At 44.9% G+C, this 143,356-nt stretch overlaps 5 protein-coding genes and 1 long non-coding RNA gene across 27 annotated transcripts in view; 4 read left to right on the top strand and 2 right to left on the bottom strand.

The window, feature by feature from the left end:
- The window catches only part of LOC306841248, a 52,934-nt gene extending 46,045 nt beyond the window's left edge, over positions 1 to 6,889 (top strand). The window contains exon 2 of the long non-coding RNA XR_013781459.1: positions 6,534 to 6,889. This is a non-coding gene — a long non-coding RNA (uncharacterized lncRNA). The remainder of the gene's footprint in view (positions 1 to 6,533) is intronic.
- The window catches only part of pde5ab (phosphodiesterase 5A, cGMP-specific, b), a 26,934-nt gene extending 20,045 nt beyond the window's left edge, over positions 1 to 6,889 (top strand). Inside the window, exons 10-13 of the mRNA XM_079371008.1 lie at positions 3,316 to 3,390; positions 3,653 to 3,736; positions 4,300 to 5,195; positions 5,230 to 6,889. Coding sequence (XP_079227134.1) covers positions 3,316 to 3,390; positions 3,653 to 3,736; positions 4,300 to 4,419 — 279 coding nt within the window. The 3' untranslated portion in view covers positions 4,420 to 5,195; positions 5,230 to 6,889. The remainder of the gene's footprint in view (positions 1 to 3,315; positions 3,391 to 3,652; positions 3,737 to 4,299; positions 5,196 to 5,229) is intronic.
- Positions 6,890 to 9,328: 2,439 nt separating this feature from the next.
- On the bottom strand, positions 9,329 to 11,923 carry mad2l1 (MAD2 mitotic arrest deficient-like 1 (yeast)). Its single transcript, XM_079371959.1, has 5 exons — positions 11,745 to 11,923; positions 10,294 to 10,440; positions 10,076 to 10,196; positions 9,841 to 9,944; positions 9,329 to 9,750 (listed from the first exon to the last, which is right to left on the bottom strand). The coding sequence occupies exons 1-5, from the start codon at positions 11,806 to 11,808 to the stop codon at positions 9,584 to 9,586; spliced, it is 603 nt and encodes a 200-aa protein (XP_079228085.1). The 5' UTR covers positions 11,809 to 11,923; the 3' UTR covers positions 9,329 to 9,583.
- Positions 11,924 to 31,042: 19,119 nt separating this feature from the next.
- Positions 31,043 to 45,601, top strand: arsj (arylsulfatase family, member J). Its single transcript, XM_079371351.1, has 2 exons — positions 31,043 to 32,028; positions 43,608 to 45,601. Exons 1-2 carry the CDS (start codon positions 31,718 to 31,720, stop codon positions 45,004 to 45,006), a joined length of 1,710 nt encoding a protein of 569 aa, XP_079227477.1. The 5' UTR covers positions 31,043 to 31,717; the 3' UTR covers positions 45,007 to 45,601.
- A 12,147-nt stretch (positions 45,602 to 57,748) lies between these two features.
- Positions 57,749 to 123,354, top strand: camk2d1 (calcium/calmodulin-dependent protein kinase (CaM kinase) II delta 1). 22 transcript variants are annotated; one of them, XM_079370995.1, is made up of 21 exons: positions 57,749 to 58,098; positions 60,840 to 60,934; positions 88,843 to 88,902; positions 92,474 to 92,528; positions 93,992 to 94,057; positions 96,517 to 96,589; positions 100,953 to 101,055; positions 102,979 to 103,062; positions 103,526 to 103,620; positions 104,715 to 104,837; positions 104,924 to 105,007; positions 105,135 to 105,177; positions 106,481 to 106,518; positions 108,122 to 108,181; positions 109,488 to 109,532; positions 112,204 to 112,252; positions 119,170 to 119,190; positions 119,797 to 119,872; positions 119,958 to 120,052; positions 120,536 to 120,769; positions 120,914 to 123,354. In XM_079370995.1, the coding sequence occupies exons 1-20, from the start codon at positions 58,037 to 58,039 to the stop codon at positions 120,766 to 120,768; spliced, it is 1,560 nt and encodes a 519-aa protein (XP_079227121.1). In that variant the 5' UTR covers positions 57,749 to 58,036; the 3' UTR covers position 120,769; positions 120,914 to 123,354. The 22 variants fall into 22 exon arrangements, with proteins under 22 accessions (XP_079227121.1, XP_079227116.1, XP_079227120.1 ...); XM_079370990.1 differs by having other exon boundaries at positions 106,478 to 106,518; XM_079370994.1 differs by lacking the exon at positions 96,517 to 96,589 and adding an exon at positions 95,453 to 95,525 and having other exon boundaries at positions 106,478 to 106,518; positions 120,536 to 120,764.
- A 10,567-nt stretch (positions 123,355 to 133,921) lies between these two features.
- Positions 133,922 to 143,356, bottom strand: part of LOC306841695 (putative C-type lectin domain family 20 member A) — a gene marked incomplete at its 5' end in the record, with an annotated part of 13,535 nt that continues 4,100 nt past the window's right edge. Inside the window, 4 exons of the mRNA XM_079371650.1 lie at positions 133,922 to 134,481; positions 134,673 to 134,764; positions 134,885 to 135,235; positions 136,904 to 137,275. Of these exons, the coding sequence (XP_079227776.1) occupies positions 134,356 to 134,481; positions 134,673 to 134,764; positions 134,885 to 135,235; positions 136,904 to 137,275 (941 nt within the window). The 3' untranslated portion in view covers positions 133,922 to 134,355. The remainder of the gene's footprint in view (positions 134,482 to 134,672; positions 134,765 to 134,884; positions 135,236 to 136,903; positions 137,276 to 143,356) is intronic.

Here is a 143,356-nt window from a genome sequence, read left to right as displayed (position 1 = left end):
ACGGTTCCAGGGAGTATGATGAATGACAGGCAGAGAGAGATTTCACTGTTCAGCTTTGTTTACTTCCAACCAAGCAGCACATACAAATAGTGGTAACTGGTTGCTTCAGTTATGCATTTGAACGTGAATGGGTGTGTGTGTGGTCTCTATAAACAGAAAGAATAACAAAATACAGTATCAATAATACAGAATAACAAAGGACTTTACCTATATAAAGTAATATCAGTGAAATATAACACAGCAAGCGATTCAGTAATTATAAATCACATTTCTCTTTACACTAACTTAAACTATCAAACATAAACACAGAATGTACAGGCCTCTTTAACATTTCAGTCTATACAATACAAATCCTCTAACTACAAAAACCAGGATGCTTTTATTTTGAAACATGCAGACGAGCTGCTACATCCGGTTACCAAATTAGCGTAGTTGGAACGCAACATTAATAACAATACTCAATTGACATTAAACACTTTCGGCTCAGTCATAACCGTCTTAATACGACGTAATAAGGGTATAATGGACATGCCTCCAACATGACACATCTCACACTGACGCACAGAGTCAAGTGAGCAGAGGGACGTAAATTAGCCTGCATGCAATCAGCTATCATTAACGGGACCGATCATACCGCGAGCACGCAGGCTTCGACTTTCACTCAACCAACAACATCAACCAACAACATCAACATGAGTAACAATGTGATAACTATACAAGAGGTAAATACTCACACTTTCATTTACGCACACACAGCTTCTATAGAGTTAAAACGGCACAACCGAAGCTCTCTCGTCTGCCTGTTGATACTGCGGTGACACTAATTAGCATATTATGACTCATCACATGGGCAGGCTCACTTCTCGGGTCATCAGACATACCCCTAACTTTGGGCCTTTTCTACAATGATGGTTTTGATTCTGATTGGTGACGTCATTCTGTATCCCTACTCTGATTGGCTACCTGAGACCCAGTCGATTAAGTTGAAGCTCTTGATGCTTCTTTCGTGGCTGCAAGTTGAAGCAGTCCAGCAAGATGAGCGATTCTCAACGTTTTCATGAAGAAGTGTCACTTTTTAATAACACAGTTAACCCTTTCAGTGCCTCCTCACCTGACCTCACCTGTCCCTGAGCTGTTTCCTCTCTCGACTCTCCTCGTTAGGAACCACAGCGATGGTGAAAGTCATGACAGGCGCACACACTCCATGCATGTGTGTGTGTGTGTGTGTAGACAAGTGAGGGCTCATTAATAAGAACAGCTGTGCTGCTGTCCTCAGATGACACCTCTGAAAACATGCAGTAAACATTCACATGCAAATATGTTCTGCTGTTAAAAAAATCACACACACACACACACACACACACACACACACACACACACACACACACACCAGCACCTCATCCGGATCTAATTATCAAACTGTAATTCTCATTTGCCGACAACGAAGGAGAGATTATTTCCTCTACGAGAGGAGAACTTTTATATCACTTTAAGGTGCAGTAAAATCCTCATTTTGAGTTTCCAAAGCTCTTAAGAACCATTGCCACGCCCCCCTTCCAGAGAGGGGGCGTGGTCAGACACAGCTCATTTACATATTTAAAGCTACAGACACAGAAACAGCCTGTTCTGAGCAGGGCTGAAATAGAGGGGTTTATAGACATGATCAAATACAGGATCAGAGTGGATTTACAACAACACACTTCACACACATGATGAAGAGGAGCGAGGACACTGATTTCACCTGAAGAGGAGGAAGAGGTCATGTGACCTTTAACTGTTTTTCACCTGAGACAGCACGGTGACAGAAAACAGCCGGCCTGAGGCTGTTTCTGAAAACACTGAACTGCATTAAGTTTGTGTTAAAAGTGGGCGATGCCAAAGCAAATAGTCGGCCTCAGTGGAGACGGGACCATTTAGGGTCAGTCATTACTGTACAGCTATTACAGACACAATGTTGTAACTGTTAGCTGAAGAAACTGTCGAGACATATTCCAAAACTATTTATTAAGACCCAGAAATATATTCAGAAAAATAAAATCTAGGTCTTAAAATACCAAAATGAACCTGCAGATGACGAGTGGACCCAACTGTTCTTCAGCTGGATCATAAAAACCTGGCTGAAGTTTGAGGCAGCGGATCCTCCAGGATCAACAGTTTGGATGTTCTCACGAGCACAGCCGCAGCTCTCTCTCTCTCTGCTGTTGTTGGAAGTCTAATGAAGCGGTGAAGTTATTTTAACTCGGCGCTCGCTCACTTTGCTGTGCAGACAAAAGTCGTCTTGTGTTTTTGACAGACATGAGGGTAAGTAAATAAAGACAGAGGTAATTAGCCTCGGCGGTTTGCCTCGTGCTAAGTGTTAGTTTTTGTCGGCTATAATAGACTCTCTCTCTCTCTCTCTCTCTCTCCCTGCAGCTCTGTAACTCTGAGCCTTGATTACCCAGTCAATCAGCGAGCTGCAGATGGCTTACACACACACACACACACACACACACTCACAGAGTGATGCTGATTGGAGCTCCAGGCTGCAGTCAGATCTTATTCTCCTCGTCGTAAACAGATGGAGAACATTAAGTTAGACCGACTTGCCAGACCCCGTGTTACTTTGTCTTATCGTTGACGTGCTTCTTAAATTCCACGGCGCTCGAATGCTGCACGTTGTCTTTCTCTTGGTCTCTATAAATCAGCCTCCCGGGATGATCATCACACTTTCTGCCACAGAGTGTTTGTGAGGTCACGCCAAAAGAAGTTGTGTTCTGCATTTTTAAATGTCACTGAGAAATATGTCACAGCGAATCGAGAGGGATGTTGTGTTGAGGATATTTGGCCAAGCTTAGTTAGAAAAGAGGAATCTCAGAAACCTTAAGCCGGGCTCAGACTGAGCCTCAGATCACCTCTCAGGATGTTTGGATGTTTTAGAGTTGGTACAGATGTTTAACCCTCTAAAGTCTGGTTATCACTCTGCATCAATGAACGCTGTCAAAACAGTGCGAGCCCTGCAAGCCCTGTGATTGGTCCTCTGGCTGATGTTTCCTGGATTTTTACATTTAAGGTGTCGATTTAAAATTCAGCAGAAGGAAGAACGCTTTTTATCAGCTCCAACTCCAACATAAAAAAAAGCTTCAAAATGTCTCGCAGACTTCCACATGTTTGATATTTTAGATTTGAAGGAGCCAATAAGAAATAAGCGTGCAGGGAGACAGAGCGGTAGATGGTGCCATGTGGTGCCATCAGTGTTGATAATGTTTGAACAGGTTTGATGTTTTCTCTCTTAGTCATGTTTGTTTATCGTGTCTTTGTTTCTTTTCTCTGGTGCAGATCGCTGAGCTGGTGGCCACTGAGTTCTTTGAACAGGGTGACAAGGAGCGACGAGAGCTCAACATTGAGCCCAGCGTGAGTACAACGTCTCACGCTGTGGGGTTCCTCAGGGATCTGATCTGGAGCCTCTCTGTTTTAATCTCCCTCTGCTTGTTCTTGGCTTTTAATCATTAAAACACCGAACTGTATCACTGCAAGTTTACGTAACACTGAATTTGTCCTGAAATCTAAAAACACTTTACAGGAGGTGACGGATGTTCACGATGCCTGATGAACTGAAAGCTGTTAAACTGCAGACTTTTCTTCACGTCCTGTGTCTGTCCCTGTCTCACTGTAGGACCTGATGAATCGTGAGAAGAGAGATAAGATTCCCAGCATGCAAGTGTCCTTTATTGATGCCATCTGTACTCAGTTATATGAGGTAATTCACTTGTGGTTATTTCTGTTTTTTTTTTATTTCTCTGGAAACATCTGCACCAAATGAAGAGCTGAGAAAGACTTTTTCGCTCGTGGCTACGGCAGACGTTTGTCAGGAAATCAGGAAGAAGAGAGGTTTAAAGTTGACCCGTTAGTGTAACAATAACTTGTGTCAGATCATGAGGTCATCCCAGGACGAGTCAGCAGTGGGCGCTAAACGACGCCATAGTTCCCCCGATATGAAACCAAGAATTTCACCAGACGGCTTTAAAAGCCTCTACGTGAACTCTCTTCTCCCAGCGCTGGAGAGCAGCCCTCCACTGGCAGCCCTGCAGCGTTCTGCCCCCTCCCGGAAGGCTACGAGAGAGCTGGCCAATCAGGAGAAAGTGGGCATGTTGGGGGGGGGGGGCTAAAAGGGACAGCAGCTGAAACAAACAGTGAAGCTGCTCTAAAGATATAGTAAAACAGATTTTTTTTTAAATGAGACACAAATATTGTCTCCTCCTTCTTCATCCCGTTCTGCTCGTAATGTTCTGAGTTCAGTGTGATGTCCTTTGTGTGTCACAGACTTTGGCTGGAATGTCGGAGTTCTGCTCCCCGTTGTTGGAGGGATGCCAGGAGAACCGGCAGCATTGGAAGCTTCTGGCCGAGGAGTGTGAGAAAGGGCTCGTCAACGGCCTGGTGTGATCACAGAGGTTCCACCCTGCACCACATGGTCTCACAAAAAAAATCAGGAAATAAGCGTGAAAACCTGGAAGGACAGATATCACACATCGACCCTGTGAGGAAGGAAAAGTGCAGGATCAAATTCACTTGGATAGCTTTTCTGACATCTTGGGTCTTAAGACATGAGGGGGATCAAATCTGTCTGAAGTCGAAACAAGAAGCCTCTGCAAAGATCCCCTGACTCATTTTCTTTAAGATACGTTACACACCATCGAGGGGGCGTGGCCTGATTCAGGGCTCGTCTCAAACGATTCTCCGTCCAAACAACCTCCAAGTGTTCGACGTCGACGCGATCGGTGTTGCCAACTCAGCGACTTTCCACGTCCTCTCTGTGACTTTTGATTTAAAGAAGTGACGTCCAATTCAAATGGCAAAAAAAAACCAAAAATCAACAGAAACGAGTTCATTTGTACTTTTAAACATATTTAGTTTTTGTATATATATAAACTGACTTTTCGTCTCCCACAACGTTATTTCTCTCCTGCAGCGTCCGTTACGATTACATGCAAATTGCCTTTATGCAAATGAGGCGATGATGTAATTTAACGACATGTAGATCAGCCACTAGTTATTTTCCTGACAGAGGACTTGGCAACACTGAATACGATTATTTTCCATTTCTCTTTTTGGCTGCAGAGCGAAATGCGCGGCCAGCTGACGACGTCGATCGTCCTCCATATTTGTTTTTCCCCCTCGAAGTCACGTTTTATCACGCGCGTTCCTGTGAGATCTCGTCTGTGACAGCGGTCTGTCTGATGTGAGTGTTCAGAGGATTACTCATCCTCCTGTCCGTGGTCTCCCTCGTCTTTTTAAACCAGCTCAGATTAGAAGATGGTCTCGTGTTGTCGCCGGCCCTTTAAGACCCAGGATGTCACATGGTAACGTAAAGCAGGAAACTGATGTTGTGTGTTTTGTCTTTGAGGTCGTTCGCTCATTTCACTGAACCTTTGTGACCCCTCGTCTTCCTGTCCTCACTGTCCGTCACTCACCAGAGAAGAAACGAGTCAGCACTAAGCTATATTTATTACCATAGCCCTTTTTATTTTTGCACAGAGTGGCTTTCACCTTGAAGACTCACGCGCACACACACACACACACACACACACACACACACACACACACACACACACACGCACACGCACACGCACACGCACACACACACACACACACACACACACACACACACACACACACACACACACACACACACACACACACACAGGACCTTTCTCTGATGGCTTCCTCCACACGCTTTGGGACCGCCTCCCCTCACTCCCACAGAAACAGGAACTTCATGGAAAAGGTGATTTTACGTCACCTGTGCAGACTCGTTAAAATCACTTTTTTTTAATGTTTAAATCTGAACAATTCATCTTTTTTTTTTTTCTTATTTAAAAACTTTCATGTTTTTGTCAACAAACGTTCTCGTCAGTGGCGTCTTCATGGCGACAAATGAAAGGTGCCACTCGCTGTTCACCACGTAGGCGGGGAGTGTTTGAAATAAAGGTTTTCCTCTTCCCGCCCCCACACACACACACACACACACGCACACACACACGCACACGCACACGCACACTGTCCACAATGAAAACACAAAACGCACTGTTACAGCTGTCATGAGCACGCCAAGTCAACGAAAATGTTCTCGCCATTCCTCTGCAGCTCCTCGTCAAAGTTGTCTCTGCTCGCCAACACAGTGAGAGAGTAACTGTGTGTGTGTGTGTGTGTGTGTGTGCGAGCGTGCAAAACGTCCCGTTAGCACTCGTTTGGTCACGTCTGCCATCGCACTAAACTCGTGTGAACAAACCTGACAGCGTCGGCGTACGGTGTGATGTCATCAGCGTGTTCCCCGTCTACACGTGAACATCTTACATGCTGATAGGAGTCTTTTTTTAAAGCTCGCCGCCAGCGTGTGGACGAGGCCTCCACGGGAGCGAGGGAGAGGAGAGGGCGGTTTGAGAATCGGCCCATCGTCCCTCTCAGGCGGCGGCGGGTTGACGTGATTGGTTCAGACGTCTCCGTGACCTTTATATAATCTTTACTGATAGTTTAAATGTCTTCACACACACACACAGCCCGAGAGAGTTTGAGTCTTTTATACCATTTTTCACTCGTTGTCGTAACTATTGCATATTTATTTTATCTCTTTTGTATATTTATTAGAGTTTCTATATTGTACTGGAGCACAGGAAATGTAGTTTTCTTACCTTTTCAACTCGTCTGCTTTCTGAAGGACTTCTCTTCGTAACGACTCCGTCAGATGACACTTTGAAATGTAATGTTTTGTGTTTTTTTTGTTGTTTTTTTTTCAAAAATGTAAAAGGAGCCAAAGACAAAGGCCTGAAATTTCACGTGAAAATGGGTCCAGATTTTTCCACTGCCTTGTTGTGATACGATAGGACCAGATCACGATTAAACAGAGAGAAACTTTCATTTGTCCTCCTTCTTTTGTTTTATATCTCACCTGTGTGATGAGATTTAACTGGATTGTAGAGAAACTTTGAAGTCGCCTGTATTAAGCGTGCAGTTCGTATACTCCGCCACCAGGGGGGGCGCTAAATCAGAATGTCAAAGCTGGCGGGGAATCATGGGAGTGATTCTCGGCTATTTATCCATCACTCATGACGCCTTGTAAGGATGCATCACATTAGGACACATGAAGGATTGAACTGATGGAACTCTGAGCAGTAATGTAAAAACGCAACAGAGAGAAAATCTAGAACTCAGGTTTTTTATTTATTTTTTAATAATTCAGATATTTTAAAGTAGAAATGGAGATAAATGTTTGTTGGGAGGAGAGAGCTGGGGATGACGTGCAGACAAGGGGCCATGGTCAGATTTGAACCCGCAGCCACTGCGGGTAGGACAACAGCCTCCGTACGCCGGGTTCTCGACAGAACCGCTGGTCCATCCGGCTCCCGGGTCGTTGATACTTTAAGTCACTCTTGAGTTGATGGGATACAAAATTAGAGTTGTAATAAAATCACTGCCAAAAAGAATCTTCATCAGGGGTGCTGGGAGCGAAATGGTTAATGCACACGACGAGGCTGTAGTCCTGCAAGTGGGCAGCCCAGGTCCAAATCCAACCTGAGTCATTCCCAACTCTCCTCAAGTTCTGACAGTCCCCCATCCTGTCTCTACAATAAAGGCATAATCCCCCCCCCCGCACCCTTCCCTGTGGACAAGTTGTACTGTGAAGTCCCCTTTAAAGCAAAGAAGTGATCTGGATTTGGTGATTCTGAAAACTCAGTACCTGGATCAGGTTGGTCCCATACAGTTTTTTATCCGGATGAAACCCTTTGAACATCGGGGCCCGGGGGGGGGGGGGGGGGGGGGTCCAGTTAACGAGGATGATCTTCAGTGATTTTTACCAGCTGTGTTCGTGACGGAGGAACAGGTGTGCAATCAACGAGCAGAACACAGATCCTGTTTGTCACCTGGGAGGTTTCTTTCCTGTCAGTTTGAAGAGATCATGAAGGAATGAAAACTCACCGGGAAGATCGGAATACTTCGACAGGTTACAGAAAAGTAAGAAACTCAAACTCTTGTTTTGTTTTAAAGTGAAACTTGTTACATCCATAACGTTTATGTGAGGTTTTAGCTGCTGATAAAAGAGACTGATGTTTATATTGAGTGTTTACATGGACCTGAGCATCCCGGGTTTATTGTGCCTCAGCTCCTGATTCCCTTCCTGGAAGACTCCAAAAGAAAACAGGAAACTTTAACATGAACATTCCTCCTCAGTTTTCTGACAGCTGAAGACGATCAAAACCAGAATCAGGATTATAACCGAGAAACCCCCATGTGGCGGACACTGTAGCTTCAGTGTTTAGCCAGCTCTGCATGTAGAGACACTGTAGCTTCAGTGTTTAGCCAGCTCTGCATGTGGTGGACACTGTAGCTTCAGTGTTTAGCCAGCTCTGCATGTAGAGACACTGTAGCTTCAGTGTTTAGCCAGCTCTGCATGTGGCGGACACTGTAGCTTCAGTGTTTAGCCAGCTCTGCATGTGATGGACACTGTAGCTTCAGTGTTTAGCCAGCTCTGCATGTGGTGGACACTGTAGCTTCAGTGTTTAGCCAGCTCTGCATGTAGAGACACTGTAGCTTCAGTGTTTAGCCAGCTCTGCATGTAGTGGACACTGTAGCTTCAGTGTTTAGCCAGCTCTGCATGTAGAGACACTGTAGCTTCAGTGTTTAGCCAGCTCTGCATGTGGTGGACACTGTAGCTTCAGTGTTTAGCCAGCTCTGCATGTGGTGGACACTGTAGCTTCAGTGTTTAGCCAGCTCTGCATGGGTCTGTAAAGCTTTCTGCGTTCTAACCTCTCTCCATGTTTCATCTCCAACATTGATCCTAGTTTGAGCAGCTTTCTGCTGCTGGAGCTTATTAGAAACATGCAGAGGCTTTTTAGCTCGGGTACAATCACTTCTATCTGAAGCAGTTCCACTGTCCGCTTCCATCGCTGCAACACCTGTTCACCTGATAACTGCTCTCATATCTGGCAAACCAAGGGGCGTCCAAAACGGCCTTCAAAGCCCCGCCTACCTTCTCTGGTCCAATCAGATCCAGAGCATTCAGGAGCAGAATCTAAAGTTAGAAGGAGGACATACTGGCTGCTGCATTGTTGTCAGAGAAGCTTCAACACAGCAGGTTTCCTTCATGATCACGGAGGAGGAGAGCGTCGTTATTTCACTCTCCTTACAAGACAAAAATTTAAAATGTGTTGATTTGATCCAAACTATTTGACACTAAAACAAGCAAAAAAAAAAAAAGTTTTCTTCTGTGCAAAAATCAACAGAAGCCCCTGATACTTGAGCGTGCACTGCCCTCTAGTGGTGAACATCAGTAAATGCAGAGAAAGGAAATAAACTTGGTGAAAGACATTTTATTTGGGACATTTTATAAAAGTAGAACAAACGAAGCACTCGCTTCTAAAACGCAGAGAAAGGGAGAAACATTTATATTTACATCAGAGCGGACAGAACAGGACGCCGCACGCTTCTTCTCAAAGGGTGAAGGAAAGAAAAACTGAACAGACGGTGACGATGGACAGGGCGGTGTAAAATTGACAGGTTTCCACGAGACGGGTGGCGGCTGGCGATATTTACAGCTCATCAGGTTTAAAAGCTAATCGGTCTTCTTGTACGCCACCATGCTGTTCACCTTGTGGATGGAGGTGGTGAAGGAGCGAAGACGCACCTCCTCCGATTGGTCGATGATCTGCGGGCCGGACTCCTCCCACTTCTCAGGAACCTCCAGGTCTTTGTCGGTGTAGATGAGGAGGTCGAAGGCGCCTGGAGAGGACGGAGGCGAGAGTCAGATGGCGTCAAGCATCACTTTGTGTGTGGAAGTGAAAGACGTGACGGCGGCGGCGGGTTACTCACACGGCGTCTCGAGCAGCGGCAGGAACGTGACGGTGGCGGTGACCTGTCTGATCACAGAGCGGATCTCATCCTGAATCGTCTTTATGGACTTCTCTCTGGGAGCGCTGGAGAGTCCGAGAGGAAAAACACGAATGAGTTTCAGCTGTACAACACGGATCATCTCGTCTGCGAGATGCTCGACTCTGATTGGACGATCTCTGCCCTCATAACACAACAGGGACGTGTGATATCCGACCTGCTCTCCTTGGCCGACTTGTCACACTGGATGTCAAACTGCCACCTCTCCAGCACCTCGTTGGTCTGCAGGCACGTGATCACCAGAACCAGCTTCTGCACGGTGCACTCGAACAGCCACTCTGCAAACGCCAAAAAAAGAAGAAGACGTTAACGCCACCTCGACTTTAAAGCTCTTGGGTCAAACGTGCGGCGGCAGAGATCGATGGAGCGGCCTACCTTTGAGCTGAGACACCACGTTGGTCAGGTAGTTCTTCAGTTTGTCGTCGGTGGTCAGGTGCAGCCTCATGTCGTAATGTGTGACGGTGGTGAACGTCTCCGGAGGATAGATGCCTCGCTGGAACAGGATGCTGTTGATGCCGAACGCTGGGAAAATATAGTTTATAGTTTTTTTTAGAAAGGACCATCGTCGCTGGTCTTCACTGGTCTTATGTTAAAATTAGAAGTTTAACAATGTCACATTAATCTTGCTATCATAACATGATAAAAGTGATGTTTTCCTTCCTTTAATACAGTGGTGTCCAAACTTTTTTTCTTGCGGGCCAAAATTGTCGCGTTAGAATCGCTCACGGGCCACAGGGTTTTTTTGGGTTTTTTTAAATATTGGAAGGAACTTTTTGTATTTTGACCTCTTCAAAAAAATAATGTAAATACACAATAACTAATTGCAGTGGGAAACTGTTGTGTTCTATTTTTTTGGAAAGAATAGTCAGGCTTTTATAGGTCTCCCTCGCTAACATGAAAAATAAAAAAAGAACGAAATATGCCATCTGATGAGGCCTGGGGCCAAAATCTTCTGATTCTTCGATTTGAAGTCAAGGGCCACAAAAAATCCACTCAAGGGCCACAAATGGCCCCCGGGCCGCACTTTGGACACCCCTGCTTTAATTGAATTATAAGTCCACCAAAGCTGCCCATCTCTGCTTTAAGTGATTTTTTTTAAAGTCATTAATGTTTTTATTGTCTGTCGTGGTGATTTTTAAAGGGCTTATGTGGAGCGTAAAACATCCATTCAACTCTAGTCTTTTAGTATTTCAATTTTAGAATTCAATTAAACAAAACAACAACACAGTGCCTGCAACCAAAACCAGCTCTGAATATAATGAAGACACAAATAAGAAAAAAGAAGTCAATGTTCCTCTTTGTTCAGTTTAAGGAAGCTGTTTAGGGTGTCAGTTAGTGATTTAATCCTAAATCCACTTACTGAATGTCTGACTACAGTCAAACAGTAAACTGCTGAACCTCGCTCACAGATCACTACATTTAAACTCGACCTCGTTTACCAGCAAAATAAACAAATAAACAGGATGTCAAACCGCCTCCTCGATAACTTTAAACTCTTCTTGTTAATTCGGGGTAAAGTCCATAAAGAAATATTGAACATGTGATGGATTAATCATCGACAGAAGAGGAGGAAGAGGAGAGGTGGGCGGTCCACTTCACTGTACAGACACGATGTAGTTTAAAAGTTAAAGTTGGATGAAAGTAGATTGGATTCAAGACAGGCTCAGTTCATTTAACATGTTTTGTTATTATTAGACGTTGACGTATTAATATTAGTTTTTATGAAAGGACACGATGAGGCCCTGTAGCCTGTTAGCTCTGCGTGTCCGCAGAAAACGACAAAGAACTACAATTAACAGTCATCATTTAAAACAAAATAAACTTACAGAAGAAGTCGGCCACGAGCTCGGCGCTTCCCTTCAGAGTGATTCCTTTCAACGTGCTCGTCATTTTACTTATATTTCACTTCAATCTTCGACAACGATGCTTTACTGCTTTTTTTTTTTCTTTGGCTCAACTACCCGCCGTCCTGTTTGAATTTTTGTCGACTCGACGCTATTGCGCATGCGTGGTATTGTTTGGGCGCATGTCTGATGACGAGGCAGGCTGTGTTTACAGTCTGTGTCCACTAGAGGGCAGCGCAGGGCCGCTCACTGGATCGCTCTTTTTATTCATATTTTACAGAGCGGTTAATAGAAGACTATAAACAAAACTGATGAAACACATTTTCTTACAATTAAAGGAATTATTTATTTTTTTAATTTGGCCCACTCATTTCGGAGTTTAACACATATAGTAGACTGTCATCTTGTAGCAAAAAAGGACCTTATTAGACCAAAATTCAATTAAAAAAATGTAAACATCTAATTTGCAGCTTGTTCAATATCTTCTTCCTACATCTGCATGTCTGCTAGTACAGTATAAAGTTATAAACTCTATAATGGGGCGGCAGTAGCTCATTCTGCCCGGGTCTTGAGTTGGGAACCGGAGGGTAGTAGGTTTAAGTCCCAGTGACCCCTCGACCTCGAAGCAGTTAAAGAACCTCAGAAACAAAATGCTGACCTTCTGGAAGTATGTGTTGTTTCTGATTGAACATTGGTGTTTTTAGGTGGGGGAGGGGTGCCAGAGGTGTGAGAACAGACATTAAACAGTCAATGCAGACATTATGAACGAGTACAACAGGGACGGAGCTACTTGTGTTGGAGCCTGAAACCATCTCCCTAAGTCTCCCTTTGCACCTTTAAGAAAAAACTGAAGAGCCCACTCATTTAGTAAAATCCACGTAATGATACTGATACTGATGATGGTTTTGTTTGCTGCTGCTGATATTTCGGATGGTTTTAATGCTGATCTCAAAAACATCAGAGTATTGTGCTCTGCTTCTGGTCACTTCCTGTCAACGCCTCTGGTCACTTCCTGTCAGCAGCACCCGTGTGTCCAATCAGACCTAAAGTGGTTCCTTTCCACTTCCTGACATTTTATCCTCCTCTCCAGATCGATGCTTGTGTTGTTCTTACTCTCCGATGTTCAGTAATCCCGTTAACGCTGAGGTGTCGTTCACAGGAGAAACATTTTGCTCTCTGCTCTGAGAAAAAAAACAAAAAAAACACCCACAGTTTTCCTGCCAGCTGGAGGAAGCGATGACTGTTTAAACCCCCGGCAGTGAAGTCATCATAGAAAACATATTTCACAACCTGAGCTGCTCATTGACAAGTCTTTTCCCCCACACACAGGCGCGTTGGCGTTCATCACTGAACCCTCAAAAAGCCCCGTGAAACCCAGAAACCCTCAGCTGAGCAAAACGAGCGTATGTGATAAGATGCAAGAAGGATTTCTTCTCAATATTCCTCGTGTTCCCGTTTATCCACATTTCCTCGCCGCTGAGGTGAAGGTCGGAGCAGGCTGTGAATGAATGAGGACGGCGGTGGATTAGCGGACGACACGGCCCGAGAGCGGAGGCTGGACGTCAGCGACGTCAGGTGGTTGAAATGCCAGATCACCTCGCTGAAGGTCGGGGAAGAAGCAGCAGCAGGTGCACGAGATAGAAAGTTCACGTCTCCTCTCAGGATCCGTACTTTTGACAGACTGAGGCTACTTTAGCTTTAAGCCGCCATGTTTGTTTTTCTCTCTCTCTCTCTCTCGTTGGATTCTGTCTGAGCTGTGAAGCAACAAGACAAAACCTCATGAGTATTTACTGAACCATCCGTCCCAGGAGCTCTACATCTTCCAAAGACAACAATCTGATTTAGCAGAACGACACCGATGCTAACCAGGGAAAACAGGCGACGACAAAATTCTGCAGAAGAAGAGTTTTGTTTTTCAATCTTGTGCACTTCAGCAGATACTTCTTAACAGTTAATCCTTCCTGACTGTACACATAATCGCTCACTACAACTGTAATATTTAACCATATCCATGCAAACAGGAAATCAGGCAAGCTCGGATCTAAACGCTTGGCCGGCGTTGGTTTGTGTGTGGTCATTCCTAAGTCGGGCCCAGCCTGCTTCTTTTAGAGCCAAATGTTGCAACACTTGACTCCCACTGGGTGTCACTTTAACGAGTCTCCTCTGGTCTAAACCAACAGCCTCATGGTTTTTATATTTAAAGAGCTCAGCACCACAGTCATGTTTCATAACAGAGACTGTGGGCACTGGCATCGGGCCCGCGCATACAAAGGCCCGGACGGCTCCGACATCCTTCTATCGCTTAAAGATGATTTGTAGAGAAAAGTTGTTGTCCCGGGAACAAACCTCGAGTGTAGATCTTCAGCGGCTGGACTTGAGGTTTGGTTTCTTTGGGAGGCGAGAGGAATGTAGGAGACAGAGCGACAGATACACGTCTTTCATTAAACCTTCAAAAAGGCTGATTATTTCTCCTCCTCTGAGAGGATGGTGTCTGCTCTCTAACCACACATAACATAAATCTGTGAGTCTGTAACCAGCAAATAGACTTCATTGTTTTTTTTCCATCTCTGTTGCAATGACTGAAGAAGAGCTCTCCAGGGGAACTCGTATTGGTCGCACTGGGACTAAATTGGTACAATATGTGTGCAGGCCAGGAGCCAAGAAGAAGAAGAAGAAGAAGAAGAAGAAGAAGAAGAAGAAGAAGAAGAAGAAGAAGAAGAAGAAGAAGAAGAAGAAGAAGAAGAAGAAGAAGAAGAAGAAGAAGAAGAAGAAGAAGAAGAAGAAGAAGAAGAAGAAGAAGAAGAAGAAGAAGAAGAAGAAGAAGAAGAAGAAGAAGAAGAAGAAGAAGAAGAAGAAGAAGAAGAAGAAGAAGAAGAAGAAGAAGAAGAAGAAGAAGAAGAAGAAGAAGAAGAAGAAGAAGAAGCCTGAGTTGTTTAAATAGAATTTGGTAACTCAACTTCTTTGCTGAATAGTTTGTGATTGTGAACTTAAAGGTCACTTCTCCTCTTCTTCAGTGTAAGTCAGTGTCCTCGCTCCTCTTCATCATGTGTGTGAAGTGTGTTGTTGTAAATCCACTCTGATCCTGTATTTGATCATGTCTATAAACCCCTCTATGTCAGCCCTGCTCAGAACAGGCTGTTTCTGTGTCTGTAGCTTTAAATATGTAAATGAGCTGTGTCTGACCACGCCCTCTCTGGAAGGGCTCGGGTGTACTCGCTGCTTTCTGGCTCCATGTCCTATTGTTTACGGTGAGAAGGCAGACTCAGAGGGCAGAACAAACACCTAGCTGTGGGAGTGTCACCCACCTGGGGGAGGGGCTACTGCCCTTTGTGATGTCATGAAGGGAACATCTCCAAACAGCCTGTTTGAGCACATTTTCTGAAAAGTGGAGCAGGCAGAAGACGGAGAGGATGGACTTTTCTCATCACTGGAGGGTTAGGAGACAGACTGGAGACACATGTTAGAGGCATGGCTCGAGCGTCGCTCAATCTCAACGAGAAGGATAAAACAGGGCGCCGTCTCGTGACGTCACTCTCCTCGTAACTTGGCGACAGAGTATCTCTAACAGTCGAACTAGAACTGAGATGTCATCTGCTCCAGCACTTTCACAGACAGTTGCTTCATGTGCTCATTTGGCTTGGTTCTTGAACTCTATCGTGCAAAGCCCTCCTTCACGCCTCCTCCCCGCTGCAGCCTGTGAAGGTGTGCCTGGAACATTTCTAATTACATACATGCAGCTCCGAATATGATGCAGGGCCGTCCACACACACACAGTGTAATGAGCTGTTAGCTGCACATTCCTCCCCTGCAGAACGGATCTATAGGTTCTGTTTCTACTTGGAGCTGAGTGGCTGCAGTGATGGGCGTGCAGCGCTCCGCCGGCTGGACCCGTGCCTCGTGTCCTCTGGCGCAACAGCTGGAGCTCTGCACATGACATGTCATATTCACACGCAAGCTCTGCATTCTTGGAGCGATGATGCGTGCGCACACACACACACACACACACACACACACACACACACACACACACACACATGTTATTCTTGAAGATGTGACCCTTTCATCACGGACATTTTCATTCCTCCTGCACCAGTTTCTCTTCTCATCACCAGCACATTATTTTGCATCTTCCATTTAAACCTCTCTGGAAGGGAAGTCGGCTGTGTGGATTTATTTCGAAGGATCTCGAGTTGGTTTGAACCGCTTGTGTTTGTGTCATAAAGTCGGAGCTCGTTCCTCTGACTGGGGAGTTGACACGATGACCCCACGGCCCATTAGAGACTATCTAAACACGTCCCACAGCCCTGCAGAGTAAACACAGCTCTAAGTGATGGAGGGGAAGGATGAGAGCATATACAGTCAGTGTGGAGACACCTGCACTGTGTCCACACACATGAACATGCATCTTCTCCAGCAGGACTCCAGGAATGTGTTCAGGATGTTTGGCATGAACAAACACACCACACTTGTGGTCACACACACACCCATTCAGAAAAGCCTGTTTACAGCCTGCTTCAAAAAACAACAGAGGTCTGATCAGTTAGCGTCCTCTTTGGCTCACACTGCATCCGTTTTGATTTTATTAGCGACGCATGTTGTCCACATTTAGGCGCGTCAGGAGGCTTGAAACCCCGCCTTCCCTGTCCTTCCTCTGCAACGTGATCCCTCCTCCGCAGCCCCGCAGGTCGTCTCCTCCTCGTCTTACGTCGTGTCCTGACCTCGCCTTCTCTGCTCCCCGAGTCCATGCAGATTCACAGAACAGCTGTTATTTATTCTATACGAGTGTGTGTGTGTGTGTGTGTGTGTGTGTGTGTGTGTGTGTGTGTGTGTGTGTGTGTGTGTGTGTGTGTGTGTGTGTGTGTGTGTGTGTGTGTGTGTGTGTGTGTGTGTGTGTGTGTGTGTGTGTGTGTGTGTGTGTGTGTGTGTGTGTGTGTGTGTGTGTGTGTGTGTGTGTGTGTGCGCTGTCCAAGGACAAAATGTGCAAAGGAAATGCTGAAGTTCGGCCATGATGCTGAGCTGGTCACAGGCAGGTGTTTGTGACTTTCAGGCCTTCTGCACACGAGGAGAGACGGACTCGGTTCCTCAGGGTTAAGATTAGATTTGGAGCAGGTCAGAGGTTCGGGTCAGGTATTTATCGGGATTAGGGTGAAGGGCTTCGCTATGCTTGGAAGGAAGCGGTCGAAGTTTATAGACCACACTTAAAAACAGGCATGAGTGTGTGACGTCTTGAAGTGTGTTTCCGTCCACATGCTGAGATGCAACTTTCCACCAAAAAGATCCCACAAGAGTCCGAAAGGTCAATGAATAAGTCGTGATGGTGCAGTGTACGCAGCAGCCAATCACGGCCTGACCAGTATCGCCCAACCAGATCAGTCAGAGGATTCTCTGGCATGTTTGAAATGTTGGGTCGTCTGACCGCACACACACACACACACACACACACGCACAGTGAGAGCAGAGCCGCGAGCCGTTTCGCCCCCTCCAAACTGACCGACGGCGGCTGAAGACGTCCTGAAACGTCGGAACATATTCGTCGTTAAAACTCCAAATATTTACAGGAAACATGGCCCCGCTATATAATCCTAAAAATTCTCCTTTTACAGTCGATGCCTGCGACCTTTGACCCCTGCTGTTTGTCTTCCCGTGTCAGCCGAGACTTTTCTTCACGCATGTGTCCAGGGCGTGTTCTCACTGAGACATGTTTCATACTCTTAATCTGCAGAGCTGCTTTTATAAATGTTTGATTCTTCGTCTCGTCTGTCTCTCCTCTTCACTCCAAATCATCCTTTTTTTTTATCTGTATTTTTTGGCTCCTGCAGACTTTCCCAGCTGCTCTGCTCGTCACACCTCTCATGAACGGTCATACTTGTGTATCTGCACAGATTCCTGAGGCTACGACGCCCCCCCCCCCCCTCCCCCTGATAGATGTTTCATGACAAACACATCTGTTGAGCTCTGAGCTTCGGGATGAACTGACGGAGGAGGAAAGATGGACGAGTGAAGAAAAACAAAAAACCAGAACAGACGAGGAAACGAGAGAGGCGCAGCTCGAAAACTTCCAGAGAGCCGAGTTTCTCCGCTCTTCTGGCACATCGGTCCTTCTTCCGTCCCTGCAGCGCTGACGCAATCAGAGGACCCAGAAACACACACACACACACACACACACACACACACACTGACACACTGAGACACATTCAGCTGGCTCTGTTTAGCCTCGCTGCCTGCGGTGGATTACTGGATCTCCTATTGTGCTGCCATTATTTAACAGCAGCTTTGGGTGCAACATGTAGGGATGTTTATGTGTGCAGGGTGCAGGCAGCCAATCACAGCCCTTAAAAGGAAGACCATGAAGTCATGCTCGGAGAGAAACAGAATAATGTGAAACATTTGGATCGAGCTGCAGAACAGTTTGTGCGGAGCCACGTGAATGTTCGCTCGACTTTTTCTTATAGTTTGAGGTCATGTTTGGGTTTCTCACACGCGTGTGTCATTACCCGACGTCACATGACGCAAGATCTGCGGTTTTGGCGTTCGCTGGAATCATTGAACTTTTTAAGACTGGTTTCACACTCGGGACACGGGCCCGGATCTGAGTCTGCTTGACCCAGAAGCCATTTGATCAGTGCCGTGCTGTACTCGGGTACCGTGTCCGAGTCCGCTTGACCAGGTGGTCTCGAGCGCGATTCAAGTGAACTCGACGGTGGACCGCTAATCGGCTCCTGTTGCTGCAGCTACCGTCGTATCCGAGCTGCGAGTAGGAAGAGCGCCGGCGTCTCAGAAATAACATAAACATTGAAAAGAGTGTCAAATGTAGCTGCAGTGCCCCCTAGTGGTGAAGTGTATAACTGCAGTGAGAAGTTAACGAGTTAAAGTTGTGTTGGACTAAGCTAACATGCAAATGACACGCTAATGCTAAAATGCTAATGCTAATGGGAAAAAAAAAGGTCGGCTTCTAGAAACTCAGGGAAATGTAGTTTTTTATTTATATGTGTAAACTGAGTGTTAAACTAAATGTAGTCCAGCATGAAGTTTACTTGATCCAACATGTGAGACTTTACAGTCATATGTCTGTCTGACCGGCGTCTAACCACAGATCCATTTAACCGTCACACACACCTACACACACACACACACACACACACACTGAGCCGTGTTATCACAGCAGCGTTGTGTTTCCAGGGAGAGCAGCGCACGGAGCTGAAAAAGCTCCTTTAACACTCTTCATGTATGGTGAAAGAAAGTCAGTGTGCCGCGCAGAAACACTGCTCGCTTATTTGTGTCAGAGCTGCCGGCTTACACACACACACACACACACACACGCACACACACGTGATGAACAGCTGGCCACCGTTAGAGACGTCAGCACGGGTTCAGAAGTGAAAGTTGTTTCGACGTGTACTGAAACATAAACGACTTTTTCTTTTTCTCTCTCAGCGCTGAAGATGATCCAGCGGTGATCTCCGCCTGCAGACGTGCAGACGAGGGTTTGATTCCTGCCACGGCCGACCTGAGGTACATCACACAAGCGCACACGTGTGTATTTGTGTGTGTGTGTGTGTATCTTGTAAACATCGTGGAGCGTCGGTTTCCTCGAGTGTTTCTCATCGAGGAGGAAGTGCAGAGGGGTCCAGCAGAGTTAGCTTAGCAAGCTAGCTCGTGAACAGTTTCATTGTGCATGTTGTTCAGGTGAGGAGAGGGTCATGTGACCTTCACCTGCACGTGGCACACATTTTATAAACATTTAGAAACCAGTCATCAAAACATACATTTGAATGAACACACACACACACACACACACACACACACACACACACACACACACACACACACACACACACACACTGTAACTAAAAATAGCTCAGGGGTTCACTGTGTGCTGCCTTTCTGTGAGGTTGGTTGAGATGTTATTAAAACATTGGGACTAATTACCCCCCCTGACACACACACACACACACACACGCACACACACACACACACACACACACACACACACACACACACACACACACACACACACACGCACGCACACGCACCTCAGCCACACGACTTCTCCATCAGAGCTTCACTGACCCACTTTCTTCTTCATCCATCCAGCAAACACACGTCAGATTCTCAATGGCATGCAGACAGTCTGTAGAGACGGTAGAGGTGGCGTGCAGACAGTCTAAGCCCCTCCCCCTGGCTCCAGGTGAATTCTCCTTCTGTCAGCTCACTCGGACTCTCTGCAGGAGAAACACGACGAGGCTGGAGGAGAAACTCTGTGCATGCTTAGGAAGGTCGTCGCTCTGTATTTCACGTATAAACAACGTCATCATGTGACACACTGGAGGTCTGAACTGAGGCCGGCTGATGTGGATGAAGAACTTTGGGGTCTACTTGGAGCTGTGGTCCGGGGTCATAGAGGGGTCTTTGAACCCAACAGACCAGCGTTTGGATGAAGTCTGTGTGCTGATCTGTCGTTCACTCCTGCACACTCGCTCGACTCGTCTCACAGTTCAAGCTGCAGACACACAACAGAGTCTCTGTGCAGCTCTGGAGGAGTTTAGGAGGAGGTGAAAATGGAAGCTTCCCTGGGGAAGACGCCCGCCAGGCAGCCAGCGCCGAGTGAGCTCTAAAGTCCAGAGAGACATTCACTAAACGGATCCGTCCAAACGAGAGCGCAGTATTTAAAGAATCGAAGGTACATGATGAAAGAAACACCAAGCAGAGAGTCTGAGAGTCTCTCTGCTCAGACAATAAGTCCTTTCTCAGTCCCCACAATTAAGAAGACAGACATTAAACACGTGGACATTTAGGAGATTAGGCAGCAAATGTTTGAGCTTGATTTTTATTTTTTTTTTAAAAAGGTCTCGGTGTCGGCAGGAACGATCCAGCTGTGACTCATGTTTTCACTTCTCTGAGTCACCGCACTTCACCGAGCTTTATTTGATGTGGACTTCCAACACAGGAGCAAATAAAAAGGGGGGGGGAGGGGCGAGGGTGAGGGGGGACGAGAAGCGACCGAGTGTGTGCAGTTTTATACACACAGTGGTTTTATTGACACGCTCGATGCTCGTGTGATGAAAGTGACGTTGCTGCAGGTTCGTTAGATCGACCAGCAGCTGCTGCGTGAACTCGTGTCGTGAAGACCGGACGCTCTGCGATGACCGCGGCCTGCACAGAGCGCTCATCAAAAATATTGTTGCTTTAATGTCATTTTATGTGACTGTTACAACAAAATGGCCGACCACACAAACACAGTTTAGCCTCTGTCGGTTTCTTCTGGCTCTCGCCTCTCATCGCTCTCATCGCTCGCTCTGTGGCGGCCTCTGCTTCGCCACGCCGGTCAGCTAATGTGTGAGCAAAAAGAAACATTTAAAGTTTGCACAAGACAGAATTCAACGGGTCAATATTTACGCAGTGATTTGTGGTGCTAAAATGTGACCGACACCAATAACTGTACAGGCGCTGTGCAAACAACAACAGAATCTGACAAGCTGCTTCAACACCGGCGTCCAGTCCGGACGCTGAGAGGAGGACGAGGAGGTGCAGGATGAAAGGCTGTGTGACCTTTGACCTGCAGAGGTCAGTGTGGGTCCCGGACAGGAAGTGTGAGTGTTTTCTGAGACACATCTGGATGCAGCTGCCTGTGACACGGAGCTGCACGGAGGCGTTCAGACGACTGTTTGACTTTTACACAAAGCAGAAAAAAAAAGAAGCTGGGTACAACTTTTGGGCGGCACATGATGACGGCGTCCTCTGGATCAACGTCCGACTGAGTTCATGAGAAAAGGTGTCTCATCTGAAGGAACAAAAGACGTGTTCATGAAGGAGACGTTCAAAGTCACTTGATCTTTATGCAAAGATGAAGAAAGGACGACATCATTTCCTTCAGCTTGTTTGCAAACTCTAAGCTCTTTGATGGTTTCTAAAGCGGGCTGCTTCCAGCTTTGGATTCAACAAGATGATTCATGTTTTCTCCTCAGAACAAAGACCCGGGGAACATTATCACCGATGATCCACAGAGTGTGTGTGTGTGTGTGTGTGTGTGTGTGTGTGTGGGGGGGGGGATTACCTGCACAGGAAGTACACGTGCACTGAGCAAAGATCAGTGGGAGCTGAAGGAGTTAGTTTGTGCAAAGCATGAAAAAAAAAAAAAAAAGGTTTTGATGCTCAGCCTTCGTTTTATGGTCTTAAAATTCAATTCAATTAAAAAACTTTATTTGTAATTCAAAGTAACACAGAGCAGTAAACGAACGACAGCTTATAGACATAGAATCAAAATTAAAGACAAAATGTAAAATATAAAATGACGTAGGTTAAATGTATCCAAGAAGAGTATAAGTGGATTAAACAGTAAAGAGTGAAGCTCTGCTTAGAATCAAACTGAGAGGGGACACATCTGATTATAACGCCGTTCACTAAGACGGGATGTCCTGTCAGCTGGCTCTGAATGAGCAGGTTCCTGCTGCAGCCACACCCTGCAAATAAGATCAGAGTGTGTGTGTGTGTGTGTGTGTGTATGTGTGTGTGTGTGTGTGTGTGTGTGTGTGTACAGAGGACAAAGATCAGTCACCCTGGACAGGAGGTGGATTGTTGTTCGTGGGTGGTTGACGGGAGCTTTTGAGTCAGCGGGTGCCGATGGTCTGAGCGCACACGTACAGCTGGTGAGGAAGGTTCGCAGAGCAGGACCGACATGTACCAGGCTGGTATCTTCAGTATCTACTGCGTCTACTTCTACGTAAAAAGGAGGAGACAACTTTAAAGTGTTTCAGGTTGATGGGTGTCTGAATTTAAGGAGAGGCTGCAGCAGCATCCTCAGCATCCCCACGCCTGTGACTCCTCTGAATGAAAGCGTGTGATCGGATTAACAGGTGCCGACCCCTCTCCATTAGAGATCGTATCCCCTCATTGTGCACTCCTGTAGGAGGTCAGTCGGGACCTCGAGGCTCGCCTGGAGCTGCAGCAGGTGTCCCAAGTGTGAGAATAAATCCTTCATCCTGCGCTGGCGTCTTCATCCTGTTTGTTCTTCAGTGGAGGGGTGGGCCCGGGGGGGATCAGGATCAGAGGAAGACAAACACCGACCTGATGCCAGAACGATCACCCAAACCTCCAGGTGAACATTTCCACCGGTGATTCAAGTCCTGAGGACGGACTTTGAATTTTATCACCAGCCGTTGGGGAGTCGACTTTCCCAAGAGGGTGGCCGCTCGCCCCACGCCGGGCGAGCCTCTCGGATGACTTTAACGTCTGCGTTCAGGAGCTGTTGGGGGGGGGGGTGGGGGGGGGGGGGGGTCTCTCTCCCCGAGTGAAAACAGGTCTTGTTGATTCAGTCACCCGAGCCGACTGGATAACACATTAACGCTAGCTGCTCCTGTGCACGTGGCTGACAGACTCCACAGGGGAATAACAACAGGAGCTAACGCTAATAGATATTACATCGCCTCCGCGCAGGCACTAACTTATCCATTATCCAGTCAGCTCGGGTTAGCATTATTAGCGGCGTGCAGCCCGGTCACCGGTTCAGCCCGGTGTTGAGTTGTAGCCGCTGCGTTATGACATGATGTAAGAGCCTGGATGTTAGCTCACCTGTGTTTTCCTTTAACACAAGAGGACTATTCTCTGTGAGCAGGGCGGACATATTGGGGTCAGAGGTCAGATGAGTGTTGAATCAGAGCCCTGTTTACCTCTCACTCATGCAGCTCTGCATCTTGGTGTCTATATGTCTGAACTCTCTTCTTCTGCCAGTCCGTCGAACGGATCGAGACGTGGATCCAAAAACGATCAAATCGTGGTTCAGAGCCGACGGGGTCACGCGACCTGCAGCCGTCCGGACGTGCGTGAGTCTTTTCTTGCGTCAGGTGAAACACGCTGCAGATTCAGAAACGATGCTGAGCTCAAAAACACCTGCAGCGATAACGATGCCTCACAGAGCTGTCTGTCCATCAGGAAACCATTCCTCAACCACAGCTGTGAGGAGGAAGTCTGACAACTCGTACCTTTAATAAATCTCCACAGAAATCATCCCGACTTGTGTATTGAAGAGGCGTGTTCACGTGTTCAGGGTTTAACGAGTGTGTGCACATCTGGACATCATGAATACAGGTGCAGGACCAGAAATGTACCGACTGCACGTTTCCATCCAGACGAGATCTTCCTCCTCCAAGCCCAAGCTTGTTCCCTCGGATCGTCCCGTGTCTGCTCGGCCTGTTCGTGCCTTCGTCCTCATTGGCCCGTGCTGCAGCAGCTGTGTTGTGTGCGCGCTCTCCACTCGAGGATGAAACAGGCGTGTGGGGGGGGGGGGGTCCACTTCTCACGCATACCTTCACATCAACACTTTATTTATTTTTTCCACCTGAGGGGGCGTCGGGTTTGTCTGCACGGCTCTCTGCTTTCCTCCACACTTAGTTTGTTTCTTATCGCCCTCGTCATCTGCCCTCACTCAGGGCGTCAGAACCCCCCCCCCCCCCCTCCCCCCCCATCATGATCACAGCTGTCATCATCTCTGAGGCTGCTCCGTGGAATCTCTCTTTAAATGAAGTTTCTTAAAGTACGAGGGCACATCTGTCTCTGATCTCACAAATACTTGTGCTCACTGTCAGTAAAGTTTTTGGCACGTTATAGTCCCAACTGTCCAGAAAGGTAAACTCCTCCCCTCCATGTTCCTCTAGCATGTGTCTCCAGTCTGTCCTCAAACCCCCCAATGATGAGAAAAGTCCATCCTCTCCGTCTTCTGCCTGCTCAAACAGGCCGTTTGGAGATGTTCCCCTCATGACATCACAAAGGGCAGTAGCCCCTCCCCCAGGTGGGTGACACTCCCACAGCTAGGTGTTTGTTCTGCCCTCTGAGTCTGCCTTCTCACCCCATCCCTACAGAGACAGAGGTCAGAGGTCACTGGTTAAATAAGAAGCAGTCATCCTGCTAAAGACGGGAGTTGTTGGTGTGAACGCTGCCTGCGTTCCTTCCATTGTTGTGTCTTGGGTTAGATGTGAAGTTCATATCATTAAAGTGTCGTAATGGAGGCGGCAGAAGACGAGATGCAATCTCACTCTAAACGATGAACGAGTGAAGGGAGTCCAGAGAACGATGTCAATCAGAGATTCAATCATTGTTTTAGCTTTTTCATTTTCCCTTTAATCGTTCTTTCACTTGTGCTTCTTAAAAGCTTTTAAACTGTGTGTGTGTGTGTGTGTGTGTGCCCCACGCTGTGCTGACAGGTGAGAACGCTCCGTCTGCTTCACCTCTGCAGGACAAGTGAAGCCCGACAGACGGTCAGTGATTCTATCTGCAGAGAAAAGCAGGAACCAACACGACCTTCGACTCGCTCTGTGTGCCGCCGCACGCCTGACAAAGCCGTCAGATTACAGCTCCCTGATGGAGACGATAAAGTCTGCATCATTTTCAGATCCTGTTACAAACATGGACTGCGTGTTCTCCCCACAATGCCTCCCTTTGTCTTATTATTGTTGAAGTGAAATCTGTGCAAAACAAGAAGTTTCTGCTCAGTCAGGCCAATAAAGCCGAGGAGACGGAGCGGCCTGCTCATTTGTTGTCGGGCTCGCTGCTGTTGTTTTCGCTAATCGCTCCTCATTTCCAACGCCTGCTGCTCGTTAAAACTTTTAACAGCCACAGGATTTTTTTTTATTTGGAGTGGATCTCCTGAAAGGTGAGAGATCACGTAGCCTCGGGTTTGGGAGATCAGTTGGGATAAAGATGGAGGGGAAGTTGTTTCCAGATGGACTGGATGTGTTTGAGGACGAGAAGCAGGGAAACAAAACTCCATGAAAGGTTCAATTAAAACGAGTCAGAGCTTTATGGTGTCAAAGTCAAGGTTGGTCATCTCCTCCTGATCCACTTTTTTAAAGCTTTAAGCTTTTGGCTTTAGGTCCTGACAGAAATTAATAACTCAAGTTCTCTGAAAAAGGAATAAAGAAAATCCATCTGTATCAGTCTGTAAGTCTGTAAAAACTTCAACCAATATCTGCCACGAGGTACCAATCTGATGAACCAATCACACGCCTCCCTGTCTCCCAGCTCGTTGTGTGCTCTTGCGAGTTTGGCTGCGATTTCACTTATCGCTGAATGAGACGTGAGACGACTGATGAGCTGCTTCTGGAGCAACGGTGTTGTCCATGTACTATAAGTGAGGGGGCGTGGCTTTAGAGGGATCACAAGGGGGAGGGGGTGTGGCTTTAGAGGGAACACAAGGGGGAGGGGTGTGGCTTTAGAGGGAACACAAGGGGGAGGGGTGTGGCTTTAGAGGGAACACAAGGGGGAGGGGGTGTGGCTTTAGAGAGAGCATAGTGGGGAGGGGCGTGGCTTTAGAAACCGCACAGGGGGCGTGGCTTTAGAGGGAGCACAGAGGGAGGGGCGTGGTTTTTTAGGGAGCACAGGAGTGGAGGGGGCGGGTGCAGATGGAGCACAGAGGGAATGCTACTTTCAGAATCATGCTAGTTTTTGAAAATGACCAACCCTGCCTTTGATGTTAATAAATAAACGTTTACTTGAAGACACCGAAGTGATAAATCTCCCGTCGTTCCCCGACCTGTAACGCTGGTAGAACAATGCATCTTTATAATCCTCCATATGATTTGTAACACACTGAAACTGTACGGCAGTAAAAACTGAGCACGCTGCGTCTAAAGTAACAGGAGTGAAAATTGCACCAACTTTTTTACAAGGTGCCAAGAGACACGTTCTCCAAATGAACGCAAACGCTCCCAATGTTCCAGGACAAACAAGCCGCTGTTTGCTCACACGCTCTCCGTATATAAACTTTATAAGGTGATAATATGTAAGTGTTACTTTCACAGCTTGTTCTGCTGTCCTCGGTTAGCCCCCCAAAAACTATTTCTGCAACGTGCAAAGACCTCAGTGAGCCTCAAATGGCCGACAAACCAGAGGTCTGAGAGGAGGGAGACTTTACCTCTTCAACATCTTTCTGCAAAATCTGTGTCGCTTCGAGCTTCGACAAGGATTTTCTAAGATCTCTGAAAACCAAGCCGAGCACCTCCTTTACTTTCTTACACGGGCTAAAGAGCTGCTCTAATGGTCATATCTCTGCATGACTGACATTCCCCGTTTATCTGCTGATCACAGCTCGTCCACACACACACACACACACACACACACACACTGATTACGAAGTGTGCTGCAGCTCTGCAGGCCTCACCTGAACCTCGGTCACCTCTCTGAGGAATGTCTGACACAATAACAGAGTCCTGCACATCATGTGCTTTCTCCATAAGTCTGGCATGTCAACACAGCGGCTCTGACTCGTCTTACACTGCGGGGTCACTTCACTGTATTGGTTTAAAAGTCGAGGAGTGCGTGGAAATGTTGACATACCGCGAGCTAATGCAGCCAACAGAGTTACAGCTTTTACAGCAGCAGGAAGGTATGCATGGAAACGTTGCTGCTGTTCAGACCTGGCACAGACGGATACGAAGCGTCTGAAATATTTATTTATTTGACAACAGGAAGATAAAAAAAGTGGAAAAGAAGAAAGACGACTGGTGACATGCACAGAACATATTTTGTGACAGGCGTACCGAATAAATGTTGATAATGAATTTTGACATCTTCGTGGTCATCGTGCTTGAAGTGCGTACGGCTTCACGAGTTCACACGGTAACCTTCAGTTATGGATACGACGCACGTCTCTGTGCTGTTTGACACGACGGCTGAGGCTAACTGCAGGACGACGTGTGTGTGCCGCTCTCCTCATCACGCACCAGGTCCGTCTCCAAAACGTGGAGCAGCGCCGCTTCCGATTCTGAAGCAGGCGGATCCAGATGAACGGACACAGGAACACGTACAGTGAGAGGTTTCGTAGGCTTCCGGAGAGGTTTGGTTTCATGTCGCGTGATTTACAGGCGGAGACGTTTAGCGCCCTCTGCAGACTCATCCTGGGATTACTCCTGATCTGAAACTTAGCCCACGTTTAGTTCGGACGTCCAGCATTGGAAAACTATCTTCAAACGTTAAAACAACACAAGGTCAGCCTTCAGAGAAGGTTACCAAACGGGGACGCTTCCACCCACTGGGCCCGCTGGCTAAGATGGCGATTTGGAGGAGCTGAATAAAAACTAAAAGTGGAGTTCTTTCAAAACAGATGCAATTTTTGACGAAGAAACTCACGCTGTCTGTCTTGTGAGTAGACTGAGAGTCATATCCAACTTTGTCCTGCCTCTGCTGTAACCTGAGACAGAAGTGTCACATTAAAGAGATTCCTTCCAGACGCTTACGAGTGGAATTTAATTAAACTATCCATGATCAATCCGGGCATCCCGCTCCTCCCAATAACCTTCCAACAATGAAGCATTTACAGTGCAGCGTCAGGCATGCTGCAAAAGGGACAGAGATTTACCTCTGCAGTGTGTGTGTGTGTGTGTGTGTGTGTGTGTGTGTGTGGGAGGGGCGTGGGCTTGGCAGTAGTGTGTGCAGGCACTTTTCCTGCTGCTTTGTGCAACCATCCAAAAAAACAAAAAGGGCTTCTTGGAAGCAGGGTTGCTCGCTGGCATCTGTTGGCTTTCTGCTGCCTCTCTGAGTGTTTTTATGCTCGCTGAAGGCTTCTTCATTTCCCGTGCCACAGCGTCCTCACCGTGGAGCTGCGGTTACTGAGCGTGAGATGACGCTTGCCTCCTCAGGAGGTCGAGGTCACGTCATGGAGTGGGCGATAATAAGCATGACTAAGGAGATGCATCCCCCCCCCCCCCCCCCCCCCCCCCCCGCAGTGATGACTCCTCATTTGTGAATCAGATTTGAGAATTAAGGAGGAATCGTGAGTGCAGGGTGATGATTCGCAAATTTATGCTCGCTCTGTGAACATGTGTAGACACGCTGGAGACTCTGCCCCCCCCCCCCTCCACGCTCCACGCTCTCTGTTTGCTGTTTGCTCTTGGACTCCCCGATATGTCAACTTGTTTTTCAGCCAGAAAATGTATTCCTGTCTGCACACACGCGGTCGCAGTTTGTGAGTGTGTGTCGTGCATGTATGTGTTTCCAGGAGCTTGAGAGTTAAAGCATGTGAGGGTCTTTCACAGGAGCACTGTACAGACCCCCCCTGCCCCCCCCGCCCCCCCAGACACCTCCTGTCTGATTCAGAGGCTCACAGCGGGCCTCTTTATACGGCAGCTCAGGTTCGTACGAATACGTGCAGTCAGAGAGAAGCAGCTGCGGCTGCATCACCTGAAAGTCAACAAGCATGTTTATTCTTGTCAGGAGGCTAAATTTACATGAAAAGATTTCCAATATATGCACAAACACCTGGTAACAGTTTACCACTCCAGTATTCAGAAATGAGGCCGATGCTGAGGTTAAAAAAAAACTGCAATTCCTCTCGTGTCCACGCCACATTTTCACAGCACATCCACACAGAGATCACTGAGGCTGCTAAATCAGTATGAACCCAACACTTCATATTTTTAGCTTTGTGCAATGTGCAGAGAGCGAATTGATAATGTGAAGATTTGATTGGACCAGAGAAGGTAGGCGGGGCTTTGAAGGCCTTTTTGGACGCCCTTGGGTTTGCCAGATATGAGAGCAGTTATCAGGTGAACAGGTGTTGCAGCAATGGAAGCGGGCAGTGGAACTGCTTCAGATAGAAGTGATTGTACCCGAGCTAAAAAGCCTCTGCATGTTTCTAATAAGCTCCAGCAGCAGAAAGCTGCTCAAACTAGGATCAATGTTGGAGATGAAACATGGAGAGAGGTTAGAACGCAGAAAGCTTTACAGACCCATGCAGAGCTGGCTAAACACTGAAGCTACAGTGTCCACCACATGCAGAGCTGGCTAAACACTGAAGCTACAGTGTCCACCACATGCAGAGCTGGCTAAACACTGAAGCTACAGTGTCCACCACATGCAGAGCTGGCTAAACACTGAAGCTACAGTGTCCACCACATGCTGACCTGTGTGAGCATCCACTCTTTTTGTCTCTTCAAAAAGATATCAGACTTTAGTTGTAACTGAGCAGTTAAAGTCTCCATTCTATGCACCTCCGTCAGCTTCTGTTTCCACTGTGCCACTGTAGGCGGCCATTTTATTGTCACCATTTTCCTCGTAAGCATCAGCAGAATATGTAACAAGTGTTTTTGCTCATTGGTGTACCGATCCGATGGGTTAGTTCAAGAAGACACCGTCTTTAGCCCCTTCCAATAAGAAAGCAACACTGGGCAGTCCCAGAATATGTGTGAGTGGTCATTTTATCTTTTAGTTTTTATGACTTGTGTTTTCTAAAGAGCAGTTCACAACATGATCAGAGATCTTGAAGGTGGGATGTGATTGTAAAGACGGTTAACGGAGGGAAGATTTCAAAAGGTCGTCAGGTAACAGTTTGATTCGTCCCAGTTCTGCGTTTCCACTTTCTTCTTCTCGTGGTTCTATGAAGACGTCAGAATGAAAGTCTTAAAAGCTGTGTTTGCTGAGTGGATGTTCTTGCAGCCCACACATCACTCGTCCCCCGTGTACTTCCATTTCAACAAGTAGGATGTGAAATGTATCTCCCCTGGTCTGTTTTTTCGAACGTCTGCGCCTTTTTTCTCCAGAGCCGACACATAAATCAAATGCCCAGTTTCAGGAGTGTAAATCCAGGAAAGAAAAACAAAAAAGCTCCGCCACCAAGGAGCTGCAGGAAGAACAGCTCCAATGAAATCTGTAACCCAGCCAGCACCGACCCTCAGTCCAAGTGTCAGTCAAAGATTGACCACCTGACATAAAGAGAGTTTTTCATAATGGCCGCTGAGCTGATCCTGCATTCTGTTTCGGCTTTAAGCACAAAAAGTGTTCAGACAGATAGTAAGGGATAACAGCCTCATGTCAAGACGAGCAGAAAGCCGATTCATAGAGTTCGAAGGTTCGATTTAGAAACAGGCAGTGATGGAGCGAAGCGTTCCTGCGCTTCCTCGCCACTACAGAAAAGGCTTGAACCTCGACCTCGCCACAGTCAGGAGCCGCCGATCTGTCGACCCTAAGTCTAAAAAGTCCGAGCGATAGGAAGGAGCCAGCCCGTTTAAAGATGTTTCAGTCTGTGATTAAAATCTTACACTCGATCCTGAAGCGCACAGGGACCCGTTCAGAGACGAGCGGCGGCGTTCTAATCAAGCTGTAGACGATTCAGAGCGGATCAGATAACCACCAACATGAAGTGCTCTGCAATAATCTAAAGTCTGCAAGACCTTCTTAAAACCAGTGAAAGATAAAACATACATCACAGGGAGTTAAGAATATTTATAAATCTGCAGTTCCTCAAAAAGTCCACTTGAGGTCCAAAATGTTAAAACTTCAAAGACTTCACAGCTGCTTATTTACAGCCTGCTATAAAACAAAGCTCATGTCTCTCTCCATCATAACTGTGTGTGTATACAAACTGCACTTTAGTTGAAAACATTTAATGAATGAATGTAGATAAGATTATGAAAGCCATTCGACAGTTGTTTGAAGAGTTTCTTCTTCGGGAGGAAGATTTCCGAGTTGCACGTGAACGCACCGTCACTATGTGTCGTTGTGGCTGCAGCAGGGAGCGGAGGACGTCCTCCTCCTCCTCCTCCTCCTCACAGACACGATCCAGTGTTTGGTGTGAGTGTTCAGTGAGCTCTGAGAGTCTGACAGGATGGAGGACATGTGCAGCTGTGAACTCAGTGCACCGGCTGCAGCTGCTTCTCTCTCTGCTTCAGCTGCGGAAACTCTGCGCTGCTGCGTCTTTTGACCGCGCGAGGATGACAGAGTGACGCACATTTAGGTTTTTAACTTGTGCAGGTGTAAAAGACGCACAGAGTATTTAAAGTCTGCCAGCAGCTCTCCACACCGTGAACCTGTCAGCAGACCCTGCAGAGGAGAAAAGGAGTGAACAGGATGCGAACCCGATCTCCAAGCGCCTCTGCACCCCCCGATCATGCGCGCCGCGCTCCGGCCCGCACGCACCGGCGCACCGAGCAGCAGTGACCGCGCCTGGAGCTCTGAATCACGGCTGAAACATGTTCATTGTGTGGGTGCCGCTGAGTTTGTTCCTCAGCTTCATCATTTCTCAGACGTGGAGCGTTCAGTTGTCGTGGGAAAACTGGAACGCGAAGCAGCGGAACCGGGCGAATGAGTTCGACAAGACGAGTTCTCAGCCGCACATCGTGTTCATCCTGGTGGATGATCAGGGCTTCCGGGATGTGGGGTACCACGGGTCCGAGATCAAAACCCCGACTCTGGACCGGCTGGCAGCGCAGGGAGTCAAACTGGAGAATTACTACGTGCAGCCGCTCTGCAGCCCGTCCAGGAGCCAACTCATGACCGGCAGGTACGAAGCAAGGGGCCCCAAACTCGGGCCCTTACATAGCTGAACTTAAACAGTGAATTGTATTCATGTTAACAGCAACAACACGCCTCAAATCCACCTATAAAGCACATTTTAAAAACAGTGAAAACAGATTTTATTTTGTGCATCAGAAGAATTAAGTGATGAATTAAAATATGTTTCCAAAGGTTAAACAGTTAAAAACCTCTCAAATGATGGGTTGGGACCCCCCCCAAACAACCCACAACTAAAAATCAGATGAAGTGCTTCATTTTTAAGATCTTTAGATTTTGCTGTGACTGTAAGTTTGCAGGCGTGTCATAATATTTCATGTCCACAGAACTGATCTTCTAAGTGCAGAACAGCTTCAGACACTTCATGTTTTAATTCCTAAAAACCTGCAGCCTGCAGTTCAACCCTTATTCCTCCTGTTAGCAGCCACACATTTGATTATTTATCCATGAATAAAGATTACAGTGATTACAGGGCAGAGTTGTGTCTGACCGGGGGGGTCATGGGGGGGGGGGGGGGGGGGGCAGGAATCTGTGCAGAGATATTAGAGGGCGATATAATGTATGTTCTCACAAGGGGGGTTGTTGTGGTTTGTCTTTGTAGTTTGCTTACAGTATGTTTCACATCAGCAGTTTCACCTTGTCGCACATGAAGCTCTGCAGAGTCCCCCCCCCCCCCCCCCCCATCTGTCCCCCCCCATCTGTCCCCCCCTCATCTGTCCCCCTCCTCAGCTAAGGAGGCTCCTGCTGGGCACCACAGTTTTCTTGGCGGCAGTCCGAGAGAGGATAATGAGAAAAGTGCGACGACCTCTTTGTTCCTGTGCTCTCTGAAGAAGTGTGTGTGTGTGTGTGTGTGTGTGTGTGTGTGTGTGTGCGCGTGTGTGTGTGTGTGTGTGTGTGTGTGTGTGTGTGTGTGTTGACACAACATCAGATGTGTGTGTCCGTTTCTTGTTGCACACACTTGTTGAATCAGTATGGAGTATACAGGCCTGTGTCCACCTGACCTGGAGTGTCAGCGTCTTCTTAAATAGATCCTGATGAAGAGAGAGAGAGAGAGAGAGAGAGAGAGAGAGAGAGAGCGTGCAGCGTCAGGAGGTCTGCTGCAGGAAAGACGAAGCGCCCGCCGTCCTTTTTCCCACTTTCTCCGCCTCTTCTTTGCTCCTGCAACGAGTGCTTCGAGTTCAAAATCTTTCAAATTTTCAGAAGGACGCTGTTGATGTCGCCGGCGCTCTTTTCAATCAGCCAATCAGGAGGTTGGAAACACAGCACTCATATTCAAGAGATCAAAAGCCGTGTTCAGACTGCAAAGTGACGTAACTCAGCTCAGCACAGTCGTCACGTCTTTGTGCGTCCATGTTGATTGTCTGACAGCGTGTTTCCCCACGCACACACGCACACACAGCGCTGCGCTCCCCTGACCCGGTCTCCTCTGTTCCTACCTCTAAAGACGGTACAGAGGAGGGATCGCCTCCATGCCCAGGTCTGACCATGGCCACAGAGACGGGTCCATGTGGAGGACGTCTGCTAATTTTCTCAAAGCAGGAGTCCAGAATCTGAACGAGAAAAACGAAGAGCTTGATTTGATTTTTATTACGTTAAATTCTTCTTCTATGGATTCAAACGTCTGACCTCCTCTTGCGTCTTTCATTTGACCTTCTAATGAAGCCTGCTCTTGCAGATCGTCCAAGTTTGACCTCAAACTCAACAACGTTACAAACCCCGCAGCCTGTAATCAGCGGGCGCTGTTTGAGGTCATTGTCTCCCATGAAACCTTTGAACGTGGACGGACTCGGTTCGGAGATCAAACGGTGCTGTCGTAGTTACAGAAGCAGTTGTGAGCAGCTGCTGTTGGAACCGCAGCAAAGCCCTTCGAGCCTTCCAGGAACAGATCTCCACGCCGTGCGTCTCCTGGGAAACGCTCGGCGTCAGATAAAAATCTCTTTTTTTTTTTCTTTAAGCTGCTCTGATGAGATTAGAGGCTTAGAGTCAGACGTTTCTGGGTTGTTTTGCCCGTCTTGTCCTGCTGATCAGGGGAGCTGGACCTGCTGAGGCGAGGCCAGAGGTCGCACCGACCAAAATGTCAGATATGTTATTACAAACTTCCTTATGACCGAGTGAACTAGGAGCCAGTATTTCATCACTTTCCTCCCTGTTTGGGTTCCTTTGTAATTAAGTGAAAACCCTTCTGGAGTGTCAGAGATGAACGCTGCAGATCTATAGAGCCGCTGTCAGCGTACCTGTCCAGACAAATCCAGCATGTGGACTTTTCCGGCACATTCCTTTTTGTCAGCTCTTTTTTTTATCTGAAACTGAATCTCTAACCTTTTTGACTTCTTCTCCCGACTCGTGCTCGGCTACACACCTGAAGACAAAGACTCGGAGAAGGAAGCAAATTGGAGCTGGTTTTCGTTTGACATTTCAGACGACGCACGTGGTCTTCATTTGGATCCTCGTGCTCGACCTCATGCAGGTGTTGCACGCTTTTAAAAACAGCAGGCCTGCCACAAAACATTGTTCTTTCCTTAATCTTGTTAAAGAAGATCCGAATGGAAAATCATCCAAGCAGAAAGCCTTTGTTCTTTTTGCAACAGGCCCTCTGAGCTTTCTGGGGGTTTTTTTTTGCAGACCATGAGTGTTTTCACAATCCTGATGAAGTCGCTCTTTCCTGCTCTCTTTACAGGCCGTCTCACATTAAGACCTGAAAATGAAATTTGTGTTGATAAAAGAAGGTCAAAGGAAGCGCCTGAAACGCAGCTGATCGCAGACTTTTGTTTTGTTTCACCTTTGCAGTGAATTAAGTTTGCACGTTTATTCGGAGTCATTCAAAGAATCACAGCGGAGAAATCGACCAGCCGATGTTTGCAGATCCTGTGACTATCAGCTGAGTAATGTTCTCTCTGATACTCGCCGATATAACTCGATTTATTCACCAGTCAAACAGCGTTTCATTTGAGCTTCTTTGGATAAAACCTGCTGTCTCCAGCAGAGGGCGCTATGTGGATTACAACAAGCACCATCACGCTGCAGAGAGAGAGATCAGCTGATATATGTATCGGTCATCAGTTTTGCCTTGATCGCTCTTCATCCTTTTTCCTGAACATGGATTGTTTCCTTACAAACATCAAACACAGACTGTTCAACGCTGATTTATAGTTTTCTGCATCTCGAACAACAAATCTGGCTAAAAATTGAAACCAGACTTAACACCTCAAGCTAATCCGTTTCTTTCCAGGGACATTTTTTTGTTGCATTTGGCACTTTGATTTGATTGATAGGAAACAAACTCAGCATCCAGAGCTCGTTTAAAGAACCTGTGTGTTGTGTGGATTTCAGGGGTTTGAAGCTTTTGAAGTTAGTCCAAGAATTGACGTCAACCTAAACAAAAACACCAGTGTTGGAACTTCAAAATAAAAGCCTCTGCACACTACGAGAGCCATGAGAATACCTCCAGAATTAGAGGCTAGCATATGTCCGTGTTTTAAAATGAGGTCTCCTCATTTAGCAAAGTCTGATAAGACGCTGTGCATAGTTTCAAATCTGTCATCAGTTGAATTATTGACTCTTATCTGAGGTTTGGCAGCTTCTACTGATAAGAAGGATTTCAGTGTACTCAGAAAAATGGCACCAAAATAGGCAAAAATCAACAAGGCAGACAACTTCAGTTGCGGCTGAAGTTAAAGCAAAGAAAAACTCAACTCTGAATACATCGGGTGTCTTTATCTGTCTTCTATATTGCTGAATGATCTGTTGTGACTTCAACAAACCAAAAAAATGAAGAAACAGACCTCAAACAAAGATGGCGTCTTTATTCCAAACAAGCTCCTCTGTCCTCCTTGGACACAGCGCTCGTTTATTAAAGCCTACAGGGTTTAAATCTGCTCAAAACCACACAGAGAGTGTGGTCGCTTACTTGCTCAAAGCAGCTTCTTTTTTTCACTCCGTCTCCGACTTATTCACGCACTCCATCTGTCCACACTTACATCAAACCCATCTTAGCCTCTCAGTCACCCGCTCCTTGTTGTTTCACTTATCTTTCACCTCCTTCTTTACCCCTCGGCCCTCTCCCGTGTTTGGAACAAGGACGGTTCTCGGAGGAGTTCTGTTTGGGTTTGTAGACGGAGAAGTCATTTCCTGGAGGAGTCTGTAAAACAGAGATGGGAAGAAGGAGAAAAGGTCGAAGGTAGATAGTCAGAGAAAGCAAAATGAAGAGCCTGCCGAAAAGACGAGCTAAGTAAGACGAACTACTCCCAGGCTGACTTTGATTAAATGCAGAGCTGCCGAGTCAAGGCTGCTTATTTGAACCATATGTGGGGAGGACGTGGACAGGGAATACAAGACACGGCCCCCGGTCTGTAGCAGCAGGTTGACTCGGGGAACCCTCCAGAACCTCAGTGGCTGCAGCAGCGGCCAGTGCACTTGCCTTGCGGGACTTGAGCGGTGATTTAAGTGTAATGGTGTGTGTGATTGGTTGGCCTCGTGGCTCAGCGGTTGTGTAAATAAACCCAAAGAGATAGCGTGATTACAGCAGCGTTTGAGAACATAAATCTGACTTCTGGTCGAGGCGTGCAGCGGGACTCTTTGGCAGCGTACGATAAGGAATGCTGGGAGTATTTAGCTGCTAACACGTAGCGTTGATCCACGCAGGAAAAAGGTTGCAGATATGTTTGACCTCAGAGCTTTGGCCCCTGCTCGTCTACCAGGGTTGTCACAATACCAGATTTTGAATTGTCAATATGATGGTTTCCACGGCAACAAAAAGACAAGGCTCCCAAGATTGGGCAATTACTTGTATGTTATAGGGATGGGAATGAATATTCTGGACTATCTTACGAAGGATGGTTTGTGCTCATCAGTCCAGTGTTTGTGGATGGAGACATGAGCTAATCACACGTATTTGTTTTGTTTTTTTTAAGCAGGCTGTAAACATGTTCATGTCTGCTGTAAAAACAGGCTGTTTGAATGAGTTTGACAAGTTGGACAACAGCTTGTTGTCCAACTTGTCAAACTCCATTAGCTCAAGGAAGCTTTCTGCTTCCACAAACATAATGGAAGCACGTCTCTAAAATCATCACAGCGACGTCTACAAATGGAAAATGATGTGTAACGAGACAGCCGCTGGTTTCTCTTTGTACTCTCAGCCGCTGTGGTTAAGTATTAAATTCCTCACTGTCACTATCTTGCACTGCACGTTAGCGTTGACTGTCCATTTTTTTTCCTGTTTTTTTTTTGCAAAGTTGCTCTCGCCTTTTGGAATAATTTGTTCCAAAAGAGTTACCTTATCTGCCGTAAAGCAGTTACTGCTGTGATCAGGTTCGCTGTAAACGTTTGGTATGTTGAATAAAGCTGAAGACGTGGCAGGAAAAGTTGCACCTCTGGATGTTGTTCATTATTTTCTTACTTATTTTCTGTGGTAAGGCAAACCTCATTAAACGCTAACTTTGTGAAACTTTGTTTGCTAACCTTTTTTAAAAACAGCACATGCAGGGTCATAAAAAGTTACTAATAATAACGTCAGCAAGTAGTCCATCACTTGTATCCCTCGATTTAAAGTGAACAAAATGTGCAATTCTGCCCTCTGTCCAAAATGGAAAGAAAAACATTGCAAACATATTTGTGCGATTAAGACACTTTCTCGTCCTCTCCAAAGTCATCAGCATCTTATGACGTATCATTGTCAATGGACCCGTGCTTCTCTCTCTCTCTGAACGTTTTTCTAAAGGTTTGATCATGAAAATAATGAGGATGGTCTTATTTTAAAACGTGCCATCAGAAAGAATTGGAGAGTTTGACATCCATAGCTGCTGGTGCTGCCGCCTTTTCATGCTCTGGTTACTTTAAAAGATCCAATAAATCAGTCACGTTGGACACGTGGAGGAACGGGAGGGTAGGAGGGCAGGTCTCCAGAGGGCTGTAGTTACTGCTGTCATTATTTCAAGGCCTCGTAAATACTCAAGACCCAGAACTGTCCTTCAGGTGCCCCTACAAACCTGCAAAGTCAAGGCCTGGTTCTCTTGCGGACCCTTCGTGCGTCAAAGAGAAACTACACAGGGATACTTTGAAAGTCTTTGCGCTCCACCTTGTGCCGTTCTCCGTCACAACCTCAGGCTGGTTTGACTGATTTGTGGAGGGATCACAGGCTGCACTTAGCATGACATTCTCATTACACGGCTGTAACCTTTCGGTATGTGAAAACCAGCAGAGCTGCAGGAGCTGCAAAAGAAGGGGAGACGCTGGGGCTGGAATCTTAAACCTGCACATATGCACGTCTTGATGAATTTGAACATGTACAGTATGTGGTCTTCATTATTCTCCCGTCTTTCCACGTTCTGGCTCAAATCATCCATTCTGTTCACGTCGACTTCCACAAGGTCTTTTTCTCTGTGCTGTCTTGGCATCGATACAAAATGGTTCGACAAATAAAAATAAATGAAGGGAAAGCCAGATGTGGGAAAATGATCCTTGTATAAACGAAAAGAACACAAAAGGAGATTGAAGATAATGGAGCGTGTACGTCCAGAGCTCATTTTAATGTGCTCGTAGCAAGGCTAAATCCCACATGTGATGTAGCGGTGGAGAGAAGGAGAAGGCTTTATGGCAAAAATATTCAAGTAAGCATTTTTCTTATGGCCATATAAACCTGAAGAAACAAGTTAATTTGTTATAAAAAAAAACATCAACAAGGGGACATCAGAAGGGGGCTGCAAGCTGAGCTGATGCTAACAATATTAGCTCACTTGTTAGCTTAGGACTCAAAACAAACAGATCTCGGGCTTAAAACCAGTATAAGAAAGTTTGTGAGGGACTGTCCACATGTATTGTTTCTATCAATATCAGTGGTGATTCCAGAGTCTGTTGGGGCCCTTGGCAAAAAACAGTGAGGGGCCCTTCAACCCACGCTCTTAAACCAATGTCCAGCAGGGCAATAAGAGTGGATGTCAGATGGGGCCCCCGTTTGCAAGGTTTCCTTTTGTCATTGTAAAATTTGCACATTTTCGGCAGCTGCTTTGGGGCCCCCTGCTGGTCTGAGGCCCCAAGTGGTTGACTGTTGACAAGCGGCACCTCTGATCAATATCCATTTTGTAAGTCATGTGTAAGGATTTTATCGCTAGGCCTCAATGAAACGTTTGGAAAGACAAAGTAGTGACCACCAAAGAAACACCTTTCCATGTCAGGACAGGTTGGTTTTCTTGTGTTAATGACGCATTTTTACCCACAAACACATGTTGCCTTCATTCCCATCTCTTGTTAGTGCTATTCATTTGAATGTCATCGCCTGATGATGGACCCACAATGCCCCCTCTATCCCTCAGAGTGCATGTTGCATGGTTGGGTTTCAGAGTCCCCCCCCCCCCCCCCCCCCCACTGCGTAGACCACCGAGTGACAAGAAATTCTTCTCATCGCCTTATCAGACCGAGACCCCGGCCGCTCTGGTCTCATGCTGAATTCACCGACCTGACCTCAGTGAACAGAGGTATCACATTTCAAATTGAGCCGTATTATTACGCTGATGAGTTAAGCATTTTAAAGGTCCTGGGAACTGGGATAGAAATCTGTGGGAATCCAACTTGTAAACATTACAACATCCCTAACTGCGTTTCATTGACATCAAACCCAGATGACAGTTTGTTTCAGTAAAGCGCATCGCAGGACACACAGTATAATTAACCCAGAAAACAAAATGATTCATACAGAATGTCTCTGCCAACCCACAAACTGCCTCCTGAATAAAACAACATAAAACTCTGGTTACACAGTGGTCCTGGTTTCATGCAGAAACACACAGTCAGTGGATAGATTGCTGCTATAAAGCTACCGCTATGATCATATAGTTTTTATGTGTACAGTCTGCTTATTAGTGTTTACATCATGTAAAATCCTAAATGTCATCTGCCCAATGTTTCCTGCAAACTCAAACTCAATACACAAAAGTGGAAACTAAGGACTGTTTGTATCTGGTGGAGCCGAAAGTAAAATAAAAAAAACTAAAGCTGTCAACATTAAAGCGTTAGTCTGGATGTTATTAAAGGGATACTTCACCCATTTTCTTCAAAGTTTTCTTCATGTGATGCAAAAAGCGTCATATTGCATCACATGAAGAAAACTTCAAATACATATTTTTCGCATCTCAGGGCAAAATGAGGGCTGGACTCACGACCATTCAACACTACGACCATGTTTCTAATGATACACAGCTTCATGCAAATGGGTGAAGTATCCCTTTAAGGTCAGAAATTGCCTCTCATGCTCTTTTGGGCCGAAAGTAAAATAAAAAAAAACTAAAGCTGTGAACATTAAAGTGTTAGTCTGGATGTTATTAAGGTCAGAAATTGCCTCTCATGCTCTTTTGTCCCTTCAGACTCCCCGTAGATAGTTGTCTTCAGAGTCTCCCTGTATTTATTTTGTCCCTTCAGGCTCCCTGTAGGTAGAGGTCCTCAGTGTCTCCCTGTAGTCTCAGTGATGCTAAAGAAGGACTCTGCTCCATCTTTGAATGTCACATTTGACTTAAACTCTCAGAGAGCTCAGCTGACCGGTCCTAAGTCGTATCCACCTGACAGATCCCACATTGACCTTTGGTACCGTTCCTTTCAGCTGTATGACCTCACTTTGTGATCCTTAACCACTTCCTGTTTCTGTGCTGAACTTCATCTCCTAACCTCTTAACAAACAGGAAGTAAAATACCCTGAGTTTAAGACAGGACAATTCAAAACGGAAGGTGTAACTGTCTGTCCTCGCAGAACACGACTCGAGCGAATGTCGCCGTCCAAACGAGAATTATTCTATTGCCTCCTATTGGACGAGATGCAGCGTGACACTCCGGTTTAGAGCTTCCCGTTTCTATTTTACTCTCTGTGGTTCTCGTAGAAGAGCGAGGAAGGAAGAGGCCCTACATGGCACTGACTCTAAGTCTGTTATGACACGATGTAACAAAAACTCCTCTCAGGCAAAATGATAGAATTTCAAGCATGCAATTAAAGTTGTGATTAATCACAATTAACCAATGAAATTCAGCGATTGAGTCCACAAGTGTAAAAGGTGACTGCAGTCTGTGGTGGTCTGGAGGGCTGTAACCACGACCATCCATGTCATGACTATTTCTTTTATAGTAGGCATACATTTGTTTGTCCAAATATTAGTACATATGTTCAAACTATTTACATATTTCAAGTAAAGGCCACGTGTTGTGATACTCTAAAAACGTCAAAGAACAACAACCAATCAAAAGTCACTATCTTCCTCTGGGCACCATGAATGTAAGAACCAAAATTACCTAATGGAGGTATGCTACCCTGGCAAAAAAAACCAACAACTTCCCTGATTTCCAATTCTCTCTTCCCCTAATCACACTTGGCTTGCTCTTACTGTTAAAAACTTGTGAGAAGCCGTCATTTCTTAAAATATCTCTTTTGTGTGTGGGAAAGTGAACATTGGTTTTTTCCCTCCATCGCTCAAAGGTTAAGTAAATCTCAACAAGCTGAAGCAGAAGCATCTATAAACCTGCAGAAATACAAGCTGATGGTCTGTCCAGCTGTGCTGAAGGCCGGGTAGTTAGGCCGGGTATTTGCAGTTGCAGTCTGTGATTTAATGGGAGTATATGTACTGTTCTCTGTATTGTTTCTGTTCAAGAGGTTTGGAGTTGTAAATCTTTGTCTTTATTGCTTTGTTTCGAACGCCGCACCAGTCATTCCGTGGTCTAACCCTTATAGGACTCAAGTTCCCAAAGGGGTACAGGAGGTTTACTCGCCCTGACCACCTCCTGGATCTCCTCCAGTTGAGTCCTGCTCTGTTGAAACTCAAACCAGACTCTAATTTTCCCTCCCCGTCCCTGGTGACAGCTCGACGGCACACCGCTAACCTCAGGAGGGAGCAGGGGAGGGTCAGAAAGAGAGGAGACGGGGGAAGAGGCATCTGGCGGCACCAGTTCCCCCGTCTCCCGGGTTTGTTTCTTTCACTCAAAGCAATCAGGCAGAAATGAAGTCAGAGCTTTGAAGAGATTCTTCCAAAGTCCCAGCTGGGTTTCCTCTGTGTCGGCCAAAAACAAAGTCCGTATCAATGATCCTAAAGTCTGCTCGGCTGTTTGAAAATCAGACCACTAATCCCCCAGATCTGTTTTTATTGATTTCATTTAGAGCTCAGTACAAGGGCTGGGTATCCTTTGACAAAGATATCAGAGCTGATAAAAGTTCGTCACAGGTCCAACATATTTTTTACATTCATGGAAATAGATCCAAAAACCAGTCGAATATCTTCTAAATCCCAACTGGCCTGATCCACATTGTTCTGAGAAAAGCCTTAATGACTTGATACACCCCTAAGCTAACTCTGGCAGCAGCCTAACGAGCACCCCCCCCGTGAGTATTTGTCATTTAAACAGTAGCCAACATAGTAGTTATAACAATTGTTTATGAAGGGATCATTTTGTTCCAAAAACATGAAACCAAATTGAAAACAGGCTGATCAAATTGGAAATGATTACCACTAAAGCTAAACATTGAAAGTTTAACACCCTCTATTGAGTAGCAATTTAGTTTTTTTCTTCAGTCTTTAAGGTAACAGCAAATATTGTTCTTCCTGTTTGTGGCTTCTCAAGGAGGTTTTTATATGAACATAATGATCGCCAGCTTTCACCAAGTGTTGAGTTATTGATTCTGGTTTGGGAAAGGGAGAGTTTTTAAACTCTTATTGGGTGGAGACCGTTTATTCCACATGATGATTCATCAACAAATCTGTTAAATGGCTGCAGATAAAGTGCTGCAATCATTTATTTCTAAGTGGTAATAAAAGTGTCCTCACGCTGACTTTTGGGTATACTTAACCCTCTGTTACCGTCTAAAGCAACTCAAGTTTACTGTTCCATCAAAAGGCATTAAAAAAAATGATATGACGAAATGTCTGTAACGAACAGTGTCTGTCCTCCAATCATCAATAGTGCTGTGTTAAGCATCTCTGGCACCACGTCACAACTGTTTCCTGTCAGGTCTTGAGCGACAGGTCTTCTGTGTTTGCTCCCGGCCTTCCCCCCCCCCACCAGAGTAACCATAGAAACCAGTACCCCGATCTAACCTCCTGCTCTGGTTGAGTCCTTTATGGTAGGAAAGATCCAGTCCTCAGTTTTTATACTGGCAGCCTTGCAGTGTTTGGGTTAGTGTATTAGTGTCAGGACCAGCAGGGCACATGATCCCATCTGGACTAGTTCTTGCACAACTGACCGTGTGCATCAGGATGAAGACAAAGGGTTTTAGCATGTCAGCGTCACTTAGTGGGAGAACGTTATGGCGTAATACCCTCAGTTTGAATGGCAGATCATGACATTGTCATTGTGCATCATTAATATTGGCACTTAGGCTCTTTACCAACCTAGCATTGGAGAATTGAATGCTCTTTACAGTTATATGAAGGGTCATTCACAGTGTCTTTGCTTACAGTCGTCATGGTTTCATAGAGGGTCAAGACAGACAATCAGCCAATCAGAATTCCTCATGTATTTACGATGGGAAGTCCAACTTTCATTAAAGGTTAGCATTTTGTTTCTCCATCTCTGACTGGATATGTTTCTGTTTCTGTTTGATAGGTATCAGATCCACACAGGCCTTCAGCACTCCATCATCCGAGCTACCCAGCCCAACTGCCTGCCTCTGGAGAACGTCACCCTGCCCCTGAAGCTCCGGCAAGCGGGATACTCCACCCACATGGTCGGCAAGTGGCACTTGGGCTTCTACAAACGTGGCTGCCTGCCCACCCAGCGCGGCTTCAACACCTTTTTTGGCTCCCTGCTGGGAAGCGGGGACTACTACAGTCACTACAAATGTGAAGGGCCTGGCATGTGTGGGTATGACTTGTATGAAGGGGAGGAGGCCGCTTGGGAGCAGGACCGTGGCATGTACTCAACTGTGATGTTTACACGAAAGGCCATCAGCATCTTAGCCAATCACAACCCTCGCAGACAACCTTTGTTTCTCTACTTAGCCTATCAGGCGGTGCACTCTCCACTGCAGGTTCCTGCACGCTACCTCGAGCGCTACAAAGGTATTCCAAACCTGCATCGACGTAAATATGCTGCCATGGTGTCCTGCTTGGACGAAGCCATTCACAACCTCACATTGGCGCTAAAACGCTACGGATACTATGACAACACAGTCATAGTGTACTCCTCAGATAACGGGGGCCAGCCGTTAGCCGGTGGAAGTAACTGGCCCCTGAGGGGAAGTAAAGCTACTTACTGGGAAGGCGGGATTAGGGCGGTGGGCTTCGTTCACAGTCCACTGTTGGTGAACAAAGGGACAAAGTGTCGATCTTTGGTACACATCACTGACTGGTTCCCCACATTGGTGACGCTTGGTGAGGGGACTCTAGACGAAGATCTGAATCTGGATGGGTATGATGTCTGGGAGGCCATCAGTGAAGGACTCCCATCTCCTCGTCAGGACATTCTCCACAACATTGATCCGATCTACATCAAAGCCAAGAACGGTTCATGGAAAGCTGGGTACGGTATATGGAACACAGCGGTTCAGGCTGCGATCCGGGTCGGTCATTGGAAGCTTCTGACGGGTGTACCGGGTTACAGCGACTGGGTGCCACCTCAGACTTTCTCCAACCAGCGGTTAACCAACCGCTGGCATAATGAACGTGTTCGCTGGGACCGTGGTAAATCCGTGTGGCTCTTTAACATCACAGCTGATCCTTATGAGAGGGTGGACTTGTCTCAGCGTCACCCTGACATAGTGAAGAAGATGTTACTGCGGCTTGCGCAATACAACAAGACCGCGGTGCCGGTCCGCTACCCATCAAAAGACCTGCGCTCCAACCCTCAGTACAATGGAGGCGTTTGGGGACCCTGGTACAAAGACTCGAAGGAGGAGAAGGTGGTGGACGAGAGATACAACTACTTGTTTAACAACCATCTTGGAAAAAGAAAGTGGAAAAACAAGTCAATGAACAGAAAGTTGAAAAGGAAGGTGGAAGAATAACGTACCAGATGTTTGAAAGACTGTGAACGACAGCTGTCTTCTTCTCAGGGATTGACACTTCCTGTTTTAGGATTGTCCTCTTCAGACTCTCCAGCTCCAGTAGTTTTACCTTGACTGCAGTTTATACTGTATTGAAAACAGTGCAGGTTGACCTTTTTTAGATGCCTCAAATAGAGCCCGACTGATATATCTGTAGGCCGATATCTTCAGCCGATAGTGATCTGTTAAAGATGCACCGTTATTGTACCCTTTGTGTTTTCTAATTTTCCTCAGTAAAAAACGTTTTGCTTGGTTCCTGGCCCACACTAAAATATTTTGATTATCTGAACAAACGTGAGAGCGCTCCCACTTGATAACAAATACTGATAGATGAAACAGTTTTGTTCCTATAGTGTTTGGAGAGAACCAAAACAGCAAACCACACACGAACAGATTCATTCACCAACAACCGGAGTCCTGGCTCTCAAAACTTAAACAATCTAATTAAACGTGACTTTAGAGTAAATAAACATGTCCGACGATGCGGAGTAAGAGTCAGCGATAATTCACAGAAATAGACAAACTAGGGGCTGAAGCCGTGGAGATGGCGTAAACATGAGCGTTGTTCTTCCTTCTTCACTTCTTCAGTCGGGCTTCTCAGTTCACAGAGTGCACGCCCTGCTGTCGTGAGCCCCCCCACAGTCCCCCCCCCCCCCCCCCCATCACCACCACACACGCACACACACACACACACACACACACAGCGAGATCAGCTCATAAATGTCAAACATATTCAATATTTTCAGTGCGGCCCCGCTGTCGTGATCGGATCACTCTTAACGGATCACCACCCTACAGGGAAATCTGACGAGCGAAACTTCACCTCAAAAAAACTGGATTTTGATTTGTTTAATTTTAGTTCACATTTGAGGATTTCACAACGATTTAAAGCTTACTCAGAAACTGTGCTGTCCAGCTTTGACGAAAAACCAGATTTTTTTATGTCTCTAAAGTTTCTTGTCAGATTTTTTTCTGCAGGGTGAGGTCTGTTTTCTCATGATAGGAATGTATGATACAATAATTGATATAAATCACAATATCTGACTAATTGGAGAAAATAAAATGTCCCTAAAATGTCAGTTCGCCCTCTCGTCATGCTTTAAACTCTAATTCACTGTCCGACGTTGTGCAGCTGTCGCCTTCGTCTTCTCCTTTGACATCGTCGTCTTTGACTCTTTAACATCTCTTCACGTTCCCCTCACTCATGTCACAAGCTCCACCTGAAGTAAGGACACATTGAAATTGGCAGAGAACGCTGTTTGGAAAGCCTTAGCATCAATATTGGAAGCAGACGACCATTGGACTTATCGATCAATAATTTGTCCCACCCTTTCCATCGGCTCTGATATCTGCAGCGTTCATCTTGAAACACGTCATCAGTCGGGCTCTAGCTGTCAGAACATGCTGACGTATCTCGTTTAAACACTGCTGTCACGCCCAGACTCAACTGAAACCTCGCGTCACTGTTCCTTCAAAGAACCTTTATTTTTCTAGATTGTGTTGCATGTTTGAAAATGTTGTCACCTTTTCCTCTCGCTCCTGAAGATTCATGTCTCTCTTGGTGTATAGAAATAAATCTTCCTCGACGGTTGCCATAAGTTATGGTGACAGAGAAACAAAGCGGGGCATGGTTGTGATGTGTTGATGATGTGCGGTATCAGATGTAGGATTGATGTGATGTGTGCGTTGGTTTTATAAGCACAGACTGTCTGACCCTTTTAGAAGAACACATTCTGTTCCCTCTTCTCGATGATGTCTGGTCTGGAACCAGGCCGACCTGAATGTAAGACAAACCAACTGAATAAAACCACCCAGACGTAAAGTCTCTTGTAATCTTTCAGACGTTGGCCTGTTTTGCATTTTCGTCGCGCACGTCCAGATTTCTTTCATTATAAAGACAAAAAGTACTCGTGTAGCTGGAACCTTGTCATATTTAAAATCTGACACGCAGTCACGACGGACATTTATTCATGGAAAATACAGTGACGTGGGATCGGAGCGGCGATAAAGACCTAATTGCTTTCTTGCACTTGTTAAAAAATGCCTTCCTCGTCAGTCAGTGTACCGCACAGGAAGTGAGCGTTAAGAAAAACAAGGACGTGGAACATTTTGCATGGAGGACACGTAACTTAACAATCTGTAAAAATACATTTTTCATTTGTTGCTTGGCAGCCGTGTAAACAGTCCACAAACTTCCACGCTTAAATTGTCGTCGATTAACTTGAACCGTTTAAACATTTTCCCAGTTGATGGCTTGGTGTAATTTATTGACCAATTAGCTGTTTTAATGACACTTAATGACCTAAAGATTGATAGCTTGTTAAAAACTAAGCATGCTTTTGTTTGGTTGTTAACGGAGCTCGACTGGTTGTTTGCTGATATCGAAGGTGGATTTGAGGATCTTACAGTAAATATGGGTTCTTCCAATATACGTCCATATTAATAAATGTTTTGAATTCAAATATCTAGCAGGACATCGTTGGGCTTGGGTTGATTTAGTTATCTTGTCTTTGCATGTTTTTTCTGGGAGGATGAAACACTTAAATAATAAATGCCACTGGGACGTTTTCAGTAGACATTCTTCTTCAGGTGATTTTCTCCAATATACTCAGGTGGGACTAATTCATATTATCCAAAAATACTTACAAGTCCATCCCAGCAGAGACAATGTTATCACAGAGTAAAGTAATGACATTGCATCTTCATTACGATGCTGTCATTAATGCAGAGTAGAGAAACATTTAAATCCATATTTAAGGAGAGGTGCTCGTTTCTGTTTTGGATGTGTGATTCTGCTTTTTGGGTGTATTGCAGATGTTTCCAGGTCTGTTGTCAGTGTTACATTAAGACTAATAATAATAATAAGTATAGGTGTGGATCCAGTTTCCATGAAATCTGATCGGAAAATTCAAAACTACTGCTGCGATTTGTTCAGGTGACTTCAACGGCTCAAAATGGCGTCAAAGAAGGAAAAGTGAAATGTGACCGTTACATTTCATGTTATATTTCAGCAAAAAGTAGATGTGTGAATTAATAAAAACTCAATCACGTCACCCTGGGATGTTACAATAGTTGGCAGGTAAAAATCACATGTATGTATAAAGCACAATTAAAACCAGCAGCTGTACAACACATCTTCAACATGGCGAGGGGCCAACTGGGGGGCCCATGTTAGAAGATCTAAGGGGCCCAGATGAGCCAAGGAGGTCAGTCATGACCGGGGGAGCCTGTCTTGTTTTCATGGCACAATCATAAAATCCATTCTGAGGCATAATGGAAGCCAGTGAAGGGGTGCTATTAAAAAAGTCAAAATAAATGTGATTTAACTTTTGAAATCCATCGATTAATCTCGTGCATACAAACTTTCACATAACTCAGCGCTCCAGTTGGCCCCCCTAACCAAAAGGCCTGGATCCGCCCCTGTCTGCATATCAATAATTGTTGGTATTTAATCTGTCTTTGGAAATCTGGTGTAAGTTGGCGTCTTGTTCTGGCGTGCTCCCCCAGCTCGTCCATTTGTCTTTTTCGCAGCTTTCCAACACGATCCAAACGCCGACGGAGAGCTTGAAATCGTTTTATTCAAAGGAAACATCAGGAGCTCCAGAGAGAGAGAGAGAGAGAGAGAGAGGGGCTTTCCCCCTGGAAAGAGTTCCAGGCTTGCACTGCACGTCCCCCCCCCCCCCCCCCCCCGGGTCTCCGTGCCTTACTCAGATCCAAGTTATGACCTCAGGCTGCTCCGGCACAGACTCAACTCTCACAGCAGCACTCGTGTTAACACTTGAAGACGACTCTCTCGAACCTTCGCCTCTGGAAATCCGAAGCAGGTGAGCTGTATTGGGGTCAATGGCGGCGGTTTTCCTCGACTCCTTCACTTTGATTTGTGCCCACAGGAGAGATTGCACCCTTGAGACCAGGACTTTTAAGTTCGGCTTCAGTCCTGACCATAAAACAGGGGATGCCCTCCATATATTACAGCACAGAGCTATGGGAGATTAGACTCTCATTTCATTACGTCATGCTGAATTTCCTCTCCCATGGGTCCTCATAGGAACAGTTAAACCCTGGATTCTCTGGGAATTCACATTTGCTTTCAGTTATGGGCTTTAGCATCTCTCTTATGGGAGAAACCACAAGCGCTTTTTCTCTCTCTGTGACTGAGCTGCAGGGCGATCCATCACGCTGCCTCCCTCATCCTGCCGCCTCACATTAAGGATGCCCATTAGAGCTCATTGGCACTGATATATAAAAACAAACCTGATGGATGGCAGAGCTAACATCAAAGCACAGCTCGGGGATTTTTGCTGAATTGTGTGGGTTTCCTTTCAACGAGTGAAACATCGTACGACGAAGGCGCAAATTAACCAAATCATGTGCGGCCAACTGGAAAGATCCGACCGCCGCGCTGCCAGGAACCTACATGTCAAACACCATGACTAAGCCGTTCTCAGGCCCTGGAAGAGTCTTTCCCACTGTCGAGCGAGGAAATACATCAAGCAGCTGGTGTCCAAAAGAATCAGAATTAATACATAATCCATGAAGTATCTTGTGAATACCACCCAAACTGCCAAAACACATTTAACGCTTGCGAAGCATGCTCTCACTCTGCAGGGCCGAGCTCGCCGCCTTCTTGGCAAGACCGCGACATTCCAAGCCGAAGACGTAGGCAGGATTTTTTTTTTTTTTTTTTATCTAAGCGGTTGTACGAGTGCAAGTCACGTCTAACGGTGACGTCATAGGAAGTCCTGCCCAGGGAGTGGAACTGAAAAAACTCTGCAGAAAAAAAAACAAAAAAAACATCCTACATCCTTTTTCCCCTGTCCGAACAAGAACACGCTCACACGTGGAGATCACGCCGCGCCCTGAAGGGAAACCCACTCCGTTCTCTCACCATCACAGATCCGCTGACACGAGTTTGAGTGACTCTGACATTTATTGAAGCCTGCGAGGAGATTTTTAAGTGCGTGAGAGAAGACAGGACTGTGCATTAGTTTGATGGACAGCCTCTCTTGGCGTCCGTTCTCTCTCCAGACACGGGGATTTCCTGTAATGAGCAATTTCACCCATGCACATCCTGGCCTTCAGCCGAGGTCCAGCACTTTATTACATTTCTGCTTTCCCTGGACCGCTCCCTCAATATCTTCATATTTCTTTCCCTCCCTCTCATTATTCTTGTTGCCATGTGTTCATCCTGTCGTCTCCCTTTCATCCCTTTTTCATCAATCTTGCGATGCTTCCCCCCCCCCCCTCCTGTGATTCCCCTCGCTCTCCCTGCTTTGCTCTGCGGAGGTCCTCGGAGGGGTTTTGCTCAAGTCCAGACCTGCTGGGTGTTTGTTGGCGCTCCAGCTGTGTGTTTTTGAGGACGGCCCTGATCTTCCACTTGCAGTGTCGTCTCTCTCTTGGCTGTGGTAAACCATGACCCTCGCTCACTCCTCTTCCTGAAAGCTTTCTGAAGACACCTTTCCTCTGATCTCCATCAGATTCCTTTGACTGCTGAAAGTGATCTGTGCTCCGTGTCGGCACCGTGTCACCTGTCGACACTTTCAAATCAAGCACCAAATAAGGGTTTTTTTTCTCTCTCTCTCTGTTTAACACTTGAGAACATCAATATATCACCTTCAAAGTGATGCAAACATCTTCAGGAGAAGAACCAGAACCAGAACCACGTTGACCAGCATGTATATGCAGGAGTCTGGTCTGAACCATGATGGATCCATTTCTTCCATTTTTTTGTATAAATAACCAATAATAGCGTCTTTGTTCACACGGGGAAAACGTTCTCTGATTGGTCTGAATTTCTTGTGGGACGTAAGTAACCAAAGACTAGCCGACTCCTGATTGGCCGTGGCTGCTCCAAAGATGATTTTTAATTTCAAAATAGACGGACAGCTACACGGATTGATGTCGGCTCTGGTTGTTGGTTTTCGTATCGTTTGCATTTATCACTGTAGGTAAACGATACGCTTCAAAAAACGAGCGGCAGCTGCAGCTCTTAAAATAAAGTGTAAATGTTCTGCAGACGTTGGAGGTGATTATCGAGACATTTGAGGAGCAGGCGCACGCTAATCCTCCTGAAGCAGGACCTGCTCCTCCACTAACATGGTCTCTGAAGAAGAAGAAGAAGCCCCCAACAACGGCTAACAAACTTTCGGCCCACTCTCCTCTGATTGGCCAGTCCTCTTGAGACCTTCATGTGAGGCAGAACGCTGCAGGGCTGCCAGGGGACAATAGACGGGTATAGTTTTGAGTCCTAAAACCAGGAAGTGAGTTAGCATGATAGCGCCGTGGGTTCCTAACTCTAAAAGTCTAAATGTGGATTTTGAATGTGTTTGTGTTTAGACTGAAATAAGGTCTGTGGTTAACACAACCTGAAGAGATGTTGATGTTTTGTTAGACGAGATAAACTACGTTAGCTAAGACCCCACTTGTGAATTTTAAAGTTTTTAAGCGAACTTTAAACGGCGGTTGCTAGCGAGTAGCTAACTGAAACTACAGTTGTTGTTGCAGACATTACTCGTCATCACGCCGGGAACTCTCTCCCTAATCCTCCTTACAGCCTCTCGTCATGTGTTACAGTGTTCTTGCAAATATTAGGTTAATAAACTTATTAAGCTAACGTTTAGCTATCTTGTCAAATCCGCTGATTAGATCGATGAAGCATAACGGTCGTGACGTCATTATAAACCGACCGTGGTGTAGCTAGCTTGTAGCATAACGTTAGCTTTTTACTTCTCTGGGCTGCATTAACTCTTCAAACTTCATATAAATGATGTTCATCTGTAAAGATTATCCCGCTGAACTAAACAGCATCAGAAACGTTTGACACACCATCCAATGCAAAAAATCTCATAGGCAAATTCTCGTTGGAACCACGAGCGCCATTTTTTCAGGTTGGCCTACAAAAATACGTCATTACTATATCAGTCTACAGAGTCATGTTATTCTCTTTACTGTTGCAGTAGTCGTGATTTTTAATCTGACTGCTCGTGCTTTGGACAGAAGTGTGTCGTTATGAAGCGGTTAATTATCCAAACAAACTGCCTCCAACGTGTCTCTCTGTTGTGAAAGCTTTGTGGACAGAAGCGCTGAGGGAGGAGGGGTGAGGATGAAAGTCCTCCTCTCCTCAGTGTGTCACCCTGGAGGAGGAGGAGGAGGCCTGCGTGTCAGAGCTGGTTACAGCGAGACCTTCACCTTCACTTCAACCAGGTTTAAACTCTGGGTCACATCCTGTGGTGGAGAAAAACAGTTTAAATTCTGCAGACGACTACAGATGAAGTATAGTATTAAAATGAGGAGGATGACTTGTACTGTACAGGAAGTGCAAGGAGGTCATCGTTGCTGACTCCCCCGACATGGCGTTCAGCCAGACCCCTCAGCTGTTCAGTGGTCCTCCTTCTTCTTCTCTGGCAGTAATGGAGGAAAAGGATCGGATAGATTTCAGCTGTGAGACTGTAAAGCTCTCCACCTGTCACATGTCGGCTGCGTGAGGGGAATCGAGGCGATGGAAGCCTGGAGAAAATCTGGACAGGTTTTGATGAAGTCATGGCTTTAGCCCGAGAGATCGTCTTTCCATTCGTTTCCTCGCGGAGCGTGGAAAGGTGTGTGAGTACGTCTACGAAATAAAGTGTGTCCCGCCAGGTCTCCACTTTGGCCCCCCCCCCCCCCACTGGATGCTCAGAGGTCGGGGGGGTTTGATCCCCGGCTCCCCACGCTGCTCCTGCTGCTTCATGAGCATGAATAGGATTAGTTAATACTAAAGGACATCAGTGTGTGAATGAAAAAAGAAGTTTTTGGATTTGGAACCAAAACTTTTGAGGACGGAGAAATCATGCAGAGAAACCCCCGTTACGTGTCAGACTGTACGAGTTATATAACAACAGTTTTAATGCAGCAATAAAAAAACTCCTCAGCAGGCCTCTCCTGATTGGATCGTTACGAGCTCCACATGCAGTCTGCATCTCCAGGTGAGGGAGCACGATTCACATGAGACCAGCTGAGAGCTGAAAGTGTCAATCATCCTGCCCGCCAGGCTTTTGGTTCCTGGTTCAAATCCTCCCGCAGGTGACGGCTCTTTTACGGCAAACACGATTTTTGAAATTGATACAAACTGTTTTTTGTTTGAGGAGTTATTATCTCTAAACTTTGGGACATTTGTTTGTGATATGTGATGTTTTGATTTAAAAGTTCACCAATGATTGAATTGTGTTTGTCCTGAATTTGTTTTCAATATATTTATTTCTCTTTGATTTCATTTTTGACCTTTTGTTGAAACGTAAACTTTGACTTTTTGGGAAAACTTCTTCCAGGGTGACGATTGTCAGAAACTCTGTTTTCAGTGTTTGTGTGTAAACTTGGAGAAAAAAAAAAAAAAAAAAAAAAAAGATCTTTGGGGTTTGTAAGTTCACACTGCTCTCAGGTTTCTCCTCTGTTTGACGTCAGTGTGCTTTCACTCTTGTTTACAGGAGGATTTGTGCGATGGCAGCTGAACCAAACTTGTCACTGTGTTCAGTTTGCTCACTGGACTCTTAACGTGTTTACACACACACACACACACACACGTGCAGAAGAAGAAAACGCAGAGAGAAAGCTTTGGATTTGTTGCGTTGTTGTAGAATATCAGCTAACTGGTTGTTCTCCTTTTTAGCCTACTGGGACCAGTGATGTGTCTTTTAATGCTTCTGATTGGTCAACACGGCTTTCTACAGTAGTAACGGGGAGTTTTTGCGTTTTCGAGATAATTTTTCCCCTCAGTTTAAAGGAGCGTTTGTTTCTGTTTGGAATGCAGCCAAACACTTCTCATTACAGTCTTTGTCTTTGAAGAGAAAAAACACGTCTCCTGGTTACCTGAGGGGTCCGGATCTTCTCTGTGATTGGTCACGCTTGGTTTTAAATGTTTTCTTCTCGTTTGTTTTTTTTGTCATGATTCTCTTTAAAGACTCGTGCGGCGCTCTTAATGCTGAAAGCCGCTGTAGATATAATGTTGCACTGCCTTTAAGTTTTCACAGAGTCTGCTGGCACTGTGGTGACATCATCATCATCATCTTCAGGTAGGAGACACCTGGTATAAGTGTAACAGATCATGTAACCTAAAGAGCTGCACATGTTGATGTGTGTGCAGGTTTTGTAGTTTCAGCTTCATCTCAGGTGGAAGAACAGCGCCCTCTACCTGCCGAGCACGGTAAACTAAATGTAACACGGGGAGGATGAAAACTTGCATCCATCTTGCATCTTTAGTTTCCCTCGGGATCAATAAAGTATCTATCTATCTATCTATCTATCTATCTATCTATCTATCTATCTATCTATCTATCTATCTATCTATCTATCTATCTATCTATCTATCTATCTATCTATCTATCTATCTATCTATCTATCTATCTATCTATCTATCTATCTATCTATCCATCCATCCATCCATCCATCCATCCATCCATCCATCCATCCATCCATCCATCCAGATAATACAAATAAGAAAAAGTAAGTAGAGAAAAGCATTCAAGGTAAAATGATACCTGATGCATTTGTAGAAATTCAGCATTTTTTTTTTTTTTTTTTTTTAGATTTTTATTTTTGGCCTTTATGCCTTTATTATAGAGGGAGGAAAGTGGACAGAGTCGGAAATCAGGGAGAGAGAGTGGAGAGAGACATGCGGGAAATGGGCCACAGGCCGGACGCGAACCCGGGCCGCCCGCGCGAGGACTGAGCCTCAATACATGGGATCGCACGCACTGCCGCTGCGCCACCAGCGACCCCAGAAATTCAGCATTTTTACTCAGAATTCAGAATTATAGGGGAAAAAAAGGAGTACGTAGAAGGAGTCTGACTTCACCACAAACCTGATGACGCACGTGAAAGTCATTTATTTGAGAATATATTTATAACTTTAAGAAGAAGTGGTCTAATTCAGCCTTCCTGTGAGCGGTGAATCTCCTGTGCTCTGAAGACGATGTTTTCTGTCGTGTGCTGTTCACAGGACGTCCACGTCTGTCAGACTGAAACTCACATGAGTGACTCTTTGTCACAATTTCAGTTTATTCCACTGTGGGGGATTATGGGTAATTTGTGTGGTCAAGAAAATCATGCATGAGCAGGACTGATGAAGGAGCAATATGTAACTTTGACCCCCTGGTGTTTAAAACGGGTACTGCGGTTCAGATTCTTAACGTTACAGAGAGCAGAATTAAAAACAAACCTGGGAAAGTCTGTGGATGTTTATAAGCAGGTCCTGCCACTAGAGGGCAGTAGAGTTTAAGGAGCATCCAGAGTCTCTGCTGCTCCTGACTTCACGGTGATGCTGACAGACAGCAGACACTCACAGGTGTGCAGGATCACAGCTGAGTGAGAGTGAGAACGTCTGATTTTAACACCACATACTCAGGCAGCATTAAGTGTAAGGTGATCTAATGATAGTAACCACACACACACACACACACACACTTTACAACACACCTGACAGGAAGCAGCCAGAGGTTCGTTTACTACTCCGCTCTCTTGATTTGGGATTAGAGGAGATCAAGAGCTAAATGTGGATTATTGGAGATTTACAGCAGGTGTGCAAGGTGAACCAGATCACTCAGCTTTGACGTTTTGGAGCTTCCTCTGTGTTGACATGATACAAGAGCTCAGTCATCAGGAAGTGTTCGTGTTCTAGATCACGTTTTTCTTTTTCTTTTTCTTTTTTTTTTGTTAAATTAAAATCCAAGAGTGTCTTTTCAACGACGAAATCAAACTTTGAAATCAGCTCCAGAAATATCTGTTGACCCCGATTCCTCTGATTAGCTGAGCGCCCTGTTAAGCGTCTGACCTGATATGTGGCTGCCTTCAGGAACCACACACACACGCTGCATTCAGGGCCCCCCGTCTGATCACGTGCATCACACAACTCAATCTATCGGTCCCTCAAATTGCATTTTATCAAGCACAGACGGAGCCTGAGATCATTTCGCTCTTTTTGTGAAGCGTCTCCAGAGAACACTTGTTTTGAATCGGCGCTACACAATGATTGGTTGATTAATAAGATACAGGAAACACAGTATGTGCACAGAGACGTAAACAGTGTGACCTCCCTTCAAAGCGACTGAGTAATAAAACATGAATCTTTGCCGAGTCAACACAGCTGACATGATGTTTCATTTGAGTGGTCATTAGCAGTGGGCGTGGCTTGACCTTGTTTGACCTTGTTTGGCTGTGACAGAGCGGTTGAGTCTGCAGACCGTCGTCGTCGTCATCATCACGTGCTGGACTTTAGTTTACAATTATAATTTCACTCTCCTGTTGAATAAATCAGACTATCAGCTTTAAATTTTATTTTGAAATGAACGAGTCACAGTTACAGACCCGCTCGGTTCTCGGTGCGGCGTTCTCCGATCCTCGCCGCTGCCGCAGTCCTCTGTCTAAAGTCAAATTGTGGTCACTGTGGGAGCGTGAAAGCTCATTTTGACGACGTTAAATTGTGCTCTCGCTGGGCAGCTGGAACGAGAAAAAAAAGCCTAAATCTGTACCAACAGAGCAGTCGAAGCCAGAGGTCAAAGGTCATGGAAGAGGTCAAGGAGCAGGTCAGCTCGTTGTAGCGTCAGCAGGGAGACTTTTAATTCTTTAATTACCTGCAGCTAAAAAAAGAAAAGTAAAGCTGAATGCCTCAGAGTGCAATGGATTCTGGGTAATGAAGTAATTCAAACTGTCACTTTAAATTTTAGTTTGAAAATATCTGTTCCTATTTAAAATCTTTTTAGGGAAACAACAGGTTGTGAAAGTCTCTCTCTCCCTCTCTCTCCCCCCCTCTCTCTGTCTCTCTCTCTCTCTCTCTCCCTCTCTCTCTCCCTCTCTCCCTCTGTCTCTCTGTCTCTCTCTCTCCCTCTCTCTCTCTCTCCCTCTCTCTCTCTCCCTCTCTCTTTCTCTCTCTCCCTCTCTCTCTCTTGTACTCCTTTGGTCAGTTTCAGAAGCTGCTTAACGTCTTTAAGTCTCGTCCTTACACTTGGATGGTTGTAGTTCCATCATGCTGCCGGAAGAGGGCGCCAACCTGCAGCCGCTCCAACAAGGAAGCGCTGAGTGAAAATAAAGATTGATAAAGCTGGACACTGTAAAGCAAAGAACACCTAAAAAAAAAACAATTACAAATTAAAAGTGAGCAGTGTCTGATGATCTGTGATGAATTCAGAAGCTGTGAATCAACTAATTTCATAACAGGAAATAATAATGAACCATGAGAGTACATGCTTGGTATTTTCACTTTGCATTTACAAGGTATTTTAATCTGTGCAATACTTTAATGTGTTTGAGTCTTTTTGTATGGTTATTTCAAGTTTTTACAGGCTCATACCGGCTACAGATGGCAGATTGTTTTTGTTCCTTTTTCAAAATAAAACAGACAGACAAAACAAAAAGTAGCAGCGTCCGAAGACGAGAAGGTAGGGGAAACACTCTCTCACTTTTCTTCCAATAATTCATAAATTATTCCAAAGATTTGAAGAGAAATAAATGATCTGGAACTAAATGTAATATTAATATGAATAGTATTTATTATAGTTTATTACTAATATGGAATGTATTGTAATAAATATAATGGCAGCAGTGTAATGTTAGTTTTCTCCTAATGACTCAAAGAAATGAACCTGCAGAGGAGCGAGAGTGAGTCTTATTTTGAAGGAGTAAGCGTTAATTGGATTTTTATTTCGAAGTCTCGGCGGCGGATGTGCAATGCTGCGTGTTAACTGTGACTTGACGGCGGTCAAATAATCCCAAGTGTCAGTACAGAGAGCAACACACAACAGCAGCAGGTCGAGACGTCCCTGTCAAGTCCAGGAGGAAACCCGGGGTCTCGAGCGGCGGCACGAGGAGCTTTATCAGCCACCCACTCATCACTGTGCGTCACGTTTTGTTTTGTTTTTCTCATAAGTGACAGTTTGGGACACGCAGAAGAGCACGGGAAGGATCTGTGGAGAACAGCCTATTAAAGTGCGTTCCTGTTTCCCAAAGTGTGCACGCTCACCTGAACATGGCGACAACGACCTGCACGAGGTTCACCGATGAGTACCAGCTGTACGAGGAGCTGGGCAAGTGAGTGACCACCAACATTCAAACCTTCAACCTTTAATAAGTCAGCTTGACCGCCCCGTGCTTTCACTATCACACTCAGGTCCTGTGTCGGGGGACTGCGCGAGCCGCGAGGCGCGAGCGACCTCCGCCTACCTGTTCATATCTTGCGCGCGTGGGCAGAACGTCTCGCGACTTATCAGTCACAAATCGTTTTTATGAACTCGTAGGTTTGCTCCTTAATGAACAGCGAGGGCGGAAAAAACTGATAAAGAGACGCTGTTAAACTCTTGAAATCCTGCTTTGTTTGTCCCAACTTTCTGAATCGCCACTCCCCGCGCGTTCACGCCCAGAGCGTCTGTTCGGCAGGAGAGGTCTGCAGCCTCCAAATCAAGTTAGGATACAATCATAGAAACACGACTGAAATCATGCCGAAGGTTTATGATGTTTGTTAGTTGGAGTAAATCTTGATTGAGTTGGCGTGTATCCAAAAGGAGTTTGGTTTGCAGCGCAGGAGCGTCTCTTTAAACCAGCCGGAGAGACATTTAGAAGATTGACTCCAGTACCTCACCTCCTGCTCTGATAAAGTTGAATATTTTAAATTAAGGGGAAAAAAAGACTTGAGACTAATATGCCGAATATATAAGCAGAGCATGCATTTTGTGACAGTCATAATTCATCGGCATCGACCTCTGGCTAAATGACAGGCGTGTAAAAACAAGACGCAAATGTGCCTGGAATTTGGTGTGATTGGCAGGTGAGCAGGGGGAAACTTGTCTTACCTGTGTGTCTTTGAACTGTGATTTGGGATATTTTAAAAGACCAATGTGTCGAGTATGCCTCATAAAATGTGACTTAAAAAAAAAAAAAGAAACAGCGTTATTGTGCTTTGGGAGGCACGCCGTATAATGAATTACGTCGTGTAAACCTGTCAGATGTCATTATTTATGCTCCAGCTGGCATATTCATCCGACTATGTAGCAGGCAGACACAACGAGACATCCTTTGAATGGGATTTGGTGCGAGTGTCATTAAACCAGGACGCTCAAAAAAAGAGATTTTTAATCTCAGTGAGTTTTTCCTTCCTGGTTCAATAAATAAAAGAAATGAAAAAGCTGCAGAGATAAGTGGGGGAAGCCCTCTCAGGCTGCACTCTGGACTCTGCTGACAACATGATGGATAATAGTAATTAAATGTCAGTAATGTGGGATGTGTTTGCACCCTTTTTGAAATGAGCAAAGGCTTTGAATTCCTCGCATACAACACTTCATTCACATTTTGACCCATCCTAAGACTTCCATGCATGTCCTGAACTGAGTCCACGTTTAGCTTCAGCCTCGCTGCTTATTTCACGTTGTTGCTGGTTTTTTAGTAAATATCAATCACAGACTTCTCAGAGCAGCGAGGGATTGTGGGAATAAATGAATGGACTTGCACTTAGCTCAGAGAGGAAGTTTACGACAACAGCCGTTCATCACGCTGACAGACCTGTCTGCAGGAATGTTCCCAAAGAAAGCAGGCGGGAACGTTTGGGAAGCAGGCAGCTGAAGGTTCACAGAGGTCCATGAAACCTCAGTGTGTGTTTGTCTTTATCTGGTGTTTCAGGAGCGTATTTTATTTAAAGAGAGGGGAAACCCCGACCTGTGTGTGGGTCTTTACTTCTAGAGGAACTTTAAGTGACGTAAAATCTCATCACCTGGGTGTTTGGGAACGTGATCCGTGTGTTATTCGTCTGAATAAATCACATAAAAGTTAGCTCATTTGTCAGGAGGCTTAAAACCCGCCTCAGCTCCAGCTCTCAGCCTGTCGTTAGCTTGACTCAGAGTTCGCAGTCTGTCGTTAGCTTGACTCAGAGTTAGCAGCCTGTCGTTAGCTTGACTCAGAGTTAGCAGTCTGTCGTTAGCTTGACTCAGAGTTAGCAGTCTGTCGTTAGCTTGACTCAGAGTTAGCAGTCTGTCGTTAGCTTGACTCAGAGTTAGCAGTCTGTCGTTAGCTTGACTCAGAGTTAGCAGTCTGTCGTTAGCTTGACTCAGAGTTAGCAGTCTGTCGTTAGCTTGACTCAGAGTTAGCCTGACTCAGCTGACTTTGGATTGTCCCGTCTGAAAATGTTCCTATCAGCCCTTCCAGCCTGTTTCTGCAGCGTCATGCTTTGAGGAAGTTTGTTGTTTGAGATACAGGAAACCTCCTTCGACCTGAGCTGTCGTCCACATGTTCAGGATTCAGTTTAATTATTTTTTTTAACTAGATGTTATGAAAACAATTACAACCGACGAAAGGTTTCAAGACCCGCCCTCGCGCCCAAGAAATCAAGCTTTTAACCTCGTATAGTGTGTTGTAGTGACCCCCCCCCCCCCCCCCCCCCGCGCCTTTTCTGATGTCTTACGTCACGTCACTTAAATCGACCAAGACACAAAATGCTGCTACGCGTTTTTCGAGCTCTGCAAACCACAGTTTTGTTTTGTTTGTTTGATTTTTACGGTTCAGATTTAGCCCCGCCCCCTCTTCCGTCTGATGCCATCATGATTGGTCGTCTATCATGTCTGTTGGTCAAGTCACAGCACGAGTTTTTGGCTAATCTGACACAGCGAGCGCACGTGGTCATCCAGCAGCGGTAACATGCGGCTAACGTGCGGGTTGATGCGTTTAGCGTGGTTACAAGCCCGTTTGTTTGTTTGTTTGTTTGTTTGTTTGTTTGTTTGTTTGTTTGTTTGTTTGTTACCACTGAGAGACTTAGATTTATGGTAAACGTGTGAACTGTTCTGCAGGGGAGCTTTCTCTGTGGTGAGACGCTGCATGAAGATCTCCACGGGTCAGGAGTACGCCGCCAAAATCATCAACACCAAGAAGCTGTCTGCTAGAGGTGAGTTCGTGCACGCCGCAAACACACGGACGTGCTGCTGAGCGCTGAGGGCGGAGGACGGAGGATGTGGCAGCAGGTCACACAGTGACAGGATCTGTGATTTGAATTTCCCACTTCCTCTCTCTCTCTCTCTCTCTCTCTCTGACTGTACATGTGTTCCCGAGTCTCGCACGCCCAGGTCGTGGTTCACGTTCTGCCACAGGTTTAAATTCACTTTCACTTTCCGTTTGTGAAACTTTTCTGAGCACCAACATGAAGCCGGCCGGCAGCTTCCTGTTTGTGACTCACGCTGTGATATGAACTGTAGCCTCACATTCACCAGGAGAGCTGTACATGACTCACAGCGCTGTCTTTTACATGCACACGTGAGTCAGTGAAGGCAGCGCGCTCGCAGATTTGAGTGTTGACATTCCTTTGTGTGTGTGTGTGTGTGTGTGTGTGTGTTCAGTCAGCGAGCGTGCACGTTCTTTAATCTTCTCTCTGTACCTGCTTTTATCACGTCTGTCATGATCTGTGCGGCGTGGGCCCTCGCCTCCATGTCTTGCCCATGATTGATCCTCCTTTCAAACCCTAATGGGCTGACGCCAGAGTGCGTGACGCACAAAAATGAACACACACACAAAAAAAAGAGAAGAGGTGGGCTTGAAAAGGCACACAGCGATAGTGACAGATGTTGAGCGTCTCGTGGGGGAAGCAGGGGCTTTCCTCACAGCAGAGAGAGAAACTCAACACAGAAAATCAAATACATTTATCTTTCATGAGAGAGAGAGAGAGAGAGAGAGAGAGAGAGAGAGAGAGATTTGGCTGAATGCCTCTGCTGAGCGAGCTGCTCTCACCTGAAGGACAAAATGAGGCTGAGATGGAAACATGAAATGAAGCTTGTGTGTGTGTGTGTGTGTGTGTGTGTGTGTGTGTGTGTGTGTGTGTGTGTGTGTGTGTGTGTGTGTGTGTGTGTGTGTGTGTGTGTGTGTGTGTGTGTGTGTGTGTGTGTGTGTGTGTGAGAGAGAGTGAACTGAAAGGCAACTTTTCAGGAAGTGATTGTATTGTAATTCAAGGTTTCTGGGAAGGTTTCGATTTTTGAGGCCACAGAGATACTGTTGAAATACACACACACACACACACACACACACACACACACACACACACACACACACACACACACACACACACACACGCGTTGCAGTTTGTGTCCTTCTGTTTTACTTTGAACCAACAATCCTGAAATCATCAAATAAATAAAGTTCCATCCGAGGTTTAAACTCAGTTTGATAACACTGAAGTGAGTTTAAACCAAACCAACATCAGAGACAAACTTATGTGAAAGATAGAATTGACCTTTGACCTCACAGGACAGTGTAGTTTCTTCTTCAATGAGCGATTCAAAGCGTCATTTTCAGGAACTTCTTTTTGATTGATCAGAACGCAGACAGAATGCACTGAGCGGCCTCAGACACAATGACAACATGGTTGTCAGCGTGCTGCAGGCGGGCAGCGGGCGGCAGGCGGGCAGCGTGCTGCAGGCGGGTAGCGGGCGGCAGGCGGGCAGCGTGCTGCAGGGGCAGTGGGCGGCAGGCGGGCAGCGTGCTGCAGGTGGGCAGCGGGCGGCAGGCGGGCAGCGTGCTGCAGGGGCAGCGGGCTGCAGGCGGGCAGTGGGCGGCAGGCGGGCAGCGTGCTGCAGGGGCAGCGTGCTGCAGGCGGGCAGCGTGCTGCAGGGGCAGCGTGTTGCAGGTGGGCAGCGGGTGGCAGGCGGGCAGCGTGCTGCAGGCGGGCAGCGTGCTGCAGGGGCAGCGTGCTGCAGGGGCAGCGTGCTGCAGGGGCAGCGGGCGGCAGGCGGGCAGCGTGCTGCAGGCGGGCAGCGTGCTGCAGGCGGGCAGCGGGCGGCAGGCGGGCAGCGTGCTGCAGGCGGCAGGCGGGCAGCGTGCTGCAGGCGGCAGGCGGGCAGCGTGCTGCAGGCGGGCAGCACGCTGCAGGGGCAGCGTGCTGCAGGCGGGCAGCGTGCTGCAGGGGCAGCGTGCTGCAGGGGCAGCGTGCTGCAGGCGCAGCGTGCTGCAGGGGCAGCGTGCGGCAGGCGGGCAGCGTGCTGCAGGCGGGCAGCGTGCTGCAGCCGGGCTGCAGTGAAGGTCGGGAAAACCCCGGAGTCACGGCCAGCTCTGCTGCTGCGTGAGCAGGATCCCAAACAGGAAGCTTTCGTCCCATCAGAGACGTTTAATGTGGCTTCACTCCAAACACCGGCGACGTGACTGTGCTACAGCCGAACAACAGCAGGAAGGGTGCGTGACGGCGTGCTGTTCTCTCTGTAAGAATCACGTGTTCACGTCAGGAGAAGAGAAGCTCGTCCTGAGGTCACGCCTCCACACGGGGGAGTGGCCTGATGATTAGAAGCTATTTATCCAGACATCACAGTGTTCAGAGGGGGGCAAGTTTATAACGCCTAGAAGAGCTCTGGTGTGAATCAAAGATGGAAACGGCGCCCCCTCAGGGCAGGTCACCATGTGGTCCTTTAGTTAGACGATGTCATCTGTTCTGAACCTTCTTGATTTGTGTCTCGATGAAGAAGCGGATGTCTTCTTCAGACGTTTGGACGGGTGACTTTGAAAGTTTAAATTACTTATCAATGTCAGAGATAATCCAGATGTGGTCGGCTGACAGCGGCGTGCGGGCTCGTGTGCGTGGAGCGAAACTAGGCCAGCGGCTGAACACAGACGCAGCGATGCTTGGACTCGGCCGAGTGGAAATGATCACTTGACAAACCCACCATGCTGTGGAAAAGCCCGCTATGGTTCAGGACACAGACCCGTTCTGTCCTTCTCTCTTTTTTTTTTTTTTTTTTTCAGCTTCTGGAAAATACCCGAGCCCCCGGCCGCTCGCCGTGAACTCTTCATTCCCATGGAAACAAACAGAGATGAAGGGCTAAATATAGTCTTTAGGCTCTGAAGTATGTTGCGGTCTCGCTGGTGTTAATGGTGCCACAGCGTGATGATGTCAGTATTGAATCTTATTTTTCTTTTTCCCTTAATTCAATTAAAACCATGAGCAAACTGTGTGTGTTTTTAAAGTCAGCTGTAAGCTGGGGGCAGAGTTGATGACCTGACCTCTTAAACCTGCAGATTAATTCAGACTCCGTCAGCTGTACCTACATCCTGGCACTCACTCCATCCAGCCCACCCAGCCTTAAAGAACAAGCTCGTTTTACACCGGACACAAAACGCTATCCTTTTCATGCAAAAGTCTAAAACATCGTGAAACCGTCCTGAAGCTTTCGGGGTTACGCTGCATGCTTAAACACGCGGCCGCTACGATCCCCGCACACGTAACCAAACTGCTGCGCTCTGTCTCCTCTCTGGCGGCGTGTCGATGTCTCAGTGGTGAAAAATAAAGGTTTGTCAATGCAGATAAGTCCGAGCAGGACCTACATACTTTCTGCCATAGTCCTCTGTAAACACACACACACGCCTGGAGTGTGCCTAAAAAGATGTGTGTGTGTGTTTGTGTGTGTGTTTGGTGCCAGCGGTTGGCTTAGCGGCTAATGTCAGAGGCTCAGCACGCCATTTACACAGCGCCCTGCTAAGACCAGAGACGAAAGAGATGGATCAAGGGAGAAATAGTATGTGTGTGTGTGTGTGTGTGCGTGCAGACTCTAAGTGGTATCTGTGCGTGTTCCCTCTTTGTATCACAGCTCAGCCTCCGGTCCTTTCTGACCCACATGTCCTGCGTCGTCTTGTGTGAGCGGCGAGCCGATGAGAGGACTCCCTCAGAGATCGTCCTCGCGTCTCTGTCATCGTTTAAGTGGTCTGTCTCTGTCAAGCCTCAAGTGTCCTCTGATCCTAATTACTCCCTTCAAGGACCGCGACCTGACTGCACTTAATATTTTACAGCGTTTTAGCCTCATGCAGTTATTCATTAAGAAATCCCACCATGCATATCCTCCGCACCTCAATCAAGGTTTAAAAGGTTTTTAGGCTTATGAATGACTTTGTAATTCCTAAGGAGGAACAGTTTCTGTTCAAGGATTTTTTGTCTTAAAGGTCACATGTCCTCGTCCTCTTTAGTGCAAATAAGTAAACCTCAGAAAGGATTGAGGACATGAAGATTTCGTTCACATATTCTCCTCCTCTTCATCAGGTGAAATCAGTGTCCTCGCTCCTCTTCATCATGTGTGTAAAGTGTGTTGTTGTAAATCCACTCTGATCCTGTATTTGATCATGTCTATAAACCCCTCTATTTCAGCCCTGCTCAGAACAGGCTGTTTCTGTGTCTGTAGCTTTAAATATGTAAATGAGCTGTGTCTGACCACGCCCCCTCTCTGGAAGTGCTCGGGTGTACTCGCTGCTTTCTGGCTCCATGTCCTATTGTTTACGGTGAGAAGGCAGACTCAGAGGGCAGAACAAACACCTAGCTGTGGGAGTGTCACCCACCTGGGGGAGGGGCTACTGCCCTTTGTGATGTCATGAAGGGAACATCTCCAAACGGCCTGTTTGAGCACACATCAGTGTTGTGCATGCCTTTACTGACTTTTTTTCTTTTTTGTTGCACTTGGGGAGCCCATGTCAACCGTGGGCCCTGATTGGCTGAGAATATCGGGCAGATAATATATCAGACATGCTTTAATGTCTGGTTGTTTTTAAGATAACATTCACAATTATAAATATTTAAAAGCCTGCCCTTCTGTTTCCTGTCGTTGACGACATCGCCGGTTGTTAAACTCAGCGGAAAGCTGTCAACATTCCTGCAAAACTGAAAAGTGAGAGTCTCTGCTGAAAAGCCGTGGAGCTCCCGTCTGCTCTGAGGGCAGAACAGATGGAGCTTTGTTGTTTTCTTGTTGTTGCTTTTCTTTTCTTTTTTCACGTGTCCTCAAACGAGCACAAAACACGAGTGTGTTAAATCTTTTTCAGAAAAGACAGAAAGCTCTCCGAGCTGCTTTGAGCCTTATCAAACACTTATAAAAGTTCCTTCACAGTGAATGATTGTAAATCTGTTTTTTTTTTATTCCGTCCAGACTCTCTCTGCTTGTAAGTGATGCACAGCTGCTGGCGGCAGGCTAATAATATCTCGTTGGAGCGATGCGAGGGAGCCGTGTTAGAGAGCAGAGGACTCCCCGTCTCTCTGGTTTTCTTTAAATTTCCATCTGATTCCCCCGTCAATCAACGGGCAGGAAGAGACGATGTCTCCCCTGCAGCTCAGAATAAGAGCGTTCACGCTGCAGAGGAGGAAGCTACCTGACGGAGTCACCAGATAAGCAGCAGAACTGTAAACACAAGCTGCACTTCTCCCACATGTTTGACTCTCTTCCTTCAGAGCGTGAAGCCGAGGCAGGTACGGACGGCCTGCTGCTGATGATGAAATACAGGCCGGGATGTTAAGCTGATCAGGCGCTCAATCAGAGGCAGCAGGAGGCCTCTCGTCAATACTGATCCGCTGCGTTGTGTCCTTTCTGCTGGAATAACAACGCTGCGAGGATTTCTGTGTCCGCCTCTGTGGAGTCGAGCCTTTTTTAACGAGGAAGAAAGGAAAGAAAGAGGGGGGCACTTCCTGTCTGTCGATTTACAGATCCATTGAGTTAAAAATAGTTATTGTTTACGTCTTCATGAGGGGAATTCTTGTTTTCTTTTTCACTGACTGGGGCTGAATGGGTCAATCAAATCTTTATTTTTATGGCTCCGATTCACAGCAAATGTTATCTGCAGACACTTTACAGCCTGTACAGCTCCGGGAAATGTGGGAGGAGAGGTTTAACTTTATCCAAACCCTGCGAGTAACAAACACTGGAGGAGTTTCTTCAGCCCGCAAGAGTCGTCAGACCTCGTAGCATGAAAAGTCCCCCATCCATTATCTATACTACTTTTCCAATCCAGGAGCTGGAGCTGATCTGTGATGGAGCGAGAGGCGGGGTTACACCCTGGACTGCTCGCCTGTCAATCAAAGGAGCATGTGTTTGGACTGTGGGAGGAAGCCGGAGAACCTGGAGATAACATGCAGCCTCCACACAGAGAGGCTCCTGTCAGACGGGGGATTCAAACCAGCAACCTAAACACTGCAGCACGGTGCAGCCCAGCCCAGCGGTGCATCTTTATCGCAGGACAAATATTCCCTTTCCTTTTTTGGTCTGAGCAGCTTTTCCTCTCAGACGCTCATCACCCTTCGTCTTTCATCGGCGCCTCCGGTGGCGTCTTCTCCCGTGTCTTGGAGACTGGGCGATAAAGTGGAGTATCCCCTCTGGGCTTCACTCTGAATCCTCATTTAGAAGAAGTAGGGCGAGCTCTTGAGGGACGGGCTGGCTGCTTGAGTGAGAGCCTCTTTGTCTGTCAGACGATGTGGAGACTTAATAAAGGCGTCCTGAGAGCAGCAGGTCAGACTCCCCGGTGCTGCGTTACCTTCCTCTCTGTCCGTCCTCTTCGCTTGTTATGTAGCAGAGGAGGGAGTGTATGACCGTGACCTGCACAGCTCTTCATCACACCCTCCCTCGTCTGTATGTTCTGCTGCTCCAGCACGATGGGAGCTTCCTCACTCGATCTGCTCATGAAACAGGTTCTCCTTGACCCAGACCAGGAGCTGACCCCAGAGCGGGTGTGTCACTTCGACCGTAACACCGGGAAGGTTGCGGCCGTCTCTGGCGGGTGAAAATCGAATTCTGAATTCTTTTAGAAAGAGGCGTTTCTCTTCTGATCGAAGTGATGACGTACAAAAATATCCGATCAGTGGTGTTCTTGATTTAACATGTGGTATCATTTACTGAACTTTTATCATTCACTGACCCACTCAGTCGTGGTTAACTTGGCAACATTTGGATCCAGTAGATGTCACCCTTTTGAGTTCCAGCATGAAACCAAAACAATCTTTCTGTTAGGCCACGCCTCCACCAGAGACACGCCTCCTCCAGAGACACGCCTCGAGTTCACACGAAGAAGTTTTGTGTAAGCAGCGGACAAATTTGTCTTTGGCTCAAGTTGCTGTCCATTCTGTGTCCTGCACTGTTGTGTTAGCATGCTAATGTTAGCATGCTAATGTTAGCGCTCTTTAGTTAGCTCGTTAGCTTCATGTAAACTGAATGAGCGTGATCTAAAAACTCTTCATCCAAATAACCAGTGAGTATGTTCTTCTTCTTCTTGACTCAAACAGCTTTTATACACAAGGGGGAGGAGCCGGCTGTCCCGTCCATGTAAACACAGCTCTGACAACAACACAGCCAGCAGGACTCCAGCTTCTCCCTCACTGGAGACAGTCAGGACTCACACACACATTCACACAGGACACACTGGAGTGATGACTCATTAATGTGACACAGTCTTCCTTTAAGCACCACCTGAACGATACTTCTCGTACTCGTGTGTTCTGTTTGATTGAAGCATAAAAACACGAGCGCTCCTCGTTAAAGGTGTTAAACACACTGTGCCTCATTCACAGGATTTATTGAGACCATTACAACTCAGCGTTTAAACAACATCACACATGCTGAGAGTTAATAATGTCCACAGAGCCTTTTTTTCTCACTCTAACCTCACGTTGTTGGAGCAGCGTCTGGGGGTTTCTCTTGTAGTAAATAGTGAGTGTGTCATCAGTTTGTCTCAGAGGGATTCAAACCAGACTGTGAGAGCTACACACATTTCTAATAGACCTGTGTGTTGTGAACAAAAAAAGGCAGGGAAGTTCTGAAACCCCCCCAGTGATGAGAAAAGTCCAGAAAATGTGTGCTCAAACAGGCCGTTTGGAGATGTCCCCTTCATGACATCACAAAGGGCAGTAGCCCCTCCCCCAGGTGGGTGACACTCCCACAGCTAGGTGTTTGTTCTGCCCTCTGAGTCTGCCTTCTCACCGTAAACAATAGGACATGGAGCCAGAAAGCAGCGAGTACACCCGAGCCCTTCCAGAGAGGGGGCGTGGCCAGACACAGCTCATTTACATATTTAAAGCTACAGACACAGAAACAGCCTGTTCTGAGCAGGGCTGAAATAGAGGGGTTTATAGACATGATCAAATACAGGATCAGAGTGGATTTACAACAACACACTTCACACACATTGAAGAGGAGCTCTGAGACTTTAACTTTTTGAAGAGGAGGAGAATATGTGACCGAAATGTTTGTCATAAATCCTTCCTGAGGTTTCATCAATTTGTCCCAGATTAAATGTCTCGCAAAATTTGGGATGCTTTGACATTTACGTCTCTGGTGAATTCCTCGAGTGCTGCTAACAGGTTGACCTTTTTTAATTTACGGTTAAATCTCTTGACTTTAATTAGATAAATGACTTTGAGATTTGGAACAGATGTGCAGTGATATTTGGCACTGCTGCTCCTTTAGCATGAGCCGTGACTCAGCTGATCACATGACTTTTCAGCGAGCAGCTTCATCAAGTCAGGGTCGTAAAAAGTCCTATTTTTGGTTTTAAGACTCCTGACAAACCGTTACACGGCGCCCACCTGTCAATCAGCTCAGCTACACGCCTTGTTGTGAATAACTCTGATCCTTCATCCAATCAGAACTGCTGAGTCATCAAAACGTTCCCCCCCCCGTACAGTGTGTGTGGATGGAGACATGAGCTAATCACACCTATTTGGTTTTTTGAAGCAGGCTGTAAACATGTTCATGTCTGCTGTAAAAACAGTTTGAATGGGTGTGTATGTGACTTCCTGTGCTGCTGCAGCCAGCCTCTAGTGGACACTCCAGGAACTGCAGCCAGCCTCTAGTGGACACTCCAGGAACTGCAGGATTTTAACACAGGGTTGCTGCTGGGTTTACACTTCACCACAGTGTGCATGGAGTTCGATATGTTTGTCAAACCCCCAACTACTAATATGGCGTGAGTACCACAGCGTTATTAGTCGTTTATAGGAGGTTGTTTGTTTGTTCTATTGGAATGGAAACCCATGAAATGGTTATTAGTAAATTCTGCCGACTTAAGCCAAATAAAACCCCACAAGTCAATGTTTTCTTGCCTTGTTCGTTCTTCTACATATCCTAATATTTAAATATCCCAACGATATCTGATTGGTTTGAGTTCAATTCAAACATGATCAGTCGTTGTAAACGCTCTCGTATCATTCATATATATTTTGTTCATGCCATCTTGTCTCTTTCTTTTGGCTTCAGCTGTGATGTTTGCTTCCAGCCTCGGTCTCTTTAAAGCGTTGGCTGCACATCGTTCTTGGCTTTGTTGTCTTTTCCCCCATAAATATTGAGCTTGGAGACGAGAGGAGAAGTCTCCGTCACAGATGGCCACTTGGCACAGGACTCTGCAGGTTTCCTTACGCTGAGGCTCCTCTGACACTCGGGGATTCCTCTGGCTCGCTCAGAAACATGAAAACACAGCAGAGGGAAGCGGAGCGTGAACGCTGAACAAACATTTCAGTTTATCAGAGAGTCTCCGGAGAGTTTGTTCAGCAGGAGCGACGAGCCATTTGGATCATCATGTCTCCGTAATGTGTTCAGTTCAGAGACGACGGCGAAGCAGCCCGAGGCTCGAGCTCGTCACAGTTTAGTGTTTGATGGAGTTGAAGCTCGTGGCAGCGTTCCAACTCGAGTGTTTTTGTTTTCTGTAGCTGGAGGAGTGGAAGTGTCTGCTGGTGTTGTTCACGAGCGAGCGGAGGGTTGGAGTGTGTGAGTGACGTCGACGGTAACGACGGCGTCGTGTTTAAGATGATCGATGTTTGAACCTGTGGTCGGCAGCTTCAGGTAGAGACTGAAAGAACGATCGCGGACGTCAGCAGAGTTTCCTCTCGAGGGTTTCCTTTACTCCGACGTTTCAAAAGGAACCAGTGGAGGTGGTTTGGGTGTCAGATTAGGATCCTCCTGCACGCCTCCCTTTTAGAGAGTTTCCAGGCCGGCCCAACTGGAGCAGACCCAGAGTTCACAGGAGGGATTGTATTTCCCTTCTGGTCTGGAAACGTCTCAGAATCCCCCACCAGGAGGAACAAGCCGACCTCGGATAAATGCTCCATGCTTTATTCTTCACTAAACAAGCAACAGTGACGGGTCCGACCAGAACACAGTTACATCTACGGTCCGTTTTGTACTCTTCACATCTTCCGTGTCTCCTTTTCTCAAAGTGTTTGCAGCGTATTATTCAGACTTTTAAAACAGCCGTGATTCTTTTTCTCCCCGTTAACGATCAGCTGCAGTGGAAGATAATTACGGTTGTGTCACGGATTAGACGCCTACACTCGAGGGTGACTCAGTTCTATAAATCAACTCAATGAGCTACAGGAGAGTGTGTGTGTGTGTGTGTGTGTGTGTGTGTGTGTGTGTGTGTGTGTGTGTGTGTTGGAGTCGTAGTTGATGCTCGTTAGATGTAAATTTGTCACCTGGGGAGCAAACGAGACACAGATGAGCTCGCACAGAGACGTCGAGTGTCCCGTCCATCGTGGCGTCTCCCACAGAGACTCCTGAGGTCACGCCCGCGCTCGTGGACGGCGTCTGTGAGGCCTGTTTGGACATGAAGAACAGGTTCTGCTTTGGAACCTGTTCCTAAATAGTCACTGCGCTCCTGAACGAGCAGACGGGAGTTTGCAGTGATTTTCTTGAATGTGACACGTGGAGGGCGGGGAATCAAACTCAGGATGTCTCTCGTCAATGTTCGTCCAGCTTTCCTTCGACTGTCTCACCGACACTGAGAGTCACTGAGAGACACTGAGAGACACTGAGAGACACTGAGAGTCACTGAGAGTCACTGAGAGACACTGAGAGTCACTGAGAGACACTGAGAGTCACTGAGAGACACTGAGAGACACTGAGAGTCACTGAGAGTCACTGAGAGTCACTGAGAGACACTGAGAGTCACTGAGAGACACTGAGAGACACTGAGAGTCACTGAGAGTCACTGAGAGACACTGAGAGACACTGAGAGACACTGAGAGTCACTGAGAGTCACTGAGAGACACTGAGAGACACTGAGAGACACTGAGAGACACTGAGAGACACTGAGAGACACTGAGAGTCACTGAGAGACACTGAGAGTCACTGAGAGTCACTGAGAGACACTGAGAGTCACTGAGAGACACTGAGAGACACTGAGAGTCACTGAGAGACACTGAGAGTCACTGAGAGACACTGAGAGACACTGAGAGTCACTGAGAGACACTGAGAGACACTGAGAGTCACTGAGAGACACTGAGAGACACTGAGAGACACTGAGAGTCACTGAGAGTCACTGAGAGACACTGAGAGACACTGAGAGACACTGAGAGTCACTGAGAGACACTGAGAGACACTGAGAGTCACTGAGAGACACTGAGAGTCACTGAGAGTCACTGAGAGACACTGAGAGTCACTGAGAGACACTGAGAGTCACTGAGAGTCGCTGGGCAAAATATTTCCTGAAATGGACAAATCTGAAAAAAAAAAAAAAAACGTGGGAGAGACGGGACGTGGAGCTGAACGTCCACGTCTGCTCGGATTGTCTCCAGTTGATCTTTAAAACACAAACGGACTCTTTCATTTCACAATCAGCTCATAAAGCGCCGCTCTCTCGCTCTCTAATACAAAGTCAGTGTCGCTCGCCCATCGATGCGAGCTCAGCTCCGAAAATGAAAGCATTCATTGAAACCTTAATCTCATTAGATGTAACGACGAGGACACAACAAGAGAGTTAGTGCTCACAGGAGCGTGGTCATTCAGAGAGTTATTCAAGCTCATTCATTTTCCTCTGCGGCGCGGCTCCACGATGATGTCATCACTTTAGTCTCCGCACGCCGGACTGACTGAAACCACAATCTGGTCCAAAGCCAACGCTGGATTTGTGTTTTTTTTTTTTTCATGTGCTTGTGTTTGTAATCCAGGATTTATAATCCGGGTCTTGTGCTGCTTTCAGTGAATCTCACACACACACACACACACACACACACACACACACACACACACACACACACACACACACACACACACACACACACACACACACATCTGTCACTCTGTGCTGTCATTAAACATCGTCCACTCCGCTCCAAACGTTTCCTGGACCGACTCACGTGTTTCTGCTTTCCAAACATGGCGGGTTAAGTTTCCACATCGGGGTCAAGACGTCTGCTGAATGTGAGCGAGCGGCGTGCGGCGTGCGGCGTGTTCCTGCACAATCACAGTGTGATCACTTTCCTCTTTAATCCCATTGACTGAAATAGATTACCGTGATCTTCCTAATGCAAGTTTGGCATCTGGACACGTGTGTGTGTGTGTGTGTGTGTGTGTATGTGTGTGTGTGTGTGTGTGTGTGTGTGTTAGTTAAACTTTTGACTGTTTCCTACAAGGCTTAACAGACTTGTTTTGTCGTCACACATTCAGGAGAGTTTCAGAATTCCCCTTTAACTTTCGTCTGTTTTTAACAAGACTTCAAAATGAAAACATGATTTAATTTAAACGGCCCTGATCAGATTTGAAATCCTCAGTTTTGGCTCTTTAAGTCCTGAGACAAAGACTGGAGCGAGGTTCGAACAGGGTCAGCTCGATGCAGCTCAGACTCACACATGAAGGACACATGGAACACGCGGCGGGTTTATCGGACCGCCAGATAAACGAGACACCAGGGGAAGCTGGTTGAGAACGCTGCAGATCTGTAATGAGATCCGTCCTCCGTCTGCTCCTGCACGAACAGACCCGTCTACATGACAGACTGCTTCAGGACGGGGGAACTGGTCCAAGGTTCGGACTGTGTGCTGTGCTGGAGAAAAACAAGTGGGACGAGAAGATGACCTCATGGAGGAGGAGCTCCCGTCTGCCACTGCAAAAATGTTTTATTTGGCAATCAGAGAAGGGGCTTGACCACGAAGAGAGAAACATCCAGCGTCTAGCAGAGATGAAGTCATGAGGGTTGGACTCGGGTTATGAGTTAAAAAAAAAATAGAGGTCAGAATAAAATCACTATCAGAAAAAAAAGACTCCGACCTCAGCGACACCCAGACATGACGAAACAGCTGCAGCCTGAAGTCAAACATCGCTGGTGTTTGTTTGTTTTGATGATAAAATCCAGCTGCAGGGTGGAAGGTGACACTTCTGCTTTATTTGACTTCTTCATTAACGCTGATCGTAACGAAGTGTCGGCTTCCTGTTTGTGCAGGTTTAAGACGATGCTACAGTGGAGGCGTTAGCATGACGTAGGAGATTTTGATTATCGAGGTGAAATGATCAGTGATTAACTTTAGCTAACAGTGGATCATATAACATGCAGTGTGTGTGCTGGAGGACTGTGTTGAGCCCTCTGTAGAGCGTTTGGAAGCAGTTACAGGAACACGTACCGTTTAAGAGCTGGTGGAGACCAAAACGGAGCCAAAAGGATCCCGACTGTCGGACTGAAACGAGCGTTCCTGGATATTCCTGGAAGGTTACAGGACAGTCTAACGCCCGGCTTGCTCCGCCCCCACGTGGCTCAGGATCGATTATCGGGGGCCGATAATTAAAGTTTGGCCGATTTATCTGAATCTGCGTTCTATTTGAAACTTAATTCATTAAAATGTGAGCTGCTTTGCCTCCAGGCGTGTCTTTTTCCCTCAACGCTCACCTAATGTCCCGCTCTATCTGATTGGCCAATCAACGCTGAAGCCTGACGTGCACAGAGACGAGAGCAGCTCGCCGGAGAATCTGTCTTCTGTATTCTATATACTCCTCTTCCTAATTCTAAGATTTTACTGATGCACTGACTGTAAATGCATATCTGTGCTAAATATTGGTACCAGTCGATATCGTAAACCGCTACAGGTAATAATAACCTGATCATCCCTCGCTCGCTCGCTCGCTCGCTCACTCAACCCGACTTCCTGCAGAAGTTTTACTCGGGGCACCGTGGAAACATTCTGAAAGTTTAAATATCAGCTTCAGCTCACTCTGGTGTTTAGTCGGATGAATCTTTTCATTCACAGACACTTTTAAAGGACTGAGGCTACATTTCAAACCCAAAGGAGACAGAACCTTTGCTGCGGCTGCTCCCTCTCTTTGGACCGCCCGACCTGTTAACATAAGAACTGCTCCAACCAAAAAAAGCAAAAAAACCTCCTCTGTGCTCTGGCTTTGAATACAAGCTGAGCTCGACATCTTTTTATTTAATGCTCCTGTTTATTGTTTTTTAAGTGTTTTTTTAATAGTGTGATTTTTGCCTGTACGGCACTTTGGACAACCAAGGTTGTTTTAAATGTGCTCTAGAAATAAACTTTGATTGATTGATGCATTTTAAATCATCTGCACTGATTTGAGTTCATACACAGCAAAGTGAACAAATGTTGCAGTCAAGCTGATTTATTTATTTTTTTCCACCAAGGATTGAGCGTGTTCGGTTGGGAGATTAATCGACTTTTTTTTTTTTTTTTTTTTTCAAAATCCGTGAGCAGTACTCACTCTACAAACTTTTCCATCCAGTCTGTGTTTAATATTAAATCCTGTCGATGCTGCGGCTCAAAAAAACAGACAGATAAATTGTCTCTTTTTTTTTGGGGAGGAACCCACAAATGCTGGTTTTGGAATTCCGACTCGGCGGAGCCGTGTTGAAAAGAGACTGGAACACGAGACTGGAAAAACCAAAAGCTTGTTGTGCAGAGATATTCTGCTGGGATACATGTTACTGATGTTCGACCTCAGAGTTTCCATCGTTGGTGGGTCAGGAGAGGACGAGACGTGGATTCAAACATAGACCTGGGTCATGTTTGAGTCTTTAAACCTGCGTTTAGTTTGAGCATGACGGCGTCCCTCAGGGAGTCCAAACAGTCACTTATAGTTTCTGTTAGACGAGGACATAAGAATGCTTCGGCTCTGGATGCTGCTGCAGGGGGAACCAGTCATGTTGGATTCTGCTGGTCTAGTGGTTTGTGCTACAAACAATACCCTCTGTGTCTGTAATAACAAGAATCATTTATCCACATGGAGGCTTTGAAGCTCAGATCTACGTCTTCAAAGTTCAACTTTTCCAACCAATGGAAACTGTAACGGACACGGTCTGCTGAAAGTCTTCAATCAGACGCTCGCCAAACCTTCGTGTGGCTTGACTCCGGGTCCACCAGTGAGATCGTCATGTTGGAAGAAATGTGCCACTGGATTGGATCCCATGATATCAGAGATCAGTTTGAACTGGTGAAGCTGCCAGAATCCAAATGAGATCTCATTTTCTGATTGATTGCTCGGATGGAGCCTGGAGGCTCCGTCGCCCTGCTTTGGGAATCTTAACCGTCATGGTGGCGCCCAGTCGGCGTGGGAGTGCTTTCTGTTCTGAAGCATCGAGACAAAGAGGAGTTTATCAAATCAAATTGAGCCTGAAATTACAAACTCCTTTTCCCGTTGTGTTTGAAAGAAGCAGGTCTCTTTCATTTTGAAGCTCTTTGTTCATTTCTGTGTTTTGTTTTCGTTGCCTGTGGTTTGAGCCGTCTGGAGATTGAACAGGTGGATTCAGAATAGAAACTGTGTTAGCTACAGAAGGCAGGGTCAGACCCTGATGCACTGAGAGGGGGGGGGGGTCAGATCTGCACATGGGGCACGCAAACCAACCACTAGGCCACTGATGAAGAAAATCTGAAGGTTACAGAAAGATCGTTTTCATTGTTCTATATTTCTTATTAGAATTGTTTTTTGTATTTGATAGTCAGAATCCTGTTTTTAGTGAACACTCATTTGATCACATTATTTATGTGTTCACTCGTATCATCTTTGAGCTTGAACAGATTCTAAGAGTTGAAATGACGATCGTGTAAAAACGTGACGTGTGTGTCACGGCGTTCTCACAGTGGAGACCTTGAACGTTTTTTACTCGGACAGACGGAGAGAGAAACGCAGGACCAGAGAGGACTGAAGACGGAGGTAAAAGAGAGAAATGTGAGCGTGGGTGGCGGTAAATAAAGGTCGCCAGCGGGGGGTGTTCACAGTGCCATATGTGCCTGGGGTTTGACAGGCAGGTCATGTGTTTGCCCTCCACAATAAGCAGTGAGTTTAACACAGAGAGCAGGCACAGCTTGTCCTGGTCATATCTGACGCCATGAGGCTGGAAACAAAGGAGCGTTTAAGCCTGCGGAGCTCCATGAGAGGGCGAGCTGTTGTTCTTTAAGGCTTTAGGTGGAAACAATAATCTGGTAAAGCTCAGATCCCACCCAGCTGTTTGCATCTGTGCAGGTTCAGACCTGCAGAGACTCGTGTGGATGGTGTGACGGGTGAAACCTCCTCTTCTGTAATGCATGCTTCCCCCCCGCATGCTTTAACCCCCCCCCTGCATGCCCCCCCCCGCTGCATGCTTTAACCCCCCCCCTGCATGCTTCTCCCCTCTGCATGCTTTAACCCCCCCCCTGCATGCATGGGGGTGGTGTGAAACATCGAGATTGTTTCGACCATCAAGACAAGGTACGAGGTTTGAAAACGTTGGACGTCTGAGAGTTGCTGAAGTTTGTGGAGCTGCACGTCGGTCACGGTTGCGATGTAACGATATCAGAAAAAGAATCTGACGTGCGACAACGATGTAAATAGCGACGCACGAAAAAATAAATCATGCACACACGTGCTCCTCCTGAATCTGAGGACTCTTATTAGCGCTCTTCACCTGATTGCATCACACGCTGTGAAAGCTTCAACCAGCACAAACTGAACATCTTCTTCCCAGCTCGGCGTCATGATCACATGGTCACATGGTCACATGGTCACAGGGTCACAGGGTCACATGAGCACCAGACATTTTGTGTCATTCTGCAAATTTATCAGAAATCATAGAAAAATAAACGCGCCACACTCGGTGTGTAAAGTGTTTTTTTTACTGAAGTGATAAAAACATCAGATAATAACAGACTGCAGGATGTGCTGAGACCTTCACCCAGTTGAAAAAGTGTCCTGGATGGAAACTGAAGACGAACCTGTCAAACGAGAGTCCCAGGTTTAAAGACGCGTTTCCCTGAGCATGCTGTCGAAGGGAGAAACAATAGTGAGCCTGAACCCCCGGCTCTGATTTGAATGAGCCCGGACTCATTTGCATGTGCAGATGAGGGGGAGGGAGAGAGGGCCAGAAATAGACCTTTACTGTAAAGCAGATCTGTGCGCTCTGTGACAGCTGCAGGAGGAAGCAGCCGAGCACAGAGACGCACAATGAGCGAGTGCTGATTGGCCTTTTGAGTCGACAGGCGGACAGAAAGCAGATGCAGAGATCCTCTGTGCAGACACAAGGACAGGAAGACCGACTCGCCTCGCTGCCACTTCTCCATCTCGACTCCCTGGAGAGCAGAAAGCGAGAACACAGCGCTGAACGGGGGGGGGGGGGGGGGGGGGGGAGGGGGGGCATGGTCTATAAATATCCTACAGCATGAGAGAAGCGTACAGTAAACAGGTTGAGATGGAGACAACAGAAGGTACGCGTCTTCTGAATGAAGGCATGAAAAGTAGAAGACGGTGAACACAAATCTCCCTTTATCAAACACCCTTCCTTCCTTCCTTCCTTCCTTCCTTCCTTCCTTCCTTCCTGCCTGAAACTCTTAAAGGGTTCGCAGCGTCTTAAGTGTCCTTTTTGAGATGTGTTAAGATGAGACATATAAAAACTTGTCATGTGACTTGAAGCAGCGCGAGGACTCGTCAGGTCTCCAGCAGCTCGTTGTTCCTTCATGAGAGCGAGCGGTAAAACACCTTTTTTTTAGAAAAAGTCCAGCGCAGCGTTTCTCCCGTCCGACGCGATCTGATCTCTGACCCTCCTTAACAAGTGACGGTTTCTCGCGACTCGGCTTTACATGTTGTGCAGTTGCCACGGTAACCCGCGTCTCAGGCTCTTGTTTTCTTCTCCTGTAACAGTCGGTCTGTGTAAAGAGAGAGAGAGAGAGAGAGAGAGTGTGTTTGGTCGGCTTCGGGAAGAAAAGCCAAGGTGAAGAAGTTCAGGATGAACTGATCCCCCTCCTCTTTCTCTCCTCTTCACACAGCGTGCTGATTTAATCTGACATCAGTCAAGTTAATGTTGGTGCTTTAAATATGTTGACAAACAAGCCTATCATAAAGATTTATAAAGCCGACTGAGCACGGAGAAACTCCTGAAGAATGTGCCCGAGGTGACTGATGGAGTAACATCAGCAGCTCAGGTGTGTTGTTGTTGATGACGGGCTGAGACTGTCGAGAAGGATCGATGCTGTCGTTAACCTCGCCGAGCCTCGCTCTCCCACCACATCGATGGATTTGTGTTTTCCGAGTGGAAGCTCTGCCGCTCTTTTGTCAGGGACGAGACTCGTCGAGTGAAACGATTTCGAGTGACGTCTTCCTGACTTCATTATAACAGGACGGGAGAAAGTGTTCCACTTATCGGCTTCAATCTTTTCTTGAACTTTTCCGATCTTTCCTTCAGAGGCTTTGTGTGAATGAGGCAGTAACATCCTGCTCGAGGGCGTCTGAAAGGTGTTTGTGAGAGGAAACTGGAGGGCGACGGAAAAAAGGTCATTTAACAAAAGACTGGGGGAAAAAAAATCCTTTTCTCATTCAGCAGAAAACTTGCAGTCAACTGCAGGGGAGTGCTGCAGGATTGAGTTAGTCATGTAAGAACCAAGGCCACTCGCCACTTAGAAAACAATTCACAGACCAAATCTGCCCTGCAAGGGGTCAACGCCTGAAAACTTCACTCCAAGACACAAAAAAACCCTAAAAGAAGGTTTGAGCTTCACAAAAAACACCAAACGTTATTCTTTAATAATGTCATTATAGCTTCTTCTGTCAACACTAATCACAACAATTCTGCCGATCTCCATTTTTTTACTTTCACAATGATGGATGCTCAAACTATGCTATTAAACGTATGTTGGAGTAATCCCAGGATGAGTCAGCAGAGGGCGCTAAACGTGAAACCGGACGGCTTCGAGTCTCTCCGTCAGCGTTTAAAAGCTCTCACACAGACTCTCTGCTCCGAGCACTGGCAGCCCTGCAGCGTTCTGCCCCTCTGAAAGGCTTCCAGAAAGCTGGCCAATCAGAAGAGAGCAGGCATGTGGGGGAGGAGTGGCCTTAAAGAGACAGCAGCTGAGTTTTTACGGACATAATCATCAGATCAATACAGACGGGGTTTTGAGCTCGCAGACTGACGACATGAAAGCAGAAGATGTTTAAGCTCGTAGAGCCAGATGTTTGTAACCACCCTGACTTGAGCACATGTATGTCTATCAACTATTACAGCCTGACAATGAAGGACGATGAACCTTCTCCAGCTTGCAGGGATCTGTCAGCTGCTGGTCGAGGTTTCTAAAAGCATGATCTGCTTCTCCGCGTGGCACCAACGACTCCATTAGGAGATGTGACCGGCGGGTTTTCATGATGATGCAGCACGGAGGGGAGACGGATGTGTCATAACTGTCGGACGGTAATGACCCCCTCGGTCGATGTCTGCTGCCTGATGAGATGAGCGTCTGAGTGGGTCGCACCGGCTCGGGGGACACTCATGGTGAGCTGGGCCAGATTGCGTCTTCAACAGATGGTTTCCTGCGTTGGGCTTCTTGTGTGTCCTGAGTCTGGATGTCTGGAGAGGATCTCGATGAAGTTGCTTGGTGTGTGTGCAGAGGGCGGAGCTAACTCGGCTAACGTTACTGATGGACGTCAGAGGAGCTCGTTAGCTCATTTTATGTAAGCTAAATGAATGATAACTTATGCTAATGCTAAACATTTTTGTTTCTGTGTGAGCGATAAAAGAATGAACAGAAAGCTTTGACTGAAATGATTGGTCATTTTTCACACTGATTTATTAGTTATGAATCAGACCTGCAAGAGGCAGCGAGGGATGGAAACATGAGAGGAAGCTTTTAGATCTTATATCTGCATTAATGTTATTGCAAATACATTTAACAGGAAAGAAAGCAACTGTGCATCAAACACGACCACACCGTGTGTGTGTGTGTGTGTGTGTGTGTGTGTGTGTGTGTGTGTGTGTGTGTGTGTGTGTGTGTGTGTGTGTGTGTGTGTGTGTGTGTGTGTGTGTGTGTGTGTGTGTGTGTGTGTGTGTGTGTGTGTGTGTGTGTGTGTGTGTGTGTGTGTGTGTGTGTGTGTGTGTGTGTGTGTGTGTGTGTGTGTGTGTGTGTGTGTGTGTGACCCCAAGGTGTGTCACAGTTGCAGACCTGTGAAAACAGTTTGACACTTCAGCTCAGTCTGAGAGCGAAAACACCAAACGAAGGCTGCAGCCTCGGCCGTCTGCACGAAACGCTGCGAGCAGAAGAAGATAAAAATCACACCTTCAGACTTAAAGAAAGTGTCTGTCATGATCTGCGTGAGAGGTTATTAATGCTCCCATCTCCTCCTCCTGTTCTCCTGCAGCTCATGAACCTCCTTATATATCAGTAAAAACCCTCATCTCAGCTGCTGTCTCTTTAAGGCCACTCCTCCCCACGTGCCCACTCTCTTCTGATTGGTCCGCTCTCTGGAAGCCTTTCAGTGGGCAGAACGCTGCAGGGCTGCCGGTGCAGGGCTGCTCTCCAGAGCTGGGGGAAGAAAGTCTGTGTAAGAGGTTTTAAAAGCTTGAAGATGTCTGCTGAGATTGTTGCTGACTCATCCTGGGATTACTCACCCATGTTTAGTTTTTGCCTCCAGCTTTGTGAGTTTTAAAAAGGTATTTTGTGTCATTTAACAATCTCAGAGTCACAGTGGGCTGTGAAACAACTTCACTCTCTTCCTGCAGTGTGCAGGCAACGTCACTGACGTCATTTTTATCAGATTCCACAGACGACACTGAACATTTAAAAGCTTAGATGCAACTTTTTTTAGGATATGCACAAGAAGTCCCAACACCCGAACTGCTCAAATGCACCTTTACCTCCCTGAAAGCAATTAATCTCTAAGTCAAGGAGTTACTGGACCAAGACTCTGTCAAAAGAAAAGTACTTTGACTTTCATTTGGATGGAAATATGAAGACGAGACTGTGCTGAAGAACCCAACTGGTCCGTTCTGCCTCCTCCTCCTCTCTCCGTCTCACAGCTGGGCCTGTCCTCTTCCTGTTTACACTCCATCAGCTTCATCACATGAGCGCTCTGAGCCGTCGGCACACATGTTGTAACGGGAATCTGACTAAAACTAAAACTCTGTTTCTCATAACAAAACCAGACAGAACCTTCTGCAGGTCAACCGCACAAACCGCTGACTTTATTTCTCACAGACGGTACGAAAGACAACTTTACATACTGTCAGAGTCTGAAGTACTATTAAGTACAAAACTAGCTGTCTAAATATTGAACTATAGAGGAGAGGAAAACGTTCTGAAGTTGTCCTGCAGCTTGTTTCAGCCTGCAGCTCGGAGAATGTCCCTAAACGTTATTGTTTGTGTCGCTGACTGACTCAGACTGTGTCCTGGATGTCTGATGACATAAAAGGAAGGATCCCTTACAAGTTTAAATTTTAAACAAGTGTAAAAGCTTGCAGTTTCCGAGTGTTCACTGGAAGTCCCATTAACAGCCTGGTTATAAACCCAGGACTTAGTAGTATTCAAAACCCCCCTGGTTCAGAAAACCAAAAGCAGCTGTTTCATCCGTCTCATCAGAGCCACGAGGAGTTGCTGGTCCACTCCTGCCTTTATCGGCTCGGTTGTTATTTCACGTTGTGGGTCAGCACACGCTCAGGTTACCCAGATACATGTTCATAATATGTCTCCTTTCACTAAAAGCTTCATCTCTGGTCAGTTAGAGTAACAACCTGGGCCTGTTAGTGACTAACACTTGTAGAAGACCCACTTTGTTTGGATGCATCTGCCTTGGATTACGTTGAAGCCATGACGGCCTGTTTGGAGGCTGCAGGCTGAAGAATATGAGCCACATCTGAAGATACTGGAACATCATGTGTTATTCTGTACCTTTAATCGTTCCCTCGGTCATTATTGAACCTCTCCAGGGTCGGTTCATCGGCTGAATGTTTAGAGAGACCCAGCGACTCGTCACGAAGCTGGACTGTCAAACTGGAACTCTGACGGATATCTCGCTGCCCAACCAATGTCTGGCTGTCGGTGATAAAAGTCATCACGCTGACAGCAGCTTCCCCCGGCGATGCCACCTGTCTCCACACACACACACACACACACACACACACACACACACACACACACACACACACACACACACACACACACACACACACACACACACACACACACACACACACACACACACACACACACACACACACACACACACACACACACACAGCTTGGATGGAAAGTGTGCCTGGAGTGCAGTGAAAGCTGCTTGGACAGAATGACGAGATGTTTCTGCTGGTAGAGCTTCATTAACGCTGACTGGGCTTCTCTCTGCTGGACTCTGCTGAATCCAACACTGGGTAGTCAGACTTTGTGTGCAATGGAGAATAATTTAGTGTAGGACTGAGCATGATATCCCATTTCTCAGAAATATATAAAGTATATTTTCAAATGAGAAAAAGCGGAGGGCGTAGTCCACAGGTTGGCAGGTGTTTTTAAAAAACAAGCTTTTCCTGTGTTTTGTCTTTTTGTAAACAAACTGTGTTTCATTATCTCTGAAAACTCACCTTTAGTAAAAGTCCTTCCAGGAGGAAGAAACTCTTCAAGGTGTTTCCGTGTAGACAGATAGACTCTTTATTGTAATAGTATTAGAATACAATAAAACTTTGTTTGTCGTGATCCTGTACATGTCTCCAAATATATTCATAGTTATGTACATTATCAGTGAACGAGTAAGTAAACGGTTGTGGTGGCTGACGAATGTACAAGTAGCTGGGTTAGACAGTTTAGTTCTTACAACGCCACCCTGTGCGCCACTTTCTCCTCCGTTTCAGTGCTCGTCAGTTATCAGTGCGACGGCAGACGTGCCCAAACGAGTGCTAACGTTGCTAACTGGACCGTTTACAGCCGCACGCACACATACATAGTTATTCTCCCATAGAGACGCCTGATTGGACTATGGAGGGCACTGCTGCTTCATACAACACTCCCACCCAACAAACCCCGCCTCAGATGATGACGTCTTGGATGAGACCTTCTCAGACTTCTGGTTTGTGTCCTTGACTTAGCGTGGTCATCCATCCTTTATGTTCCTCTGACACTCTCTTATATTCATCTTATCCTCTTCCATGTCCCTCTTATGTGAAGATGAAGTTTAGATAATATCATGCACACGGATTATTCCAAGCTTCCATTGAGAGACATCGTCTGCTGTGTTGTTATCACATCGAGTCACAGTTTTTCCAAATATTTCACGTGTTTTCTTGCTGCCCATGTTATGACCTGCATGATCATTATGGGCGACATCAGCTGTGCGAGTCTGTCGTCGCGGTTCACTGACCTGGTTTGGACCGCCGTGCGGTGGCTGAGCTAATGCAGTCAGTCCAGGCTCCAGGCTGGAATATCCCCTGTGGCTTTAAGTGGGCCAGAGAGGCCGGGTCCATAACTGAGCCAGAGCTCCTCCTGTATGTGTGAGGACGTGTGTGTGTGTGTGTGTGTGTGTGTGTGTGTGTTTTTTTTTTATTGCTGCACAGAGGGATTTGACCCGGGAAAGCCCAGACTGAGTTTGTGGAGGAGAGCTGATGTCAAAGCAGGAAAACCTGAAACCTCTTCTTCATGTTAGGTGAAGAAGTGAAAGCTAAAAGTTTTCCATGTATAAGTTTGATTAATTCATCATGATATCTGCTGCATTTTATTAGAGATCATTACAGGGAATCAGCGGTAGCACTGTAAAAAGATAGTGCTGGGGCTGACTTGACCAAATTTGAGATTAACGTCCAAAATGAAAGCAGTCATTTTTTAACTGTATTAAACATACAGTATTTAAATTTCACCACCAGGGGGTTGTCAATCAAAACCATAAGAAAAGATGACGTTGACGAGGGGAATCATGGGAGTGATTCTCTCTGCTACTCCTTCTCTCCCGTCTGCCACGAACATAAAAACAAAACATGTTCAAAACATTTCAACTCCTAAATGAAGGAATTCTCCGGCTTTGATAACTGTTGGAAACATCAGAGGAAATGTAGTTTCTTACTTGTAGTTAGTTATCAAAGTGAAAAAGAATTCGAGGTGTTATACCTTTTAATCGCATGCCCTTTTGTCCCTTTAGGCGCACCGTAGATTTGGTCGGTTTGCTCATTTGAACAAACAATCTGAGCATTTGAGCGGACAAATCAAGCACTCCTATTGGTCATAACTTGATTGTTGGGATTACTTTACAGCCATGACAGGCTGTTGCTGCCTGTCAGATGACAACTAAAGAAATCTAACGGAGAAATTCTTCTGAACTTTTTTTGTTCTTTTTGGTCGTTATTTCGACCCCAAAATAAACGCGGCACTGAAAAAAAAAAGTGGAGCGTTTATGAATGCTAGCAGTCAGGTCTTATAAAGGGCTGGAGGTGAAGAACATGAAGCCGTTATTGATCCTAGCCGGTGGACTCGACCCTGACAGGGAGGATTGTCAGCACAGTGACTTGATGTACTTCAGGTTAATGGCAGGACACACACACAACCACTCTGTGCTGATGAACATCAAGTTGAAGCATCTCTGTCCTCTCCTTGTTGACCTCAGCTTGATTCCCTCTCTTCCACTCATCATCCTCTCTCTCACACACACACACACACACACAGAGCTGTTATATTACAGCGCCCGCAATTACACCCACAGCCAACAGTCTCCTGTTCGTCTGCAGCTCCAGCAGTGATAAAAGCCGTGCTGGTTATGATGACTGCTAATGAGGATATTCAGCCATATCATCAGAACACGCCGCTGTGACTGACACGCTTACCTCTCTGTGGGGCGACCGGCACATTGTCTCTGAAAAGCTTGTTTACACCCCTCATGTGATTGTGTGTTTCACGAGGCGTTCAAGTTTTTCTAACAATGTGCGTTTCGGCATCCTATAAGTTTAGAAGGAAAACAGCTGTGAAGAGTTTTGTGTTTGTTTTATCCAACTGACTCTGCCTAAGTTAGGTTACTTAAGAATAAAGTTCATGTTGTCTTTGGGTTCTCCATCCTCAGGGAATGTAGTTATTTTGCAGCATTGTTAGTGTCCTACTAAAACGTCCCTTCTTTTCCTCTCTGCTCAGGTCCCAAAACAACAGGTTGAATTAAATTAGCAGGAAGAAGATATGAAGTGAGAGTCCTCTTCATGCATGGGTAACATGTCATCATGAAGTAGAGTGCAGACACTAAAGTTAGAAATCTTCTTCGTGGGTAACGTTTTCTTTCTGCTTTGCGTCTTTTTGGCCTCGAGAGAAACCACTGCTGCAAAGTTTGTTTGAAGTTTGTGGCGAATAAAAGCAGAAGAATGACGAAATCATCTCAACATCTCAAGCAGAGATTTTTAGTTCAGTGGGAATCAGCTTAAAATCATCTTCAAAAAGCTAATGCTAACTTTAGCAGTATCAAATTGTTTGACACCATAAATTACATTACATTAAAAAACATTACAGATGCTAACCACAGAAAAGAGTGCATTAAACATCGCTCAAGGTTCCCCTTGAACTTCAAGACTGGCTTCACACTTGGCCATCCACTTGGTGGATGAATGGTAAAAGGCGTGGTGACCCGGGTTCAAATTGGACCTGTGGCTCTTTTCCCAGCATGTCCTGTGCTTTATCACTCTGTCCTTGATTGCAGACCCTATCCACTGTCATACCTCTACAATGAAGGCACAAAAAGCCACACTAAAAAAAACCTACTTAATACTAAACTTACCAGTCTGTTCTTACTGATCTCGTCAAGCTTTTGATCTCCATCCCTAAGAGACAGAGATATATATTATTTGCCCATTAGATGCCTAAATCTGGCTGCACACTTGATTAGGCCAAATCCTCCCCACGATATGGTGCCCCGTGTGAGGCTTGTCTCAAGTGTGTCGATTGGACTATTTTACTGCTCTCGATTGAGTCCGAGCTTTCCCCTTTTGATCACGTGACGCTCTCTGAGATCTCCTGTCTGTGGAATCGTTACTCCTAAGAGCCGGGCTGTTGGCTCGCCGTCTGGCCCAATCATCTCGTTCGGACGATATTGATGTTAGAAATGGGTTAAAACCGGTTCAGATTTGAAACTTGTCTCGTGTGTTGCTGGCCTAAAGAAGCTACTCAGTTTAAAGATGACAAACCATTTTCACAACACCAAGAGATTTACAAAGATTAGCTGTTATTTTTATTGTGCTTTGAGAAACAAAGGTGGGCACACAGGTAAACAAAAACTGGAGATGTGAGAGGCAGGAAATGAGAGCAGAGCTGAGGCCAAGGGGAATAAAAAGTGTGTGTGTGTGAGATTTGCAGTGCTCTATCCATCGATTTTTACTTTTTTCTTAATATCTCACACTCACTTCCTCTTTGTCCCTTGGCACCAAACACCATTACTCACCTGTTAGTGTAGGAACTGCAGGTGAAAATAGGGGAGGGAGCGGACTATTATTACTTTTCTCTCCATCTCGTTTCTAAATGAGGTTTTGTCAGAACATCCTGAACTACAAACTGATTGACACATTATCTTTTAAGGGGCCCTGAATGAGAGAGGTGTCGATGTAGAACCAGATGTGAGGCTGTGCAGCTCATTTGATCGGTCTTCTGCATTGAAAATAGCAGCTGTCCTCATTTCCATCGGCCTAATGACTAGCTTTTCTGGGTTTTCTAAATGGGCCAGCTCCAGTGTGAATCAAACCAAGGACTTGTGATTTGTGATTGATAAAATGTCAAGCAGTGGGAGAGACACCCAAGATGTGTCCTGTGCTTGAAGAGTTCTGATTGGTCGAGAACGCCTCGGTTTAGCCTTGAAGCTTACATGTTGACTAAAGTTTGAGAGCTGCTGTCACCGTAGGTCCGTCCCCCCCCCGAAAAAGAAAAAACAAATTGAAATGAAAGCGAGGACGAGGAAATGATCAGCCGTGTGAGGCTGCAGCCGGGCTGGAGATGGCTCGTGAGCAGCACTCAGGCTGTTAATCCTGTTATGTCACAGATTAGTGGCGTGCTGTGCAGCGGATGGACGGGATGATGTGGAAAAGTGAGCGCTGACCCGGTGACTGCTGGGATTACAGCTCCTGTAAAAGCACATCCCATTGGTCTGATTAGGATTAGAGGCTCGTAAAAAAAGGCACGCGATTGGAGAGGACGAGATCGCCTCTGGTTGGAGGCATGATGGGATTACAAAGTCTCTCCCATTGGTGCTGGTTGAGATCACACTCACTGCTCATTGGTAGACCTGATATGACAGTTAATGATTGGTCTGTTTAACATTTGAATGTTCTTAGTTTATTCCAGCAGCCATCAAAGTTCTGTTGAATGAATTCGAGCTGTTTTCACACACATTGACGTCTGAACCAGTTGCTGAATTTCAGATACACTTTCAAATAGGAAAAGCTTTTATTTTGAAAATAATGGATGATTAAAGCAGGGTGTCCTTTCCTCGTTGTTCCAGTCTCTGATTTTATACGCTGCATATAAATGTACATTTAAGTGCAACCTTGGCAGCAGTGGAGGACAGGCTCTTTCACAGTGTCGGTGAGCTGCACGATGGCTGGAAGAAGTTCCAGCATTGTGTCACCTGCATAAAGACGGACATGTCGAAAAGTGTTTTAAATTTCTATCCCGATCAGAAATTTACAAATCTTCTTCCTTGTCGTGTAAGCGTTGGTATCTCCCCCCCCCCCCCCCCCCCCCCCCCCACTCTAAATGCTAATATGTGATTGTCTTCTGTCCTAAATAATGAGCCTCGGCCTGCCTTTCCTTTTTGTCACTTTGTACTTTCTGTTCAGAATCCTATTAACCTGTAAAATGACCTGCCGCTCAATCAGACAGTATTCTTCTTCTGCAGATGTAAAAATGATGTTCTCTAATAAAAGAGCACAAAGGCTTTAAAAATGAGATGTGTAAGACGAACTGGACATGTGCTTCTCTTTCCTGCAGCTCGCAGTAATGACTTACGACTGTTAGCTTTACTGCTCATTTGTTCCCCGGCAGGAGGGAGTCGGAGTTTGAAACCTTTCAGCAGACAGATGTGACATGTGTGTGTTTCTCTCTCCCTCTCTCTCTCTCTCTCTCCACAGATCACCAGAAGCTGGAGCGAGAGGCCCGGATCTGCCGCCTGCTCAAACACGCCAACATCGGTAAGCAGCGCTCCCGTTCTCCGTGCTGGTTCCTGACCTCACTGTCAGCGTGTCACAGCGAGGCTGATGTTTAATGTATGTGTAAGTGTTTCAGAGCCTGCAGAGACTTCACCACATGTAAAGATGCATGAAAGATTTATTCAGTGCGCCAACATCCACATTCTCTGTTTCAGCACTTTTGACAGCATGCGACAGGAAAGCCACAGTTTACTTTCTTAAACACATTTCTTCTTTACACAATGACATTTTAAGATTTAATATCCTGCTCACAGTGGCTGCTCAACTTGAAAAAAATCAAAGTAAATGCAATCCAACAAGGATCTAGAGAGGAGACGAGGTGTCAGTGAAAAGGCCTTTGCATGAATCTGTAATCCAAAGAAAAAGAACATAAGGTAACGCATGGCACACTGAGTCTGATTCTTTTTTTTATTAGTTGCAAAAATTTGCAGTTCCGAAACGAATATTGACGGATGAAAGTTTCTGAGTCAGAATTCAAACCTGATCGATCCAGGTTCTGATCCATATTGTTTGTTTCCATAAAAGACCACTTTGTAAATAAGTGTTTTAAGTAATGACTTGGAGTTTTATTTGTACTTTGAAATTCCTACTAAAAATCAAATCAGGTAAGAATCAAAAGATCCAACTTGAGATCGTATTTGTTTTTTAACGCGTGTTAATTTTGGACAAATTAAAAAAAAAAAAAAAAAAACGGACTCGTGTGCAAAGGCCTTAAATGCAAACTGACCTCTTTATTCAAATCTGATTGGACACGCAGGCGCTGACAGGAAGTGACTCTTTGTGTTTGAGAGACATGCTCGGACCTTGTATAGCGTCGGAGCAGAAGGCTGCTTCACGAGAAGGAGACCGATCACTGAACATGGAAGGCTTCTTCTGACCACTCCTTATATGGGATGTGGGGGCGGGGCCACGCAGTGCCTTATAACTGATGCCTGAACTGAAGCTCTAATTGATCCTGCTCTGTGGATTGTGTAATCGCAGCGTCTATAAGAGGAGCACATCTGCACCCTAACTTCCTCCCCAACACACACACACACACACAGAGACACAAACACACACACACACACACACACACACACACACACACACACACACACACACACACACACACACACACACACACACACACACACACCTCTCTTCCTCGCTTCGGGAGTCACAGAGGCCAACAAACTGTAATTACCACTTCAAGAACGACTTTCCCACGCAGTGACAGTCGGTGTTTATTTGTTGCTTGGTCCCTTTTTTCTTCTCTGTTGGGTAAAAAAAAAACAAAAAACCCAAGGTGACGAGTAGAGACAGACAAATAGAGGATGGGGGGGTTATTTGGTTTGATGGTCTATTATCGTGCAGTCAGTAGAAGAAGAGGTTTAGAGAGGGATGTTTTTAGAAGCTTCACTGTGACACAGTCCAGAAGAGTCTTTGATTATGTTTATAATAAATAATTAATATTTCCATCGGCTCCCGTTAGGATCAGGCTGAAGCCGTGGAGAGCGCTGGTTAGTTTGGTGTTTCAGGCTTTAAGGCGGTCTTCACTGTGCTGTGGAGAAGCACTTCATCAGGAGGAAGATTCACCATCGACTCGTTTCTTTTTAGAGACACGAGCCGTCTCTCCCTCCAGTACGGCGATTGACGTTTTGCAGCTCGCAGCGGACCCGTCGTTATTCCATTCACACGCCGCGCCGAGCTCTGGGAAAACCCCTTCTTCCTCCCCTGGTTGTCATGGTGATACTGTAGATCTCATAGATGTCAATCAGGACAGGAGATGATGGAGAATCCCCGCGGGAGGATCTTTCCCTTTTTTATCTTTTGATCTACCATCCTCAGATCGCAGCTGTTTGTCTTTGAGCACACACACACACACACACACACACACACACACACACACACACACACACACACACACACACACACACACACACACACACACACACATTCTGTAGTAGTAGTCCATTTGTTAAAAAGCTCAGATGTTCGTGTTGTTGTAAGTCCTCCGCAGCGCTGATAAAAGGAGGAGAAAACTTGATATTTTAAATCAGTAAAGTAAATTCTTCCCCGACTGATTCATCGATCGTCGAATGAAATCAAAGCTGCTCCACAGATTGGAACAGTCAGTGCTGCTCATTAAGCTCGGAGCTGATGGCACAGCAGGTGCTGCAGAGCAGGAGCAGCGTGTTAGTCTCACTTTCGCCCCCTTTGTCTCTTCACACCCCGTCATTTCACGTCCATGAGACGGGGGACGTTAATTGGGTCAGTGAAACCTCGGAGCTGCTTCCTGTTCAGCCAAGTGGAAGAGACGGGCTCGTTCAGAACACCTGAGCGCTGAAGGCTGAACTGTGCGCATGTTAATGAGTTAACATACGAGGGCTGAACGGTTGTCCTCACGTCGTGTTCGTCTGATGGAGTGGATCCTCCATCAGGGGTAGCGCCTGTGAGCGTGCACGTGAAGCCCCTCGCTTGGTGCCTCACACTTTCTGCAGCAGCAGCAGCGTGATGCAAGGCGTGTTCAACGACACACTGTGAAAGGTCATTTTAGCCAATCAGGAAGGATTATTCAAGTTTTAAGAGCCACCAAAGTCGGGCAGAAAAGGGCGAGCAGACTGTGAGGCGATCATCAGCTGATGGGCCGGGACGTGGCGTTCTGAGCCTGAATGATACTGGAACCAAGAACTAACCCATTTCAGATCTCACTCATCCAATTGCCTTTTTTTTTTTTTCTCTTTAAGCGAGGATCCGGCTGAGATGGGATTTTAGGGCCGATGGCGTTCCTGATATTAGAGAGAGAAAAACAATCTCCTGTCTTCAGAGAGTGACAGATTAACACGTGTGTTGTGTTGGCTGGTTGTCAAACACACAACATGTAGAACAAGAACCGCTCCACACGCTGCGTCCTCTGAGTGACGGTGCTTGTTGTAATCCTCATAGCGCCCTCTGCTGGTGACAGAGAACTGCTAGCTTAATGTGATGTAAGTCGAGTCACGTCGACGCGTATCTGGGATAAAATTAGCGATGACGAATGATAGTCACGCGGTTATTTGGCTGAAGAGTTTTTAGATCATTCTGTGTCAGTTTACATGAAGCTACCAGCTAACTAAAGAGCGCTAACATTAGCATGCTAACACAACAATGCAGAACACAGGTCCAGGACAATCCTTAAAAGATGCTTGATTCTGATTGGTTCTCACTGCTAACTCCTTCGTGTGAATGTGAGTTTTGGGGAGGGGGGCGGAGGCTCGAGTACGGAGGGGGTGCGTCCAAACAGGAAGTTTGTTTTGGTTTCACGCTGGAGTCACTTATAGAAGCATCATGACAGAGGAAAGAAGAGAAACATTAAAATAGAAAATGTAAAACTGAAGGTCAACATCTTCTGGATCAAAACGTTTCACATGCTTCCTTTCATCTGTTGATTCACTGAACTCGACTCTGAAACGGTGAAACAGGAAGTGAATACGGAGGATTTGAGTTTCTTTCCTTCGGACAATAATCAGCTGTAACAGTTACCTGCTTTTATCAGAGAAACACTGAACATCAAACCTCTTCTGTCTTGTCACAGTGCGGCTCCACGACAGCATCTCAGAGGAAGGATTCCACTATCTGGTCTTTGACTTGTGAGTATCATATCTACTAACACACACACACACACTCAAACACACACTGGCGTCACACAGGGGAGAGGTGTGAATCACTGAGGCATGATGGGAGATCAGATGTGGGTCAGCGTGTCCACAGATTTGATCGAACACTGAAGAAACAAGCGAGCTCAAAGTGAGAGGGGAGGAATAAAAAAACGGAGATCGCAGGGTGGCGTCGAGCGTTCTTAAAGAAGTCCTCCACATGGAAGAGCGTGACGGGACACATCTCCCTCAGTTAGAGAGGAGGCACTTTGAAAGAGCTTTGTTTTTAAGCTCAGTAACAGACGCTGCATCAGAGGAAATCCTGCTCACACTTCATATTTGGGTCACTTCCTCGCCGCTGGACGAAGGCCAACGTAAACACCGGGACTCCTCGGCAGCTTTTTAAAAACACCCGACTCATTGGAAGCTGAAAACTCCGACGTGGGAAAACTCCACAGGATCAAATGGTGATTGTTGTCCCCCCCCCCCCTCTCTCTCTCCCCACGTGGTCATGGAAACAGTTTTCATTCAGAATACATCCTTCATCTCCTTCTCCCACGTTTGAGGTCAGTTTGACCCGCTTTAATAAACCTGCTCGTGCTCACATTCAGGGTTTGTCATTTTCACAATTAAATAAACCGTGCTTGTCGTTCCCTCCGTGCTCCTTTCAGACATGAGAAGAGCTGGCAGAAAACTTCCTGATATTACAGCTGCACTCACTGTTTCCTCTTCTCCAGGATGCTCCTCTCCACTCTTTAGACACATATTCTCATTATAGCGTTGTGTCGAGGACCTCCTCCTCCTCCTCCTCCTCCTCCTCCTCCTCCTCCTCCTCCTCCTCCTCCTCCTCCTGGCTGACAGGGACGGACTATAAAAGATCTGGATTTTCCCACCAGTGCACGTGTGGAAAACTACTTTTGAGTGGATTTGCGTTGATGTGCAGCAGGATCACGTTTCAGCCATCACAGCGTGTTTCAAGGCTGCAGGCTGAAGCCATCATCGAGCAAATACTCCTTTTTGTTCCTATTAGACCCCAGATTTAACAAACACCCCCCCCCCCCTTTCCTTTTGTTAAGTCATAGTTACTCCTCCTCCTCATGTGTTTCTGTCAGCGCTGCAGCCTCGATCACAGCAGGAGGTAAAGTGCTGCGTCCTCTCTCTGCTGCACACACACACACACACACACACACACACACACACACACACACACACACAGATTTTCTCGTCAGCGTTGCTCACTTGGAAAAAAGCTGTCAGCGGTCGGCTCACGGAAAAGACGTGAAAGTTGTTCCAGCTGAATAAACACTGACCACACGGTGTGGGAACGTCTCAGCAGTAATAAATCACTGCACTCGTTTCAACATCTTCCACTCAGCTGATGACCCCGATGACGCCCCCCCCCCCCCCTCCCCCGGTGACGGAGCACTTCTCTGACTCGTTCTCTGTTTCTCCTCCAGAGTGACCGGCGGCGAGCTCTTTGAGGACATCGTTGCTCGAGAGTACTACAGTGAAGCCGATGCCAGGTCAGGAGCGCTCTGTTGTGTTTCTGCTTGAAATGTGAAACTGCGGCACTAAAGGCACATTTCAAACAATCCAGTAAATGTTTAAAGTCATTAACAGTCACCTCTGGATCGGCGTGACGTCACCTGGAAACACAGAATCTGCCTTCAGTGCCTGACAGACTTTTCTTTTCTCTCTGTTTTATAAAAATTCACTCAAAAAGAACTCCCCCCCCCCCCCCCCCCCCCCCCATGTACAGAGGCTGTAGTCCTCGTCACAGCGGCCGTCGGTTCGAGTCCGACCCCCCTGCTCCCTCCTCCCAACATCTCCTGTCTCTCTTAGCTGTCTGAGCCTTCATGGGCAAATCCCCCCCCCCCCCCCCCCAAAAGATGTGTATTCTGTTTTTTGAGTGGATTTTTATTTATTTAAATTTTTTTTTTTAAAAAGTCCCTTTTTTAAATGTTATTTTCTGAAATGTTTGTAGAGATAAGAAGATGCACCTCTCTGGTTTCCTGTCGCTCAAAGGGACAGTTCAACAATCAGCTTTCTTTATAAGAGTGACACGTGGTTAGCTTAGCACAGGGGGGGGTCCAAGGTGCGGCCCGGGGGCCATTTGCGCCCCTTTAGGGGCCCCCGACTTCAGTAGAAGAATCAGAAGATTTTGGCCTCATTCAGATTTTCCACTTTCTGTATTAATTATGAAAATGAAGACTGTCGTTTAACCCTTTAATAACCTGAGATAAACAGAAAGAGTTTACAAAATCAAATCACCACGTTACAGACAAAAACAAAAACGTTCTTTTATCAAAGCGTTTCTTTTGTGATCCCACGAAGCCTTCCTGTTTTAAACTGACAACAATGGTGTCTTCCTGAAATGAGCTGTTGTGTTTTTTACGTTGCTCCGCGAGCGATTCTGACACGCCTGCAAGAAAAAAAGTTTGGACACCGCTGGTTGAGCGTCTCAGTCCATCATGGAGACAGACAGCGGTGGATTCACGTGTCTCTGATCGGTCAGGGTGACGGCTCCATCCGTCTTTTTTGCAGAATTACCTGACAGAGCTTGGATTCAGACTTTAAAGTCGTGTAGTTCAGAATCCTTTCAGTGGGTCACTTCAACATGTCGGCGTAAAAAAAAAAAAAAAAGTTCAGACCTTTTTCAGTAAACATGAGAAGGATTTTTAAGTTTGAACCTCTTAAGAAAGAAAGTGATTGTTCTTCCCAGACATCCTTTAAATCCTCTCCTCTGTGGATCCACTGCTGCTGCTGCTGCTGCTGTTGTTGTTGTTGTTGTTGTTGTTGTTGTTGTTGTTGTTTCATGTGTTTGGTGTGTTCAGTGTGCCGTTGTAGTTCCTGACATTTACCTGTTCTCCCTCTTCCTCTCCTTTCTGCTTCTGGCCCCGTGTCTCTCTCCTCCACAGTCACTGCATACAGCAGATTCTAGAAAGTGTAAATCACTGCCACATGAATGGCATAGTGCACAGAGACCTAAAGGTTAGTAAGTGACGATAACAACCAAATAAAACACAGAAAAAAAACTCCTGCCCGCCCGCCTGCCCGCTCACGGCACCTCGCCTCGCTCCTCACTGCCTGATCAGATTAACCCTTCACTGAGCTCCCTCTCCTCCACCGCTCGCCCTCACTCAGCGCTCAACTCCGCCTGCCTGCCTGCTGCAGGGCATTGTGGGTGAGCTGGCCGGAGTGGAGGCGAGAGGTCATGTCGTATCGAGGGTGGGGTGGGGGGGGGGTCCTCATCATGGCCGGCCCCTCCTGTCAGCCAGGGCTCAAAGTGCATGTAGCCTCTATGTGAAACCATGCTCTGACACTGAGAGGACGCCGCCTGAGAGACCAAGAGGAGGAGGAGGACCGTTTGTTCTTCTTCACATTTTATCTGCTCTCCAAAGTCTGACACGAAAGTCGTCCTCGATGGCAGCAAGTGTGTCGAATAAAAACTTCTCCAAACATCATTTTAATGTCAATAAATTAAAAAACAGAGTTGAGTACTCTCAGCCTGCTTCTGTATCTGTCAGTTTGTAAAGAAGACGACAAAGTGTCCGCCGAGCGTTTCCTTCTGAACGCCAGCCTCTCTTTTTTTTTTCCTCATTAGTTTGTAAAGAGAGAGAAAGTGTGATGCTGTGTAACTCTTCATCAGTGAGCAGCAGTAAGACATGTCCCCCTCCTCCAGTCTGTCAGGCTGCGGCCTCCAGTCGACCTGGAGCTAACACCACTTCTGTTCTGAGACTCGGGCAGAGACTTGGCCGTGTTGCGTGAGTCGCCGATCAAATCAAAGTTTTGTTTTCTTTCCTGGGTGGGATTTTAAATTTGGAGTAATCGGTCTAAATTGAGCCACATTACGGCTGTGATTGTTTCTGCTCGGCCTCGTTGCTGACGCGGCCATCCCCCCCCCCCCCTCCCCGAGTGTCAGAGCGAGCTCTCAGAGTGGTAGCTTGTCACTAACCCACGGCCCCCTGGTGTTTGCATGCAGTCATTGCATTCAGCAGATCCTAGAGGCCGTGCTCCACTGCCACCAGATGGGCGTGGTCCACCGCGACCTCAAGGTAAGTACGCTCACCTCCACCAACAAAAACCACACACAACCCTCCTCTGTTGCTCCGGGGCTCCGACGTGTCCGCTCTCGCTCTGTTGGAACTCCAGAGACACGTTACACCCTCAGCTGTTATCAACCGTGAGTCGCTCTAATGTAAGGGGTCGGCAGGGGAGGAATAACCACGTCTTCATCCAGTCAGGACGAAATAATACATAAATAAAAGATAAACTTGAAAAGGTCATAAGAGGGTGAAGAAAAACTTTTTTTTTTCTTTTTCGTCGTTCTGTGTGGATCAGGAATTATTTGATTTCTCTTTTTTTTATTTAATCTGAGTATTTGTTGAATTTGGAGCTTTGGCGGTTTATATGGAAGATGTATAAACGGCTGTGCATCAGGTCGGGGGTTCGATCCCCAGCTCTTGGCGAGGATCAGTGTAAAAGAGCTTTGAGTAGAAGACCAGAGAAGAAACACACAAGCTCAAATCCATTTACTGTAAAGTTAAAATGGACAAAATTCAATTTCAAAAACAGTTCATTTCAGTTCTGTTGTCATGGAACAATGAAGACAATCCTTCCGACATTTTGAATTCCAGGTGATCACAGACGGCTGGCAATGACTCGCAGGGGGATCGAGCTTGCACTACAGTTTTCTGAGTCTTTTATTTACGAACGTGGCGTTTCAGTTTGAGACCCAGTGTCTTAAATTAGCACCCAGGTTTTATAACGCTCTCCCTATAAAACAAACCCAGCAGAGCCTGCATGCCTTTCGATTGGCTGTGATTGTGCTCACACTTCCTGGTTAGTTTTACTCTTAAGGTATCTTCTGATCCCTCTCATATTCCTGGAAACTGATTGTTGTTATGTTTTCCCTCGTTCTCTGGACTGTCTTGTAACCGGGTCCTAAAAGTTACACATAAAGGGTGATGGCGTTCTCTCCTCCTGGTGGAGTGATGGAGGTTAATAAAAGACCCACAGTGGTCGTATTTCCATTCCTAATGCTTCTATTTCTCACCCTGGTTAGCCCCCAAAGCTCTGATTTGCCAATCAAATGAATCAGGTGTGTCTGAGGTTTGCTTTATATCCAGCAAAGTAGGCTCATATTTTTGCATGGGCCCTCTCTCGGCGCTCTGATTGGCCGTTGCCAGGCAGCAGTCGCGGCTCAGAGCAGAAACACAAAGGCAAAACAAATACAAGCAAAACAAATACAGAGCAGAGGCGCTATGGAAAGCACTGTGGGCCTCACTCTGTGTGTGTTCATCGGATTTTATATCTCGAGACAACGATTCTGGTTCATTCAGGGAATAAAACACACGCACACACACACACACACACACACACACACACACACACACACACACACACACACACACACACACACACGATGCAAAGTTGAGTCCTTGTAAAGCTCAGAAGCTTTTTCTTACTTCCACACTACTTGTTTTTGCTCAACTTTATTCACATCTTTATTGCAGAGTAGATCATACATTGAACAGAAATGCTGAAAGACGGGAGACGGCAGTTTCATATAAAATGCACTTTAAATTATCTTGGAACTATAGTACAAACATGCACGTGTGTTAAGTATTGATGAAGGATGATCAAAACGTCAGAACACACTTCCTACCGGGTTCATTGTTTAAGTCTGTGGTTTCAAATCTTCTGCAAAAAAAGTTTATTTAGCAAAGGATGTCTCCTTCAGAGTGACTGCATGTCAAACACAAGCGGCGACCTCCAATGTGGAAAAATGAAGCCGATGCACAAGTTTCAAAATCCTGCAGTTCCTGGAGTGTCCACTAGAGGCTGGCTGCAGTTCCTGGAGTGTCCACTAGAGGCTGGCTGCAGCGGCACAGGAAGTCACATACACACCCATTCAAAAAGCCTGTTTTTACAGCAGACATGAACATGTTTACAGCCTGCTTCAAAAAACCAAATATGAGTGATTAGCAGCTCTCAGCCTGTCGTTAGCTTGACTGAAACTTGGGGGAGCTGCACGGAGGCCGCCATCGATGGGACTCAAGAGCCCCCTGCTGGAACAGACGAGTGACGTCACTCAGCCTTCGTCCGTTCATATTTACAGTCTTTGGTCAAATTATGCAGTGATCATTTCAAAAACACAAGATGACGATAGCCAGCATGCTAAAATAAAAAAACACTCAGTCCTCAAATCAATGTGTGATGTCATGTCTTGAATCCAGCTCTCATGTCCAGTCTAAGATTTGAACAGAGGCGGCCTGTCTTTAAAAAGTTTGTATCTTAGCTTGGAGGGGCCGGTCACTGTTACACCTCATCCTAAGGGACGAACAATTACCCACAAACTAACCCAGTAAATATCAAAAATCAGCCTCAACCAGACCTGGCTTCATTTTTCAGCACTGGAAGTTGACGCTTGGGGTAGCACTAGCTCGGCTAGCAAGTAGCATCCTTAATTCATCCTTAATTAACGGTTACATTTATTGGGTCAGCAAAGAACAAAAAATACTTTTATCCAAAAAACAAACAAACACACACAGTCATTAAGGGTAGTGATTAGTTGTTGGGGTAGATACCAGTCAAACACAGTCTGTGTATTTTCTGTGACTGGGACCACAGGTCACTAAATGAACGCCATGTTGAGGCTTCAAATTACAGACTGAGACCATAATCGGTTGGTGATAGTAATTTACTGACAAGTGGAATTATTTCCTCACAAGCGCATTATGGAGTTTGTTTTCTTTTTGCATCCAGTGCAGTTGCCCCCTGCTGGACAATATAAAGAATGCAGGTATCATGCAAATTTGCCCAGGCTTCACCTTTCAGACCTGAAGGCAACGTCCAGGTTACATTTGTTTTTACCAGCGGTGGTTGCATCGGATTTGGTTTAACTGGTGACTGTGACGTTCGCAATGACTGCATGATACTAATGAATGCATTTATCCCGACTCCTCCTTCTCTCCTTTTTTTTTTTTTTTTTTTTTTTTACCTCCTCTCCTTCTCCTCATCCTCCTCATCCTCAAACCTTTGATGAGTCAAAGGTTTGAGGAGCTGCACGACTCAGAAATCACACGCTCAAACATCCCCGAAATACAAACACTGACTGATGGGAACTGATTCTTGTTGATTTCATGAGTGACTTGTTGCTCATGAAATCAACAAGAATCTGCTTCTAGCAGAAAGTCTATGAGGAGCTGCGTGAGCCATAATTCATTCTGGGGTGTCTTTGATACATCTGCTTTCTGAGGAGAAAACTCATCATGGATGTCTGAGTGAATCGTGCGACAAGAAAGAGCAGAATTTCTTAAGAAATATTTGAAGTTAACCTTTTTATGACCAAAGTGAAGCTAGCTTTTGTGCTGTGTCGTAACATCAAAACGTATCATCTGAATTATGACTTACAAACTTAAAATGTTAAAATCCAACATGGCCGCTACAAGGAGCAATGACTCTTTTATCTTAAAGGATCTTAATCTAAAGGAATCATTGACTTGAATCATGTTCCCAAACTAAAACAAAACGAGTGGCTGCATTTGGATCAGAAACATTACAGCCTGATTTTCAGTCAGTCTACTGGAGCGTACTTTGAAAACGTTGTGTTATTTATTTAGAGTCAGAAATATTTACCATGGACCCGCACTGAAAACAAGAGCATGTGCAAGTGAAGTTTTAAAAGAACATTTATATGTAAAGACCTCAGAATGAATAAAGGCTTTTCGTATTTTCCATATTTAGTTAAAATGTTCCCTTTTGATCATCATCCCCCTCTTTTATTGTCTGAGCACTTTACAGCTCAGTAGTTCAGAATAATTTCTAATTTGGCTTGATTAAGGAAACTGCTTTGAAAATGTCAGAAAATACATAATTCATCTGTTTGCTGCGTTTTCCCGAAGCCTGCCCTCCTCTTCTTCTTCCTCCTCCTCCTCCTCCTCCTCCCTCTGCTGCATGAGGTTTGGCGTGAGTCACGGTCGGCCTCTTCTCACCCGCTCTTGTGTCCACCAGTCGGGCTCCCACGCCCAATTTCACTTCAGCTCGCCAGCGCCTTGTCGGATGAAATCTCCTCGCGCTGCCGGGCTGAGGTCAGCCGTGGTCGCGGCCTGGATGTGAACACGAGCTCAGTGTGTGTAGACGCTGCACTCTGACTCAGGCCTCCCTGCAGCAGATTTTCATCTGTTCGACCGAGCAGCTGCTGCAGTCTGCCTCCAGAGCAGCTATTAGTCCTAACTGCTGAATCTCACATTAGTCATTATTACCCTGATAATCATCCTTCCTGCTGCCGAGATAAAAAGCCTCTGAGCTGCTCGTAACAAAGAAAAATACAACAATCTGTACCTCAGACATATTTGCGATTATTTCTGTGCAAGGTGCTGAAAGCTTTTTTTTTGTCTTAACCTTCACTCAAAGCCGGAGAACTTGCTCCTCGCCAGCAAGCTGAAGGGAGCAGCGGTGAAACTGGCAGATTTCGGTCTGGCTATTGAAGTTCAGGGAGATCAGCAGGCATGGTTTGGTGAGTACCAAGAACTTCACATCTTTAGTTTGGGTTCATGTCTTTATCGGCAGCAGGATACATCTGTGAAGACCGCACGATCCGAGAGCAGAGTGCTCCAAGACCGAGACCAAGAACGAGACCAAGACCAAGAACGAGACCAAGACCAAGGCAGGATGAGACAAGACCAAGATCAAGGCCCAAGACCAAGACCAAGGCAGGGCAAGACAGTACAAGGACCAAGAACGAGACCAAGACCAAGGCAGGGTGAGACAAGACCAAGATCAAGGCCCAAGACCAAGACCAAGGCAGGGCAAGACAGTACCAAGAACGAGACCAAGGCCAAGGCAGGGTGAGGCAAGAAAAGACCAAGCCCAAGCGCAAGACCAAGGCAGGCCAAGACGAGACCAAGACCAAGGCAGGGCTAGACAAGACCAAGACCAAGAACGAGACCAAGGCCAAGGCATAGTGAGGCAAGACCAAGACCAAGAACGAGACCAAGGCCAAGGCAGGGTGAGGCAAGACCAAGACCAAGAACGAGACCAAGGCCAAGGCAGGGTGAGGCAAGACCAAGACGAGACGAGACCAATATCAACCATAAAAAGTTCTTGTGTTCACATTTTGACACGGAAAGTGACTTTACTCTTTACTGTGAGCGAACAACATGAACACCGCTGACGTCGTTCTGATCGAGTTGTTTCCCTGCTGTTCTTGAACTTGGACAGATTTGAGGTTCTCCATCTTTGGGGCTTAAAATGATAATGTCTCGGTTCTTTGGCTTCGATGTTCGTGAGTTTACTGACGCACATTTCAAACCTCTCTAAACGAGTCGTTTTCTCTCAGCTGTGACGTCACAAACACTTTTCTCAGCCCGCCGCTGATCGGCCATTTTACTCCAGCTTTTTAATTCGTCTTTTTAAAATGCAACCGTGTCATCGGATCATCACAGCTGTCTGAGGAGACGAGGTGTGCCACTGCTCCGGGCTCCGGTCTGGATTAGAATATTTTTCAGACCCATTTCTTCTCTTTATTCCCTGATGAGCGGAGGTATAATTGGTCTGTTCCCTCAGCTCCAGCCTCCATCTGGAACCAGTTCACTCCGTGCTCTCACTTTACTACCGCTCGTACTACGTCTCATCGCCCGCAGCATCCCACTGATTCTGTAAAGCGGTTTTTAAAAGTAGGCTGCACGCTGCCGCTCACGAGCCAAACTCCCACACACACTCTTTCTCAGAGCTTGTTAACCTCGCCTCTTAAACTTTACGGGACCACTGATCCCCGACTGTGACAGGTTTGGTTTTCGGAGGCGTTCTTTTAACGAGCTTTTCATGGACTTCCACACGCAGGAAGAAGAATACGTTTCAGGATCAACGTTGGAGTCGTGTGCGACACGGCTAAAGCGTTTTACTGACTTCATAAAGTCCACAAAAGAAATAAGAACTAGTTGGCGTCGCAGTGAGGCTGCAGCTGTCATTGGAGGAGAGGCGGAGCTACACCCAAACATGCATCGTTTCCTTTTGAACTTTGCATGTTGATGTTGACGTGAGACTCGACCAATAAACAGGCTCTCAGTCCGGGATGTGCACGAGAAACAGGAAGTCTTTCCTGGAAGTGGCTAACGACTGGCTTCACTTTAATTAGACATGAACATCCTTCAGCAGAGTGGATCAGACAGACTATGATAGACGATGACTGCTGATTGGCTCAGAGAGCTTCCTACATTAAGATCAACAACGTAAAACACCAACTGTCTTTTTTGTTGTTGTTGACTTTTTAAACCTCAAATCTGAAGTTCAAGGTGAGAGAAACAGAATCTTTGCAAAGTGATTCAATAAAAGGTGAAGTCCTTGAGCTGTGATTTATGTTCTCAGATGATTTAAAGCAGGTTTATACAAACATGCTGCTTCTGTATGATGTGTTCATGTGCTGATGTGTGTGCTCCAGGTTTCGCCGGCACACCAGGATACCTGTCCCCAGAGGTGCTGAGGAAAGATCCCTACGGCAAGCCGGTGGACATGTGGGCCTGTGGTGAGAGTCTGAGTTCACACACACACACACACACACACACACACACACACACACACACACACACACACACACACACACACACACACACACACACACGCACACGGTTTAAAATGACAGCCCTTACCCGGGTCGAGGGCAAAGGAATTTAAAATTTACAGTTAAGGTTCAGAGCTGTGTGTGCACGTGCGTGTGCGTGCGTGTGTGTGTGTGTGTGTGTGTGTGTGTGTGTGCGCTCTTTATTTAGATGGCAGTGAATGTGTGTTCAAGTTTACCTGCATTAAAGACTTTTTGTACAAAGTTTTGGACTCACAATTGAGTCTTTAACTTTAGTGTGTTAAGATCTGAAAAGGATTTGTGGGTCACGATGTGAGCTGTCCGTCAGGATTAACCATTGTGTGTGTGTGTGTGTGTGTGTGTGTGTGTGTGTGTGTGTGTGTGTGTGTGTGTGTGTGTGTGTGTACAGGTGTGATCCTCTACATCCTCCTGGTGGGATATCCTCCGTTCTGGGACGAGGACCAACACAGACTCTACCAGCAGATTAAAGCTGGAGCTTATGACGTGAGTTTTGATTGACTCACGACTCAACAGACTCGATTTTCATGAATACTTTTCAACATCATCCACAAACTCTGGACTCTGGACTCGCTGGTCACCCTCCCTCTCTGTGCAGCCTGACTGTGGCCTCACAGTCTGCACAGACCTGGGCTGATGTGTTGTGAACAAGCGGTGTCTGCTGTCTGTTCTCCATGTCGCCAGATGAGAGGAAGGAAGAGGGAGACGGATTAGAAAATGTTTGAGGTCCCCGTCATGCGTGATGAAGTCCAGTGAGTCGGTCTCCTTTTATAAAGGACGATGCTGCAGCTTCGACCTGACGGGACGATGATGGAACGAGAGGGATTTATTGGACGTTCATGTCGCCTTTCAGCAGAACAGAAATGTGATTTTCTGCTGCCAGGAGGGGAAATGTGTTTAATAGTGCAACAAGACAGAGAAATGACCACAGAAGTGCACGAGGCCGCAGTCGATGCTACTCCACAGACACGAGAGAGTGATGTGATCCATTGTTTTAAGTCCTCTGAATGTCACAGTTATCTGAGATTCACTGAGACTGAACAGTGCCGTGTTTTTAATCAGGTAACAGAATCAAATTCACACCTCTACATTTGACGCTCGTGACACCGCGTCCTAACGAGCGCTAGATATCGAGAAGAATGATCAGACGCTCCGTTTACGCCTCTTTAGACCTTTTTTGCTGTTACAATCAATAAATGTTGTGCTTTTATTTTGAAGGTGGACTGGTGCTTTTTCGACTCGAGTCAGACAAAAGCACCAGTCAATCACTCACATCGTTTTTGGTTCTGTGTAAAATTTTGGGATAGCATTGTTCAGACATTCTACGTTATAAGATTCCCAGAGACCCTCGGGTTGTGTATCTGGACCTGATCCTGATCCAGATCCATAAAGACTTAATCCGTTAGAGAGATTTCTACCTTTTGAAAAAACGAAAACGAAGCTCCTGGGTATCGAGAGATAAATGCTCCGATGCCTCATGACACTCACGCATGTAAATAAAAAGTCTCAAAGCATTTTTATTTGACTCATCAATCCAAAAACATTCATATTAAGGCGTCATGTTGTCGTCAAACCAACAGTTCCCGTCTCCTGAGTGGGACACGGTGACTCCAGAGGCCAAAGACCTGATCAACAAGATGCTGACCATCAACCCCGCCAAGCGAGTGACGGCGACCGACGCTCTCAAACACCCCTGGATCTGCGTATGCGTCACACTCGTTCACACGTACGATCAGATCACACGCTGGCTCTCTTCTTCTTCCTTCTGACCGTAACCGTCTCCCTACAGCAACGCTCCACCGTGGCGTCCATGATGCACAGGCAGGAGACCGTGGAGTGCCTGAAGAAATTCAACGCTCGGAGGAAACTGAAGGTGAGCGAGAGAGCGAGCCCTGGCAGAGCGCCGGAGCTCCATTCGATGCTGCAGCCTCATCACGAACGTCTCCGGCTGTGTGAATAGTCCACTTTGTTCCCTCAGTGTTCACTTCCTCTCTCCCCAGGGCGCCATCCTGACCACGATGCTCGCCACTCGCAACTTCTCAGGTAACGACGAAGGTTTACCAGGACGTTTCAGCTTTTTGTTTTGACTGCAGCTGGCCTTTAAAGGCGACGACAGAAGTGGCGTACGGATCGATGCAGAGCCATCTTCAGGTCCTTTGAAAGGGCAGAGCATACAGACGGGCTGCGGCGTCATTGATTGTTTCTGTATTTGATGAATGACACTCGGGACGTTTAGTTTTGTTATCCCAGAAGTGTCTTGAAATAATTTCCCCTGAGTGTGAACATGGCCTCAGTGTTTGTGTTTCTCTGTCTTCCCCTTCTCGGCCGTGACACCTCGTGGAAGGTAAGTGTCCTTGGCTCCGTCGGCTCGTCGTCCCCTCGCTGTCAGACTGAACTCTTTAAGTTTCATGAAGACTTGTGCATCAGTTTTCATTCTGAGCCGGTCACGTTGGAGGAAAAAAAAACAAAACACAACTTTACTTTTTAAAATCCCAGAGAGTCTTTCTTTAACATTTGTAGAAAAGCACTGAATCGGTCGTCCACCTCGCCTTTTGTTTGGGGCAGAAAAGTGATGACTGCAGCTCTTGCATGAAGCGTTTGAGCTCTGGAGAAGAAAGATGCTGCATGTGCCTCCTGTCTCCATGACAACGGTCTGTCATGGAGTATGTTTTTTTTATTTTTTACGTACTTCGTAAAAAATGGGGGAAAATTCTGGTTTTGCGCTCTTATGACTTACTCTGTTAGCGGCATGCTGCTCACACACACACACACACACACACACACACACACGGGCCACTCTCTGTTGAAAAGCTCGTCAGCTGTGAAGTGCTCCTCAGAAACGTTTCCTCCAGTGTGACCGCTGAAAGACATCTGAAGTCACCACAAACATCAACCTGCTCGTTTGCACCGTTGAATAAATCTTCCGTCCTCGTTGCATCACGTGTTTAACCCTCCGCCTGCCAAATAAACAACCACCTGTGTTTGTGTCTCATGTGCATGAAATCACCACCGCTCACATCTGTCTCCATCTTTAACCTTCCGTGTTGTTTGAGGTTCAAACCTGGGCTGCTCGCTGTGCGGCGTGCGGCGTGACTGAGCCTCCTCTCGTCCTGTCACGTTCCACTCTAATGATTCAGCTCAGCTTCGTTTCATCTCCTCCATTAATTCCCTTTTTCTCCTCGGCTCCCAGATCCAGCAGAGCTGACTTTGAGGATGCTCGTAATTGGCCATCCTTGAACAGACACCGTGCATGTGTGTGTGTGTGTGTGTGTGTGTGTGTGTGTGTGTGTGTTAAATGAAGCTGCACACTGATTTCTGTGCATTGTTATTTTTTTCTCTACAGCAGCCAAGAGTTTGCTGAACAAGAAAGCAGATGGTGTCAAAGTAAGTCCAGCTTCCTTCTTTCACTGTTTCCTCATTTCAAGACTTTTAGTTTTGTTTTTACATCAAACTGCAACCTCAGCTCGCGTCTGTTCTCTGAATACTTCAGTTAAAAATAGAAGCGTCTGTAAGTCGGGATTGATTTCCCGAGTGGGAGTGACGGAAAATTTACCGATAATTATCCTCCTCTGCATCGTCAATCACCGAGAGGAGAAGAAGAAGAAGAAGAAGGAGGAGGAGGAGGAGGAGGAGTATCTGTTGGAAAGTAATAACTGCTGATTAAATTAGGATCTAACTGAGTGGGGAGATTGCATTCAGCTCTCTGTCACTCTTCATTTGAGAATCTTAAAATAAAAACCCTTTTTTTTGTACCCTTCAGTCAAGTCTTTCTTTTTCACTCGTTTTGAGTTTAAAGAGCCAAATTCTTCTTTTAACACCCCGAAAGCTTTTCATTCTTTAAAGGGACACTACACTCACAACACTTTTTTTCACTTCACATATTTGGATTTGGAAAATCTTTATTGTCCCCGAGGGGCAATTTGGTTTGCAACAGAAGTCCATACAGGCACAATAACATAAATATATACCTATAAATCATAACTGCTCTGGATGACACCATGACGGAGCCAAAGACCAACAGGTATCCGTTAGATATCGACCTCTCTGTCGGCAGAAGTCTGGACTCTGCATGCAGGGGGGGGCTGAGGGTCTCTCACCAAGATCATTCAAGTCAACGCCTCCGATCTTTAACTTTCCCAGCCTGTTTTTGTTAGCGACGCTGACGCTACTGAAACCAGCAGATCATCACAAAAGTCCACATTTGACCCCGACTGAGTGAGTGACCGAGCTCAGTGTGAACCATCCGCCCCAGGTTAACTTTCTCTCCCTCTGTGTTGTGGCTTCTCGGTGCAGAAGAGGAAGACGGATGGTACAGAGCTTTTGAGGGTAGGCCTGAGCCTGGAGATGTTTGTTAGCTAGACTGACCCCTGCAGAGGCTAGTTAGCAGTAGACACCCCCCACCCCTTTTTTTGTTATTCCACTGCAGTGCGTTTTTCAGGTTGAGGAGGCGAGACATGACTGAACAGTCAAAGCTGTAAATATAAATCAACATATTCACATGAAGCTAAGCTCGCCAGAAATGAACCGACTTCCATGGTGTGGCGTCTCTCAGCAGGACTCGCTTCATCATCAGGTCAAAGAAGTGAATTCAGACTCTCAAGTCGTGAATCATTCTTTCACTGAGTAATTGGCTCGTTTGTTTCACTCCAGACTCTCTGTCACTCTTCATCAGCCCTTCAAAAAATCTCCTCCAGCTCGTTTAGAAAGAGAGTCATTTGGGTTTCTTGGTTGTTGGTTTTCTGGTGTATTTTCTTGGTTTCTCACACAGCTGGTGTCTTTGCTGGTCACTTTTTATTCGTCGTGCATGCTGACTGAAAACTCACCGACACTCGCTGTTTGGCTGCTGCTCTTCAGCACACCTCTTGTTCCACTTCTTTTTTTTCTCTCCTCCACAGCAGCTGCTCGAAGGGACTGAACACTAAGCCTGTCACTTCTGTCACTGTCCCGTCTGTCTGTCTGTCTGTCTCTGTCCACTCTGTCCCTCCAGATCAACAACAAGGCCAATGTGGTCACCAGCCCCAAAGAGCCTGTCCCCACTCCTTCTCTGGTACACTGTCTGCCTGCCTCGCTGCCTGCATGTTTGCACGACTGTCTGTGCGTCTCACTCCGTGTGCACACTTTCTGTAGCATCTCTTATAAAACGCTTCCTCGTCTTTCCACGAAGCTTTAAAAACGTCCTTGGAGATTGTGTAACACGAGCGGTCTTTCAGCTTGCTTTATTGCATCGCCGCGTTGCTCTACATGGGCTACATTCTCCTTTTGTTGTTGATGACGGCCGTAATGGCAACTGGAGCCATTGCATAACAACTGTGGTTTATAAGATGTGGGGAAAAGTTTCAAGCTTTTGTTGTCAAAACTGGAACAGGAAAGGTTTTTTTAAACCACAGCATGCTCTCATTTGAGTCTCTATAACTTCTTGGTTTTTTAAAGTTGTGCTTTAAAACCTGCGTTCTCCTCATGGCCAGCAGGGGGACACGCCACTGGTTGTGAAATCATTTAGTTGCATTTGTCAGTTGGTTATTCCTTCAGTAATCACCTTCACCGCTACGTATGCCACTGAATTACATCGAAGAAGGTGCAGCAATGATGGTGTACCAGGAAATAAGCACAGTCTGTTTGTTTACCTGACAAGAGAAGCAGACTAACTAAGCTAATTAAAGAGCTTATTGATCAACGAGCAGAATCAGGTGCTTTTATTGTAAAATGCTGCGTAACCACAAGAAGAAAAAAAAAACGTGAAAGTCCTGAACATGTGAGTTGAACGTACATCTTGAAATGGATTTCTTTTCCTCCTCTTGTTTCTCTGGTTTGGATGTTTTTTGTTTTTTTAATTTCCTCTGAATAACGCTGGTCTTTGTTGGTGTCTCTGTAAAGTTGTGGCTCGCTGGTCTAATGCCGGACTTTTCTGTCTTTTTATAAAACCTTTCCTAAACATGAAGTCTGTTGGATCACCAGGTCGGATAGAAGATCATCTTCCATAGCTGTCTTTTATCTTTTTGTTTGGGTAAAACGTGCGTTATGAGACTTGATAAACTGGATGTTCAGTATATATTGTCACGACTTCACGTTCTTTAAAATCCCATCCGTCTCCAACTGTTTCATCATGCTGTTGTGACTCTGTTTTTAGCAACTACTTACTTCCCTGAAGTGACAATAATGTGACCCCCACCCCCCCCCCCCCCCCCCCCCCATCCCTCCAACGCACTCCCTCCCTCCCTCCAACGCACTCCCTCCCTCAGTTTTATTTTTCTCTCCTGTCTTGTTGAATAATTGTATGTCAGACTTTCTCACACTAACTCACACTCTTGTTGTGCATCAACCTCTCCTCCCACTTTTGGTCTTCTCTAATCAAGGAGCCTCAAACCACTGTCATCCACAACCCAGCTGATGGAAACAAGGTATTCAGCTGGTCCGGTTGGTGTTGGTCTGGAGCTGTAGTTTGCTGCTGATGTGTGCGTCATTTAGAGTTAGACACTTAAAGGGGATTGTTGCTGTTTTTAAACCAGGGCCTTGTTCTTTTTTTATTCCGGTGTCCAAATCACTAATAATGACAAAATTATGGAAATTCCCAAGCAGACGACTTCGTCTCTGGACAGGCTGCATTGGCTGCAACATGATCCTCAGGGTTACAGTATGCACCCGATGAATCGTACATTTGTTTACAGTGCTTGTTTTTGCCGCTTATTGAAAGACTTAGATCTTTATTTAAACTATCAGAGATACGCTGCGAAAATAGACTAATGAAAATAAATGAGTAACAGCTCGAAGCTGCATTACTGACTTTAAAGAAGCCATATTTAACTCTGACACCTAGTGTTTAGAATGGGTACTGCAGTCCAAATTCAAAAACCCAACAGAGGTGTCTCGGAGGCACTGGTGGAGCAGACAGCTCCCAAGATTCGATGTTTGCCACTGAAGCTTCAGTGTTTAGCCAGATCTGCATGTCGATCAACAGTCGGCTTCAGAGCGAGGCACCCACTCTCCTCGATGAACAACATACTAAAAACTGTGACTTTACATGGCAGCACACTGGAGGTACTGCTCTGCCCATACAACAGTTCCTTAGATGTTTGTCCTATTGTGCGAATTTTAAATGTTTTGGCAGAGGTAGACCATTTCCTTCTTACTGTTTTTGTCAAAGAGGTTTGGTGACTTTGAAGAAAACATTTCATCTGAGAGTAACAATCTGACCCTGTAAAGTGTGATTACAAGCACTTTTATATCCCGCGCTTTGAAGGGTTGCATGTTCCCCAAAAGAGTATTGCAGCCATTGCGTCCTGTATCCTTATCGTCATTTAGATCCAGAAATCTGTATTGAACATGGCCCAGGTTGAAAAAACTACTAAATGACCCTTTAAAGTTGCTTCTGATGGGGATGATGGAGTCCCCTTTAAGCTCTTTGTGACGTGACCAAACAATGGACTGCTGGTATCATAAGACAATGCATGCTGTGATATGGTGTTGCATGTGGTTCGTTGACTTACAGTGATGTCATTTTGCACTTTACACATGTTGCGTAAGCTATTATTCCAGTGTTTAAACCCTGGATGAGCATGTGCAACCATTGTCACTGTGTCACGGCAGACTCAGTTTTACGGTTGTGTGACAAAGGGGATTAAACATGCTGCTGGAATCAGATCATGAAACCCCAAGCGTAGCAGAGCCAAATCCTTTAGAGAGTAACCCAGACTCCATCCTCTGTGTTTGGGTGATTTCACTTTGCAGATGCTTGGAGCTTGAGGATCATGTGCAATCCATCAGATAAAAATGTTTTTATGTGGGCATGCTTTTAGCTCTAGTTTTGTGCAGTGATACGATGGTGTTGTTATCATATTTGTGGTTTAAAAAATTGTGTTGTGTCTTGTCAAATCAACACAATCAACAGTGCACTTATGTTTCTTAGCTTGAGCCAATGCAGTGTTTAAATTAGTTTGTTGTATTTTTAAAATATAATACTGTTTATGTCTATTTGAAACAGGGATACGAATAAAAAAGGTGATAAGGATACTTGTGGTTGAGGTGGTGAAGGATCCATGTAATGGGATTAAGGTTGTCAACATTTTTGATGCTTTTTTGATACCACGTATTTACAAAAAAACAAAAACCAAATACATTACCATCTGTTATTTTAAAGGTCACATATTCTCTTTTGCTTAAATAACTCTTAGAGCTCTATACTCTATAAACCCCTCTATTTCAGCCCTGCTCAGAACAGGCTGTTTCTGTGTCTGTAGCTTTAAATATGTAAATGAGCTGTGTCTGACCACGCCCCCTCTCTGGAAGGGCTCGGGTGCACTCGCTGCTTTCTGGCTCCATGTCCTATTGTTTACGGTGAGAAGGCAGACTCAGAGGGCAGAACAAACACCTAGCTGTGGGAGTGTCACCCACCTGGGGGAGGGGCTACTGCCCTTTGTGATGTCATGAAGGGAACATCTCCAAGCAGGCCTGTTTGAGCACACATTTTCTGAAAATTGGAGCAGGCAGAAGACGGAGAGGATGGACTTTTTTCATCATTGGAGGGTTAGGAGACAAATTAAAGACACATGTTAGAGTTAAAGGAACATGGAGAAGAGGATTTTGCAGAATATTTGACCTTTAGTGATCGATAATACTTAACATAATCAGAATGTTTTAAAAAAATCTGTTTTATAAGGCTAGCGCAAAGGAGAGTTACGAATTTATCTTGAAAAATGTAGACAAACTCCAACACAGTCTAAATTGCACAAATACATTGCCAATGTTTGTGCAATTGTGTTTTTCGTTGCCGTGGTAACAAACAGGTATCAATATTGTTTGATTTTTACTAATATCATTTTAAAGTTTAAAATTCAGGTATTGTGATGACCCTTGAAGAGATTTATTGGGACTGTTGTTTAAAACAGGATGTTCCATAAATGATTGCAGTTATATGGGGGGGAAAGGAGGACGAGGCTTTTTGAGAAACATGGAAATGAGATGATGGTAAACTTTCCTGTGGTGAAAGAGAACCATCTCTGTAATCTTACTTTTGTGCTAAGTGCTTTTTTTTTGTTGAGGGCTCGTTAACTCATTACTTATTTTCTGCTGCAGGAGTCCAGTGAGAGTGCCAACACCACCATCGAAGACGAGGACGTGAGAGGTAGGACAGTCCAGACTAACATAAACTCCAACCCTGTTCGCAAAACAACACAGACTCCCTCTTTAAAGAAAAGAAACTTTCAAACAAACAAAAAAATACATCCGAGTTCATGTCTTTTTAACCTTTGGGTGCATTTGACCATTTTCACATGGCAGCCATTTTTCTGTGATGTCACATTCAGGTGGGAAGCTCGACGGTTCTTTTCATGCAGCGTTTAAGGTCGTGCAAACAAAAAATCTGACTCTATATTTCACTCCTCCCATTGAACACTGATAGTCAAAGGAGACACTTGGCCACATATCACATTTAAAAAACATGATTTACAACCCTTTAGCTTGCGTAAAAGAGCAGGAAACGTTAGCATTTAGCCTCTTTCTAGCTAACGTTTTTGTCTGAGAATAAAGGATGCTATAGGAGAGGAAATTCTAGATGTTAATGATCATCTTTAAGTTAGCTTTGTCATTGTTAAAGGAGCAATGTGTCAGATATCAACTGAATAAAATCATAAATTAACCTTACTTTAAAACTGTCATCATCCAGTATGTCCTTCTTCCAAGCTTAGATTCTGCTCCTGAATGCTCTGGATTTGATTGGACCAGAGAAGGTAGGCGGGGCTTTGAAGGCCGTTTTGGACGCCCCTGGGTTTGCCAGATATGAGAGCAGTTATCAGGTGAACAGGTGTTGCAGCGATGGAAGCGGGCAGTGGAACTGCTTCAGATAGAAGTGATTGTACCCGAGCTAAAAAGCCTCTGCATGTTTCTAATAAGCTCCAGCAGCAGAAAGCTGCTCAAACTAGGATCAATGTTGGAGATGAAACATGGAGAGAGGTTAGAACGCAGAAAGCTTTACAGACCCATGCAGAGCTGGCTAAACACTGAAGCTACAGTGTCCACCACATGCAGAGCTGGCTAAACACTGAAGCTACAGTGTCCACCACATGCAGAGCTGGCTAAACACTGAAGCTACAGTGTCCACCACATGCAGAGCTGGCTAAACACTGAAGCTACAGTGTCCACCACATGCAGAGCTGGCTAAACACTGAAGCTACAGTGTCCACCACATGCAGAGCTGGATAAACACTGAAGCTACAGTGTCCACCACATGCAGAGCTGGCTAAACACTGAAGCTACAGTGTCCACCACATGCAGAGCTGGCTAAACACTGACGCTACAGTGTCCACCACATGCAGAGCTGGCTAAACACTGAAGCTACAGTGTCCACCACATGCAGAGCTGGCTAAACACTGAAGCTACAGTGTCCACCACATGCTGACCTGTGTGAGAGGAGGAGGGGGAGACAGCTCAGTCTGTTTCATACTTTGAATACTTTTTTTCTAATAGGCTATTTCTCGATATCTTAAAAGCATTTTTCTCTTGGCTTCTCTTCCACGAACCCCTTTTTTTGTCCAGACTTTATTAGAGGCTTCCCACCATGAACATGACGTCACCTGAAAATGGTTTGTTGTCATGTGAATACCTTCTGCCTCTCAAATGTTTGAGGTTTTTGAGGTCACCATACATTTCACGGGAGCAGAGCTCGGTGTTACTGATTGCATGAATGTGTTACATCTTGTATTTTTTTTTCCTTATTATTTTTATTTCTCATAGTCCGTGTTTCTTCATCCCGTGTGTCCCAGTACTATCTGCTAAGACTTTAACCACCATAAAGGAAAAGTAGAGTCAGTGTGTTGACTGTTCTGGGTTTATTTAAAGTCTCATGAGAGGCGTGTTGAGCAGCAGGAGGATGATACCTGACACCCTTCATTTCAAAAGGCTGAAGTCTAACAAAGAGGGGGGAAAGAAGATGGCAGAATAGAGAAGACCTTTTGAGCTCGAGTTCAGTGAGGAGAAGAATTCAGACATTTCCTCCAAGGGTCCAAAGAGTGGAACTAATTTGTTGTGTTTTCTGGTTGTTTACGACAGCGCTGACCTTTGTAAGAACAGAAATACTTCCCTCGTTCACAATAACGTGTAAACATATTTATCACCTGATTTATGAGCATCCTCACAGCCGCAGAGAATTTTCATCTTTAACACTTCACACAGATGCCTTTCATTCATGGCGTCGTCATTTCTCAACGCTTGAGTTCCCTGACCTGACAAAGTTTGGGTATCTTTACACTGCGCTGGTTATGATAGCATGACTTCATGTTGTTGTTTTTTTCTCAGAGAAGACATTTATGTTCTTCTCCTTTCCGTCCATTATTCTTCAACACCACTCAATAATACCTCTTCTTCTGTCTGGCTGTTGTTCCTCAAGTAACAGAATGAAAAACTGTAGGAAATCTGAAGAGGATGGATTTCAAAACTGGGGGCATCTTTTGTTGTAGATATCTGCAGTGGTGCTTTTGCAGAGAATTTGTGGCAGGAAGTTAAAAAAACCCAAACAAAAACAAAGGCAACTACGTGTAGTTATTTATTTTTATTTTTTTGGATTTAAAAGCCAAATGTCAAACTTTTAAAATCTACAAAAATCTGCATTATAATTGAATTCTGTATTTTGGACACGGCCCATACTTGGGTTCATTTGAAACACAGGTGTATGATCACCTCCATCTGAGCTGTGGGGACAATGGGTCTAAATTTAGCAACATTTCTCAGCTGATAAAAACAAGAGCAAACTAGACTAGATTACATGTAGGCAATTATCTGCCATCCAAACTTTGATGATGGAGACAGTTCAGTCGAGTCAGCAGTTCAGGAATATTTGATTGTTTCTGAGCTGTTTCATACATCGGTCTCTTAAAAAAACACCAGACTCCATCTATTTTTAAAAGCAGTTGCTCTAGTAGTTACCTGTGATGCTTTTTCTACAAGGTGAAATACTCTAAAATCACAACTTTCCTTCTCAGTTTCCTCCCTATTTATTCTCTCATGCTCGTTCTACACTGATCTGTTCTCAGCTGGTGGATCAAACTGTCATTGCCTTCATGCTTTTCATTCATTCTTCATTTCATCTTTTCCTTTTCCCCCACTTGTTGTAACACCCTCCTCCCTGCTACGCCCACTTTGTACATCTCCATTTCCCTTCATCCATCAATTCATCAATTCTTTCTTTAATCCATCCTTAAATCCATCCATCCATCCATCCTTCCTTCCTTGCTTCCTTCCTTTCATCCATCCACCATTTGCTCTCAGTACAAGGTCAATCCTCTAGACCTCAAATCTTCCATCTTAAGCACTTAGACTACTCCACCTCTTACCAGCAAACCTCCCGCTCCCGCTCTTCCTCCTCCTCCTCTTCGTCCTCTGCCTTGCTCTCCTCCCCCTTCTCCTCCTGCTGGTACTGTCCCATCGTTTGGCCCACTGGTGAGGAGTGCTGCCACTTCATCCTGTGGTCACTGGTGGCCGCCTACCTGCTCCTCTTCTTCACGTCTTCTTTTCTGGTCTTTTTCACTGACCGTCCCAGCTCATGCTACTGCGGCCCCCATCACGCCCCCCACGCAGGGGTCCGACCCCGAGCACGGGGAGCCCCTGCCCTGCCTGGGCCCCACCGACTCCCAGTGTAAGTCCATGTCCCAGTTCTGGAAGAAGACCCTCCAAATTCCCCCTTCTGTTAATCTCACTGAGAATATTCATGGGTGTTGCAGGATCATAGGATTGTTTAAAATAAAAAAATAAAAAAAATCAATTTAACAGATGAGTGGTTTTGGAATCTGGCGAGTTTTTGTTTACTTTTTGAATTTTATTTTATGTCTCCAGGCGTTGAAAAGATGTTGTTATTCTTGATGTAGTTTTGTGTTTCTTCTGAGTTTACTGAGAGAATCCCATCAGACTTTTGTGAAACATCTGTAAATCACACTAAACAACGCCTCCTCCTCTAAGTGCACATCAGCTGTGTAATGGCGCCCCCAACAGGCCTGAAGCAGTCATGACCGCCTGTCTTCTTTAACAAGTTGTAGAGTTGGAGTGGGAATCGTATTCCGAAATATTGCACATAAAAAGTGAGACCCAATGCAGACGTCCTCCTTCAGGGGTGGAGCAGACCCTCACATGTTGACTGAGCAGTGAATGGGCCTCAGACCTTTTAGAACTTGAGTCTGGAATCAGGAGGCGTTCTTCATTTCAGGATGCAAATACTCAACTTTAACATCTTTATTTAATGTGATACGACAGAATCAGAATATGATGATGGCCTTTGGGTGCAAAGGTTTTCAGATTTGGAAAAGTTGAGAAAGTGACGTTGGGACTGATTTCTCATCGAGATGCCATTTGCAAACATTTTCTGATTTAACACAAATAATTCTTGAAGAGCTGCTTGTCATTTTGTAAAATCTCAAATTTGATATCCTTCGTGGATTTGTATTTCAGGCATTTTCACACCCGAGCCCGATCCACTTTAACCCTTTTTATACTGTGTTTCGTTCGAGCCAGCGGCGCCACGATGCTTTGCTCCGTGTCACATTTTACTTTTGATGGAGTACGCTGCGAGCACGCGCCGAGATGGACAAAATAGAAGCCGGACAGGAAGTTAGACACAGAAACTGAACATCTGGGAAATTTCAAAATAAAACTCCAGATCGTATATTACATCACGTACAGAAAAGGAACCTGCGACAGATAGAGGCAGAGGTGGACCAGCAGCTTTGTTTTGGGACAACTTGTAGTGACTCTACTTTGACTCCTATAAGCACTATGGGATTATCAAACTGGTTTCATTGGACATATTGTTTGCATGTGTTACAGGCAGGTGATCATTTTAGACTGCAGCTCTGTATTTGAGACTTTGAACTGATTGTCAGTTTTTGCGTCCTCGTTTGACTCGCCGTGGCGCTCTGCACTTCCAGTAAAAGCTTCCGCGCTTTGTGTCTTCTGGCACGACACTCTTTCCTCTGCCGAGCATCCGTTGACCTGCATAGTGTCTTTGTATTTATCACCGTGTGTGTGTGTGTGTGTGTGTGTGTGTGTGTGTGTGTGTGTGTGTGTGAGAGTGAGAGTGAGTGTTTCTGTCCATTATTAGAGCGTGTGCGTGCCAGCCCTCCATCTTTCTCTGCGCGCTCTAATAGGAGATCCCGGAGGAAAAAAACCGATTCATAACACAGCTGACAGAGTCTCAAAGGGCATTACTTCCACCTCACATACTCAGGAGTCATCTCAGTTTTCTTCTGGCCGGGTCTGAGCTGCTGCTGCTTCTTCTTCTTATATGAGAAACAAACAATGTTTTTAAATAGCACAGACTCTGAAACTCTCAGATTGTTAAGTGTTGTCAGACTGTGACTCTATACACAGAGAGAAGTGATCCCCTGCTTTGTGATGCTGCAGAGAATATCATATGTGCTCTTATGGAGTTGATGTTGTGGCCTGATAGTAACCCTGCTTTTATAAAGATCTTGATGTAGATACAGTTTGTATTTGATTTGAAACAATGACAGAAGATGGCTTCTTTATAATTTGTGGAAATGGCTACTTGTGCGACCTTTACATAAAAAAGTGGTTTTACAGTGGTTTTACAGGGAGAGCGTTTACTGCGCGATGTAACTGTGTCAGCGTTTACACGGTTTGATACAAGAGGAAGAGGAAGGTGACGGATGAATCTAAGAAGAGAAAAAGAGAGGGAGTGAGAGCGAGCGAGAAGCAGAGTGTTCATCCCTGCACATATTATTCAGAGCATGACGTAACGTTAGCTTGTATTGTTAGCGGTGTCGTCGTTTAGCAGCTTTATAGTCTGCAGAAAGTCGTCTGAGGCAGGGGATGGGTTTGAGTTGGGAACTGTCGGGTTGCTAGTTCCCAACCACTTCCTGAGCTCTGCTGGGGCGCCCTTGAGCAAGGCCCCTCCTCCCTCCACCACCACCAGCGCCAGAGCACCATCAGTGCATGTCCATAGGATCCTGTTTGGGAATGAGTATATTTCATCCTGTGTGTGTGTGTTGCATGTTCACCAGAGTGTGAACGCCTCATTTCATCAATCAATACAATAAAATAAAAACAAGAAAAAAAACCTGTCTCAGGTTTGATACAAATAAATAACTAAATCCATCTTAAGCTTTCCTTCTTGATCTGCAAGTTAGATTTAAAAGTCTCAAAAACGACCCTCTCCAATGTAGACATTTATCCTATAGCCATCATGAGACAGTTGAATACACATACTACAGAGCTGCAGGATTAAACTAAATACACACAGAAAGCAGCTCTGTCGAAGCTAGCAGAGTCAGATAAGCGCTAGAGCTCAGACTGTCGTTTCTTCTTAACATGTATGACTTCAAGTTTAGAGCAGTGCCAAGCAGCTTTTGTGATGTGACAGTGGTGCTCAATCACTTCCATGTATTTGACATCTACTGTACATATCAACATTTATTTATTTATTTATTTTTTCAGTATATTGAGTAAATGACTGTAGTCCCCTTAAAGACTGTGACGGGTCGACTTTGGCTCTGCTGCGGCCTGTGTGCATACTGATAGAGTCTCTGTAAATATTAGCTCAAATTGAGTTTGCTATTTGCCAGGTAAAGTCCACAGCTGGTGCAAGAGGACACTTTTTGATCATTATTTTAGCTGTGTCAGCGTTTTTTTTTTTTTTTTTTCAGCCAATCAGAGGAGGGTATTCTAGTTACCTGGTCTTCCTCTCTGTCTCCTGTTTTATAAGCCGAGCTCAGGCTGAATCTGCGTCTTTGAACTTAAAAAAGTGAGCTGGGGAAAATGCTTCAGCTGTTTGCGGTTAGTTGGTTGGTTCTGTTGACACTGGAGGGAATGGCTGCAAAGGTACAGCAGCAGACGGTGAGTGTTCAGTTAGCGGGGAACAACACGGACCCTCCAGCTGTAGAAGGTAAAACAAAAAACTCCCCACTGCCGTACTTCTGTGTTTGTCTGTGAGTGAGTCTCGGTCATTGCTATCATCTCCGTCCTGTAAATGTCCCTCGTGTGTCTACTTACAGCAAGCCACAACAACAGCACTTACTCTCTGCATCCATTGTTTCCTAGCTTACCTACTTAGCATGAAAGGTAATTTTGATGTTGTCGAGTGTTGAACCACGCTGACTAACCTTCCTGTCGGTCTTCATGTCATTTATTTCTTTGTGTATTTTTATTGGTTTCTGACCACGTCTGTCAACATTGTGATTTATGGTTGCCGTTTGTGCTCATTTTCCAACTTGAAGTTTATCCAGAGTCATTCTGGTATTTTTAAGCCGTGGTCCTATTTTGTTTAAATGACTTGTGGGTACTAAAAGTTTGGGAACTGCTCCAGAGATTGTTTCAACACACCACAGTGTGTTACAGTGGCTGCACTGTAATCCTTGTTTTGACTTGAGAACTTAAATAATTATGAGATGAATAACTTTTTATCTGTTACACACTTTGCTTTTAAAACAAATTCTAAAAAGCTTCTTGTTTATAATCTCATCGTCCTCATTATATTACAACTACTTTTCATGGCTACCAGAGAAATCCCAAAACTTGAATTCCTATCAGTCATTTATTTAGACCTTCAAATTTGAAGAGGAAAAGAGGCCTAGGTTTAAAAACACTAGTGTTTCCTCGTGAAGAGTTCTGAAGTCGCTGTACCTTAATGTGATCCTTCTCTTGTCTCTCTCTGTCTGCGTGTCTCAGCTCGTAAGCAGGAGATCATCAAAGTGACAGAGCAGCTCATCGAGGCCATCAACAACGGAGACTTTGAGGCCTACACGTCAGTCCAACTGCTTTGATTTTCTTTTCTCAAATATTCCTCACACAGCTTTGGCCTGACTTCTTTATTTGTTTTCGTCCTTCAGGAAGATATGTGACCCCGGCCTCACGTCCTTTGAGCCTGAGGCGCTGGGCAACCTGGTCGAGGGAACCGACTTCCACCGCTTCTACTTTGACAATGGTGAGTGTTCCTGTTTGTGGACGTTGAATGAAGCTCTAAATGAAGAACAATTTTTGGCATGGTACAAGGTTAAAAAAGGTTTCTCTTGACAGAACAAAGTTAGTATTATAACAGTTTTCTAATTCAACTCCAGTGCTTCCATTTTAGTTTTTGCCTTTATTAGAAAAGCTAAAGAGGGACAGGAAATGTTGAGAAGAGAGAGTGGGGGGTGACTTGCTGCAAAGGGCTGAGTTCACATTCAAACCCCTCTGTCGCTGCGACGACGACTACAGCCTCTGCACAATGGGTACAATACATACCGCCAGGCTCGAGCTCCAATTTTAGAGAAAAACAGAACCTTTCAAACAACATAAATTAGAGCAGGCAATTAATTGGATTTTAAAATAATGCTCTGTTCAACCTGTTCAGCCTGGCAACAAATCAACCACTTGCCTGCAGCCGTCCCATCTTCCAGATCAGAGTTTTGTTTTTCTGTCTTTGCAGCTCTTGCCAAAGGGAAATTGCCAATCCACACCATCCTGCTCAATCCCCACGTGCACCTGATTGGGGACGAGGCTGCCTGCATCGCCTACATCCGCCTCACCCAGTACATCGACAGAGACGGCATGCCCCGCACCATGCAGTCAGAGGAGACCCGCATCTGGCACCGCCGAGACAGCAAGTGGCAGAACATCCACTTCCACCGCTCCGGCTCGCCCACTGTGCCCACCAAGTAAGGTCTCTATCTCCTGCCGCCTCCCCTCCGTCACTCCTGTCATTCACCTCCAGTTCTTCTGGAGATCAGAACACAGAGCATCATTCAACAGTACGCCATCTTCTTAAGATTGTCTCTTAATGATCTGTTTGTTGTTTGTGTTTCAGTTGAGATGAGGATCTGTGACTACGAACACCCTCCAGCCTACAGCAGCCAGCTGAACACACCCCGCCCCCCCAAGTGTCCGACAGACCCTCCAGCCAATCCCTGCCCATGATAGCTAGAGCTCCGCCCACTCAGTGTGTTGTTTACATATTGTCACTGCTGGACTGAAGATTATTGTACATGTTGGAGAAAAAGAAACAAGGGAGTAAAGGCTTGACAAAATCATTTTATAGTGCGACTGTTCATTAAGAGGAAATATTGGCAGCATGTTTTTTTTAGATCAGTAACTTTTAAATAGAAGTGGTTTCCTGAGGAGACGGTTCCTTTTCAAACAAGCTGGTGAAATATGTGAAACTTCAGTCATCATGTAGTGGCATTTTTCATTTAAATATTGCACATGTTGAGGACTCATGAGCTGTTGTGATGTTTATTTTTTTCGACTGGTATATCACAAATATGCTTTTTACTCATGTATCTTTTCAGAATGGCAATCTATTAAAGCTCGGGCGTCGAGCTTGCTTTCGTTTTGGTGATGTATAGATTTTGGTAATCGATTGTAAATCGCTTTCTTTAACTTCAGCAGTAACTGTATGATCGCGAGTTTGCTAATTCTACAACGTGTTATTTCTGGTGTGACCTATGGGCGCCAAATATGTTTACTAGGACATTTAAACTACGTGTTTAAAAGGGAAACATACTTTGTTTGTTTGGACCTCCATTATCACACAATCTCTTTTGATAGAATGTGAACTTTAGATGTATGTACAAGTCTTTAAGGCAGTTAATCATATTCACACGGCGGCCATTTTTCTCTGACATCATGCTCAGTGTGGGTAGCGATCTTGCTTGTGTCGTGTTATACTAATGTATTCAAATAATTTAGCTGGATAAAAGAACAATTAATTCACTAGTTTGTGATTCTCAAGGACTAAGCATTAAAGCATTAAAAAGACAGCTTTTTGGGCGATAAATGATATCTTCCCTCAGAAAATAACATGTTTGATGAACCATAAGCTACTGTAAGACAACAGCTAAATTAGCATTTTACAACTTCCTAGTTTTTACAACAATTCGACTGAAAATGTACCAATGTTTTTTGTTCAATTTTGAAAGTGTTCAATAAAACATTAGAAAGGTATTGACTAAAAGTTGCTTTACTCTTTAGCTTACGTCAGACGTCATCATGCTAAACTTATCTAATAAAGCTATTGGCTTAAAAGTGGATGAGAGCTAAACAGTTTCTTCTGATTTTTAAGTGTTTTATTGTCATACAAAGAAGTTAGGAACTAGCATCTTCATAGCTAATTTATACATTAGCTTAAAAGTGGCTGGTGTTATAACAGTGAAGGATGTAATTTTGTTTCAAATAAATCTGATATAGGCTAAACTAACTATATTAGTGTTGCTTCTCTTTGTCTAGCATGAGCTATCGGTTAATGTTAGCATTGCCCTACTTCCTTGCTATTCTTCTGTCACCTGTCACATTACATTTTTCAAATTTTTTCATGTTGAAGTTGATAAAACATTTCAGCCACAACTTATCTACAGCTAATCAGTTATAAAATATGATGTTTTAACTATGTATGGCACTATGTATCTTATGAATTACACAAGACTTGGTGGTTGATTATCGGACAAGCAGTGATTGTGATTTGTATGGTTATTTGTGTTTGTAGGACTTAGCTTTGCAACATCGTAACAGAATTTTTAGCTTTCCACTCTGAGCGTGATGTAGGAGGGAAAATGGCTACCATGTGACCACGGTTAACCTTGCAATTCCTTCCATTGAAATCATATTCACACAGTAAGGAGTTAATTTGGTGAATTTTATCATTTGTCCTATTTTGATGTTTACTTTTTATATTGTGATACTAATTCTTGTTCCTCAACATTATTATTGCTCTTCTTGATGACATTTGCTGAAACATTCCTTTATTCTCCGTTTGACTGGCATGCACCAACATTTAACAGCGCTACACTTAAATTCACTGAACCATGTTTTACACAGGACAAGGCTTTAATCGAAGAACAGCGTTAAAACTGATGGTAACGTCAAATTATGCATTGAAATAATTATATTATTCAGTGCTGGACAGAAGTTTCACACTGACTTTTTGGGACAGGGAATGAAATATTTAAGTTGTATAAAATCAGAATGTCACATTATTGTGTTATCTAGGTGTCACAGTTAATGTAAGGGGTTTGGGGATTGTTTGCATCACTTTAAAAAACGTACTTCACATTTGGATGTTTTAAAAGTTTGCAGATTCAAACAGATTTGATGTTTAAGTTTAGAAGTCATGCAGCCACAAAGTGTATTTAGGTGTTTTTTACACACAACCATTTTTGTGTTGACTAACAGATGGGAATTATAAACATGATGGGAAAAGCCTGATGTATGTTTAAGAAATATGAAATAAAATGTGTGATTTATGCCAAATAACTTTTTAGACTTTGTTTTGATTTGATTCATTGTCTTTCTTTCCGACTGTTTTAACTGACTCAATCTTAAAGGTCACATTCTATCGTCCTTTCCAACCAGTATAAATAAGTCTTAGAGCTCCACTTTGATCCTGTATTTGATCATGCCTATAAACCCCTCAGAATAGGCTTTCTGTGTCTGTAGCTTTAAATAATTAGCTGTATAAGGCCACGCCCCTCTCTCGAAGGGCTTGAGTGGCTTGGGCTTTCTTGCTTCATGTCCTATTGTTTACGGTGAGAATCGTTTTTGCTGATGCGACCAACAACCACTGTGTCATTGCAAATTTCACGATGTTGGAGCTGCGTGTGGCCACACAGTCGTGTGTACAGGGTGAAGAGCAGGGGGCTGAGACCACAGCCCTGTAGTGCTTTGGTGTTGAAGGTGCAGTGGCTGGAGGTGTGTATGCACACTCTGACCACCTGGGATCTGTTCATCAGGAAGTCCAGGATCCAAGCACACAGGAAGGTGTTAAGTCCGAGATTGAAGCATGCCCCAGTCGACGTCATCCAGAGCGTATCGCAGCGTAGCCTGTAATTGGTCGTTCCAGCACCTAACCTGCCTCATCACCACCTTTTCATGTCCAATCGTACATAGTAGTGTATTGTTGCCCCTGGTAAAGCAAGTGACTATCCAGGTGGTAGGGATGGGAATTTACAGTAATCCTTGTACTCGATAACTTGAAGGACTCAATGAAGTAGTACCAGTATTACAGTAAACAAAAAAAGCGTCCCATCAGACAAGGACCTCAAGGCTGTTGCATCTACGTCTGGACAGGGAACTTTGAAGAGGAGCCGCAGAGCGTGGGAGGAGAGTAACGAGGAGGAACAGGAGGAGTCGCTTGCTCTCAAAATGTCAAGAGGGGGAATGACAGCGACTCTAAAATTTTATTCTGAAGTCGTCCATCAAACCACTTTGGCAGGATTGGTGAAGTAACAACAATCCTCCAAGTCTGATGGAAACAGAGATTTCCAAAGAAGCCTTTGCATCTAGCTGGGCTTGAAAACCCAGAGTAGCTTCTCACACCAGGAGCATTTCTTTCTTTCTTGATTGAAGGGTCTGGCAGGGCTGTCAACATCCCAAGAAGCGTCTTGCACTGTGTCTATATTGGACTACCACTTTAATTTTTTAGCACGAGGTCTGAATCGACTTTTCTTGAATCCTGAAGACCGATATTTGTGTCTTGCAGGACTGACAATGCCTCAGGTAGCTTTTGCGTCTGGCAGGGCTGTTGGCACCTTGTGCATTCAACAGGAAAGGAACAAAAGCTTGGATATGTGGACAGAAAAAACCCCCAAAACAAACCACGAGTACTCCACGAAGGCTGCTGGACTGCCATTCTCTCAAAGATCCGTCCCTTAAATTACAGAAGATATCTTGGACGAGCTTTTCTAATGCAGCACGGACAGAATATTTAAGCATGGAGCTCAGGTTCAGCGTAGTCTGTAGAGCAGAAGCCCCAAATACAGAGACGACGGCCCTCGGCACGCTGGTCACTGGTTCAACTGTGAGCTTCTGGATCAGTATTGCCACTTACAGTATTTAAATATTAAAAGTTTGTCTTACTATCCACTCATTTTGTCTTTGATCTTACTCCATCTCTCGAGCTGCTCCTCATCGCTGAGGACGACAAAGATTTAAGTACCAGTTTTCAGATCGTGCGTTGACACAGCTTTCTCATCACTGATATCAGGATCTAAACACTAAACCATATTCATTTACTTTTGTAATAATTTAAAAATGATTTTTCTGTCTTACTAATGTATCCCAGACAAATATTTCAATGCTGTTAAATATATTACATAAATAGGGGTAAAAAAAAAAAAGGGGCTTTAAAAAGGTTTACTGTCTGCTAAAAGTACCTGAGTATAAGTTAAAAACAAGTAAAGTATAAAAAGCTTTTGATGGATTTTATTTTTGTTTTATTGTGAAGAGCTAAAGAGGAAGTGATTTGCATACAACCGTTGTCAGTCATTAGCATAGACTGTCATTAGCTGTACGTGCAACCGGAAGTCAGATGCGCTAGCTTGACCGCGAGAGACGCAGGTACAAGCCGACACGTGCGCAGCAGTTAACGTTGGCTGTTAACCCAACGGTCAGTAATGGACACTCGTTTAGTGCATTTTAGACCACTTTATGGACATTTTCAGCTCGAGGTTTGTCCTGCAGTAAGGTGTTTGTATTACTTTGAGGCAGTTTATCTTTTTTTGTTCCATCAGGTTTTGGGCGACACCTCTCCCAAGCATCCCTCATGCTGCAATAAGCCGGCTGGTGAGTGTGATTGGACCCTTCACACAGAACTTAGTACAGCGCAAAATCTAAGAACAGATGTGTTTATATGATAAGTAAACTCTTAGTTTGTACCTTACTTACAGTTTGGTCAATTGGACATGTAAAGGTGTGTGTTAAAGGTGCAATGAGAGTTTATATTGCACGTCAAAAGGTATGTAGGACTTTATAGGCAGAATATTAAATAAAGTAGTTGACCCTTATTAGTCTTTAATATTACAAAGAAGAATCAGGGAGGCCCTTAGCTAGTACAGTGGGTAAAGGTGGGCTACACTAACCTTTAGTGTACCCTTGTTCCCTCTCACTCCAACACATGAGCTGCTGTGAAAAGGTACGTACCAGCGTCTATCGGAGAAAAGACGACAGTGTTGTGTCCGTCTCAAGACCTCATGTTCAGGGTTTGAATTGTATGTGGACTCGATCTCGTTTTAATCCTTAAACAAAGGACTGCTTTGGATTTTTTTTTTAAATCTTTACACCAAACGAGCTCGATCTGTGTGGACAACTTGGCTTAAAATACAAACCACCGCTTTGTGCTGAACTACATGTAACCTTTTTCAACTGATTGTAAGAGGCTGCAGATGTTAAAGGGATACTTCACCCATTTACATGAAGCTTTGTATCATTAGAAACATGGTAGTAATGTTGAATGGTCGTGAATCCAACCCTCATTTTGCCCTGAGATGAGAAAAACGTGTTTTTCTTTGCTTCAAAGTTTTCTTCATGTGATGCAAAAAGCGTCATATTGCATCACATGAAGAAAACGTCCAGGCAAAGAAAAACACATTTTTCTCGTCTCAGGGCAAAATGAGGAAGAGAATCCTTTTGACAATCGATGGATAGTCTCTGCGGGGAGGTAGTCCGTGAGTGGTTGCCAAGTGATCAAGAATAACTGTTGATTGCGTAAACGACGTCAGTCAGTCTCGCTCCGTTTTATTTCAAACTCGGCTTTCAAGAAGACGGGTGAGTACGAGCTTCTATCTTCAAGTGAATGTGATCTGCTGAATAGTCTGCTCCAGTCTGATTCATTATTATCACTTCTGTAATCTGCCTTTATCGGCATGATGTTATTTAACGGATTAATCTGGGCTCTTGTAATATATTAATTAAGTAAGGTCCTTTACCTGCTTTTTGTAAACATAACAATGAGCATGGTCTTGTTACCTGCTCTTTTGTAATGTTAACAGACAAACAGTAAGGTCCTTTACCTGCTTTTTGTAAAGTGTCTCGAGATAAATCCTGTTCTGAATTGACACTATCCAAATAAAGATTGATTGATTTATCTTTCTAACCGTCTCGTGGCTCTTCTCTAGTCCTACTTGGCCGTTCAGGATATTTAACAGGTGCAGAACATCCAGAGTTTCCCTGAAGAAGAAACGTTGAGATCCCACCTGCAGGACTGAACAGAGAGAGGTAACGAAAGTGACAATATAACTTCTGTGATAATCCAGAGATCTCAGTCTCGCTGTTGGGCTCTGTTCGTTTAACCGTCTCATCATTCCAGCAGGACATCAAGGGTTTCCTCAACGACCAAACGAACACTGACTGCAGAGCGGATCATTCAGGACGCACAACGACAGGACGAGCTGCGGAGTGACACTGAGCTGTGTTTCCATCATCCAAGTAAGTCAGAGTTCATTAACGCAAAGATCAACATAAACGTGACGCAGATATGTCTTCAGCCCTGTGTCCACCTAGCAGTGTCCTTTTTTTCATTTGTGTTCAATGAGCCTTATTTCAAGCTCTCTGCCTTTTTTTGTTATTTTTTGTTATTTTGTGTTGAAGCATTCGGTTTAAAATCTTCAGATTTTATTAACGTTACACCATAGTGTGGGATCTGAACTCACCTTGAACGGCATCAAAGACTAAACAGTCAAACTCATCAAATCAAGTAAATATGAGTTTGAATTGAAAGTCTGATTTGAATTTAATGAACTTCAGATGAATCATCTCAGAGTGAAACGGTTAGTCATCTTGATGTCTGGGTGCAGTGAACTCAAACGGCCACTAGGTGGTGCTGCTGCAGAGATTACAGCTGATTCTGAGGAGCTGCAGAGGTTTGATCTTTGACCTCATGGTGCTGAAGAGAGGAGACTCGGAAGTTTGTTTTTTGACAATTTAATTGAATATTCCAAACAATATAAAAGTTAGATGACATGTACAAAGACACAAACAAAAGGACTAAAATCAGAAAGGGTCATCATATTGAAATCCAGCTTCAGCCGGACTGGGAATGTCCAGTGCCCGTATTCAGTGCAGAGGGAAGAGAATCCTTTTGACAATAGATGGATACTCTCTGCGGGGAGGTAGTCCGTGAGTGGTTGCCAAGTGATCAAGAATAACTGTTCATTGCGTAAACGACGTCCGTCAGTCTCGCTCCGTTTTATTTCAAAGTCGGCCTTCAAGAAGACGGGTGAGTACGAGCTTCTGTCTTCAAGTGAATGTGACCTGCTGAATATTCTGCTCCTGTTTGATTGATTTTTATCACTTCTGTAATCTGCCTTTATCGTCATGATGTTATTTAACGGATTGAGCTGGGCTCTTGTAATATATTAATAAGTAAGGTCCTTTACCTTCTTTTTGTAAACATAATGATGAGTATGGTCTTGTTACCTGCTCTTTTGTAATATTAACAGACTGATTTTGAGGAGCTGCAGAGGTTTGATCTTTGACCTCATGGTGCTGAAGAGAGGAGACTCGGAAGTTTGTTTTTTGTTTTTTTCCGGGGGGGGGGGGGGGGGTGGTTGGATTTTTTAAGCAAGCCATGGAGCACCCTCTGCAGACTTATCCTGGGATTACTCCAACTCACTCTTACCTCATGATCTAGGGTTAGGACAACGATAATGAGGTACTTAGCTCCGCCCACTGTAATTAGCAGGCCCAAATGTATTATCAGGACCATAGCCATACACATACACAAACATGTAAGTCCTGTGTATTAAAGGGTCAAACATGGATAAATGGAACATTAAACACACACACACACACACATGTGGACTATATGAGACAGTGCCTTCACTCCAGTATTAGAGCAACAGAGTCTAGTCTAGAGTTCGATGCTGGGTTCTTTGTCCTTCTTTTAGTTTTCTGCTGGGTTCTATGTCCTTCTTTTAGTTATATGCTGGGTTCTATGTCCTTCTTTTAGTTATATGCTGGGTTCTATGTCCTTCTTTTAGTTATATGCTGGGTTCTATGTCCTTCTTTTAGTTATATGCTGGGTTCTATGTCCTTCTTTTAGTTATATGCTGGGTTCTTTGCCCTTCTTTTAGTTTTCTGCTGGGTTTTGTGTTCTTCTTTTAGTTTTCTGCTGGGTTCTATATCCTTCTTAAAGTTATATGCTGGGTTCTATGTCCTTCTTTTAGTTATATGCTGGGTTCTTTGCCCTTCTTTTAGTTTTCTGCTGGGTTTTGTGTTCTTTTAGTTTTCTGCTGGGTTCTATATCCTTCTTAAAGTTATATGCTGGGTTCTATGTCCTTCTTTTAGTTTTCTGCTGGGTTCTATGTCCTTCTTTTAGTTTTCTAATGGGTTCTTTGCCCTTTGTTTAGTTTTCTGCTGGGTTCTATGTCCTTCTTTTAGTTTTTTGCTGGGTTCTTTGTCCTTCTTTTTGTTTTCTGCTGGGTTCTTTGTCCTTCTTTTAGTTTTCTGCTGGGTTCTTTGTCCTTTTAGTTTTCTGCTGGGTTCTTTGTCCTTTTAGTTTTCTGCTGGGTTCATTGTCCTTTTAGTTTTCTGCTGGGTTCATTGCCCTTATAACCTGTGTTTTCAGTTTGTGCTAAACAAACAACAATAAGGATTTATTTTGTTGTCGAAAGGTTTCTTAAATACTGTGAAGTAGATGATCCTCTATGGGGTTAAGCAACTAATGGACCCTTTAAATTATAAATTTAGCCTTTGTTAGGTGAAATCCACATTAACGGCCTGGACTTATAGTTCACAGTGACACATATGGATGCATGCTATGACCAGCACAACTACAGCTTCTAGCAAAATACATGGAGCTGAATTCTGCACTTAAATAAGACTGGAGTGGTGAGTGGAAAGTTGACCAGCTAATTCAGTTTCTGCAAAACGAGGTCAAGAGCAGAGAGATAGAGCACTACCACAGAGCAAACCAGGAGACAAATTACCAAATAATAAATTCTGTAGTAGATCACCACACCCTGTTCCCCTCCCTTTGAAGTGACATGGATAGACATGAAGAGGCCTTGTTTGTCAAATCCAGTGGTCATTCAGCGTACTTTACAAGCTGACACTCTGGCATTGTATTCTGAGTTAGTGTCAAATAAGATAGCTGAAAACGGTCTCTTAGCCTTAGAGAGATTTGTAACCAGGCAAGGACTGTGTAATTCAGGTAATGCTGAGACATTTGAAAGAGCAGACCAAGATCTGAAAGAGCTGAGGAGGTCATTCAAAGGATCAGAGCTTAAAGAGTTCTTCACTGACAAGGGCATCATCTGGATGTTTAAAGAGCTGTTGTTTATCAGGGGGATGATGTGGAGAAATGTGCAATTAAAACATTTAAATGACCCTAACTTCACATTTCTTCAGGGATAAGATCATGATCATAGTCCTGTTGACCAAAAACAGTGTCATCAAAAGATAAGAATTTGATCATAACTGACACATGTGTGGTGTAGAGTATCAAAACCAATGAATGTTTCAAAAACCAACAAAACAAAGGCACACTCACTGGTCCCCAGTAAAGGCAATGTATAGAATCATGAACAGATGTTGCCAGTCCATCAAGGACATTGTTAAACAGACAAGAAGATTCTTCACAGGAGATTGCACAGAACCTGCATGTCTAAACAGACCTCCTAAAATCTGAACCTGACATGGTGAGGATTACACAGGACCTGTGTGTCTGTATGATTCTAAATGTGACTTTATTCTTCCAATGTACTAAACTAACAGACCTTCTAAAGTCTGAACCTGACATGGTGAGGATTACACAGGACCTGTGTGTCTGTATGATTCTAAATGTGACTTTATTCTTCCAATGTACTAAACTAACAGACCTTCTAAAGTCTGAACCTGACATGGTGAGGATTACACAGGACCTGTGTGTCTGTATGATTCTAAATGTGACTTTATTCTTCCAATGTACTAAACTAAGAGACCTTCTAAAGTCTGAACCTGACATGGTGAGGATTACACAGAACCTGTGTATCTGTGTGTTTCTAAATGTAACTTTATTCTTCCAATGTACTAAACTAACAGACCTCCTAAAGTCTGAACCTGACATGGTGAGGATTACACAGGACCTGTGTATCTGTGTGTTTCTAAATGTAACTTTAATCTTACAATGTACTAAACTAACAGACCTCCTAAAGTCTGAACCTGACATGGTGAGGATTACACAGGACCTGTATATCTGTGTGTTTCTAAATGTAACTTTAATCTTACAATGTACTAAACTAACAGACCTCCTAAAGTCTGAACCTGACATGGTGAGGATTACACAGGACAGTGTGTCTTTTTACTCATCTTGTACTAGTCTATATATCTCATGAAATACAGTGCCAAACAAGTATTGACTTTTCTACTGTTTGGTGAATATTTGAATTGCTGGAGGGATATTTTTCCAACATGCCAACAAAATTGAGCTCCCACAGACAGAAATGTATCCCTGCTGAAGTCATCCCTGCTTAATTTGTTCATCTTTATTGTTTCTAAAATACAAAGACGGTAATGAAAGCAGGGGTTGAAAACAACACCTGCTAAGAACCTGCTAAGAAATGTGGCTACATTTTTTGATTTGGAGTGTACATTTCAGAACCCGACAAACACCTTTTGCCACTGAACTTAACAGGGCATTCACAGTTCCAATGACCCCTGTCTTTACATAAATGGCAGATCTTAATTGGATCAACTGTACTGGCTGTGCACAGACCACTCTGGCTTACCATGAGGTGGACTGTCCTACCATGAATTGGACTGCCTCCTTCACCCCACTGTCCACCTGCTGGATGAAATCTACTATGTTTGCCTCCATTTCTCCACAAGCTGCTGTCTTAACTTTATTTGCATTTTTAAGAGTTTAAGCTCCACGAGAACAATCAGATCTTACTATACAATGCATCATATGTGCCAACTAAGGTTGGATATCGGTTATGTTTTTTCCGATACAGTACCAACCCTGTATTTTTTAAATGGTTCTGGTGCATAAATGGTTCTTGAACCGGTAATTAAATAATTAAAATGCACACTTAGGGTTAGTCTAAAATCAATACCATTTACTTCCAGGGCCAAATAGAAAACATCAACTTAAATCTTTAAACATTATAAATGCAATTAACACCAGATGTTTCATTAAAATCAAAGGTTTCGGCGTCAGAACAACAGGGTGTGGTAAAAATATTCAGGCACTGAAATGTTCGTTCTAATTCAATTCAGTAACTACCATTTACGTCAAAACCGGTGCCAAATTGGTACTGCGTTTCGTTAACCAATCCTCGTACCAACGTCCTGTAAAATACATCAATGGTTAAAATGAGTAAAAGAAGTTCTGAGGCTGTTGCGCGCAAACAGGTACTGAGAGTCACCTACTTAGCAAAGCAGGCTGTCCCTCATGTGGCCCAGGCCCCATGGAGGTTTACTGTACTGCATACAGATACAGATGGCTCAGACTGGCTTTTGGCACGACGCACATTCAAGATGCATTAAGTGTGTCCACACCTGTATTTAAAGCTGTCTGCTTGTGATCCATTCTCAAAAAATTAATGTTAATACTAGGTCCAAACAAAGGCTTTGTGTTTCATTTCTCCAGTTGATCTTACCAAGTTAAAGCCTGGTTTATACTTCAGTTTCATGTCAATGTATAGGTTATGCCATAGCCTAGACTCTGTCATGAACCGTTTGGGCTTCAGTGTCTCTCCTTCTCTTGTTTGGTCGCAATGCAATTTGCCCACCAGGCAAATGGTGGGGATCACTGTGCGAAACAGTAGACGTACGATCCTATCAGGTAAACCAATCACAGTGCTTCGCCTTGAGATGTAGTTACAGCAGCGTACGCGAAGACAGACATGTTGTCTATTGCATAGAGTTCAGTGTTGATTTGATGCAGAAGTATAAACCAGGCTTCAACCTGTAACTTGAGCTTTAGCTGTAAAATCCTCTTGATAGAGGTTACAAAGGTTAGGTTTAGGCATATTGTATCACTTGAATTTCCCTCGGGATCAATAAAGTGTCTGTCTGTCTGTCTATCCATCTATCCACCCATCCATCCATCTAGTCTTGGTTAAGGTTTGACAAAAGGTTGGGTTTAGGCACCCAACTAACCTTTATAAAATCTCCAGTTTTTTTAGCATAGAGAGTAATCACATTGCTTACTCATCCTGTGTAAATAGCCACACATGAATTAGAAGGACAGTGTAAGAATTAACAGGACCTTCTGGGCAGACCAATCAGAGGCTCAGAATAATACACACTGTGTGAATATTCATGAGGCCTGCAATTACAAGAACCCAGATATAGGGGGTGCTGTGGCGATACACAGATTATACACAAAATCATGTTATTGTGTATTAAACGGACATCTGTGTTTTTTGGAATTTTTAGGGTCTAGGGACCTATAGAAACACCTCTACATCTTTAGAATTTTTTCAAAATTAGCAGGACATCGCCCCTGTCCTGCTAATTCAAAATGTCCTTTTAGTGTGGCATGTATTCATGTGAAATGTCCTCCTAATACACATTTACACACACACACACACACACACACACACACACACACACACACACACACACACACACACACACACACACACACACACACACACACACACACACACACACACACACACACACACACACACACACACACTAGACAGTCAGAGTTCATCTCCACCTTCAAATCTCAACTCAAAACCCACCTGTTTAAACAATCATATTCACTGTAACTGGTCACTGCACACTTCACCTTTCGTTTGTTCTATGTTTGGCACCATTAAATAAAATGTATTATTATTAATGCCGGGACTTGCACACGTCCCTATAGATTGAGCTGCTGCTGATGAAGAGTGATAACTGGTCACTTCTTAGTGATGCATGTTTTTGAAACAGAACTGTGTTGTAGAAAATGTTGTCATGTGATCATCACGCTCCGCTGGAAATGTCTGTTTTCAAGTCTTTATTTAATTTGATTTACTTTACTCTCCTCTTCATGCAGGAGATTCACTTTAAAGTCAACAGTAAACACAAACCTTGTAACATTACACAGTTTCTTAAACACACAGATTATATATCTATTCATGGCAATAAAATGACAACACACTAATAGTGATATTTATAAGGGTTCATGTCACTACAGGGGTCACAAACACACTAGTTCAATAGATGAGTCTTACACAGTTAAGTGAATTGAACTCTTAGTATTGTATGAAGGTGATATTTAAAGTTACAATACACCTTTTAAATTATTATGTATACACTGAATGACTTAGTCACTCATTGTAAAGCATGTCTCTGATAGATTCATCATTCAACATTGATTACACTCATTACTGTGAAGTTAAACAGGTACATTTCATGTGCAGAGACTAAACTTTTCATTGTTTTTCTTCTGAGGACTTTTTTTAAGTTAAAAGTCAGACTAAAAAGGTAGGTCTTGAGTTATTGATTCTGATATTAAATCAGATCTGTCCCATCTCTAATTACAGACTGAGCTGTGAAAGTGAACTATGGCTGTACAGTCTTCTTCTTCTTTGACATTTTCTTCTCCTTGTGGAAAACTTTCCCATCAGGCTGCTCTCTCCACTTCAGGGTGACTCCACTCAGTCCATTCTCCTTCAGCCGGTCCTGGAACTGAAAGATACATAGGGAAACCATTTCTAAACTTTTTCTTCAATCTGTATTGTTGTTGGAAGCTTGAATGAGTTTCACCTGGCAGGCTAACAGGATAGAAACACAGTCAAACACACAAATGAGGAAAAACATTCCCCCATCACTCACTTGGACAACCATTCAAAGTTTTCTAAAAAGGTTTGGAGACTCACCTTTTTCAGGATCAGTGCTTTCACAGCAGGGTCATTCAGATCCACAGTGGAGTCCTCTGGCTTCATCCTGATCTTTATCACCTGCTGTCTTACTGTCAAACAGAAACAAAGAAGAAACTGTGCTGTCCAGTTACTGCTTCATTACAATAAATTACAAATGATCATCATCTAAAGCTACAATCTCTTTAAGTGAAAGTCAGTTTATCACTTACCTGAGCTGTAGCAAACGAACGGGTATTTAGTTTTGCAGTCTGACAGAATCCATTGTCCTGATTTTGGCAACTCTGCAGCTCCACAAGCCACACTCATGGAGCCTAATGGAGTTGGACTGCGTTTCCAGTTTGTGTATGTAGAGAGACTCCCATTAGACCAGTAAATGTCAGGATCTCTGTACAAACCAATCCAAACCCAGGTTCCTGTTGGCATCAAACTCCAGATCTTCTTGTTCCCATTGTAGCTCGTCACAGTGGCCAGGTCTATGTAGTTCTCCCTACAGTACTTCTGAGCGTCGGACCAACTCTTTACCTCACTGACAGAAACAAAGTGAGGATCCTGTGGAGTCCCTGCAGTTACAGTTGGAAATGTAATATGTAATTATATAAATTATTAAGTGACCTTCCTCTCTGAAGAGACGTTAAGGAAACATGCTGTGTTGAAGTGCTGGCTTTTCTGAGAAGAAACAGCAGACCGTATGTCCTCCTTCTAACTTCAGATTCTGGTCCTGAATCAGTGATTTAGGCAGAAATGGGAAAATAGGAGGTGCAAAAAAAAAATACAGGGGGTGCATTTTTTTTCAGTGTCACTTACGGCAGCGCGGCGGAACGGAGGTTATGTGCGCCCTAACACACTGGTTTTTGAAGAAAACTGAATAAGTCTCTAAATGGTGCATTCTGTTCAATAAGATGCATTGTTACACATTTTAGTTTTCACATTTTAGTTTTCCCAAGTTTGATAGTGTTGATTTACTGTACAGCCCCTGCCCTGACACAGGGCATTCGTCATTTGACTGCAACTCACTTGGTTCATCTCGTCTAACCCCTTTGTTGGCCCACTACTTCTATCCGCACTTTCTTTAAAAAACAAACAAATAAATAAACTTATATTACATGTGTCATCCAGTAATAGTAGATAGTAGAATAGTAGATTAGATCCCTAATCTGTCAGCATTTTCGAATGCCCTGAAAAGGTGGAGCTAAACACTAAGTTCGTTGATTGGTTGAAAGAATCGTCACTTCCCGCGTTACGTCGGTAAACAAAACTCTGCCGTGTTTAAACCATTGACTGTTATAACACAGCTGATAGTTTACTTCTGTATTTCTCCTCGCGGCACACAGCCTTCTCTGAAACAAAGCTGGATGAGTTTTTGTAATAAAGAGTCACATGACAGTGACAGAGGGGCTGAACTGCTGGATGTCTTCCAGCGTTGGTTTTGTTTGTGTAGCGTTTTTCTCCTTTGTTGAATTTATTAGTTAGCCGTTAGCGGTTAGCTTCTATCTTAAGACGCTATTTACATGGCGGCTATCGTCATCCGGCTGACACGCCGCCTACCATATAGTGCACAGATGGCTGTGGAAAAGCAAATGGGATCGGGCTTAAGCTTGTCGGTACCGGTATTTGGCAAACATTCTTTGCCAGAATTAGAATGTAGCCTAATCAGATATTTACCACACCTTTTAGAAACCCATGTTCATAGTAAGTACGTCTGTTAAATGTAGGTATTTGCACGGCCTAGGTCAAGCCGTGTAATCATTTCAAGGCCATGTTTTTTTAAAGTAGGCTGTGCAAAAAGCGGTTTCGTGGCAGGCTACCTAATTCTATGTCCTGAATTGACTATTGGTTTTGACCAGAAACGGTAGGCGCTTTTAATATCCGAGTTGGTTTTGAAAAACGAACAGAAGATAGAGGACAGAACGTTTTTTTGACTGATACAGAGCTGGCTAAACACTGAAACTTCTGTTTCTGTGACATAACAACCTTGGTGCACATTAACTCCAGGGAGGAGGAAGGGGTGGAGACAGACCTCTCTCCCCGACGTGTATCCTAATGAATCCTCCCTGAATCAGATTTTAGCTCTAGAGAATGGAATAACATTGGACCTTCTTTTAAAGGAGAGATTACACCCTTATCATTTCTGTGCACTAATACTCCATCACACTCCTTCAAATCAGTGCTCAAGTTGTGCCAATCAAAGGGAAAAAGTCTCAACATGCCTCTGTTTCTTGCTCTCTTACCTGTGTAACAGATAAATGGAAGTTCGTCAAAGCAGAAATAGTCCTGCCATATTCCATCATCTCTCAACTGAACACAGTATTGACCTCCCCTAAAGTTGGGTTCTGATCCAGGTTCCCAGTTCCTGTAATCAGCCTCACTCTCTGTGTAGTTGTCTGACCATTTCCACTGGATCTTACTGTACAGACCGATCCAGACAGAATGATCACTGAGCAGAGATGGAACTGTGGATTTCAGTTGTTCCACTTCTTCATAGTTTTCAACAGTGGCCAGGTCTGTGTACTTCTGTCTGCAGTGGGTCTGAGCTTCAGTCCAAGTCATAGGCTCAGCTACATAGTGGTACTGAAAGGGAAGGCATGAGGAGATGTTCCAGCCTGTGAGGAGAACATACAGTAAGCAGTAAATAAACAGGTGCTCTGCTGCACCTACAACATTAATGATTCAAAAAAACTGCTTAAAGACAACTATTCATGTGCAAAGTTTCTGTTTATGTGGAGATACAGTTGTCAACAATTAAAGCTAAATAAAAGCAACAACACCTGGGGGATATTCCATGACGCAAGATGAAGCTGTATCCTTGCTTATTTCAATAAGTCTGTATGTACATCCTTTCCACTTCTCTGTTTTAAAGAGACAGTCTCTTGTTGGATATAACGTTCCCCTACTCAGACCTTGAGGTGTCCACAGGCTATGTAAACTTGAACCCCCTCCATTCAGATATGGCTGTACTTTTCCAGAGAAAGAGCTGCCCTTAAATCTGTGATTTTAATGTTTAATGGCTTTCATGCCTTGAAGGTCAAGGTCATCTTTGTTAATTTTTCAACATCTGCTGGGCATACAGAAGAATTGAAAACGTTTCTCTCTGAGCCATGGTGTAAACTAACAGTTGATAGATTTTAAAAATATATACAAAAATATAACGGAAAAAAATAAAAGTACAGACTTACAGAACTTTCAAACGATGTGCGTTTTGACAAACAACAACAAATGTGCATGGAGTTCTACTAACCGCAAATAATTAAATACAAGGCGCTAACTTAGGTAATGAAAATAATACATATTTGTTTTTTGTTTTAAGAGTCGTTTTGTTTTTAAAGTGACTGATGCGTCTGTGTTGCTGATGAGGGACAGTCTTTAAGTGGTATTCATGTAAAAGTATCTAGTGCTTATTGGTTTCCAGTTCGATTGGGGGCAGAGAAAAGGCAGGGGGTATTTTTTTATTGTAAGCAATACTTAGATTTGGATCTCTGTCGGAATTTCTCCAAATTTGTTTGTGTCGTATAAGTTGCTACTGGATACTTCATTTTCCCTCAGGATGTCTGTCCGTCTTCTAAATACGAAAGTTCAGACAAAGAAGTTTTAATAAAAGATTTTTTTCTTTTACATTTATATCTATACTTTATACATTGCTCTGGGGAATATAATATTGATTTGCTGCTAGCATACTATTGTAATTATATATAATTTGTATTATATTTAAATTCTATACATTGCACAAACATATATAACTGAATATTGTCTCTATTGCACTATATCATATAGTCCTTTATAACTGTCTACTGTTCACATAACTCGCTGCCTCTGGTCACTTTAGCCTGCTATTCATTCACTGCACATCATTCTTCATTGTCCTGTTGAGTTCAACCATTATGTTTAGTCCTCTGTATACTTCCTGTTCTAATTTCCCCATTGGGGATCAATAAAGATATAGCTTATCTTATCTTAAAAAAGCAAAAAATAACAGTCAAGTGCACATGAGCCTGAAACTTCAATAACTCAGTAAGGTTAGTTCAGCTGTCGACAACTCTAACTCTCCCCTCTGTGTGACTCATTTGATCGTCCTTTCATTCATCCATTCATTTGGGTTTTCCACACTTAAATGTTTCAGATCATCAAACAAATTTAAACAGTGAAATATAACAAGTAAATACAAAATGATGTTTTTAAATGAAGGGTTTTATTAATGAGGAATAAAAAAAATCCAAAGCTACATGGCCCTGTGAGAATGTTTGCCCTCTAAACCTAATAACTGGCTTGGGCCACCCTTAGCAGCAACTACTGCAATCAAGCATTTGAGACAACTTACAATGAGTCTTTTTCAACGCTGTGGAGGAAATTTGGCCCACTCAATTTTTGCAGAATTGTTGTAATTCAGCCACATTGGAAGGTTTTTGAGCATGAACCACCTTTTTAAGGTCATGCCACAGCATCTCAACATTTGAGTGTGGAAAACATGCAAAAAACAAAGAAATTAAGAAGGGGGCAAACGCTTTTTCACACCACTGCATGTATCTTTGTATGCATATGTTTCATGATATTTAAATCTGCTCAAAACAGTGACATGATTTGAATTGCCCACCTGGGACAAAACTTATATACATATCATCCTGGTGTTAAAGTCAAACATTTGAGCTCGTTTAAATGAGTGGGCATGGATGAATGGCTCAGTGGAGCAGGTTTCAATTTTCAAAAAGACCTTCCAGTGGATGTGTTTTTGTCCTACATTCATGACAATTGTATGCACTACACTGCATTTACATAAATCCTCTCACACCCTCAATCAAAACATTACAGGAGGTCTGCCATTTTGTTTTTTTGAATAAAAGAAAATGGACTCAGATTTGCATTTCACAGGTTACCTTTTTGAATGATCTTGTCTGAGGGCTTTTATCCGATCATCGTAAACTCAGTCTGTGTGTTGTAGACATGTTGAAAATCCCCTGTTGTGCTTTGCACAATGCTACATAAAAGTGCGTGGCCATGATGTCTCGATGTCCCTTTTTAACCTTTCCAAAATACCTCTCCATAGTTTTTTTTCTCTATCACACATTACAATGTTTATGCATTTTAACCATGTTATGATCAACATAAATTCTCTGACACCGATAGTCATAACAATATAGGAAATCCAACATAGTATTTTAAATACAAGGAAAATGGCACCAATTAGATTTTCACAGGTTACCTCTGTGAATAATTCATCCGATTGACGCAAACTCAGTGTCAGTATCTTTTTGACATGTAGAAGGTCTCCTGTTGTGATCGACACAATAATACATGCTGAGGTGTGGCTGCGGCTTTCGTTTACCTTTTATGTCTCGTCACACCACTTTCAACCTTCCAAAAAGAACTTCCAATAGACCCTTTTTCACATAAGTGCATTTTTTATGCACATTAACTATGTCCGGACCTTTATTATATCCCCTGGCCCCTATATTCAAATTCCAACCATCATTTTAAAAGTTATAAATAATGACCCAAATTTGCAATATTAGGCTTCCTATGTGAACATAATTCTTGAGACGTTGTTTTTCCGATCATTGTGAACTCGGTGTCAGTGTGTTCTAGACATGACTAACCACTAAAGACATTGTGGTTTGTAGCATAATAAGCAGTTATATTTAAACAGGGTTTACTGACCTGAGAGACACAAGAGACCCAGCAAGAACTTCTCCATCATCCTGGTGCTCTGTGAACTGAATACGACCATCAAGACTCTCTACTGATATCAGTGACACTGATATGCAAATTTAAAGAAATTCAACACGAGCTCCTTATCCCAGCAGCACAAACAACTCAATGACCTGGTTGTAAAGTTAGGACCTGACTTGTAGATACTTTGCCACTTGTTCTGCATACTTTCCTCAGTGTTGTCACCTGTGGAAATAATCAATCTAAACACTGAAGATTCTTTGTGGTCATGGTACATGATCTTTGAGAAGTTTTTAAATGTGCTTCATCAGTAAACTTGTCATGTGTCGTCCTGTCTAACTGAAGCATATACAAACTTTTTTTGAGAAGAAACAAGGAAATTAAAGTTAGTCTGATGTAAGGGGTTGTTTGTGTGCTGTATTTAAACTCTGCTTCCTGTGAATGAAAAACAGAGCCTCATCGTTCTGGCTTCAACATTTGCATTTATTTAACTTTGAAATTGTTAACGAAGTAAATTCACCTTCATCGTGTCAGGAGAAATGTAAATGACCATGTAAGGGGAACAAGACAATCCATCTAGTCTGAGGTTTAACTGGACTGTGATTTTAGAGAATATAGACTCATGAGCTGACTTGAGCCCTACAATTAACCGAAAATGGATCTGTAGACAAGGTAATTTTTTTTATATCATCTGGAAGTCATTGGACTAATCCTAAATACGTAATTTTCTCAATCTCTATAATCTTGAGGTTGTTCTCTAACCAACGCTGTTTTTATTTAAGCTGAAATGTGTAGGTCATCATGCAAATGAACATCTCCCAACAGTCAAATGATGGCTCACCTCAGGTTCAGTGTTGTCTTTCTTCTCGCTGTGAGAAGGCAATACATCCACCCAACAATCCACACAGAACATACAAAGTAGAAAATAAATGTAAACAACGTTTATATGATAATTTGTCTGAAACCCCCCCCCCCCCCCCGTCTCTGGAATTCTCTCCCACAATCAATCCATGACATCAATTCTCTTCCCATCAAAACTCAACTTTTTAGACTTCTGTATGAAACACACACTCCTCACTGTTGTTTTGTTTTGATGTAGCTGATTGTGTTCATGTTTATTGTACTGTTTTTATTTTTCTGTAAAGTGAGCTTGAGTATCATGAAAGGCACCCTCAAATAAAATGTATTATTATTACGATGCAGGGAAAGAAGTCTGTGTTGGTAAAAATTCTGAGGGAGACCCCCAGACCCCCTTGCATGATGGTTCCCCCTTTCTAAACCAATATTTGGATATGGTACGAAATAATTTGACAGCTTGATGCTGATTACTACAGCAATATTAAAATGTGGCTTTTACTCGCTTGATTTTTCAAACTTTAGTTTTTGTTTTCTACTTTTCTGTACACTGGGGATCCATGAAGAGGTGAAACTGACACTAAATTGGAGGGACTAAATATCGTCCTCCTGCACCCTACCTTTTTAGTTCCAATATTTATATTTATCAGTTATTCAAATATATCTATTGTCCATTGATTGTGGTAAAAGATATGTTGTATGACAGTAGCTAGCTGTGAAAAAAGCAAGTGTGAGTAAGTTAATGTGAGGACCCTGCGGCATATTCTCCGGAGAATTCACCTCCAGCCAATGGGAGCAGAGTGATGTCTGCAGCACGGTGCAATGAGTGTCTGCACACGACCACTATGATCTCAGTGACCGTACGTTAAGTTTTTCTGTTTATCAGTATGTTGTTCTCCAATCTTATGTAGATGTCATTCCATTGGACTACACGTAGCATTTATATAAAGATAAATATTGTCATTGTAGAGTTGTGTAGCAGACTTGTTTTTGTCTTATCACGGGAGACCCCACCCACACTTCGTTGGTTTTGCAGGGAACGTCCCCATCTATGAAGTGCTTGTGTGAAAGGCTAGGTCGGGAGAATCTCCAGAGTGATCCTTTTGTAATTATCTAGATATTGTGCAGAGTGCATATGCAAATGCGGCTATATTTTCCTCATCGTTGGCCACGTCACGTGTATGGTTGTTATTCCTACTCATTGTTTGAACAAGCTTTTACTTGTTCTTGATTTAGGGCTGTGGAACAACACTTTCATGATTAATCAGGGGTGCTGGTAGCCTAGTGATTAGTGCAAGCGTCCCATCTACAGAGGCTATAGTTTTCCAAGCAAGTGGCCTGGGTTCAAATCCAGCATGTGGCTCCTTTCCTAAATGTGCATCTCGAAAAACAACAGCAGCAACAACAAAGTTGTTGGTCCAGTTTCCTGATCAGATTTTGTGGTACGATGGTTTTGAATGCAGAGCTAAAGTTTTTGAACAGCAATCTGACATCAGAGTTCTTGGTATCCAGGTGGGTGAGAGCCGGGTGAAGAGCAGAACAGATTCCATCCTCAGTGGATCAGTTGGCTCGGTATGCAACCTGGACCAGGTCTAGGTTTGTAGGAAGGATGGACTCTGTGTATGACATGACTAGACTTTCAAAGCATTTTATGAGGATGGGGGTTAATGCAACGGGGCGATAGTCATGGAAGCAGGATGGAGAGGACTTCTTTGACTCTGGTATGGTGGTGGTGGTCTTAAAAACACGCAGAAACAACAGCCTGTTTGAGATGAAGATGAAGACGTCTTTGAGCTCTTCAGACAGTCCTTCAGCACACGTCCAGAAATGATGTCTGGGCCTTGCGCTCGTTGATGGTGGAGAGTGTTTTCTATACGCTGGCTGCAGAGAGCCACAAAGCCTCATCATGAGGACAGGAGTGGTTATTTTGTGGTGGCATGTTTTTGGTTTCAAACCCTGCAAATAAGCTGTTGAGGTTGTTTAGCAGAGGGATGTCCCTGTCAGTTTTGTGGTGAAGGTTTGTATTCTTTGATGGTCTGGATGCCCTGCCACAGACTGTGAGTCTCTGGTGTCTTTGAAGTGGCCGATTATCTTTTCAGTCTACCTTTGCTTGGCTTTACAGGTTGGCTCTTGCTGTTCTAAGAACAGTTTCTTCAACCCGCTCTGAA

This window comes from Symphodus melops (assembly GCF_947650265.1).
Source record: "Symphodus melops genome assembly, chromosome: 20".
Taxonomy (NCBI): domain Eukaryota; kingdom Metazoa; phylum Chordata; class Actinopteri; order Labriformes; family Labridae; genus Symphodus; species Symphodus melops.
The sequence above is the reverse complement of the archived record's forward strand: the minus strand, read 5'-3'. Positions and strand labels throughout refer to the sequence as shown.

Bases quoted from the DNA above. Each gene is read 5' to 3' on its own strand.
- camk2d1 (XM_079370990.1), top strand. From the start codon at position 58,037: ATGGCGACAACGACCTGCACGAGGTTCACCGATGAGTACCAGCTGTAC. The intron at 92,529-93,991 runs GTGAGTATCATA...TTTCTCCTCCAG, and splicing joins CACTATCTGGTCTTTGACTT to AGTGACCGGCGGCGAGCTCT. The intron at 94,058-96,516 runs GTCAGGAGCGCT...GTTTGCATGCAG, and splicing joins TACAGTGAAGCCGATGCCAG to TCATTGCATTCAGCAGATCC.
- mad2l1 (XM_079371959.1), bottom strand. From the start codon at position 11,808: ATGACGAGCACGTTGAAAGGAATCACTCTGAAGGGAAGCGCCGAGCTC. The intron at 10,441-11,744 runs GTAAGTTTATTT...ATATTTTCCCAG, and splicing joins GCTCGTGGCCGACTTCTTCT to CGTTCGGCATCAACAGCATC. The intron at 9,751-9,840 runs GTGAGTAACCCG...CGTCCTCTCCAG, and splicing joins GCCGCTGCTCGAGACGCCGT to GCGCCTTCGACCTCCTCATC.
- arsj (XM_079371351.1), top strand. From the start codon at position 31,718: ATGTTCATTGTGTGGGTGCCGCTGAGTTTGTTCCTCAGCTTCATCATT. The intron at 32,029-43,607 runs GTACGAAGCAAG...TCTGTTTGATAG, and splicing joins AGCCAACTCATGACCGGCAG to GTATCAGATCCACACAGGCC.